The 124576-nt window shown below is 38.4% G+C and overlaps 4 protein-coding genes across 5 annotated transcripts; 2 read left to right on the top strand and 2 right to left on the bottom strand.

The window, feature by feature from the left end:
* Positions 1-2924: 2924 nt before the first annotated feature.
* Positions 2925-43860, bottom strand: wdr27 (WD repeat domain 27). Its single transcript, XM_086161597.1, has 24 exons — positions 43328-43860; positions 43049-43190; positions 42688-42812; positions 42383-42496; positions 42084-42135; positions 41869-41939; positions 41698-41785; positions 41519-41618; positions 39885-39976; positions 39282-39346; positions 38861-38973; positions 38184-38257; positions 35174-35243; positions 32554-32622; positions 32356-32459; positions 31467-31556; positions 30554-30675; positions 28492-28625; positions 27516-27613; positions 26888-27009; positions 24691-24788; positions 21482-21584; positions 16483-16581; positions 2925-4129 (listed from the first exon to the last, which is right to left on the bottom strand). Exons 1-24 carry the CDS (start codon positions 43460-43462, stop codon positions 4016-4018), a joined length of 2394 nt encoding a protein of 797 aa, XP_086017723.1. The 5' UTR covers positions 43463-43860; the 3' UTR covers positions 2925-4015.
* Positions 43861-44429: 569 nt separating this feature from the next.
* On the top strand, positions 44430-68213 carry psme4a (proteasome activator subunit 4a). 2 transcript variants are annotated; one of them, XM_086167926.1, is made up of 47 exons: positions 44434-45005; positions 45998-46138; positions 46484-46600; positions 47725-47781; positions 49039-49083; positions 50111-50260; positions 50834-50897; positions 50998-51072; positions 51506-51628; positions 51710-51802; positions 53356-53621; positions 53752-53938; positions 54032-54121; positions 54208-54272; positions 54578-54728; positions 54820-54918; positions 55007-55076; positions 55182-55249; positions 55356-55571; positions 56617-56774; positions 56924-57019; positions 57263-57318; positions 57429-57485; positions 57590-57645; positions 57910-58008; positions 58134-58196; positions 58303-58398; positions 58607-58738; positions 58852-59061; positions 60020-60156; positions 60823-60876; positions 60969-61098; positions 61212-61293; positions 61389-61542; positions 61692-61761; positions 61859-61984; positions 62077-62229; positions 62377-62481; positions 62580-62671; positions 62751-62882; positions 62997-63205; positions 63404-63489; positions 63592-63720; positions 64198-64353; positions 66257-66419; positions 66636-66769; positions 67102-68213. In XM_086167926.1, exons 1-47 carry the CDS (start codon positions 44809-44811, stop codon positions 67234-67236), a joined length of 5544 nt encoding a protein of 1847 aa, XP_086024052.1. In that variant the 5' UTR covers positions 44434-44808; the 3' UTR covers positions 67237-68213. The 2 variants fall into 2 exon arrangements, with proteins under 2 accessions (XP_086024061.1, XP_086024052.1); XM_086167935.1 differs by lacking the exon at positions 47725-47781 and having other exon boundaries at positions 44430-45005.
* Positions 68214-69296: 1083 nt separating this feature from the next.
* Positions 69297-72038, top strand: gpr75 (G protein-coupled receptor 75). Its single transcript, XM_086167950.1, has 2 exons — positions 69297-69575; positions 69752-72038. Exon 2 carries the CDS (start codon positions 69882-69884, stop codon positions 71523-71525), a length of 1644 nt encoding a protein of 547 aa, XP_086024076.1. The 5' UTR covers positions 69297-69575; positions 69752-69881; the 3' UTR covers positions 71526-72038.
* A 3419-nt stretch (positions 72039-75457) lies between these two features.
* On the bottom strand, positions 75458-81888 carry erlec1 (endoplasmic reticulum lectin 1). Its single transcript, XM_086167965.1, has 14 exons — positions 81597-81888; positions 81399-81503; positions 79726-79806; positions 79541-79618; positions 79390-79453; positions 79263-79309; positions 78948-79171; positions 78680-78821; positions 78434-78595; positions 78297-78356; positions 77680-77804; positions 77529-77606; positions 77354-77429; positions 75458-76319 (listed from the first exon to the last, which is right to left on the bottom strand). The coding sequence occupies exons 1-14, from the start codon at positions 81732-81734 to the stop codon at positions 76248-76250; spliced, it is 1452 nt and encodes a 483-aa protein (XP_086024091.1). The 5' UTR covers positions 81735-81888; the 3' UTR covers positions 75458-76247.
* Between the last annotated feature and the right edge of the window lie 42688 nt (positions 81889-124576).

Below are 124576 nucleotides of genomic sequence, written 5' to 3'. Positions count from 1 at the left end.
GTTGGGCTAATAGCAGGCTAGTTTATAATCTTGCTGCATTTTGAAGCATTATTAAGATTTGATTAAATCCTTTTTATCTTTGAGTGGTCAGAAATAAACCTATTAAGTAGACATTTTTGATCTTGCAGATCTAGGCCTCGACATCTATTAATCTGACCACATATTTCTTTGATTAGTGGGACATTATATGATTTTCTAAAAAGCTTTGCGTGAGATTTGTATGAGTCACAGCTACGACAGCAGTTTTTGACGTGTGTGTAAATATTCCCCACTGCGGAGTTTGACCTCCATTGGAAACAAAAGAGCAGAGATCCTTAAAGGTCTTCGGGGAATCATTATACTACACGTGCCTCATGATGTATACCTTGGTGTACTTTATTGAGCACTCATGGGGAAAGGTAAAGGCCTGCATTAAGGCTAAGCCACAGTTTGTGAACATGTATAACACTTGATGTCTCAGATTTTTAACTTGTCAGTTCTGCACCTCATCGTTTCCTGACGTGACTGCTTGGCACTGTTTAATGTCTGGTGCTCTGGTTTTCTCTGTCAAAAGGAACAGCATAGGATTGGGAGGGATCAAATTTGGACCAGATTGAGATATGATGTATGGGTGTGGCCATTTAAACAAAAAAAAAAAAAATTGTAAGTATAAACTTGTCATTCATTTTGGTGAGATCAATTTGGGGCACACGCTCAAAATTACCTCACACAGACGAGAAATTTGTATGTACACCGATATATCACATTAGTTTTGTGATCTTTCTTTAGCAGCTAAATTCATTCAAGGGAAAAGAATACGGAGTCCTAAAACACACAGACTCACACATTCCAGCGCATTAAAATGAAGAAAGAACATGGCTACATAAATTTACTCCAAAGACAATTTATGATGTTTTGTTCCAGTAGAAAGTGCCTGCTCCATGCAGGAACACTAAAGCTCTCTATGACAAGACAGAGTCTATTCCGCCAGTTCATAGCTTTGTGGCACAATGCACACGCACCCATGCATATTGAGGTATATGACAATAACAGGTACTTAAAGATTCGGTGCTGTTTTCATTGGTTTCTGTGACTAGATACCAGGGAGTGGACATCACAAAATGGCAAAGCTATAATTCATCTGACTTTGCTGGAGATGATCCTGCTTCACAAGCAGTCTGTCTCGGTATCAATTAAAAACACTATCCAAAAGGCAGAGTAAATTATCCACACAATATTGGACCAGCCACAAAGGCGCAGATGAGCAATCCTTTGGAAATTCACTCCATCTAAGGGAGTAACAGCAGCCTATCAGTAGATTTATGTATCATCAGTGTCAGCTAACGGGAATGTGTCAAATAGTATATATCTTATTAATGGACACTTAATACTGCATTCCATTCGGAGTAACAAATTTCCTTTAGCCTCTCTCAAGACCTATTTTTAGCAATGACGGTGTATGAATAAGATTACGAATAGTAGTATAAAATTAAATAGTTCATAGTAAGTATGGTAAAGGTTGTGATTACTGAACAATTCATATCCTGTTGCCAGTGGATGCTGTTCTGACTTTGTATAAACATAATTATTTTCTGCTGGGTCTCCCCACAGAAGTTCTTCCTTCACCTAAATGAGCATTAAAATGTCAATATCATTTTTTCCTGTTCTAATGTTTATGCAAGATTTTCTACATTTTTAGCAAGGATATCAGAAATATTGAAAATTTGACTGAACAATAACTCCTTCAGTAGAAACATTTAGTTCTTTGGCCTAAAATAGCAAAAATGGAAGTGGGCCACAAAAAGATAATTGATGAGCCAGATTCTCAGAGTTTGGACACTGTGTAGACAAGAATGCAATAATTAATTTATTCCTTCCAATTTTTCGCTACTCTAATTCATGAATAGTTTGATATTTTCTGTTTCCAACAAATATTTCACTGTTTATTAATGTATTTTTGTCCTGAACCTAATGCCAGCAACATGATTAAAGACAGTTGTGACGGGATCATCCAAATGCTGGAAGAGTATTTCGTGTTTACTTTTCACAGGTAATGATATCAGTGGTAACAGGCAAATAGTATTATGGTTTGATATGAAAATCAAAAACAAGGATATGGAGGATTCCCACTTAGTGAAACACAGCATGGGGCAACTATTTTTTTCAGAATACGAAAAAATGTCATCCAATGTGAAAGTAATTTCAGTTATGTAATTTTGCTCTTTCACCATCTACTGTCCATACTATCACCAAAAGATTCAGCAAAGACAAAAATCTCTGTGACAAAATGGTAAGAAAACTAGCAGTAAATTCTGTAATCTCTCAGTCCCTTAGGCGGTACCATATAAGAAACAGACAAGACTCTTTCAAGGATATTGCACATGGTCTCTGGAACTTTGGATAACTGTTGTCAACAAACATACTGTAGCTCTGTCCTGCATCTACTGATGTAAAAGATTCTAAATGCAAAGCTAAGAGTTCATGTTAACACACCGAGAAACATCACCGCATCACTTGTGTATGAGCTCATTTGAGATCAAATGATTGTACATTTCAAATTGTTTTGGTATACCTCCAATCATATCGTCATAACCACTGAATCTGTCACAACAATGCTAAGCCACATTATGCACATTTTTCAGTGGGAGTTCATTCTAAAAGAGTAGCAATACTAGACTTACCCGCCGTCTGAACATGCTCCCTTCATCAAAATGTCTGATTTGCATTGTTTTTATTTATCTTGAAGAGTTTCCCCACCTTATTATAGTCCTTGACAGATGCGCTCTCATTTTTTGTGACTGTACTGTATGATGAGGATTCCAGTGCACAATAAAGAAAACTCGAGCCACCAAGACAAACTATATATTTTTTTATGTATAATAGACACAGTCAGAAGTAGAATTTTGTTGGACTGAGCCAGAGCAGTTTAATATACAGCTGGAGTACAATAACACTTGTGTCAGGAAACTAATACATAAGACACAGATTGTGGATGGGTGTGCCATTATGAGCAGTAGGAGCATGTTTGTCTGGCAGGTTTCACCCAGTTGATGTCATAGGCCTGTGTGACTGAAGTCACGGCTAATTATACAGAATTATAGCTGCTCTACATACATGCATGAAAACAATACTTACAAATATTTATTGTGAATGCACAAATCAAATAAAAAAAACTATTGCAGGAAATATTTTCAAGAAGTAAATTTCTGTCAAAACAATTTAATGTAGCCCCATGAAACACCCAGAAAAACAACATGTAAAGTAATTTAAACACCACCCAATTAATTGTAACTCAAGGCCCAAATAACGTATTTTGAGGTTTCTTTTGTGGTCCCTTTTTAAGGCAATTTTGCCTCTGGACATGATCCCGTCCCTCTGAGCTAAGTAAGGAGAGATTTTATCTTGGAACGTGATTCTGAAATTGTTGTCCCAGGGTCTGGAGGAACTTTTCGCTTCAAGCTTCCCCTGTAACCAGTTTCAGAGGAAGCTAAGAAAAATGTGGAAAAAGAGCTCCAAAATAAACAAAAACAGAGCGGGGAGAGAACAGTATCTGAAACAAGAATGAATTTGGATTTGTTTTCAAATAAGAAAAAGAGGGGGCTATGGAGACTTCATCTTCTGGTGATTGGCTTATCGATCTTTTCTGGTGTTAGTATGCCAGGAAGGGCAGTGGGTGGTCGTTCCAACAGAGAATTTGGTATTGACTAACAATGATCAAATCTATTTTGCTCACTGTTGCTTTGGACGACTATACTGGTTCTAAAGTATTCAACAAAATATTCATGTCTGACTCGTTCAAAACAAAGGGAGCTTAATGATACAAATATTTCTTATGTGTGAACATTTTTAAGCTGAGAAGTAAAAATACACACATTAGAAGAAAATAGAAAAGGCTCACTTGAAAATGGTATCAATTTCTGATACTCATTTTACCCACGACAGAAAACAAAAGCGTTCTTTTCTCTGAAGATTCCAAGCCAGGGGATTCGAGCTGCTTTAATTAAACCTGCATGGTCTTGGCAGATTCCTGCTGTAATTAAGGAGTCATGTTGAGGACGCTGGTCATGGGGACACCGGTGTCATGGGACAGACAGGTCCCAGTGCTGGGCTGAAAGAGTCCAAGCTTCCCATCCAGAGTTCCAGTCAGCAGCTATGAGAGAAAGACACTGGGTTTATCTCTTACTGTATTCACGATGTTGCATATCACCTTCCTTTTCGCTTTGTTATGAAGACCAAGTTGCATAATACCACACCTGTTTCCTTAAAGACAAGGCAAATCACAAAGGTCAAGATCCATAATGTGTTTCCAATTTAAATTCTTGATTTTCCATACCTGCCATGAATCACAAAAACACGAAGCTGCCTTGTCTGAACTCTGTTATGTAACGTTGTTTAATCAGAAGTTAAGCTTGAGGGTTATTGCCCATTCTGGTCATTGTGAATCAACAATTTACAGATTAACAAGGCTCTGGTACATCGTTAAACAGCCCTCACCCACCAGAGTGTGTATAGACACACAGTCCCACATGTGGATGCAGCACACATGTAGACAATCACTGCTGTTATATTTCCGAGTTAGGGAAGGATGAGATAATTCTCCCTTCTATCAGCCAGCAGTGCAAATGAGAGTATACGAACATGACCTCAACAATCTGACAGAAATGAGCAGCTGTTCAGAACGACACATATTCATAACTGTAACTTCTAAGGACACAGCCTTGTATGATGAAGTACAAGTCAGCGAAGTTGTTCATAAACGGTCCTCTTTCACTTCATTTAAGGCTTACCTGATGTGCGGATGTAGAGTGTGATAAAGTGTTTGAAGAGTATTTCATACTACTTGAGGCCGGATTTGCTTGCGCTGTATGCGTTAACAACTTTGAGGGGTAACAAAGAAAAATAAATGAAATAGCTTTCTCTTAAGCCACATGGGAAAAACCATCACTAATGTGAACTGCAGAGATTTGAGGTCCCTCGTATACACGTATTGAAAACTACTTCGGTATATTCTTTTTTATTATGACAGGTAATGGATCTTTAGTAAAACTTAATTTACCTCATTTGTGAATCAAAAATGACACACCTTCTCAAAACACATTAAAAATTACAGATATATGAATATCCAAACAACCAGCATTCCAGTATAAATCACTGATCCCACGTCAGTCTATATAGTGACACATTAATTTTGAGCAAGGGTGGACGTTAAACAGGGTAGCTTAGACACTTAATACCTCTGTATTGTTGAATGTGGAGAAATGGTGCTGCATTTTTAGATTTCTGACAATTAAAACATAATTGAATTCACTTGACAATTCTACACGGTACAGTTGAAATCTAATTTTACTCAAGCTTTTAAAGATGTTATCTTATAAAATTTGGTTATAGTAAAACAATAAAGTTTCTTGAGAGGGGCACTCATGTAGCATAAATAACACAAGTCTACCATGAGGCAGGGTAGGTAACAGACCATAACAGGCAACAATACAAGTACACAAGTAATACAGTAAAAAGAGAAGAAATAAAGAAACAGCAACAAACAAGAGGTCATGACATAGCAATTGGAAGCAAGGAGGACAGCTCCACGTTTGAGTGGGAAAATTATAAACTTACAACAATTTGTGTTTCTGGGACATTATCTATAGATTATTTATTCATCTTTATATCTGTTTCAGAATTATTTTTCATGTTTGTCTTGTTTAATAAATTTTCTGTCTTGTTATTTGGCCTGTTCTTAATACCTTTAATTCCCCTTGACATTTCGAAGGCCTTATACATCCTACCAAACAAAAAAAGAAATAATAATTGTTAAAATATAATTAATACCTGAGAGCTCAACAGATGCAAACCAACTTTACTGGGGGAATAATCAAGTCTGCTATGAAGCACAACTAGTTAAACTCTACTGACTTAAACTATCTCAAGGTCTCTAAGTTTTTATGAAGAGTAATTCTTTAAAATATACGAACAGCGGGATAATTGGCAACCTGTTTGACAATCATTGATGGAAACCATATTCAGCGCAACAATCATCCAACATTTTTTCCCATGCACTCAAGCTGTTTTATGAAGAGGAAATCATCTTCTATCAGCAAGCAGATGCTTAGGCTGGGAAAGTGAGCAGCAGTACATTAGTATCTGGGGATGAATCAGACATGAAGTGACTGCAGTCTTGGGGTACATTTAATCTTCCTTTGATAGATGCTCCTTGGTGCACTTTTCAAGATAATCACTGAAAATGTCCAGAAGTGTGTGTGAATCCCAAAGGCAAGTAACAGACACTATCAGTCACACAACTACCAGCGAATGTAAGCATCTACAAATTTTTCGAAACAATAACAGTAGATCCACCTTCTTCTTTCACCAAGACCTCCTGCTCAATGACCTTCATCAACAATAGTCTAGCGGTCTGCCTTCTGCCCCTGAGCTGCTCCAAAATCTGCTTAAAACTTAAAAGGGTCAAAGAGCAGTCCCATTAGCAAACACATCTCTCTGAATCAAAATGCAATCCAAACTTTGCCTTTACCCAGACCTCACACTTAAGAGTTTTCTTTTATAAACACAGCAAAGAATTTAAAGTGACAGATTTCAAGTTCGGAGCCCATTGACTTTATACGCTTGTAGCAGACATCTGTAATTCAACACATTCCACTTCTGCAACCTTCAACCTTTGTTCACTGAGGTTAACATGAGCTAATCTGACAAGGACTGAATTTCAAGGGTCACATGTCAAAGTTTGTTTTGGACTGGTTGAGTATAGGCATCAAGTATGGGTCACATTGGGACATATTAAGCCAATATCTCACTTCTTTGAACACAGATTGTATAGGTACTGATCTGCTTGGACTGTATTTGCCAGTTTTAAAGCAGATTGTGCAAGTCGTTAATGTAGGATATCCAGGTTTTCAGTCAAATTCAAGAGAACCAATTTAATGTTATTCATATGGTGAAAAAAACATAGACTCCATCTCTTGATTTTTTTTTGCTGCTTTTGTTGATAAGTGTGATCAAATCAAAATGTTATTAACAACATTGAAATTGCATTCAAGGTACGACCTGGCGCAGTGTGTGACATGTTACACAATCTAAATCATTGTTGGGTATGCTGGCTGAATATCCCATAAAAAGTGCTACAAATCAGTGGTTCAAAGCAGAAGTAAGGAATGATTAAGAATGCAATGTGGGTTTGATTTTCAGTGGCGAACACTTGTATTCAATAATGGCATTCTGGATGACAGAAAATGTCCGTCTGGTAGGGCTTTGAAGATATGAGGAGCTATGCATCTTGCCTCCCAAAGGATATCATTTTTCATGTGTGGAGCATAGACAGATACCAACAGACCAAGATGTTCTGGACACTACATGCAAAGAGGAGAAGAAGGGCATGAATGACACAGGCACATCTGTGAGATAAGCAATGTGCAGGAGCTATGATTTGAAATAATTCACAATACCTTGCTGTGGAGGGTGTCAATAATCATACATACAGATGTGTGTGATGTACAGACACACATCAAGCAATTTCAAATAAACACTTCTGTATACAAGTTCATGCAATAAAGAAACCAGACATTATTTAGTTAGGGCAATATTATTGATATGAGTCACCTAAATGAGGAAAAATTCATGGTATAATTTTCGGTCAGAGTATGCTGGCAAATACCGTGATTTTAATGAAATAACGTCTCTAGTGTTTACCCAGAAGTGTACAAAAATAGACAATAAATCTACAGAACAGTAATTCAGTGGATTGAAATGCCTTGTAGATGAGAGTTCAGTGGAAAATGGCTAGAGTGCCTTGAGCAGAGAGATAATTCTTTGTTCAGCACAAAATGCTCCACATGTCAAACCTTGAAGCTGACAACACAGAGCAACACCGGGTTCCATTTCTACCAGGCAAGAAAATAAACTTCAGGCTGCAGTGAGCAAGAGCTTACGAGCACTGGACAGCTAAGGACTGGAAAAATCTAGGCTGGTTTGATTAATCCTGACTTTTACTGAGAAGATCAGAATTTGGTTCCAATAAGAAGAATTCCATAATAGGTCATGGACGACTAATAAAAGTTAAAGTAGTATTTCAACTAAATGTCTACATCTTGTTCTGAGAAGTCTCCTGTTCCAAATCAAATTAAAAGCCAAATTGTCAAAGTAAGTCTTGATCATATTATTTTTTGGTAATCTCAGCATAACCATTAATGTTCAGATGATGATTTTGTTGCAGATATACGGGCCTCAAATGGTAATGTGTGTAAATGTTATATGTGCTATCTCAGATTCCTTTGGTACTGTTGAATTTGGAATGGCAAATCATGAAGATTAGACATATAGAAATTAACCACTTACAGCACTTACACCCAAATTTGCTGGCCAACATTATTAAAGTCACAAATTTAAAACAATCACAAAAGAGTGGTAATTTATTTTCCTAATCACTGTGGTGATGGGAGAATTCTTTACCTTGAAAAATGCGAGCAGTAAATGGATACCAAAAATGAAGCACAAATTTGGGGATGAAGCGAGGGTTTCATAGATTTCTTCCTACTGCCCTCCAAAAATTGTGCCAAAGTCTCTTTTAGCAAGAGCACAAAACCCCTGAGCTGGTAGGCAACTTGCCTGGTATGACAGAAGTCTTGTCATGTCTGTCATCTGTATTTATGCCTCAGGGCAATGCTTCTAAATTATTTTCTGATACACCCCTCCTGGGAAGAAGCAAACATTTCGCCCCCACCCCCAAATTTGTGCATTTTTTATATCAAAATGAGGAAGTCAGGATTTATGGCTACAATGAACACGTTTTGCAGTTCACAGCTTTTTGAACCGACGTTTGAAGCTCGATACTGCAACTCTCAGCCCACAGTAAACACACCGGTCCTTCCTCATCTCCCACCGTAGTCACGGTGAAGCCAAACGCTGCATGCGCTTCGTCATAATAATTCCTCGTCTTAGCTTTCGGGTGACTTTTGTTTGTTTCATGGTCTCTGTCTCCTACCGCCTTTCTTAGCATCCCTGTTAAATATTTTCCATGGTGTCTCTTGAGGGTTTGTTCATTGCACGTCATATCCCCTCCTCTGTGCTGTGTGTGCACATGCTCAGTTCAAAAAAACCCCACACCACAGAGCGAAAACTACGCACACTCTGACAATGAGAGCGCCACTGCCAACTACTGTGGATGTGCAATTACACTTTATTCAAGTACAGCAAAAATACGCATGTTCCCCGGGGTCCCACGCATCCCCCTTGGCAAAGGACTGCGCCCTCCCCCCCAGGGGGGCGCGACCCACTATTTGAGAAGCTATGCCTTAGGGTCATGCTGACGATGCAGGAATACCAGTATTTTGTTGAGATCCTTAATTTTCCAAGTGAAAGGCAAAAAATTCCTGATGAATGACCTAATGCATGGATGCATTCACGCTCCTAATTCTTTCAGAAGCAGGAAATGGATTTGTCTGCAGGGCGTCATAGCAATAATTACTTTTTCACAAGGTTGACACATTTAAAACCAAGGGCATCAACTACTGATAAAGACATGTATGTTTGTGCTTTTAACTAAGATGCAGGGTCCGTATGAAAAACTTTCTCTACTGCTAAGCCTTTTGAACATGAACCCAAACCATGTTTCTTTACTGCCTTTCCTTTGCTCTTCCAGCTGTGTTGAACACACGCCATCTGATTTGGGAGAGGCTGTCTCAGCCCAGTCTGGATCTCACTGTAATGTAACATTCTGGAGTAGACGGTAGAGTTTACCTCGGTGTTTGCTGTCTGGACACCAAGAGGCCAGCACTTTGCACCAAAAGGTGGGGAGTACAGGAAAAGAGAGGAGAATATTCACAAAAAGAGGAAGAAATGTGATTTTATCATCAAATGCCAAGTTGCTACAAATAAAGGGATATAATAAAATTGTCTAGTGAGGCCCAGTTGCATTTCTTTCTGCATGCAAAGTCCCTCAAGCCAGAGGGATGAATCAATCCTTATTCATTTTCCAAGTAGGGAGGATAATAAATCTCAACTTTTAAAGACACCTGCAAGTGTCAATGAGAGGTCACAATCCACTATAAAAAAATCAAACTAATGTGTGTAAATTGGATCCAAAGTAGTCCCCCCCCCAAAATACTGAATCTGAAGCTAGTATCAAATGTAATTTTTACTGTAATTTTACTGTTGAAAGACTGAACACTTGTTGAAATGTTGATGTCTTTAAATGCATCAGTTCAAATGTTTACATGCATCTCTTTTGAAATAGAAAGATGGAAGAGTCGAGCAGAATCATATAAGAGCGAAGGATTCATGGATGCACACTTCAAACATAGAAAACTTTGACAGACAGAATCAAGTAAAGTGCAGGTGGAGAGTTGGAGTTTTTCCTGTCATGTACTGAATTCATTCATTATTTGATGACCTTAGTTTTATGTTAAAATTAATTTCTATAGCATTTTTCATGCTGATATTTTAAGTTTAGTCATCACTTTTCCTTTACGGCACATATCACCTTAAAATGAGCTTTTATCTCAGTATTAACAAAAGTGACCATAACAGCTTACAGAGGTACATTCCCTCAATGAGGTTACACAAATAACCTTGTAATTTATCTTTTAAAACTCTGTTTATGGCTTTCATTTAATACTGGACTGTATCATCATGTTAGTCCTAAAGTCGCTAGTCCTGTAATCGCTTACATTTTGCCTGGTCATGTCTTTCTTTATTTGTATTTCTGATGGGTGTAATTTAAGAAAGGTAACTTCATAGGCAAGCAATAAATCTTGTTTTTAATGTTTTTGCTATACAAATTTCTGGACCCTGCATTGAATTTCATTGAATTAGTTTCAAGTTCATTTTAAAGCATAATTGTTTTCCATGGCCCTCTCATTTTTTCCTGGTTAAACGTTTTAAAATTCTTTATATAGTTAAAAGCCAGAGGTTTAAAATCAACTTTTACTCATGCACCACGGAAAAAGATGCCAAGTGTATATATTCTGTTCCAAATCACTGTGTTCAGTAAATGCATATTCAATATTCACTGTGCAAAGGTAAAAAGGTAAACATGGCAAATTTCTGAGATTTAAAAATAAGATAATGCCCCCAAATGAACACAATAATCATTTTTCCACAGGTTGTTTATATCTAGACTCATCACTTGACGAATTTTTCTATTTAGCAAGACAGTAATGAGATTGGCGATGTTGTATGGTCTAGAAATGGCTACAACGATGAAAATACAGGAGGCAGAGCTTGAGGTCAGATGAAGATGTTGAGGTTCTCTTTGTGAGTGACGAGAATGCATAGGATCAGGAATGGGTCCATCAGAGGGACAGCAAACGTTAGATGTTTTGGAGAAAAGGTCAGAGAAGCATGACTGAGATGGTTCGGTCATGTACAGGGATGGTGAATAGGTAGGCTAATGGTGGAATTGGAGCTGCTGGGCAGGAGGTCGAGAGGAAGACCAAAGAGAAGATTTATGGACGTAATGAGTGAAGATATGAAGTTAGTTGGTGTGAGAGAGGAGTATACAGAGAATAGGGTTAGATGGAGAAGGTTGATTCACTGCGGCGATCTCTGAGAGGAAAAGAAGAGCACAAAGTTATAAAAAGGCTTGGTAATCTTTCCTACAATTTACTAAAAACAACTGTGTGGCATATAATTACATATGAATGTATCAATATTTAGAATAAAGATATGTGGAAAACATATGGCCACGACTGGTCCGATTGGTCTCCCCACTTGACAAATAAGCTGATTTTTTTTAAAATACAAAAATGATGTTTCCACTGCTGCCTAAGAACAATGTGGGTAGGAGCTATCAACAACTTGGTATAGGACAGCAAAGACATCTGAGTAACCCAAATAAAGCACATCTCCATGAACTCTATTTCCCTATTTGGACAAAGTAACCCTTTTATTCTGAGAAGACTCATGATTGCCTTGGGCTACTCAGTTTTTCTCTGCCTTTACCAATGATACTGAAGCTCCTAAATTCCTGAAATCATTGGAGGAAATATCCTCAGGCACTGCATTACCACTACCTCGAAGTTTCAGGGGTTCCACTCAGAATGGACACAATTAAGAACACACACACACACACGCACGCACACACACACACACACACACGCACACACACACACGCACACACACACACACGCACACACACACACGCACACACACACACGCACACACACACACACACACACACACACACACGCGGACACACACACACACGAAGGAGAACATCATGTAGTGAACATAACGAACATAACTGTGAGAGAATATAACTTTTGTGCTAAGTGTAAAAGTATTTTTTAAAAATGGGCAAGTCAACTTTATAGTTCATCACAGGGGAGCTCACAAAATTTCACATAGGTATGCCATATGACATCCCACAAGATTTTACAAGACAGACGAGTTAAGTGACAGTAAAGTTGGGATCTCTCATTACAGACTAGAGTACAGAAGTAAACATAAGGGAATAACCCATGGAGGTAGAGCTGCTGCCCTAATGGTGTTTTAAGTATTAGGGTGGAAAACATGAGTGGAAAATTATAGGAAAATATGCATCGCATTATCTGTCTGTGCTTTGTATTAGATGATCCTCAGAGCAATAAATATGGAGAACATCTGGCCTGAAGATATGACCTAAAAAGCGAGGTGAGCACAGGTTTGTTGCCTAGTTTGCATTAATCTCCCCATGTTTTAAAAGAACGCAACAGAAATGATTAGGTAAAATAACATAGTAAAGTTATTATTAAAGTATTACTTTAATGTCATCTCTAAAAGTCCTAAGAAACCAGCATTTTTTTATGCATTTAGTTATTTGTTTTAGATGTCTGACAATTAAGCTGTAAGTAACATTTGCAGTAAGAGATTCAGTCAACCGAAATACAGTTGACAAGAAGCAGCTTTGAAAGGCTGAGCCAGATACTTAGCATATCAACACATTATCAAAGATCTACGTATAGCAAGGGCACACTGTGCAGCTCAATAAAGACTTAGAGTATTTCTGTTTTATTTCTACTAGAGTGAAGGGAATGATAAAAGTAACATTACACATCTCTGAAATCCAAAAAGTTTGTCATAAAGGGGTTGTCTATAAAATTGTAGAGCTGCATAGCTAATGGAAGATGCTACTTTTTAAATTAATTTTCTATTACTTTTAATGAAAAAACAGGTCTTCTCTAACTCTTCAGGCTTAGTTCAAATAGTTTAATAACTGAAAAGGAACAGGTTCGTTCACATAAGGACACATTAAAATACTAAGGAGGCGGTAAATCCATGTGGCTCAAATATGCAGTTGTGAGTTCAGTGTGTTTACAAAATTACTTGAGAAAGATTGGAGAGAACAGTTTGCATATACAGCTTTGTCTAAATAAAGAGTGGTTATCATAACTTCTTTTATGAGCAACAATTTCTTTTTTAAGACCAAAATAGTAAATCAAACAAAAGGTAAACATCATGTTCGGATCATTTAGAAGCACAAAGCTTGAGGATCACTTGAATTCTACTGAGCAAGCAGCATCCTTTCTTTCACACTGTTGATCTTGTCATGCCTCTTTATTTAGCCAAAGACCTTCCGGTACCCTCAGACACTTTCATACATTTGTGAATTTTACAACTTTAATCTCGTTAAATCTTGGCAGGTTTGTCAGGGTTTGAGCTGGTCAAACTGGTCAGACAAAAATCTTAGAATAAAACTAAGAAATACCAATGGAGTTAGCCAGAGTTGAAACATATATTGCTGAAATTACCTAGTCGACAAATGGTTTTGATTATTTGCGCAAATGGAAAATAAAAAAGCTCAGAGAATTACCAGAGCTGGAAATAATTTGCTAAGTCATCCGTGAAAAACTGCTGTATTAAAAGTAATAATATGAGCAATAATTAAGTACATAAATATTATTACAAGACTAAAGCAGATCTTCATCTCATCACCCGACACCTGCCTGACCAGAATAAAAAAATGGTGTACTTCCAGCATCGGTTGATTTTCCATTTGCTTTTACAGCAAAACTGTGCGGACGTTGTAATGGAGAGTGACCGTGCTGATTGATGGAGTGTCTCTTTATACTTTGCAGCTCTTTGTAATTCAGCCAGTTAATGGCCGGGGAGCAAACTTTCCACTTTCATACTCAAAATTCTGAATTAATGTGCTGCACAATTTCACTCAATGAAGATACTCAGTTGGACATGTGGATTAAAATCCATGTTCCTCAAGTCCAAGAGGCAGTCAACAAAACAGGTTGCTGAGGCAGTGATATTGTGTTTTAAATGTTTTAAAATGGATTTGGTTCAAATGATGGAAATACCCTAGACGTATGTTGAGCGCACTGGACAAAGTTTATGTATAAGTACAATTTGGATTTTTTATTATTCTGCAATAGTAGATAATTGCTTCATTATTTGTTATATGACATCATATTTAGAATCTAAACTAAATATGTGAAACAACAAAACACAAACACAATGAATAATAAAATGATGAACAACGGTTACAGAACGATACCTGCAGTACATCGTCACAACCATGACAACCTGAAAGAATTGAAAGTGCAATAACAATGCTAGGACTGGTCAACACATGAAATATTTATTTTTTTACATTACAATCCTACCTGTCAGTGAAAATGAAAAAAAATATAGGTTCCTTTTTGTGGTGAAAATGATAACGAGCCTTTGAACACCATCTGGCTAAATAAAACCAGCTAAGACCTAAGGCTAGGAATATCAGTCCTGTTGAGCAAACAACGGTTGGGATGAGTTGCAAGACATAATGTGTGTTATCAGCTAGGTTTTTGAAATGTATGTGTGTATCATATTTACGACATATAAAGTGGATGTGTTATGTTCTGTATAATGTACTGTATTTATTTTCGCTGCATCTTTCCTTCATATACTAAATGTAAAAGCAAAGCAGATGCTCCTTACAGAAAGGGTATACAGCCCAAGACAAAAACCAGGTTACAGGGCTGAAGATTACGTGACCTGACCGAGACTACAACCATCAGTGACCTCTTATCTTGACTATCTGACATTTTTATACTTCTTTCGTGCCTAAAATACCAGAGATAGACAACAATATTCTAAAATAAAAGTTTCAAAAATGCAACTGTGTTGTAGATGTCAGTGGGTTTGGTAAAACTCTGTTTGTTTATTCTGCAAACATTCATGAGGCTAACTTCTTGCGGATAGTTAGTCCTTCGTTGTTTAAGTTTCTGTATGATTCTGTCTGTATCATCAAAAACAGGAATACAATATTATAGGGAAATCAACAATATTTTGTGCTTTTTCATGCTACATGGTGCAAATATGTATCTATTACATTATCAATTTCAGTAAATTGAAAACAAATTGTCTCTTTGTTTGTCTTGACACTTAATCTCTTATTTTTACCTCTGAGTTGTTCCCCATCCAGCTCTGTCCTCTGCATCCTCCTCTCACACACGAACTAATATCATGTTCTCTCTCACAACATCCATAAAGCTCCTCTGTGGTCTGCCTCCAGGCCTCCTGCCCGGTAGTACCAACCTCAGCATCCTTCTATCAATATATTCACTGTCCCTCATCCATACATGTCCAAACCATCTTAGTCTGGCCATTCTGACTTTATCTCTAAAACATCTATCATGTGCTGTCTCTCTGATAGACTCTGATGGATTGTTACTGATCCTATCCATCCATTTCGCTCCCAAAGAGACCCTCAACATTTTTATCTCTGCTACCTTCAGTTCTGCCTCTTAACGTTTCCTCAATCCAAATTCTTTACACCATACAACATTGTTGCCTCCAACTGTAGATTTTCCTCCACCTGTTTCCTGGTCTCACTATAAATCACAATGTTGTCCATGTTGATTCCTGTCTAACCAAATCTGTCAGCTTGTCCGTCACCATAGCAAAGAAGAGGGAGCTAAAAGTTGATCCCTGATGCAGTCCCAACTCTTTCTTGAACTCCTCTGACACACCTACAGCTCATCATCCCACTGTATAACAGCTGTCATACATGTCTTGCTCCAATCTAACATACTTCTCTGCCACTCCAGACTTCCTCACACTGTACCAGTGTCTCTTTTTTTTCTTGCTAAGGTTCTCTTTGGGAGTAACTAGGAATGGATGGATAGGTTCAGGAATGAGTCTATTAAAGGAACAACACAACATATATACACAAACACACACACATATGTATATATATATATATATATATATATATATATATATATGTTATATCCTGGAATATGAACTGCCAGGCAGGAGGTCTCAAAAAGGCTAAAGAGAAGATTTATGGACGTAGTGAGAGAGAATATGAAGTTAGTTGGTGTGAGAGAGGAGGATACATAGAATAGGGTTGGATGGAGAAGGATGATTTGCTGTGGCGACCCCTGAAAAGAAAAGCCGAAAGGAGAAGAAGAAGATTTGGGTTGGGCCAGTAATACAAGTGGGTTCTGCACTCGCCATTAGGCCCTCCCATAATGCTAAGCCTGCCAGAAGCATAAAGACAAAATGAATACAGAGGCACATTCTTACCTCTGGTCTGGCAGGATTGAAAGCCACACTAAGCACAGTCTCGGAGTGTTTTTGAAGTTTGTGGAGGTAGTGACTGCTTCGGACATCGTACACATAGGCCTACAATGAATGGGGTAGATTGAAGTCACAAAATGAACTCTAACCATCTTAGATTTCTCAGTTGTACAGTAGCTCTGTACTCTACTGGGTTTACAGTATATTTAAATACAGTGTAAATCTAGAATAGAGGAAGTAAAATAACAATGACACTGACAGATGAAAATTAACAGAAAAGATTGTGGCTTTGCTTTAGGTTCTATTGACGATAATATGTGTGTACTCTGTCAACAAAGATATATTTTTATATGTAGCAGGATATTCATGAATGGATAAACTGAGAGTGGATCTGATTTCATGACTATTCTGTCACATTGGAACAAACTGGACCTTTATTGGATAATGTTCACTTTTTCCATCAGCATTAAAACATTTGTTTGCTGCCTAACATGAGTATTCCAATAATAGTCAGTGAGTGGTGAGCACAAATCAAACGGCTACTGATTCTCATAAACAACCTTATAGATAGCTGTATTCACAGTATTAAAGTCTGAAGTTGCAAACATTATTAATAATCTCTTGTGGATGATAAATATGTGTTCATTTTTCAGGTGTTTGGGTGAACAAATTGTCACATGGTATATAACAATAATCTAAAAATAATAATTTATCCTTATTAATCCCTGTGGGAAAATTCATTCCATGCAATTAACCCATCATAGAGGAACCATGAGCAGTAGGCTGCCGTTGACCAGCACCGGGAGAGCAGTTTGGGGTTCAGTGTCTTGCTCAAGAACACTTCGACACACTCGGAGGAGCCAGGAATCAAACCAGGAATGTTTGGCTCCAAAGACGATTGCTGTACCTCCTGCGTTCGATGACTATTGAATTAACATTTAATAAAAATATCCTTGATTTTGCTTCAGTATCATGCACAGCTAAAAACAGATGTGGCGATGTCTGCTACGAGAGTACGACTCATCAGATTCCTGCAGCTGTTTTTTATTGTTTCCCCGAATAAATTCTTCATACAGTTTCTGAGTGTTTGGTGCTTGACAGGCAGCAATTTTTTAACATAATGTTTGAATATAATGTGAAACCTCACATGCACTGCATGTCACCAGTATCTTTTGGAGCAGAAACAGTGCAGTCTTCCTATTGACAAGAAAGTAAGCTGTTAATTTGCTGTGAGATAGGGTGCTTAGAAAAGCTTTTCACATAAAACTAAAAGCAAAAAGAAAAAGGGTAAGAATATTGATCTTTCTTAAATTTTATTCCACACAGTGTCATGATATTTCATCTCCTTAGAATACTTAAGATTCTTTTTTCCATTGCTATCTTTTGAAATATTAAGACAAGTATAAATGTGTCTGGCCCGTGGAAGTCTCAGGGCAGTTATAAATAAGTGTATCACACTACCGAATACTGACTGAATTTCCAAGAAATGTTGGAAATGTCAAATCTTGACAGAGATGCTCTCAAATGTCACTTCTGTGCCTAATAACCAGCAGCTTGCATACATAATTCCACTCCTTTCAACAAGCACGTAAACCAGGAAAAAAGGGAGGCAGTCTTCAGAAGAAGTCTTGAAAAAATTAGTAAAAGGCACTGTCTGGAAAAGCAATTAAACACTACAGCTTCGCCATGAATGCTGAAATTGACTATGGAAAAAGAGCTGAGCCCAATTAAAAATGTCTGACTCAAGCAAAAAACAAACCTCACCTTAAATGGAAGAGAGACTGATATGCTCCTTTCTCAGCGTTGTTCATGAGTAAGTAAACAAATCTTGAATTTAATTGTAAATACGTATTATTCTAATGTTCAACGTATCCTTATAACCATCAATATATAATAGTGTGCAAAGTGTCCTGACAATGACACTTCTATTCTTTGCAACACATACTTAATTATGGGCTACTGTGTGTAAATTACAAAAATGATACACACAGTGATACATCCATCATATGTGATACTGACTAATACACTGTACAGCTGGGGTAGCACCTGGAAATACTAACATCAGACTATTTCTTTCTCATAGTGATGATGCCAAGAATGTATAATCATGTTGTGTTCACGGCAATCCCTACATTTAGTATGTTACTGTATGTTTGCGGCATTTTCCAATTATTGCAGAACACAAAGTACAGGTGAAATCAATGGGAAAAAGATGCAAATTTATACGAGGGTATTCCCTCGTTCAACTGGGAGACTTAATGGACTTGCACCAACACACCTTAGACCACAGTTCTTTGATCGTCCTTGTGGTCGATTTGTCGGACTTGCGGCTGCATGTCCTGGACTTTCGGGTGAAGAGAGGGGAAGAGCTGTCAGCTGATCACCACCTGGTGGTGAGCTGGCTCTGCTGGTCATGGTGGTTGTGGTGGTAGGGTGGTTGCTGGTCAGACCTGGCAGACCCAACGTAACGTGAGGGTCTACTGGGAATGTCTGGCAGACTCCCCTGTCCAACCCCGGCAGAACTACAAACTGTAAATGCATTTCCCTCTCTCCTTAATCACCCGGACCTGTTGAACATCCTTCCCATCTCTATCTCTATGTTTCCCCACCCTGTATTGATCATTCTCTTCATTACTGTCCAACCGAGCATACAAGTCATCGTACTCCCTTTGTTTTGCCTTTGCTACCTCTATCTTTACCGTACGTTGTAGCTCCCTGTACTCCTGTCTCTTCTCTTCAGTCCTCTCAGTGTCCCACTTTCTATCTATATACTCCTGCACTTCATCATTCCACCACCAAGTCTACTGTCCTTCCAGATGTTACACCAAGTACCTTCCTACCTGTCTCCCTGATAGCACAAGCTGTGGTTGTCCAATCATCTGGAAGCTCTCCCCGACCACCCAGAGCCTTTCTCAACTCCTCCCTGAAAACCATACAACACTCCTCCCTTATCAGCTTCCACCACTTCCACCACCTTGTCACCAGAGTCATCCTACAAACCACCATCCTATGCTGTTTGGCTACACTCTCACCGACAACTACTTTGCAGTCACTGACCTCTTTCAGGTTACCTCATCTATACAAGATGTGCAGGACTGTCTCAGAAAATTAGAATACTGTGATAAAGTTCTTTATCTTCTGTAAAGCAATTAAAAAGACAAAAATTACTTTTTCATGATATTCTAATATTTTGAGATAGGATTTTTGAGTTTTCTCAAGATGTTAGCCATAATCAGCAATATTAGGCTTGCAATATTTCAGTTGATTTGTAATGAATCCATAATGTATGACCCTTTTTGTTTTTGTAATTGCATTACAGAAGATAAAGAACTTTATCACAATATTCTAATTTTCTGAGACAGTCCTGTAGTCTACCTGTGTGCTCCTACCTAGTTACCCTTTGTTCTTTTCTCTTCTGGAAAAAAGTGTTCACTACAGCCATTTCCATCCTTTTTGCAAAATCTACACCCATCTGTCCCTTTGTGTTCCTATCCTGTATACCAAATCTGCCCATCACTTCTTCATCCCCTCTCTTGCCTGCACCAACATGCCCATTGACATCCGGACCAATTACCACTCTCATCTCTGTGGATATTCTGCATCATTTCATCTAACTCATTCCAGAACTTCTCCTCCTCCTCAAACACACATCCCACCTGTGGGGCATACATGTTCAATTTCAAATTTCAGACTCATAAGTCTATCTGACATTCTTTTCACCTTTAGAACATTCCTAACAAACTCCTTCAAGATAACTCCTACCTCATTTCTCTTCTTGTCAGTACCATGATGGTACAATTTAAAGCCTGCTCCTGAGCTTCTAGCATGTCCACCTGGTCTCCTGGACACACAGTTTATCCACCTTCTTTCTCTGCATCATGTCGACCAACTCTCTACCTTTTCCTGTCATAGTCCCAATATTCAAAGTCTCTACTGTCAGTCCCAGACTCTTGCCTTTCCTCTTCTCTCTGCTTCAGAACAGCCCTTCCTCCTCTCCTTCTTTGACAACATTCTGTGCTAATATCGGTTGATATTAGTTATTTGACTATTTTCCCTTGCTTGGGAACTATTTAATTTGCTTTCACTGTATAACTTTGGTCATCATTCATCTGTAGTGTGAAGCACTGATCGGTTTTTGCAGTGCTTTGCTAAATCTGAGCAGAGAGTAATGTCCTGTTCATTTCAGAGTTCACCAGAAAGCTTCTGTCACTGTTAAAATTGTCAACACCAGCCACCCAATTCCAGAGGTAGTCACACACGGCAGAGTATTACATTATCTGCTCAATGTTTGACGAATGATGTGTGACTCTTTGGATCATGAGCGGTTCCTTCTCCCTTTTTTTCTTTTCTCATCATTCTATTACAAGTAAATCTTGGTTACATGTGTCATGGGAACTTTAGAAGTTGTTAGGGGTGTTTTCTGGCAAATAATCTGTCTTTCCTGCTCATGAGTTACTACCGGGTTGCACCTTATTTTAAATCTTCTGGATTTACATTGATCAATGTTTTTTTTTTTCTTTTTTTTTGCAGTGATATGCCTTCCCTTTTCAGTGCTCTTGCTTTGTTTGTTTTGAAAATGTTTTATTTTGAAAACCTGAAATCACCACCTGCCCTTTTATCTGCTTAAATTGGAGAAACAGGTCACAGCTGGCTATAAACCTGTCACCCCTCAAATATTCAATTAATGTTGAACCTGATAATAGAACATATAGAATTGATTGTAATTCCTGAATACTTTGAATGAAGTGTTTTATAATATCCCTTGAATTGAGGGTGATAGTCAAACTGATGGCATCTTGATTGCTTCATTGCAAATCAATTGTCTTTATGCACCAATGTCACATTGGTAAATTTATGTAACTGTCCAAATGTTTGTGTACCTAATGGTAAAAACTTTTTTAACAGGCCCACAACTCTGTGAGACTTCCCCTTTTCTCAAGCAAACTACCATGTGTATAAGTTATGCATACACTTTAAAAGAACGACAATTGTATTTAGCACTTACACAGTTATCCTCAGAGCCACAGCCAATAAAGCGGCCACAAGGTGAAATGGCTGAAGCGCATGGATGGCAACGATTCAGATGGTTCTCATAACGACGTACACACCTGAGGAGAATTGATAAATGACAGTAATAAATATAATATCCAAAAAAAATGAAAATGAAATACATTTATTGTCACTAAACTGAATCAGGATTCATCTCTGTATACATGGTGATCGTTTGTCTATTTATTGTTGTTGAATTTCAATGTAGTTAACCCTTGTTTCATGTCTTTCAAGGGGAATATCAGAAAAGACACATTTATTGATATAATGATGCAGAAACTTTTACACTTTATTTTTTGAAACTCTTTTAGTAATCCAAAGGTATGAAATGCAGAGGAACGGCTTTGATTAAAAAGTACATCTACATAAAGTACAAGAAATAAAAAAGGACATTACGTTAAAAAAACATCTAAATCAGTGCAGATTTGCATGACTCAAGATAAGTACAGGAAAGAGAATGCAGTAGATGATAAATTTCTCCCTTGGGTAAGTGTAACTGTCCTATTTGGTTTGCAATAGCATGAAATGTCTTTATCATGCCACTGACAACTAATTGAGACAAGGTCTCTATACGGGCTGACATGGAAGAGCACAGTTTGGCAGGATTTGGTAAAAACTTGCTCAAATTTCTTTGCCAGTGTCATTAAACCAAGCTAGAAGTATTATTTAGGGAATTGAGAATCACCCTGTTCGTCGTTTCATGAAATATTAACAATTTGACAAATGCTGATACATAGACATATACATACTGAGAGGTGACATAGGCACTTTACTTTCGGCAAGTAAGTGTGTGTGTCATACAGGCCCTGTGTTACTTAGCCTAAGGACTAGACGGATTTCATTTTAGTAGTCAAATATTTCTGAACACATCACAATTTAGTTTTGCCATTTTAAGACTTGTGCTGAGCGTTTATCTTACAAAAATACCAAATAGAGCATAATGATAACATTTAGAAATTTAAGGGGTCAAGATTCAGATTCACAGTTACACTGTGACAATTTTATGCGAAAGCATATTTGAGGAAAAGGTCAATATCAGAAAGAGAAGGGAAACATTTGATACTTCCTCATCTATTCTTTTGAAAGCACTTAAAACATTTCCTATGAATATAAAATTTGTAATCTGCAACTTGGTTGGTAGAATTATTCAACTATGAAACATAGCGGAGTCACAGCAAGCTCTGTGCAAAAATAGCCAGCAAAATGATCAATTCCTGCAATTGCTTCTGTCAAAAAACCTGTACTGGAATAAGGTCTCCCTCTGAGCCGGCTATGAGTGATGAGATGAGGCAACCCCAAATACATCAACTGTAACTTCAACCATTGTTTGCTGTTACAACGTTGAGTCCTGTGGACAAGGACTTACTCAGCAATTAATACAACATACTGTAGGATTTATTTCCAAAAAGAGGAAAAAAAAGGGGCTTGTCAATATGAAAATCAGGTAACAAGAAATATAGCACAAAAAACAAAATTCCAGATCAATGCTCATCCTGAAATGGCTTGAATCCTTTTTTTGGTAATAGGCTTGTCTGTATTGTTTAAGATGATCAATGTGATGTAGGAAACAATATCAATACCACCAATGTCTATCATTATTCTATATGAAATAGTGAACCTCTAAAATAACCTCTATAAAGTGTTGTGTGACTTCTTTTCACTAGAAAGAGAGTTTGAAATACATACACTTGAGAAAAAGATTGTGTATTCAGACAGACCAATCTGTCTACATTTTTTTCTCAACATTTTGCTTCTTGATGAAGCCAGCAAGACGGAGGTCTGCCACATCATTCTAATTTCTTATGACACTCTTGATATGTGTAAAAATTGAAGGGAAAAAAAGGCCAAACCAAGATATTTCCTACATACAATAGACTTTGATGGATACCGTATGCATAGATTCAGCATATGTTTATGCTTCTGTCTGAAAAGGAAGAGAGAAGAGGGTTTGGAAGTTCTACAGTGACAGAGAAAATAAAATTTCTTCCAGTTTTCACTGGAAGAAATGTACATTTCCTTTTCCGAGTATTTGCGTTTGAGCTCTTCAGTTAGGTCCAAGAGAGAATGAAGCCTATGATCTGGATTTTAGCACAATTGAAAGCTTTTTAAATTTGGGCAGTTGCAAAAAAAAACTTCTACTGAGCAAAAAGGAATGGAAAGAAATCCAACAGAGCATATTATAATTATCACCCTTAAATAGATAGCTGGGTTTAGCGCTTAAAAATAATTTAAGCCATATACGTTGGATCATCATTCTGAAGATTTTCCTAAAAGAAATGTAAGACAGCTATTCAACTAGTAGAGGACGTTCTACTCCCCATAGAGGAATGATAAATCAATGAAAGACAAAACATTTTTGTACATATATGTTTCATAGTTCATGAAGAATTTCATCAGTGATAGAATACAAATATCTTGATGGACTATGTTGAATTCATATAATTTTCAGGAAACAATCATCAATGAATGATTAATATCACAAACATGTCGGACACTTGCTATGGTCGCATCCATACTTTTTGTGTTATGTATAATTCTAAAAAAAACAAATAATGGAGGAAACATGGCATTCCATTAATGGAGCACATGATTAGTTTTAAAAATACATGATACATAATAATGGAATATAACAATTGTCTCACATAGAAAATAATGCTGTCTAGATCTATTTTGAGTTCCATTTGAGTTCCATTGAAAATCCATGAAGATTTTCACTCATTTATTACAAATGATACATTTTTACTCAGAGTAAAAAGAGAGAAAAATGAGAAAGGACTTGGTCTTAGTTGAAAGATTTCAGAACAGTTGTGTTTTTCACTTTGGTTATGCCTAGAGACTTGTGAGACGACATAGTATGATTTGCATGCATATAGTTGGTGTGTATTCCCAGAGTGAAGGGTAAGCATATGGTGTAAATGGTTTGGGGTAAGCTGGCTCACAACAGTGCTATCCAAACCCAATATAGTGATTGAGGATGTTCAACCTTTTTTCCTTCAGGAGAGCCTGGTGACACTACAGCATTACAGCAGAATATAGAAAAATGTAAATAAAATCATTCTTTTTAGAAACCATGTGAAAATACCAACATAATCTTGACTGCACTTGTCATGCTAAAAGTCATCTGGTACCATTAAATCCCACAGTTCAGGCTATCTGTATACTAACCTGAGTGTCCGAAGGTCCCAAAGCTTTACACCATCTGTGACAGCACTGGTAAGGAATAGGTTATATGAATCTGCAGACTGTGTGCTGAACATTGAGCCCTGCGAAGAATACCCAAAAAGGAAAAATGCCATCAAGTTCTGTTCTGGAAAATGCTGTTGCTGCATATCCTGCTTAGCAAATGGTTTTGATATTGTTAGTCCAGGTTGTAAAATTACTACCTGTAAGCAGAGTTATACAAGTAAAGACAATGAACTCATAGAGAGGATGAATGTGGAAAAATATTTAATCAGGTTTGTTCTTTGTCTCTTTTCCACCACAGTAAGATAGTGCTTTGCTATAGATGCACAATTTCCACAGTGCATTTATACATTGATTCCATATGACATGCATACCAAGTTATCAGATGATACCCGAAGTTAAGTGTGTGTGAAAGAAGGAAAGAGAGAAGAGGAGAGCCGTGGTTGGTGTGTTTTGTGTTTAGATTTCCTTTAAGAGTGTGAGAACGGGAGTCTGAGAGGGCATTTCCAGTTCAATTTTCCGAGAAGTTCTCTACTTTTCAACTGAGATGAGTTCCAGCTGAATTTTGCCAAAGAAAGAAGAAGCCATGGAAATTTGAAGTGGGAAAAGCTGCCTCACATGCTGCAGTTCTTGATGTTTGGTCCGATTAGCATGAGAAAGCCAGGGGAGGGAAGAGTGATGTTATGTGCGCAGTCTCCATGCAGGACCAATCCTTATGATCCACAGGTATTAACTCTCCAGTGCCTAAAGGCCATTGGGGACCCAAACAGAGTTCCCCACATTGACGCAATAGCCGAGCTAAAACAACACACCACAGGCAGTTCACCATGTATTGCACACAAAGGCTGGCATTACAAATAACAGGCTCCTCTGAGTAAAAGGAATAGAGTTAGTTGTGGCAAGGGCCTGTCACAGTCGAATAGGTTAATGCATTTAATCCAAGCCACTAGCTGCACTTTACCCAGCTAATCCAAGCTGTGTAAACTGAGTGTCAAGCATGCACAGCTCAATGTGCAAACGCGAGTCAAGTCAATAATTTTGGATCACTGGGTACATAATTACAATAATCAATGCCTCTCTTTCTATGACCAAACTAGCAAATATATATGGCTATATGGCTATAAATTGGCATAAGCTTGGACATTCATTCGTAATATGGAATGTGATAGCTTTAAAAAAAAAAGTAAATCATACTTGGAAACTTGAACTTCATTGCAATAATTTATTACCGATATTTCTTCTTCCATTTTGAGTGATGTAGTATTACATTCTTTACAGCGCTATAATGACTATGGCTCTCAGCCCAAGCTGTCTACTTGTTAGACACCAGCAAATTGGCCAATATTGGTCCAAGAAACTGATGTGGAATTAAGGCCACAAAAACCAAACCGCATCATGGAATATTTCAACTCCAAGGACATCACTGTGCCTAGAACCTCCTCCTGCCATCTCCAATGGCAGTTTTCATTCTGATACACCATGAGAGATAACTGATATTGGCGATTCATGACCTGTCACTTTGTCATGAATATTTTTAACTCTAACCTTTTATGTACACACAACACTTTGACTCCCACAAAAGGCAATCATTGCCTTACATAACTCTTGTAACACTCATAGATGGCTTATGTAACTGTTACATCTGCAAAATAGTAGACCTTTCAAAGAAAAGACGGAGGATGGGGTTCACACTGGCATTGATGCCAAGCCAAGCAAATTCTTCTCCGTGTTGGATGGGTCAAAATGCCACCCAATCTACTCATGAGGTGATGAGATGTCTTTTTGTCGCTTTCCTTTTTCAAAGGAAGGCGGATTTCTCACAGATTTTGATACAGATACAGATTTTGACAGAAGCCTTCAGGAGTCATTATGATGATAATGACTATTATTATCATTATTATTATACACTGTAGAAAAATGGAAAAATATATAATTTAATAAATTAAAGGATGTTACTTCTTCCTGTATTGAAAACCAAATAAATTACTATCACTTATTAATCATTTAAAATCTATCAGTTTTGTGCTAAACAGTGCACAAGCAATTTGTCCTTTTGTTGGCTACATTGATTTTGCTCAAAAAAAAAAATGATGTTGTCATAAGTCAAAGCTATAAACTAATTTTACATAGGAACAAACTGAAAGTTTGTCATGTCTGCTGCTGGCAATTTTGTTCTCACCTTGTTCTGTACAATGCAGTGAATGGATCTGCTGTGGGCATCAGGCAGCTCTGCAGCTACTTTACCTTTGTTCATATCAAATACTTGAATAGATCGATCTACTCCACATACCAGAACAATGTCTGAGCCAGGTTTTTAGGAAATACTTTGGAATCAATGATCAATGTAACTGTAACATTACATTAATGGAGACCAGTTAAAACATATCTTTGATTAATATTGATACAAAAATGTAACAAAAGTATTTTTAAAGACACAAATCTAACTACTAGATTTTCATGCCAAGTGTAAAGTGTCTATGGAGAGAATCGCAGCCATCATTACTCAGCCCAGTTTAGCCCAGAAATAATTACAGAGTAGATGTCTTGTAAACCCAAACGGAGGCTTGGAATGCAGACATTCCTGAAAACTATAAGACTGCCACATGATTTGCAGGTAAAATAAGCAGCAGGAACCCAAAGGGATGTAAAGATTTTATGATGCACAGAATAACTGCTGTGGTTGATATGGCGACGATCCAAGAGGATCTAAACTATAAATACTAAGTGGATGGACTTGCGAGGTATTAACACTAACTCAACAATTATATACCTTGGTAAAAGCCTTATAAAAAACAGATCAAGGATACATGATAAAAAGTCATTAATTGCAGACATGTCTGAAATATCTGTTCCTGATGTTGTTGTGAAGCCTTCTGCCAACTTAATTGTACTTCGGTGATGATACCTGAAAAAAACAAAAAAATGAAATTGATTTTGGGGCAAAAATAATATAATTAGGAGATAAGAAAACTGTTAACACAGACATTTTGACATGAACTTACATTTAATACTTTTTTTGATGCTGTGTTTGATGCTGTGTTTTTTTGATGCTATGTTACTGTATTTGCGTTTGAGCTCTGACTATTACTGTATTTGTATTGTGCTAAATGTAGGTAATAAAGGAAACTTGAGTGTAATTTTCCCAGACTCTGGAAACCCCCCCCCCCCAGTAGTATATTATAAAAGAGAGGCAATTACGGTGTCTGTGAGCAAAATAACGGCAACAAAAATTAAGATTGGCAAATCATTTGAAGAAATTCCCCTTTTTAATTGCTTTGCAAACTGAAATTACTGTGACATACAACATAAACCTTTACATTTGAAAGGGATGATCCTGAAATAATAACAGCACTGGCTTAATAAATCCACATCAGACAATCAATTAATTAATTCTAAACCGTCTTTGTAGTTCAAATACACAACACTCCATCTTTTTCCTTTTAAAAACAAGGTTTTGGCGGGTTATGAATAAATATATATATATATATATGTGTGTGTGTGTGTGTGTGTGTGTATGTGTATAAAATGTAGGCTCATTGCATTGTATATTGAATTTTGGCTTCTGACAACTTTTAATAAACTCTTCTTATCCTCACAGATCAGAACTGACTAAGTCTCTCAGATGAGAGGTGAAACATCATCAAGGGAAGAAAATCAAGACCTTTTTTAAAGATTTTCACAAGAACTGATCATGACCTGGATTTCTGAGAACCTGCACAGACAAAACACAATTATCTTCTTATTGGCATATAAAATATTTTGTGTTAGCTGGCTTAGAATTACCTTTTAATGTCATCGTGTGAGGTGTCCACATGATGCAAGTACAAACACAGAGAGTCTCCAGATGCGAGGAGAAGAAATTTATCCAGATAATAAAACTGGACGCCCCTAATTGGTTTAGAAAAGTGTTTGTCTCCCTAAAGAAAGAAGGCAAAAGAAAAAAGAGAAAATCAAATCTAAATTATTGATATTAATGATGGGCAGCACTTCAGCCTCACAGCACAAAGGACCCTGGTTCGATTCGGTCCGACAAGAGGACATTTCTGTGTGGAATTTGCATGTTCTTCCTGTGTCTGCATGGGTTTCCTCTGGGTTCTCCAGATTCCTCCCACTGTCCAAAAACATGCCATGCAGCAGGTTAATTGGAAAAAAAAATGGGAAAATTGCCCCGAATGAGTGAGTGATTGAATGTCTGTCTAAATATGTGGCCCTGCGACTGACTGGTGACCAGTCCACAGTGCACCCAACATCTTGTCCGATGACAGCTGGGATAGGCTCCAACATCCCCTGCGACCCTGAGTGCAGGATAAGCAGCAGAAGATGGATGGACGGATATTAAGGATGCACTGGATAGCAAGAGATTTCAAAAATAAAATATTCCCCAAAGGAAATTAAATGCAAAGACTGAATAATTGCGACGCACAATATTTATTTACAAATAAGGGGAAGCTGTAATGTACGCCAACTTTTCTAATAGGTAACTTGAAGCAAAGTAAAAACTATACCTGAATTGAGAGCAATGAAAATCTGCAACAGCATTTCGGTTTTTAGTTTTTACTTGGTTGGTTGTTGATAAAACTCTCTTAAATGGAAAGTGATAACCAAGCCTTTATTACTGAAGTGAAAAACAGTATAAACCCGTACCAAACTGTTGTGAGCATTCATAAAATACCATATGAACTTTAAAGCATATCTGAAACATTGAATCGTTCCACACTATCATCTATGTGAAAGCAAATATTTCCATCAACTACAAATTTTGGAAATACTGAGGGGGAACTGAAGAATATCATTGCAAAGCTATTTGTACTTCAAGCTCACAGTAACGTAGCTCCCGTCCCTGGAAAGATTTGTATTTCTTGCCAAGTGGTTTCGAGAGAAACCCAAGTCATCAAAGACTGCGGTTCCAGCAAAGCAAAAGAAGCAGGGATGGCAAACACTGGCAAGGGGGACACTCCAGATTTGAGGACAAACCTTTGTTTTTACTTGACAGGGGAAAATCAAGTAATTTAACCATCAAATTGCATATGTTGTGTAGAATTGAAAACTAAAGTCTTAGATTTACAACTCAAAGCTTTTACTCGAGCCTATTCGAAACATGCTATGAAACACAAGTAAAAAACTAGAACAAGACTGCTCTTAAATGGCACATTCAATGATACAAAACAGGCCTTTAAAAAAGTCGCATTTGGTATAAGGTATGACGATGTCTTCTTTTAGCAATAATAACCAATATTTTTCAAGTTGACATTCATTTGGCTCTATTTCTTTATGAAAGAGCAGTATAGAAAGACAAAGAGTGACTTGAAATTTTTCAATTCCTCAAAGTTACAGGCAGAGTATTACCCAGACTGAAAAATACCAAAAAAAACATTCATCCACAATTTTTTACCTGCCGAGTACCTCATGCTCTCATGATACAAATTTCTTTCCATCTCTCGAAAAAAAATTAAATACACGGGATCATTCTTCATACAGCTGTGACCTCAGTTGTCCATAACAGTTTCATAGTTTAAAAACGACATCGATGCACAATGCTCCACTATCCTATGAGCAGTAGCGATGAAGAAAAAGTTAAAAAAAGTTTCTTTAATTAAAATCATGTTATCAGTATATAGATAATATAACCCAAATTTAATGTGTATTCAAGCAGAATTTTTTTAAGTTTTACTGTAATTTTTTACTTTCTCTTTTTGTTTTTTTACTTCCCCATTTTTATTTCATCTGACATATTATGTTTTTGTAATGCCATGTCACATGATTATCAAAAAAAACAAAAAGCAAAAATAACACACACAATAACACACATAGTCCAAGATTGTGTCAGATTACATAATGCATTTACCATTATGACTGCTGGCACTTTGTTGCCATTTGCCCAGATTCGCACTGTCCGGTCTTCTGATGCACTGAGCCAGGACTGCCTGTCTAAACTCCAACTCACTTTACTCACTGGCTTATCATGGCCTGCAAACAAAGGGAATTTGCAAAAGTTTTATCTGGAAATACAATGTTTGGTCGCCTCATTTATTTTTATGGTACTGTTCATAAACCATGGCTGGGTCAGGATCAAGAGATCACATGTTGTAACCTTGAGTTTTGTCTGTAAATCTCTGCTGCCCCCATGTGGAAAAATTGTTTTTGAAGTACTTGAACATTCAAGCGAAGACTTGTTCGAATGTCAGCTTTATTGTCCACAGACTTTGGTTGGTAACTTTTGTGATTGTATCTGTTCTACAGCAAATCAGTCGTAAAGGATAATTTACCCTTATCCTCTCATCTTTTTTTTTCTTTATCAAATAAATGCTACTGACTAAAACCATAACAGATGAATAGAAGCAAATTATGCTTCTCTAGTATATGAGAACACTTAATCTACAGATTAGACAGCAAAAGCTTTGTAAGTAAATATTTGAACTTTCCTTGAGTGTTTTATCTGAAGCCATGGATCAACTTCAAAGTGTGCAGTAGAATAAATAGAATATGAGCCATATTGCAAATATTTTTCCTCATCTTCCTTGTCTCTTAAAAATTTGTGGTTTAAGATCCCTGGAATGTGAATGAGTCAACTGGTAAAGCCCTTCTATAAAAAAAAAAGGATAAGGGCAAAGCAAATTGTAGTAGAATCAGAACTGAATCGTCCTTTTGAAGAGGATATACTACCTTTAAAGGTACTGGTGACGAATGCATTGGTGGCCTAGAGCCTGGGGTTGCAAAGGTATGAGTACTGTATGAGTACTTGTGAATATCTACTGTACCTGTGTAAACAGCTGAATTACCAGTAAGGGTGGACTTCAAGAGTAGCACTGAATTGTCACCAAGACCAGAGAGGATATGTTTTCCGTCCCCTGGAGGAGACATGGAAGGAAAAACTCAAATTTTCTGTCAAAAGTCAAACAACAAAGAATCTTTTTAAAAATGTATTTCCTCTATTTACATTTTTACAATTTCTGATATCTCAATGCTATTGGTATCTTGTTTGGTATCTGTTATTTTGAGTAGGACATTATCCCTTCAATCAGTCCCATTAAAATATCAAATCCTACAGCGGTTGTCTCTTCACATATATTTTAACTCAAACAACTTGTTAAGAAACAATACTTAGGTCTTGAGGTTTCCCAGAGGTTAAATTCTCCAAGAAAAATTTTTGAGAAACAATACCATGCTAAGACTTTATTAAGACAACTGATTTGTTAAGGCAGCTTGTAAACTGTGTCATATTACAGTCTTGGTGAACTAATAATCTACAAAATTGTCTTTAAGTTCAGGGTGTTCAGAATTAAGAAATGATATGTGGTCAAGGTAGGACAGAGTTTGGTCAAAAAAAAAAGACCATTTTGCATCATGAGGAGATGGCAGAAAAAAGTTAACGTGATTTTAAGTTAAGGAGTGCCATATCTGGATCACTACAAACAACAAAAACAAAAACTGATGTCCGCTAGAATTGAGTCGATATTATACTTAATATGACAAATCTTACCTTTTTATATATACTTGTTGTTAAGAATTTGTGTTAACTAAATAAATGCTTTGATAACTTTGCTACAAAAACAGATCCAAATACATTCTGTTTCAGTTGAAGTTAAGGAGAATTTGCAAACCGTAATAAACAGCATAATGTAAATGTCTTTAAAATGACTAACTCACCTGAATACTGAAGGCAGCAGACTGGTTTGTTAGAAATACTGAGATGTGTGTGTGGAACAACAGGTGCCGCACTGTCCTTTGGGTAATCTTTGAGGACTACACCACTAATAGAAAGAGAGGACGAGCAGTCATTAAAAATTAGAGGCATAGAGCTTTTTAGTTAATGCATTCTAGGAAAGAAAACCATTAAGTTCTTACTCAATCCTGTTATCCTTTGTTAAGTTTCGCATTTTCTGCACATTTGTTTTGGGAGAAAATATAGTCCTTCTGGAAAAAAAAAACAACAACAACTAAGATAAAGAGATAGTTAGGCTATGCAGTGTGTGTGTGTGTGTATGTTTGTGTATGTCTTTGTCAAAAAAAAAAAAACCAACTCACTAACCCAAGCTTACTGTTCTGTATATTTCCTGTGCATCGTGTATTTGCAAGTGTATTTGCAGTCCCTATGTCCTCTATTGTAAGTCCCTTTGGATGAAAGCGTCTGCCAAATGCAATGTAATGTAATGCAATGTAATAATAAAATGCCTGTATTCATTTATCAAACCTTATGTCAAATATTTGGAACAATGTAACGTTCAGAAAAACAGAGTTAACTGGTGAAACTACTGCGGTAAGATAAGCTAGGTCTATCTAATGCTCTCAGAATACCCTGTGAGCCTCATGAATTTCAGACTTTCCTCTTCCATAGAATTCTGCCGAAATTACAGAGCTTGTTTTTTGTTTATTCCTTGTCTAATTCAGGAATTCCAGATGTTGTTGCTGAAACCCCACTGCCTTTTGTTAATGATGTACAGTATATGGCCAAAAGTATTCGCTCACCTGCCTTGACTCACATTTGAACTTAAGTGACATCCCATTTCTAATCCATAGGGTTCAATAAAACGTTGTTCCACCCTTTGCAGCTATAACAGCTTCAACTCTTCGAGCAAGGCTGTCACAAGGTTTCAAGGGGTGTGTTTATGGGAATATTTGACAGCTCTTCCAGAAGAGCACTTGTGAGGTCACACACTGATGTTGGATGAGAAGACCAGGCTCTCAGTCTCCGCTCTAATTCATCCCAAAGGTGTTCTTTTCGGTTTAAGTCATGACTCTGTGCAAGTCAGTCAAGTTCATCCACACCAGACTCTGTCATCCATGTCTTTATGGACCTTGCTTTGTGCACAAGTGCAGTCATGTTGGAAAAGGAAGGGGCCAGCTCCAAACTGTTCCCACAAAGTTGGGAGCATGGAATTGTCCAAAATGTCTTGGTATGCTGAAGCTTTCAGAGTTCATTTCACTGGAACTAAGGGGCCAAGCTCAGCTCCTGAAAAACAAGCCCACACCATAATCCCCCCTCCACCAAACTTCCCACTTGTCACAATGCAATCAGATAAGTACCATTCTCCTGGCAAACCCAGACTTGTTCATCAGATGGCCAGATGGAAAAGTGTGATTTGCTACACCAGAGAACGTGTCTCCACTGCTCTAGAGTCCAGTGGCAGCGTGCTTTACAACACTGCACTTGACGCTTTGCGTTGCACTTTGTGATGTGTGGTTTGGATGCAGCTGCTCGGCCATGGAAACACAGTCTATGAAGCTCTCTGCACACTGTTCTTGAGCTAATCTGAAGGCCACATGAAGTTTGGAGGTCTGCAGCAAATGATTCTGCAGAAACTTGGCAACCTCTATGCACTACATGCCTCAGCATCCGCTGACCCCACTCCGTCAGTTTACGTAGCCTACCACTTCGTGGCTGAGTTTCTGTCATTCCCAAACACTTCCATGTTCTTATAATACAGCTGAGAATTGACTGAGGAATATGTAGGAGCGAAGAAATCTCACTACTGGATTTATTGCACAGGTGGCATCCTATCACAGTTCCAGGCTGGAATTCAGTGAGCTCCTAAGAGTGACCCATTCTTTCACAAATGTTTGGAAAAACAGTCTGCATGACTTGGTGCTTGATTTTGTACATTTGTGGCCATGGAAGTGATAGGAACATCTGATTCCGATTATTTGGATGGGTGAGCGAATACTTTTGGCCATATAATGTAAAAAATGATCATAAACTGGTCTGGAGCACATGAGACTCTTTGAAGCTTAATAATCTGCAGCGGAAAAATGTGCAAAACCAATTCTTCAACATTCCTGCCATTTCTTGTGAAATGGATTAAGTGCCCTTTATCAATATTCTGTCTAAATGTATATGTCTGTATGGTGCCTTTGAGTGTTGAGCAAGGCTCTTTAAATGACATGTATTATTATAATTATTACTATGATAACACAAAAGATATTCATTCAGATTGAATTCATCCCATGTTTGCTGGATCTAATTAACCATATCAGCAATTGAAAAAGTAATGTACTTTGTTTCTTTACATTTGTGATCATTTTCTTACAACATTTACAGGTGAAAAATGACAAGTTTATTTACCAAATATTTGTATTTTGTAAAAATGAAGTGTCTGAGAGTCAGACCTGGGATGTCATAATTGATTTGTCATTATTACAAATATTTTAAAAATGTCTTAAAAATGTTAATTTTGACATGTTAAGTGAGAGGAGTCTCTTGTATAAAATTCACACTGTAATTGGAGCCTACACATGAGTGCCACTTTCTAGAAGGGAGGGTCCAATGAGACACTAAAATAATGACACTTGTCCAAGTCCAACATTCGAAATATAAAAACTGAGAAAATCATCAAGTTCCTTCCAACTTTTAAATGAATCAAATTAATTTCGAACTTGTCATTACAATACTCATATTTAGCTCAGGGCAAAAATACAGTACCCGAAATTCAATATTTTATCAGACAATAAAGATCCTTTATTCACAAACCTTGGTGAACTGGTATATCCAGATGACTTCACATCTGAGTGGAAGACAAGTGGCTGGTCCCTTATACCACCTTTGAAAAAAAAAATCAAAAAAGTAAATGCAAATTGAACAACTGGCAGCAAAGAGTTAAAAAATACATTACTGATACTCAAAAGATACAAGAAACTAAAAACAGAATAAGACCAAAGTGTACATCACTTTGCATTATGTTAGAGGATTAATATATTGTGAAGTGTTTTGGAGATAATTAGGTGAAAAAACACCACATCATTACAGTCTGATCTCTCAAGTGCATCTGCCACAAATTGTGACACAAGGTATACAGTGTTTTTGACTATATTACAAGAGTGCAGTTCCCCTCAGTTTCAAGTAATGACTAAGTGCTCAGAAACAAGCTAATACCAAAGATCATCTGTTCCTCAACTAATAAGACTAGGACAAGCAACTGTTGTTTTGACATTGCAAGAGGTCATCTAAGATGAGCCACTTCACTTAACCAGAGTTTATTCTGCAATAATTTTGTGACCAACTACAACTGCATGCATCATTTGAATATGTGTCTATATCGGAAAACACCAAAAAGGGAGCAGTTACGTGATCGTTTCAGTCCTCAAGACAGGAGCTTTGTAATTCACACCATAATATATTGCATCTATTAAAATTTCCACATCACACAATATTATCGTAATCCTTTAAAATGTGATGCTACAAAAGTCCCATTGTACTTATCACTAAGAATATTAAAAGTAACATTAAACATCTCTGTGTTGTCGCTTTGCAGCGGCGCAGTTTGACTGTTTGCAAGAAGAATGTGTGCGATAAGGATTACCCTGGAAAAGAAGGTGCCATTGATTTAACTAAAAGGGTGATACCAGCCAGAAAACTGTCACGGGGGCGGACTCGGGCAGGGAACCGCACCTTAGAGCAGAATCTGGGTTGAAAGCGATTTATTTTGTGGAACGGCAGGTAGGGTTTCGCTGGTAAGCCCCTGGCCCCGAGACAGAGTTGCACAGGGCTGGGTCTCACCAGGACGGGTTGCAGGCAGGACGGGCCCAAGGCAGGGTGAAAGCAGGACGGGCCCCCAGGCAGGGGGGTGAAGGCAAGAAGGGTCACGGCAGGGTCCAATGTTACACCGGCTGGCCGGCTGGGTGGGTCCGGTCGTGGCAGGGCTCCGCAGTGGTCTGTGAGAGCCACAATCCCCCGGCACCAGGCAGAGCGTGCCGCTGCCCTTTATAGGGATCTTGATTAGCGGCATCTGCTACAGCTGGCGCCGATTACAAATTGGGATCAGGTGGGATACCCTGACAGTACCCCCCCCCCTCAATGGGCGCCTCCTGGTGCCCCACGGAGCCGGCCTGAGTGGGTGTGGTTCCGAGTCCATGGTGGCCGGGGGGGGATTCTGTCACAGGCCGCGGGGGCGGACTCTGGCAGGGAACCACACCTCAGAGCAGAAACTGGGTTGAGATTTATTTCGTGGAACGGCAGGTAGGGAGTCGCTGGTAAGCCCCTAGCCCCGAGACAGAGTTGCACAGGACTGGGTCTCACCAGGACGGGTTGCAGGCAGGACGGGCCCAAGGCAGGGTGAAAGCAGGACGGGCCCCCAGGCAGGGGGGTGAAGGCAAGAAGGGTCACAGCAGGGTCTGGGTCCAATGTTACACCGGCCGGCCAGGTCCAGTCATAACAGGGTAAGGAGGGGTCTACAGTCATCTGTGAGCACCGCAACCCCCAACGCCAGGCAGAGCGTGCCGCTGCCCTTTATAGGGATCTTGATTAGCGGCATCTGCTGCAGCTGGCGCCGATTACAAATTGGGATCAGGTGTGATACCCTGACAAAAACTCAAGTGTAGTTGAATGAAAATAAGAGAATTTCATCATCAAGAGTGTTCGAGAGTCCAGTTGGATGGGAGCAAGTCTGACCATCATATGAAAGGCTTCAAATTAATTTATGACTTAGAATTTGTTCTTCTTAAAATCAGTCCATTTTCAGTTCAGTCAAATTAGAGAGGAAAAAAATTAACAGTAGTAAGATATCCTTTATAAACAAAACAAATGTTCATGTATCACATTAATGAGCTAGGCCAATAATCCATGATATAATTAAATAGTCAACAAAGAAACTAAGAGTCAAGCATTACAACATGACATCAGATTAAATATCGTGATCATGTTGAAGCCAATAGTCTTGATTCACTCCATGAATATGGTATATTGATTTCTGAGATGACTAACGATGTATGATCTGCACATACACAAAGTATTGATGTTTGTTTAATGGGAATTTAAGTTTATATTTATAGTGCAATCAGTGTATAAATGTCAAGTCATCTGCAATAATACAGACACTGCTCCAAAAAAAAAGGGAACACTGAAATAACACATCCTAAGTCTGAATGAATGAAATATTCTTATTAAATACTTTGTTCTTTACATAGTTGAATATGCTAACCACAAAATCTTGTTGACTTCAGCTGAGAGAAGTAGGGCTAATACATGGCTTTCTCAGCACCAACTCTGTTTGAGTGCATCGTGTAAATCACAGTGTCCTGTTGATCTGCTGGAGATGCCAAATCCTAATGATACTCCAACAAACCACAAACATGCTCACATTACCTTGGAATCCATGACTGAAAGAACCAACAGTAAAACTGGCCTAATTAATGACAGTTCAACTTAATTTTCTGCTGATAATATTGTACCTGTCAACATATGTGGCAAAAGAAAACAGACAGGAACGCTATGCCTCTCCCATCTCCATCTGCAAACTTTTCCGTCCTTAATTAGAGATAATGTTGAGGGTTTTAGTATCTCTATAACTGCCAAACATTACAACCTACAAGTGTTATTTAAGAGTCTTATTGTGGCCAAGCAAAGCAGCAATCAGCCAGTCATGAGTGAACTATAAAATGGGCCATATTTTAAAAATCCAGAATCATTAAACAGTATTTTATACGTTGTGTGTAAGCATAAGGCGGAGGTTAGTGAGTTTTTGGATAAAGACAGGGACGCTGACCTTTTTTCTTGGTCTGATTAAGCTCCTTCTTCTTTAACTTGGAATTCAGAGGAGATTGAAGCTGTGGGGGGGAACTAAGAATGGGGAAAGGGTTTACTGGAAATGCAAGCTAGCAATCTCAATTATTTCAGCCTCTTAATTAACAGCACCATGATATTGTTTGATAATAAAAACAAATTAAAAACATTGATACGAGGGGGATCAGATAGACAACAATCAGTGGTTAAAAAAAGGGGAAGTTATTTCTTAGCATCATGTATTGTGAATACAGCACAATTTTTGCAATGATTTTTAGGTTTATATCATTATACCGCATTAGTGGATTCCATCTTTGTGAATATAGATACAGGAGGATGATGAGATTCTTTCTACTGCATGCATTTTTTATATCATCATTTATAGAGGTAAAGTTAGTGACAATGAATGTAAATATATAAAATCAAGATAGGTTAATCAAAGCTCAAACGGTTTAAGAGACAAGACTAGACACAGTCAAATACTGTCAGATGTGAGTTAGTCACCGTGAACAAAATATTCTCCCAAAATGGAAACATATTTAAAATAACCTTGTGCTTGGTTCTTTAGAGTAATTCATGATTCAAAAAAATGTTAATATTGCCAAAGAACAGAAAGACAAAAACATACCAAATGTTATCTGGGGAAGGGGAAATATCTACCTTGGGAACACAGAGAATCTTTCCCCTGTATGTTGGATTTTCCTCAGATAAGACAGGTTGAACTCCAACAGGACCACACTTGGAGTAAACAAAGAACTCACCAAAAACATAATCTGTGAGTCAAGTTCAGGAAATAATTTATATCAAACAAGAATGGATAAACGCAAGAGAGGACCATGATTGTTATTGGTTTAATAGGAAAAACAGTTAGTGAGATGTTTATAATGGGTTTTCCCTATGAAAATAATAAAAAAATCAGGATTCTTTAAGGAAAAACGCAAATTAAATGTTGTATTAGTTAAAATATGGATTTATCTCAGCCAGACCTGACTAGATTGTATTTAAAAAAAGAAAAAGGACAAAAAATGATGAAGAAACATTCAAAGACATTTCCAATCATTGCCTGTTTTAATATACTTACACAGCTGTCCCACTTATCAGAGGCAGACCATGACCGAGCCATTGTGATGCTGAGGTTTGAGAAATCTAGAATGAAGAGCACATAAGTTTTTTTAATGCACATATCTTTATGAAATAATAAACACCACACATACATATTGATATGCACTTTTGTATCATAAGCACATGTGATTAGAACAGATCAATTGTCAGTTATTGTGTGTAAGAGAAAGAGGTTCTTTTAAGCTTAAGACTACAAAGATATAAGATAAAACCTCATACAAAATTTTCCTGGAATTCCAGTAGATTAAAACTAATATTATGTTGCTATTATTCAAGTTATTAAAAAACTAAAGCATAACGTTCAAATTGTCGGGGAAACTCAGTAGTGATTTACACTATTTGCACTGTATGTGTATTAGAGAGATGCTGGTATTTTGCTCTAGAGTTCAAGTGTTTAACTTATGAGAAAAAAAAACAAAAACCTGCAAGACAGCCATGTTATTATTCAAATCAATATTTGACGATAACTAACCAGTGCTGGCTAAAACAAGACAGTAGATAAACATTAGTTCCTTACCCTGAGTACATTAAGAAGAGAACAGTCAAATCACCATAAACATACCTTTGAAATACAGCACTACCAACAGCTCAGAGGATGCTAGGTCAACCACATACAGGCCATCAATGCTTCCGATACATATCCAACTGTTTTCCCTGCAGGGTCAAACACAGAAAGGTATGGAAAAAAAACAGCATCAACGTTATTCAAAAAAGACATTAAAAAAATTGTCTTGATGAATAACAAAATGATGTTGGATTTAATGTTATTTCCGCTAAAAGGCAATTTAATCCATTTACAGGCAGGAACATGGAAAGAACTTTTCCAGCGAAAAGGGGAAAAAGTCAAGGATTCTTTGACATTCAATTCCCACATGGAGCTTCATGCTGGGGTTATGCTACTTAGGAGAGTAACATTGTTGTATGAGAATGTTTTTTATATTTTAGTGCATCATTATTTTCCTGCTGAGCATAGCTTCTGTGCAGGGTGGAGACAATTACAGGCACAGTGTGGATGTTTAATGTGATTGCAGGTTATGTGATTTCTCAAACCCAAACACTTATGTTGAAAAATGACCAGCATAGAAGCTTAACAGAACAATTATACATCACTCAGGAGTCTTTTGAAACGACTTGAATTAATTTGAGCATTCCTATGGATAGACGATTCCACTGTTATGCTACACTTTGCCTCAAACACCATGCAGTCTTTTATAAAGTAAAATTGAAATTACCCAATCATATACTGCAATACACAATACATGCATAAATGATTACTGATGATCATTAAAATATTGTTTTTCCTCTTGTGCCTTAGTTGAAACCACACAAGGATTTAAACCAGGACTACTAGACATTATTACTTTAACTCATGAGTTTATGTGAATGAGCCCTGGAGACTGTGAAAGGAATTAACTGCAGATTTGGATAATCCAAAATATTACCCTGAATAAATAAATAAGAATGGTTGCTTATAAATAACGAAAAAATGTAATCATAAAAACCTTGAATTCCTCCTCTAAGTATATTTTCTCCTATTTACTTTGTCTTTGGAAAGACTGCATGCAAATTGTAACTGTTGAAAAAAGACTGGGTTTCCTAGTCTATATTTACATTTACATTTCTCTTGTTACCACACTATAGAACACACACACACACACACACACACACACACACACACACACACACACACACACACACACAAACACATACACATACACATACACACATGCATGTACAGAAAAGAAACAATATATATATTATATACAGTATATATTATATAATATATAATTCTAAATCTGCTTACTATTGCAACTTCAACATCCTTACTAACCCAGTCCGAAAGACTGTTTAGATGTCATTCACATCGTTCATTCACAGTTTAAACTGAACCATTTAGTCTGAAATCATTGATTATATTTCATTCATTAAATAATTCACCCATTCATAGTCTACACCACTTTTTCTGCACTTCAGATCACGCCGAGGTTGGTGTGGTACAAATCTCGGCTGTCATTCAGCGCAAGGCAGGAGAGGCCCCAGACCATTAAAATCACAAATAATTTATAATAACTATGTATGTACAACTTCTGAAGAAACTGTACCATGCAATAACAAAGTAAAAATCTGCCTCCCCAAAATACAGCCCACTCAAACCTTTCAAAACATTTATGAATGCAATTAAAATTATTCTCTTACTGTTTCTCCTCTTTTGTGGTGTCCTTAAATGCACAACATAAAAATATTTTTAGAGCAGGCTTTGAAGTTTCAACATATACACTTGATTGGTCTGCAACTCCTGGTAAGAAATCAGAAGAAATAAAAATGAAGCCACGTTGTATAGTTTTCTACTCAATGCATAATTGGTAAAAAATAACCTGCTTGATGTCTTTTTTCCATCGTCTGAAGGTCCATTTTGGTCACTAGCTGGCACGTGAAGTCATCAGAGAGAGTAAAGCACCAGACCTAAACCAAACAAACTCAATGACATAGCTTATGGAATTGCTTTTGTTCATAGTACCCTCTTAAGCTCTTAGTAGGTTAAGGACCTGTCCGTCAGCTGAGCCAGTGATAATGTGCCTGTTCCCATCCAAGAAAAGCACGCTGATAAGTGGAGTAGCTAAAGAAATAAAAAACATGCTGTGAAGTATGCTTGCTGACCAACTTAAGTGCATTGATAACCATGTAGCAGTTTCAAATTCAGAATATAAATAAATCATTTTAAAAGAAAACTACTCCAAGATCACAAATTACATTATCATACCTGAGAGTACAAAGGAGTTGTAAAAGACTGATGCAGTTTTAAGATCCCACACCTGCAAAAAAGTCTAGTTATTGTGGTTACAGTAACGCATATTTACTTAGGATTTGGGAAGAACACATGCAAATTTTAATTGCAAAAAACAGACTTGGTTTCCTGGCCCATGTTAACATTTACATTTCTTTTGTTACCACACAATACCACAAATGCGTGCACACACATGGACACACACTCACAGTAACATGATGGTAAAAAAAACATAATTCTTTTATTCCAGTATTTCCATTTTTTTAATGCAGCACCTTAAATGTTCGGTCCTCTGATGTAGTCACAAGAATGTCTTTATTCCAGGGGCAGAACTCTGCTGATGTTAAAGGTCCCAGATGTCCACTTAAAGTAATGATCACTTGCTCTTTCTGTCGTAAAATATAGAGGTAACACTTGAACACGAAAGGGTGAAAATATTTGAATCAATCCGAAGCGTTGCTTTATTCATGCATCACAATATATTTATCCTTCCATTCTTTTCTTTGTAGAAACCGGATCAGATCAAACATTGTAAAGTGATATTCTTATTGATGTAAGCTTGGAATAATTCAGGCCATACCTTTAAGGTGAGAATATATGCAGAAGTTCCAGAACATGCAACCACTCGTTCATCAGAGAAACAGAATGAAAGATGAACAATTTCACCCAGTGAAGTTCCAATAACCAAACCATGGGCGACATTGCCTGTAATCATATTAGAAATATTGTTCATATTCCAAGATTTATAACCACATGAGAAATAAGTTCTTTGCTTCACATTTGTCCGAGAGGCAGTTTTGCCAAAATTCTAATCTGAGAAGACTCCAATAGATTACATTATTAGTCTAGATTATAAAACAAAAACAAAGATAAGGAAAGGGCTAAAGACACACTTGATTGGGGACTAACTCTTTGCTTGATCCTCAGATTAATTTATTTACCTTCTCTCGTTCTCCTTAGGCACAGGTCAATATCCCATACAATAATGTAATCAGCAGAAGCAGAACAGAGGAGAACAGGTGTCCTCCCTTTTCCAAAAGTCATGGCAGTGACATCACCATGGTGGCCACTTAGAAGCATTGTCTATAGGTAAACATTCAAAATAACAAAATGGAAAAATATACAATACAATTTATTCAAAAATATCTTCTAGTAATGTATAAAGTCTAAAATCTCAACTCTAGTCTCTATGACAATATATCACTTCAAATGACCCAAACCTGTTGCACATCCAGGTTGCTGTAGATCATCAGTTCCTTGCCATGCAAGGGTATGCTACTGTATAATGGACAGCTTGCAAGTAGCTGTTGTGACAGAGGTCTGCCACAAGTCAGTTGGAGCTTTTCAGTTATCATCTTTGATCTTCAGGTGATCTTCATGTTGATAAAGTGAGCAATTGTTCAACATTGTCCAAAAAGTAATTTTTCAACAGGCTAAAGAGCATTCGACTTTGTTTTAGTATTCGATATCAGACGAAACGAGACTGTACTGCCTGCAAGAGGAAGCCCTTCAGTCAATGTTGTGTTCGTTACCATGGTTATCTAAACGCGATAAATCGTCTATTGCAATGACGTCTCATATAGTATGCATCTTACAGGAAACAAAATGTTTGTCTCATTTGGCCAGCAAACACATTTTTTGACAAGTTATTGTTACTTTTTTCTTTTTTTTTCTTTGATATAGCTGAAGTGCCGTGTCTGTACAAATATGTGTTTTATAACAATGCCCGTTTAGTTGACTCAGCAGTAGTGCACGAAATATGGTGCAGAGTGGCTTTTTTACTTACCATCTATGGGTTTCTTACATATATTTCTACCTTACGCCACAAGAGGGCGACTAATATAGACAATTGAAGTAACCGTTGATTAGGTAAATACGAAGTACACCTTGAAAATTCAACATTTTTTTTCGATTTTTTGACCAAATACAACCGATCCGGTAAAAATTCTATATTCATTTAGTTATTTATTATTTTATTTTCTTGATTATAAGTGTTAATTCCAGATAGAATGTATAATTACTGTTATTCTTACTGAACCAGAATAAACCACTGCAGCAGTAGCAGAAATAGAAAGGTCTTAAGTGGATTTCGTGTCACCCTATTCGGAGCGGCTGAAGGATCAGCGTTTATAAAAAGAATCAATGCAGAAGGGGAATGTGGGAAGTGTAGTGTCTCCGTGGCCAGCGGATATGACGGATGAACTGAGTAGCAGGTTGTCGTCAGCCCTCTGCTTCGCTGTAGTTGGATGGATTAGTCGACGACGTTGACAGTTCTTGGGATATGACTCTGCTTTTGTAGTAGTGCGCTAACTTTAGCTAGTCGGTTAGCCGGTTGTCATGTTTGTAGGATTACGTTAGCGGAAGATAAGCATTCGATTGCCAACGCGTTCTTCGGACAAATATACGCATTGGTCAGCCTTAATATCGTGTAAAATGACTCAGATTTTGCTAACATGTTTTATTTATGTTAGCGAACGTTAACTTAACTTGTGTTAAAAGGCTACTTAGCGTGTCATCAACTTGTGATTTTCAGAACTTAGTCACACAGCGCGGGCCAGAACAACCTTACCATTATTTGACAAGGCTCCGTAAGCTAGCCGGGAAACTACCAGCCTTTATATCAGCCAACGAGAAACTAAAAGAAGTGAGACATTTGTAAATTTTGCTAGCCCTTGAAGCTAGCCGCTTTGCATTTTGCAACATGAAAGACACACAGTCGGATACATTGGGATTTGTTCCTCAAAAAGATATCGTATACAACAAACTTCTGCCTTATGCGGATAAGCTAGATGAAGAATCCAACGATAATTTGTGTAAAATTAAGGGAAACTTGGCCCGGGCTGTCCAGCTCAGAGAGATATGGCCCGGTGTGCTGTTTTGGACAAGGAAACTTTCCACGTAAGTAACTTAATGAAATATGTGTAGTCTTCTACCGATTCATGCAAGCAATTGTTAGTCTCCTGTAAATATTAACACCCTTCACCTTCTTGTGTAACGGTATTATTAGCAAACCGTTATCCTACGCCAGTTAATCTTTTTGCACAACACTGAACGTAAAGCTGAATAGTCGGGCAAGGATACGACCCATTTTTATTGTATTGAATAATTATTGATGATATTTTGTTTTTCCATTTTAGAATTTCCGTTTTAGAATGTGTGCGACATGATCGTGTCCGCTAAAGCAGTGCTGGATACTTTAAACTACCTTAGCTATCAGTTGCTGTTCTAGAGGTCAGAACACTCTGACCCCAGCTGTGTGTTTTCTTCTCTAGGTTTCTGTAGTTCTCATTTTTAAAATGTATTTCTCACCAAATGAAACAAATTGCACATGACGACTCGAGTTTTATGAAATGTAATCATGACAGGATTTTCATTTTCCAGACTGTGCGGCTCTTGTTCTTTTACCAAGTGATGAGTCACGTGGCTCCAGCTCATATTCACCGTCAATATGACTGGATTACTCGGAGTGCAGTTTCATTTGGTTGCACTAGTTTGCTGGGTTGTTTTAATCCGGTTCTGTCCTCATGTCGGCACATTGCTCCATCCATGAGTGAGTCACTGCCGGCTCAGAGATGGAAAGTTCAGCACGGGGTTGACCCGGATTCAGCTCACTGTTAACAGTGATACAAACAATTGAATCCAGCCTATTTCAAATATTTATGATCATGCAACTTTTTCCGCGCCATTTCCAGTTATTAAATAAATGAAAATAGTTGTTTATATTCACATATGTGTTTTGCATGATATTTTATTTGTGATGACGTAACATTCAGCAAGCATCTGTAGTTAGTCAACTTAATCACAAAGGGTCTGACACTTGAATTGTCATGTATGTGTTGTCAGGTTTGTAAAAACAATATTAAGCATTCTTAAATCTCTGTCTTACTAAGGTACATGCGCCTGTATGGACGAAAGTTCAGCAAGGAAGACCATGTACTGTTCATCAAGTTGCTCTATGAGCTAGTGACAATTCCCAGACTGGAGATCAGTATGATGCAGGGCCTCGCCCGGCTTCTTATCAACCTTCTCAAGTAAGAACGGGGCCCATCTGCTTTACATGACACACTTGTCACTTGCCATGTTAAGTTTAGTTTGCACACCAGTTTGGTGCCATCAAATTTACATGGATGAAGTTATGTTAGGATGAAAATATAGTTGTAAAATCTTGTAAGACTAAAACAGAGTATTTGGAATAGGAAAAAGATTTATAGTTCTTGTCAAGTGCAAAGGAATTATGATGTGTACAGGATTAAAAAAAACATTAATTTCTGCATTTAAAGTGGTTGTGTAGATAGATTAAGGGTTTAAGGGACATTTAAGGGTTGTGTAAGTATATTTTTACTTACCCCCATCTACCTATGTCTCACTCCTCTTAGAAAAAGGGAACTGCTGTCAAGGGATGACCTTGAATTACCTTGGAGACCACTGTATGAGCTGCATGATAGGATTCTTTTCTCCAAGACAGAACATCTGGGTCTCAACTGGTTTCCCAAGTATGGCTTCCTTTCTAATTCTGCCTCAAGTATTGTTTGTGGTTATTTTGATTTTGCAGGTGCCTGATGATTATACTTTGTTTATTCAGTTTTCTTTTTTCCTTCTTTCTTCAAATTCTTTTTCATAGATTTAATTATGTTGAAACAAATTTGATCCAAAATATACTGTAGGAAAAATTACAATGATTTTGGCATGTCAATACTTTCCATGGGAATGCATAACTGACAGAATTAATGGCAGAATAGCTTAAGTGGGTGAATTCTGAAACTCAAAACTTATTTCTAATCAACACGTTAGTGTTTTAGTCAAATGTCAACATTTTAGATTCATATCAAAACATTGCGGACACTTAGTAAAGATCCCAATTGCGTTTAAATAAGCACAGAAAAGTCCACTCATTTAAACTAAGGCTCGCAGCTATTTTTGGTCACTGTTATTTATTAACCAGACATGTAGTTTTGCAACTATCCACAGATAACTTCCATCTTGTAATTGAATAAGGGTGTTAACATTCTAAAACCTTGAGCAAGTTTGAACTTTGTTGATTTGTTTTGGCTATCAGCTATTATGAAGCACAACAAAAGCACCCAGTAAAATGTTTGCTTTATTACTTTCGGATCAAGTTTTGGTCTTTGTAACTTTAAATAAATCCAAACAACTTTTCTGTTCGGCTAGTTGTTGTAAGACAAGTGGACTTCTATATGCTAGCGACGCGTTTGTAATTATGTATTACATTGTTATTATGCCCATTATAACTAGTGTAGTGAGTGCATCTTTGAAGTCAAGGTAAAATTTTGGTCTGCTGTCTCCTACAATCTTTGACAGTCGTAACGTTCTTAGAGCAAGCAGTGCGAGGTGCTCTTTTATGGTGCTATGGGAACATTGTGAGTCTGTCACATGAATACCTTACAAGCATTTAAGACTTGAAAAATGCAAAATGGAAACAAGCTGCTTTGGCTAAATGCCACCCAACTTATTTTAGAACTCAAATGCACACAAAACGTCTTCCTGATTATACTACAAATTGTATGAATTGATGTTTATTATATTTATATTTTTAGTTATTGGCCCTTTCTCGTGTGCTGAATGTGATCCTTATGCCTTTGTCTCCTTTCACATTCAGTTCTCCACGGCCTCGTTCATCCTCTAAACACATAATGCTAAAATTGGTTCAGAGGTGGTAAGGACAATACTTCTCTTTGTGTTTTACTTTGAATTCATCCTTTGAGATCCTCACTTGTTTTTATTTTTATGTGCATGTGAAAACCAAAACTGGATGCCCCATGCAGCTTTTGACTGAAAAGAAATGTAGTCTTAATCAATGTTAACATTTCACTCATATTGGAGACTGTCGCACTGCAGCTAACAGATTTTTCTGTACTTTTATTATATATGATTATTATGACATGCTGATGATAGACTGTATCGATCAAGTATTTTTCTGGTATGGTTTTATCTTATGTTTGTTTGTGGCAGCAAAAAAAACTAAAACAATTGGATAAATTGTAAATTTGCACATACTTCATAGGGGTAAAAGAATGTATATTATAGCTTTTTGATCCAAAATGAAAAACACTTCAGAAACTCCTGATGCATTTTATCTCCTAAAAGATTGTCCCTGTCAATGTGAGAGTTTAGTCCAGTTCAGATACATAGGTTATTTAATAAAGTCTGGGGTAGCTCCTCCTTGTGCATCTAAATGATTTGTAATGAGACACTCAGATTAACTGATTCTTGTGGTCTATGAACTGGCAATGCATGTGTTTGAACTTTCTCTGGCCAGTGTGTTGTTGGCTTACATCTAGCAGTTTACATGCATTCAGATTCTGTAGCTGAAGTTTAGATTGCAGGTGGCCATCATTAAGTTAACAAATGTGCAATCACTAAATGTGTCGTAAGTCATTTACAGAAAGCCTTGATTTGGACATAAATAGCCATTCAACATAAGTAGCCAGTTATTGTGTGGGATTGGCAGGATATTTCCACCACAGCATGGCTTGAGCCTGCATGTGATCAGAGGTGGGATTGCGGGTGGGGATTTCTGAAGCTATGGCTAACCAATCCAAAACTTTCAACGCAGTTACGTGACCAGGGTCTTTAGTCTGCTATTTAGAATTTATCTGAAAATAAACATGTGATTATAATAGTGTGTGTGTGTGTGTGTGTGTGTGTGACAAACAGTTTTGAAAATAAAGACACTCAAAAAAGCATCTCTATATTTCTATTGTGTTGGTCTGCCATAAAGAGTACCATAATGCGTTACCTTAAAGTTTGGTCTCTCAACTGTCCCTTGTCAGAAAGGTAAAGAAATATCTGTGTGCATGTACTTATGCTCAAATGGCCTTGGTGTGTCGGTTGTTACTGTGACTTTAATTATGTTTCAGTGTTTGTTGTTGGACGTATTAATGAAATTTACCAAAATTTTCTTTTTTCACAGCTCTGTGGAAAGTGTTTTGAAAACATTAGTGAAAAGTTGCAGGCCGTAAGTACAACTTAATATAACCAATTTGTTAATATTTCATATTTGAGGAAGGATATGGTCATGGAGTGATTTAATAAAATGTATTTAAATTATAAGCTTTCATGTCCAAATATATATTTATCACCTTGGCTTGACTGGAGATTCAGGTGATAAGTTTTAGGAACAAAAAAAAAACCTGGCCTTAAAACCATAGGTTTTTTCAGAGATACTTAGGGTTGAATTAGAGTGGTATTGTGTCAATAAAATGTTTTTTTTCCCCACCAGGTATTTGATTAGACTCGTAATAGTTATGTGGCGAGCACAGGGTTCGTCCCTCAGTTTGCACTTAGGCAGATAATCCTATTATCTCATCTAAATCTAATTCTGTCTTTTGTGAGAGGTTCCTGTTACTGTGAAAAGGGAGAGTGATTTGTGGTCAGCTGCTGAGACAGTGGATCAGTAGGAGGCAGGAGGAAGTAACCTTGAATGGCAATAATTCTTTAAGGATCTCCAGTGGATGTAGTCTCACTGAGTTGGCTAGATGACTTGAATCAACCCTCTGAATTTACAAAAGCAAATCCCTCTCTCTGACGCATGAGATGAATAAATTGTAACCTCAATTCAGTGTTACATTTCATTCCATCCCTGAATGTGAAGGGGTCCACATTGACGTGTTCTTTGTCCTCAAGCAGAAACTTACATTTTTTTATAGAAACAAATGTGCTTTGTATTTAAAGTTTTAAATATGTTTTTGGATTTTTATTATTTGTAATCTCAAGCCATTACCTTGTATACATTTAATATGAATTTATATGCATGCCTTTTTTCTGAGTCAGTCAGTTGAGTTTGATTCCAGTTTTCCTCTGCAATGGGTTGGTGCTTACATCTCTCTTGTAAGAGATCTAAGAGGCTTGTCTGCTCCCTATGCTCTTTAAGCTGCTCTGCTGGTTGAGTTGCCTCATGTGTCCATATATACCTGTTCATAAGTATGTTAATAATAGTAATAATATTCTTCAAACCAAAAAACTTAATAATACTGTTCTTTCAGCTATTTTTCAGAGTCTGCTACCCAAGATATGCTGGATGAGTGGAGACCATTACTTTGTCCATTTGATGTCACAATGCAAAGAGCAATCAGCTATTTTGAACTTTTTCTGCCAACAACCTTGCCCCCAGAGGCTCACCACAAGGGGTTCAAGTAAGGGACTATAAACAACTAGTGCAAAACACAGTTCCTTGTTAACTATTTATTCTTACTTTTTCCCTGCTTTCTAAAATTTCCATAGTTATATTTTTTTTCCATTATTTGAAAAGATAACTCTTATTATGTGCTAATGTGTGTAATTAAATGTCATCACTTACCTGTACCTAATACTTAAACAATATTAAATAATGCTGATTAATTACATATCCTCATGGCTACAGTCTTCATCTTAAAAATAAAAAATGAAATAGATAGACCCTTTCAAAGTATGTGACAATAAACAGGAGTTTACTCTGAGTTATCTTATCTTAGGCTTTGAGATGGTAGATTTATAGCACTAAGTCTATATAGCTAACCAGAGGTCAAGTGTAGTTACTTTTTAGCTAAATTAATTCAAGCTCTTCAGCGCTGCACCCATAAAGGTTATTATCTACCTGTTGTACACCACTTTGGTTGAGTTTTAGCTGTATATAGCAATAATACTATTGTCAGGTACTTTCAGCTCCTGTCAGCCCAACTGCACAACAGTTGGACAACTGTGAAATCTTATCGGTGATTTTTCAACAGGTTGTGGTTTGATGAGTTGATTGGCTTATGGGTGTCTGTGCAGAATCTTCCAAGCTGGGAAGTGGTAAGTTAAAGTACATTTGGAGGCATTTGTTTTAAAATGACTTTGCCATCAAGAGTATTTACTGTGTGCGTGCGTGTAATGCTGTCCTACATTTTTACAGCATCTGGTCAATCTCTTTGCTCGCTTGGCCAATGACAACATTGGTTACATTGACTGGGACCCTTACATTCCAAAGGTTTGTTACCCATGTTTGCTCACTAATATTCACCCATGTAACAACAGGACTGTCTAGTTATTTTATTTTTTTCAAGTTTTGATATGTGCTCTTATATGCGGCCTGACCTATGTGAATTTGGCTGATGGTGTGCATTTCATGAACTGCACTGCTTGTGAAAGAAACAAGCTATCAAGTTACCTTGTTTATCTTGCTCTCAGTCACTCGTGAAAGTGAATTGCACATGGCTGTCTTAAAGCATGCACAACAAACTATTTTGATCTTTGACGATGTGAAAAAAACAAACATTTATTACTTATTAGCATGCCGTTCTCATATAAGCCCCATAAATATGAATCAACAGTGTTTTCTTCTTTAATCAACAACTAAATGATGAATTCATAAATATTGGGTTTTGTTATTCTTTGTTTTCACTATTACTTTCACTTTTCAGATTTTCACAAGAATTTTAAGAAGTTTAAATCTTCCTGTGGGGACCAGTCAGATGATGGTGCCACGATATGTCACCAATGCCTATGACATTGGTCATGTTGTGGTTTGGATCTCCTCACTTCTTGTTAGTTTTTATTTGTAATAGGTGGGATAAGCTGGTAGTGACAAAATGTTTTTTGTGTAACCCATGCTCTGTCAATTTCAGGGTGGACCCAGCAAGCAAACTCAAGCACAACTCACTGGTCTATTTAACAGTATCACATCATTCTTTCACCCATCAAATCATGGCCGTTGGTTGGTGAGTTGGTTTTTACTAATCAATGGCCTTTTTCACTAGACTGTCTTTGCTTTTAAGTAGCAGTTCACAATTTATGGTAATATTTAAATTCTAGTGTAAATGCAACCTTGAATATTTGTCTGAGGGTGTGTAAAGTTTGAAGGGAGTCATGATAGACATTTGAAATCAATAGAGGACCTGAGTCATGGTGCTCTGACCTTTTACCGTAACAGTAAACACATCTCTCAAAATTGAAATGGAAAATAGCAATAATATTTAAAGTGTCAGGGGTTGTAGTTGTTTGTCATTGTTTTTCATCTAAACTTGCTGAGTCCTACTGACTTGTCTAGGTTTACACCGGTATCTCGTTAAGAAATAACAGGAAAACATGTGAGTGAGTTGGTGCAATGCTATTAAAGGTTCCTGGTTGCTGGCCCACATGCCTTTCTGTTTTGAAGAACTTTATTTTTGGCAAGCAGTTTAGTTTGTATGTTGTTTTCATGGGGGTGGGCAGAATATGTGTTTTAAAAACAAACAAACAAACAAACAAATTCCCAAGGTTTCATTTCAAGACTTTGGGGAATTGTATATATCATGACTGTATGTTCAAGCATCTCAAAAAATGGTTTTCTCTTATCTCATGAAATAGAGCTAAAATAAATGGCACAAAATTAAAATATTTAGTGTTTATTATCCCTCTTGATTGTTTGCATCACTCCCACTTTCTCTGCACTTCAGAGAGCATTTTACATGTTAAAAATAGATGATTTGGTGTGCAGTTACTTTTCAAAGATTTTTAACCGATAAATCTGTGATCTTGGAAATCAATTGATTGGAATTTATACACAAAGCAAAATCACTGCACTGCATGGCTAAGAAACACTGGTTTTTATGTACAGCTTATTGGTCTTTGTGAGGACAGATACGGCAGTTTGTAATGCATTGCTGCCAAAAATGAGTGCTGCTTTTGGGTCGGTTGAACTAGTCAGAATGCTTAGAAAATTTATGGTATCTGTATATACAAACACACACTGTAAACTTGTGCAATGTTATCAGTTAATGGAACTTTGTTTAAAACAGTACCTTTCGAGCTGGTTTGCACAGTTAACTGCTTTTCATTTGACAAGCAATGAAATGATATTGTTCTCAATATGTGACAACACAATGGCATCATTTAAAAATTATGATATATAAATAAATTGTGTGCCAGTGAGCTTTGAGATTTACTTAAGTAAATTGACTTGACTAAGAAAAGATAGAATAGATTAGATCTGCTAAAAGACAGAATAAAGCATTTGGCTGAAATGAAAAAAAGGCGAAATTCCACTTGAGTGTATAGCAAATGGGAGTCCCCCACTGTTGATTAAAATCAAGATCTGTGACTGAACCAAAGTGATCTCATGATGAGCTTCAACTTTCTGCAGAGACAGGCAAAGCTGTGGTTCTTGTATTTGTTGTTTTTTGTTTATTTTTTCTTTCCTTTTTTTAATCATTTGTTAACTTCAGATTTTGCTTAAAAAAAAAATCTACGCTTTAGTCATAAAGCTGTCTTTCTATCTTTCTGTTATGTGTAGATGAAGCTGATGAAACTACTTCAACGGCTCCCTGCCAGCGTAGTTCGACGGCTGCACCGGGAGCGGTACAGGAAGCCCACATGGCTAACACCAATACCAGACAGTCACAAGCTCACAGAGGATGATATCACAGCTTTTGTAGAGAGTATGATGCAGCCCGTTCTGCTGGCCATGTTCAGTAAAACAGGCAGTCTTGATGCTGCCCAGGCCCTCCAAAACTTAGCTCTAATGAGGCCAGAATTGGTCATCCCTCCTGTGCTGGAAAAGTAAGTTTATAGAAACTAGCAAATTTTGATGGCAAGTTTGTCATTTGTTACTAGTTTTCCACTCTGGATAAGAGACAAGGCTGCACTTTGAAATTAACACAAAGAGCTGACTGTTCTGTCTCCACTGTAGAACATACCCTGCATTAGAGACTCTGACTGAGCCCCACCAGCTGACAGCCACTTTGAGCTGCATGATTGGTGTGGCACGCAGCCTTGTGTCAGGTGGGCAGCGCTTTCCTGAGGGTCCCACTCACATGCTGCCCCTGCTCATGAGGGCTCTGCCAGGAGTTGATCCAAATGATTTCAGCAAGTGCATGGTGAGCACATTTTTGTTGCAGTCCCAAGCATTTTTGCCCTCTTTTTTGTAATAAAAAAAAAGGTACACTGGCTATTTTTTTCTTGTCCTACAGATCACATTCCAGTTTATTGCTACATTTGTGACTCTTGTGCCTTTGGTCGATTGTTCATTTGCCCTGCGTGAAAGAACTGACTTGACTGAGGTGAATAATTATGTGTTATAAATTTGGAACACAAATAGGTTAAAAATGTCAGCATTATAACATTTCCTTTGTTTTGTACTTTTTAGGTTGAAAGGGAGATGTGTTCAGCCTCAGCTGAATTTGAAGACTTTGTGCTTCAGTTCATGGATCGGTACTTAACACTTTCAATACCATGTTTATAATGCTATCATTTATATTTTATATGGGTTTACTTAGGACACCCCGCAATAAGGGAGACTCACTAAACAAATAACTAAAAAGAGTAAATGGAAAATTTTTTGGCTCTGTATAAAAAAACAGGAAAAATGTGATTCCCATGTATCACTCTTGATGTACAAATTACATATTTTTTACAGGCTCAAGTATTATAATCCCATTTTCGAGATTACAGTTTTTGCATGTGATATTTGATATGTTTGATAAAGCATGATTTTTTTTCTTCTTCTGACCCATCAGGTGCTTCGCTCTCATAGAAAGCAGTACTTTAGAGCAAACTCGTGAAGAAACAGAAACTGAGAAAATGACCCATTTAGAGAGTTTAGTAGAACTTGGCCTTTCTTCCACCTTCAGCACCATCCTCACACAGTGCTCTTTAGACATCTTCAAGGTTTGAATTCTAACACTCTTTTCACTGTGTATATGATTCTTAAAATACTAATCTTAAGTTTGGACACAATTGTTAATTGTTGTTGTAACAGGTGGCTCTGGAGAAAGTTTTCAACTTTGCTACTGCCAATATTTTTGAGACACGTGTAGCTGGTAGGATGGTTGCTGACATGTGCAGAGCTGCTGCCAAGGTGACTTTCATTTAATTTTCACTGAGTGTCAGTTAAATTAATATAATCATTCCCCAGCACCTATATTCTTTCCATGCTTTTTTTTTAGTGTCACCCTGCAGAGTCTCTCAAAATGTTTGTGCCTCACTGCTGCAATAAGATAAACCAAATAGCTGTCAGTAAGTTCACCATGTTCAAAACTAACAGTTTTAACAAGTTTTTCAAATGCATGGCTGTTAATCTTTAATGGAACTTTGCGTGATAAACACTTTTTCTTCAAACAGATGAGGAAGTGTTGAATGAGGAGGAGCTTGATAAAGAGTTAATGTGGAATCTACAGTTACTCTCTGAGGTGGCATATAACACTCGTAAATAGATAAACTATTAGATTCCTCATTTACTATCAATTTCTGTTCTATAATTTGACTCTTTTATTCCTCTCACCATGTGCATTGCAGGTGACCCGAGTAGATGGTGACAAGATCCTGGCCTATCGTTCTGACCTTGTCCAGATTCTACAGTTGACTCTCCACCTCAAGTGTAAACAAGGCTACATTCTAGCTTGTAACCTACTGCACCACATCCTGCGCTCGAGTGCCCTGATCTACCCGACAGAATACTGCAGTGTGCCAGGCGGCTTCCACCAACCAATTAGTGATTATCTACCCATCAAGGTAATAATGAATGAATAGATGATAAAAGAGATAATGTCCTATGAGAGCCTCAAACCACCCCTTATATTAAATTGTTTGTTGATCTCTAGAGGTGTCTTTTCCTGAAAAAGGATAGAGAACTAAGACATCATCACACATAAAATGCCCAGGTCTTAATTTGAGCGCCAGTGGGTTATCCTCTCATAAATGCTTCAGTGCAATTTTAGGTCCTGCTGGTGCTCATGGTTGAGAAGAATATTTCTGAGTGGATTTAAAAAGCAGAAAGCACTCTCATGTTTTGTTCCTGATGCCACATGCCTGAGGAAAAAAAAGTTTTTGAACATATCGTAATCAAATGTCAGATGACAACAACAGCATTAAATCTGACCTGATTTTAGTTGGTCTGTACTTCGATCCCATTACAACTAAATAGAGGCCTTGATAATACATCACTTGTCTGGATTAGTCTGTCACTCCACTACAAGAGATAGAGAGATAGATTAGACAGCTTACTTGTGGTTACTTTTACCTTTTGTGTTTTTAGTAAATTACTATCAAGATTTTTAATGTCATATACGTTGTAAGAATATGGTGATTCAGACAATGCAATGAAATTCTTTGTTTGTATACTCCCTTCACAACAGGCGGATAGCAATAAGAGTAACTGACTATAACATGAAACAATGCAACAACACAAAACAGTAAGGGAGACGACTTTCTTAGTTGTACTACAAACAGTTCAGGCAGTAAGTAGATTATTGCACAGTAATGATTTAAGTAATACCTAAGAATAATAAATAAAAATACTAAGGAGAAAATACTAATAGTTTTAAATTAAGGAGGGGGAGTAAAGTGGCTCTTGTGCACTGTTGGTAGTCAGTGGGAGTTTGTAGTGGGGAGGGGGGTTCAGGAGTCAGACAGCAAAAACTCTTTGCAAGTCTCTTTGTTCTTGCTCTCAGACTCCTTTGGCAAGATATCTTCTAATCCAATATCTTAAACCTTTACTTTTACATCTTTGAAGCAATTTTTAAAAAGTTATGTCTTTGCTCATTATTGTACAATGCAGGACTGGGGTCGACCTGGTGACCTTTGGAACTTGGACATCCGGTGGCATGTGCCCAGTGTTGAGGAAATCTCCTTTGCTTTTTATTTACTGGACACAATCCTTCAGCCTGAACTTCAGCGCCTTCAGAGATTTGCGCAGGGAGAACAAGACATGAGCAGGTATGAGGACCAGACCTGGGTGAACGACTTTGCTTCACACAGAAACTGCTTGGCTCACTAAAAAGTGTGTCTAATGAAGATTTTATTGTTTACTTTTGAATGCATACAATAATGAACACTTTTGTCCCTGATTGTCTTCTTTGATTCAGAGATGATGTCTTTCAAAGCCTGACAATTGTTCAGCACTGCCTGTTAGGGGCTGGGGGTCTCATGCCTCCTCTGAAAGGAGAACCCATCCCTGAACTGTGAGTAGTTGTATTCAACTTTTCCTGTTCTTGAAGACTGAAATATTTCCTTGAAAATATGAATAATAAGTTATTGTAACATTTAACATTATGGAAAAGCAGAAGTCCTGGAACCTGTTCTAAATATATGAATCATACATAAATATTCTAAAGGAATGTATTAGCAACCTTACTCAGGGCAAATGTCTTGAGATTGTTTATAGATATTTCCATGAAAGATATATTTTTGCTTTGCTTCAACAGGGTCCACAGCATGGTGAATCTGGATGAGACAACCCTCTATACAGGAATGGAATATTGTATGCACATGATTTTGTTTTTGACTTTATTTGTTGGAGGATACTTCTGTTGATACCAATTTTTTTGAATTGTTGCAATATTATTTGACTGTGTAATCTTCCTTCTGCAGATGAGTCCAGAGAAAACTACAGGGATGCTATATGTATTGTGATGAGACAGCTGCTTAGTAAGTGTTCATTTGGTTACACATTATCTTAAACGGGAAGTTTTTTTTTTCAATCTCCTGCCCGACCAAGTCAGTCTTGGTGACTTACTTTGTCCCTTGTACAGATTACATCCTGGAGCACTCAGAGGATGACACAAAGTCCCTTTTCTCCATCATCAAGGTATTTACCCACTAGAATATCACCTTGCATAAATGTTTGATGTTTATGTTTGGTAATATGTCAATAATAGTGTTTGGAAAAAAAAAAAAAGGTTCCATTGCCTATTTCTACCTTTTAACAGCATTTGCTTTCCCTAAAACTACTATAGTCAAATGGTAACAGATTTGTTAAACAAAAGATGTGTCCCACATTGTTTGGAAAGCCAAAGCATCATTTCAGTAACTTCCATTGTAAAAAATCTCTTAATATGTGATGATCTTTCAGATTATTAGCGACCTGTTGCACTTCAAGGGTTCTCACAAGCACGAGTTCGACTCACGTTGGAAGAGCTTTAACCTTGTGAAGAAATCAATGGAAAACAGAGTGAGAAATTTGGCCGTTTACTGAGCTGTCATTATTGTTCTAGTGGAAAAGACCTTTCAAATTGATTATTTAGGGATACAGCAATTATTGAAATTAATTATATAATTGTATTATTGTATTTTCAGCTTCACGGCAGAAAACAACACATTCGAGCTCTGCTTATAGACAGAGTTATGCTCCAACATGAGGTAAAATCATGATACAGAAATATACTTTACATGTGTATTGATTATTACCTGTATATTGTATTATGCTAAGCCATTTAACCTGGTGAAAAACTTTATGGTTTATAAGTTGCGCAAGCTGACAGTGGAAGGATGCCAGTACAGGAGCATTCACCAGGAGCTGATGAGGGACCTGTTGAGGCTCTCCACAAGCACCTACAGCCAAGTGAGTTTTGTTAGACACTTATGAGGCATTTATTCTACTTCATTCTTCCAATTGCCAGAGTATCAGCTTTTATGTTTATTAGCTCAATCAATTTTTCTTTTTTATTGTAATCAATTACAGAATGAACTTATTGCTTCAAATATAATGTGACTTTTCCCCCTGATTATATTAGACACAGTAGCTTATCTTAATTCTTCTTGTTTTCCAGGTTCGCAGCAGAGCACAAAATGTATTTTTCACCGCACTTGGAACCTATAATTTCTGCTGTAGAGATGTGATCCCACATGTCTTGAACTTTCTTAACCCAGACAACAGCAGTGTCACTCAACAACAGTTCAAAGTATGAATGTTCTCTCTTGCACGTTTATGATTTAATTTACATATCAGAAAAAGAAAGCTTTTTTTTATGACAGTTTGGAATTGTTCCCATCTTCTTTGTTCAAATTTTTTTAGGGTGCCTTGTACTGCTTCCTGGGGAACCACAGTGGAGTGTGTCTGGCCAACTTGCATGACTGGGAGTGTATTGCTTTGACCTGGCCTGCTATCGTGCGCTCTGGCCTCAGCTCGGCCATGTCTTTGGAAAAGCCCTCCATTGTCCGGCTCTTTGATGATCTTGCTGACAAAATCCACCGTCAGTACGAGACAATTGGCATCGATTTCTCAGTAAGGGAGCCTTTATCATTGAATGGTAGAATCAAAGGTGACTGTTGAATGTACTAAGCTAGAGGGGATCAAAGATCATTGTGTAATCCTCTCACAATTTTCTTGCTTTATGTCAAACCAGAAATAGTAAAGTATTAGAGTAGATTTACAGTTCATGAAGCATGCTTTTCCTTACTATTCGGATATACTATAACTCATTTCATCACTACACCACTGTTTCAACTGCTGATTAACACTAAAAACATTCATTTCGGTTTTCCGGACTATTGAGCGGGCCTGACTATTGGCTGCACCGGCTAAAAATAAATAAGTCAATATATGTCTTCATATATTGGCCGCACATGTCGATAAACCACAGGTGTCCATGTTGTAACATGAGCTATTTACACAGAATAATTGCATTACATTACAGTCCTTTCGCAGACGCTTTTATCCAAAGCGACTTACAAGAAGTGCAATTTAGTCACCAAAGATCTGAAGTCCCAGTGGTCGGAAGTAGTCGGCACACAGACACATTTTTTTTTTACTTTTTATTAATACAAACTGGTAACATCCACAAATACTTACTGGAAATGCCTTTTTCCAAGAAGTGCCTGTAACACGGCTGATGAAAAAGATTAATAATATATAACAAGGAGAAGTCCATCCATCCATCCATTTTCTATCCCCACTTTTTCCCCTTCCAGCTGATCGCTATTCCTCGTGCACACTGAAACCATTAAAGTCGTATACTTAAGTGTCAGAATTGTACAGCCTTAGAATTTCACAGTAATTTTTATTGGTCCGATGTGATGAGTCTCTATGTTTTGGCGGCATGAAGCTAGTCAGCCCAAAAAAATCTAAGTCACAGCATTATTGTTTAAGCTGCAGAGTTCAAAGACTGAAAAAAAGTTGCAGCTTATTGTCCGGAAATTACAGATCTTGTCATAAAACTTCATGTGTCTAATTATATTGTTAGGTCCCTGATGAATGCTGTGAGGTTGCCAGACAACTTATGGTCACTGGAAACCCCTTTCCAAAAGAGTCTGTTCCATCAGAGGAAGAAGCAGCTGAAGGTCTAAAGAGGCAGGAGCTTAAGAACTCTGAGTCTACAGGGTATGTTCAAACCAAGAGACCCTCACAAGATTAAGTTTCAAAAAAGTTTTCTTTAACTTTTAAAGTTTGCAATCTGGTAGATTTATTTTTAAGGACAATGACTGGCTCAGATTTCCTTCCTATCTCTTAAAAAATTGGCTAGTTACTATCAAACTCCTGATTTTTCAATATGCTCCTAAAAAAAAATACATTGCCATATATTTGTAGCTCTATTTATTCAAAGAATACTTATTTTGGCACAAAGTCAAATGTTACTTTGTTGCTTGTTTACCTTTTCTTTGCAAGCTTTGCAGATGCTCACTATAAACTTTCACTTTAAACATTGTATACAGTAAGTTTGTTTGAGTTGCTGGATACCAGGACACTGACTGCTTTCAGTAGTTAATTTTCAAAGAAAAAAACTACAATTGCAGTACAGTGGTTAAACAAGACTTTGTTCCAAAACAAAAAATGTACTGTCTTCAGGCAGTTAGTCAGGATGTGTTGCGCACTCCATGAATTTTCATGAAAGCTTTTGCTTTTTGTGTGTTGAGTTGTAAAGTTTGGACACCAGAAGTCTCCTGAACCCAAGACATTATTTTCATCTAGTTCAGGTTGAATCCATTGGTCAACCATTTAATACAGATCTGTGACATTAAAAAGCTAAAGTTTGTTTTTGTTTTCTAGGAAATATAAACATCTTATCGAGGACCTGCTGGATTGCCTCAGTAACAGGAACATGTGGGTTAATGTGACATATCTACACACAGTATTAAATTCATGTGATTAATCTGATTGATTGTCTGATACGCTTACTTTGCTTACTTTTACAGGCCTTGGAAGTTTGAACATATCTCAATTGGCTTCTTGTCCTTGCTGCTGAGAGATGATCACCAGCTTCCACCAGAGGCAGTTTTATTCTTTGTCAAATCCCTCAACCACGACTCCCTCTATGTTCGCAAGGTATGATCCATGTTTGTTTGTAACAGACACAAGTTATGATGAAACAAAGTAGTTCTGTCTCAGCAACCGTTCAGATTCAGATTGCAGTGGAAATCCTTTTATTTCTCCTATAGGTGGCAATATCAGCTGTGGCCGGTATCCTGAAACAAATAAAGAGGCCACATAAAAAAGTCCCAGTCAGCCCATCTGAGCTTTGTGAGTAATATAATGCATCCTGTTTTAAAAATTCCCCATCATCAATTCAGTTACATTTCTCCAACTAATTCCTAAATCTTTCATGTCCAACAAAGGTGATGTAAAGGAACCAATCTGTATTGTGGCAGGTGACCGTCCAGACAACAACTGGCTGCAGTATAACAGCAGCAGCCTGCCACAAACACAGCAGGACTGGGATAACTGTGTGTTTGTTGAAAAGACACACTGGGGATATTACTGTTGGCCAAGGTTCATGTTTTATAATGATTATGTTTTACTAAGATTTTAGGATACTTTGTAGACATTCCTTTTCTTTTATATGTGATATTTTTTCCTCATTTTTTCTGTTTTGCTTGATTCAGTCTATTTTTATTGACTCTCCTCTAATTTTTCTTTAGAAAGTTGATGATGTATGCCCCTCAGGGAGAGCAACCCAAGCAGAACTTGACCAGGGAGGAAATGACAGAGGTTTTTGTACAATCCTGACCACACATCAAAGAAATAAGAACAGTTCATTCCATATTCCACACAGTTGATCATGTGTCTTTTCATGGTCTTTTAACAGCGTGAGCAGATCATCTACGACCATTTTTCTGACCCGATATTCATCAATCAGTTCATTGAGTTTCTGTCTCTTGAAGACCGAAAGGGCAAAGACAAGTTTAGCCCTCACAGATTCTGTTTGTTCAAGGTGCCATTCCTAAAAGTGTATTTGTAAATTCAAGGAAGAGTCAACATAGAAAAATTAAGATGTATCAAATAATTGACCTGTCCCTTTTACAGGGTTTATTCCGCAATTTCAGTGATGCCTTTCTACCTCTGCTGCAACCCCACATGGAACGTCTTGTTGCGGATTCCCATGAGAGTAAGCAGCGTTGTGTTGCAGAGATCATATCTGGCCTGATCAGAGGCTGCAAGCACTGGAAATACATTAAGGTACACAATTGAAACTGGTGGACTGAGCCCAGGGAAATACCTTTCTAAATATAACCATTTATAGATTTTACTTTCGTCCCACATTGAATAACCACAGTATAAGCGATCATGTGATCGTACAAGTCACGTACTTGTCATTCTTTACAGGTCGAGAGCCTTTGGGAACTGTTGTGCCCACTGCTCCGCACTGCCTTGTCCAATATCACAATCGAAACATATGCGGACTGGGGCACCTGCATTGCCACAGCATGTGTACGCTTTCTTTACATGTATCATGCCTCTATTCTGTCATGAGATAATATTGTATTGCCCATCCTTTCTTGATGTGAATTGAGTGTTATGACTTACAGGAAAGTAGAGACCCACGCAAACTTCACTGGCTTTTTGAGATGCTAATGGAATCTCCTGTAAATGGAGAGGGTGGCTCTTTTGTTGATGCATGGTTAGTAGATACATTTTAGCCTCAAGCAGTTGTTGATGTGGCAGACAATTTCTCATTATCTTTCATTTATTCTTTGCAGTCGTCTCTATGTGCTTCAGGGAGGCCTAGCTCAACAGGAGTGGCGTGTTCCTGAGCTCCTCCACAGGTTGTTACAATACTTAGAGCCCAAATTAACACAGGTCTACAAGAACGTAAGGGAAAGAATTGGCAGGTAAGGCACATTTTAGTACTCGCTTAAACAATGATGGGTTAGTCTTAGATCCTACTAATTGCGTCCTTTCTATAATTTCTTCATCTTGTATTTGCCGAATATGCATTCTTCCAGTGTGCTCACCTACATCTTCATGATTGACGTCAACTTGCCATACACTCAGCCAACTACTTCCCCCCGCATCTCGGACTTCACGGAAAGAATTTTGTTGCAACTAAAGCCCCTAACTGAGGGTGATGAGGAAATCCAGAACCATGTGATTGAGGAGAATGAGGTGGGGGAGCAGGATGAGAGAACACAGGCAATTAAACTGCTCAAAACAGGTAGGTTAGCACATGAAGATCTGTAAACATACTGTGAATATTTACTGTCTTCAGTATTTCTAGTTAATGTAAGTAGAAATAATTTAAATCTAATTTTGAATGGGCAAAAAAAACAAGCATTTTTGACCAATATTCATACCCCATTTTAAAAGGTCTAAGATTCTCATACCAATCCAAATGTTATCTTCATACTTGCAGTGTTAAAATGGCTAATTGCAAGCGCTGGACGCTCCTTCTCTACTGCTGTCCTGGAACAGATACGTTTGCTCCCCTTGCTCTTTAAGGTGAAACATTCAGTCTTGGTAGATTTTAATTCATATTTGATTGTCAGGCCTCTTCCCCAACTCACTGAAGTGACCTGGACAAACCTTACTTGACATTTTCAGATTGCTCCAGTTGAGAATGATGACAGTTATGATGAACTGAAAAGAGATGCAAAGACCTGTCTTTCGCTGATGTCTCAGGGACTCCTCTACACAGAGCAGATCCCCATGGTCCTCAGTGCCCTGCAGGAAGTGAGTCATCATTAAGTTTTCAGTCCAGTTCACAGATGTATCATCACACTTTAGGCCAGATAGACTAACAGGAAAAAGATAAGTGGTTAAACAGATTCATATATATATATAATAATTAGTGGCATTATCCATGTCTCATTTATATGTACAGTACCCTAGAGTTGTAACAGTATTTTCAGTATTGTTTGGCTAGATTTCTACATAAACATCAAATTAACATTTATTTGGAGGTGTGGTTACAGCCAAATGGCTTTAATTATATGAAATGTTAGACTAGAAACTGAGCATTCATCTTAGATCAATAGCATTGATCTTTGGACGCATTTGTGTTTTTGAACAATACTGAATGATGTGATAAATATCCCTAAAATCACTGGACTCCTCCAAAAGCATAACCTCACATTGTGTCCCTGCGAAGGCTTGAATAAAAAACATCTTATTTAATACTGATGTTGATGGCTTGATTGTGTGTTACAGATTGCTGGCAGCAGTTCTTGGCATGCACGGTACACAGTACTGACATACCTTCAGATTATGGTTTTTTACAACTTGTTCACTTTCATGAGTGATCGGAAAGCAGTAAATGATGTCAGAGCACTGGTAATAAGACTGCTGGAGGATGAGCAGCTCGAGGTAAAAACACGCATTTACTGACAAATGTTTCCTGTGATAAAGACAAAATCAAACCTGACACAAGTGACTAGAGATTGTTGGCAAAAAACAAACTAAACAGCTCAGTATTATTACATAATTTGGTTGTTCTGGCCATTACCCACTTGTTTATACTAGCAACTGATTCCACTGTCTTTTAGCTTCACTCTGGTGATTCAGCACTCCTCCTAGCTCCCCTCTCCCCCTCCAGTCCTCCAAATGTTGCTATGGAAACCACAGGCTGCAGTAATCTGTTGCTATAGCGATAACGTTGAGATTGAAGGAGGATGAGATGGAGAGGAATGGGGAGAGACAAAGAAAGGGCGGGGGATAGACAGTCTTTTTTTCAGTGTATTCAACAATCCTAAGCCTGATATTTCTCTTCGTTGTTTCAACTGTCTAGACTATGGCTATGATTTGCAGCAGGTTTTCCAGGTTCACTGGTTTTAGACTATTACATTTTAATAGTTGAACAATCTGTCTCAGTCAGGGGCTTTTCTTAGATTCCAGAATCCCTGCCAAACAAATTAATCATTTTATAAATGTTTAATCATTTTGGCTGGTCGATTTAGTCGCCAAGTGTTCCTGAATATTGTATAGTATATTTCACACTGGAAGTTCTGTGTTTTGCATCAGTCTATCCTGCTGGGCAAACACAGAAAGTAATCTTGATCCATGTCAAATGTTGTATTTTCACAGAAGACCTACAACAAAGAGGTCATTCATCCATTTTAGGTCCATGTCAGCCTTCTTTTATCACACTGAAATTAGGGTGAGGCTGAGCCACACTGAGGCTTCATTAGACGAATGTCCCATATTTAAATGATACTGATGTCTATATGTCTTATCTTATAAAGAGTGCGAGAACAGCAAGATATAAATGTATCGAAAATGAAGGGTCTAACATGGGTTCACGTCATCTTTAACATAACTCACCTTTCTCCTGAATTTTCAAGGATTTAAATAATGCTCAGTAAAAATTTTACCTGTCAATAGGAAAAGAGCTGTTTAAAATAAAAGTGCACAATGTTTAACCTTAAACTGTAGAGCAACATCCCATAATCAATGTACACCTGCTATTGCATTTCGCTTGCCAGCGTACACACCAGTAGAAAGTCCAAGCTAGTAACATTTTTTTTCTCGTATTCTGTAAGTTTTCAAATGCCTGCTGCTGTTTATTCATATAAAAAGGGAAACAACACAAAATCCCACCATTGCCTGAATTGGGGGAAAAAAAACATCTGTTGAACACCTGTTTGGGAAGAGACTTTCAAGTTAAACTACCCTTTGAGAAACTGACACAGTATAAATGCCTGACACTGATGTGAGCTGTCGAAATGCATTGTACTCAAAAGACAAAAAAAGGCTCTAAGTGTCACATTTTCTTCTCATACACACACCAAAAGAAGACTACAAACTACTGAGGTTGAATCAATATTGCAAGATAGGAGAAAGAGCTAAGTGAGGTGTCAAGGTTGCTCTGATTTGATGCTTGGCATCCTCTTGTTTGGTCCAGTGATGGGAGGACATGATAATATTAAAGATGTCTCCTTAAGGATTCTACAGCTGAGCCACAGTTCAGTAAGGCTTTGTACTAATTCAGAATTGCTACTCATGATCCTGCAAGTCTCAAAAGAGCTTGTAAGTTCAGTATCATTAGGAGACACTTAGTAAGAGAATCAAATTCTAAATGCAGAGCAAGTGAAAGCATTCCGGAACAACATGGAGAACATTTTCATCAGTTGCCAATGGATAAGTAAATAGTGTGATCCTATTCGGATCACAGTACTGTGCTTATTTATTTATTTTTGATTTCTTCATTGTACCATTCCAACACAACACTGATCAATTTGCTCCCTGGGCTATGTTCTTGTTTCTCTTCTAGGTCAGAGAAATGGCTGCCACCACACTAAGTGGCTTTCTTCAGTGTAACTTCTTATCTATGGATGCCCCCATGCAGTTGCATTTTGAGGCTCTTTGCAAGACTTGCCTACCTAAAAAGAGAAAGAGGGAACTTGGTTCTATAGTGGACACTATACCCTCTGCTGGTAATGATGCTTTTAAGATAAGATAAACCTTATTGATCCCCATAGGGGGAATTCTTTTGCCACAGCAGCATAACAGTTGTAGTGTCAATAAATATGAATATAAATAGGAAGACAATTAGAATATAGCATTTTCTGGGTTTAAGTTCTCACAAGATATGATCATATCTCCTGTAAACAGATATTTGTCATACTAATGGAGCTACTTCTCTGTCACAGATCTGGTGCGGCGCCATGCTGGTGTTCTTGGTTTGAGTGCTTGCATTTTGTCCAGCCCGTATGATGTGCCCACCTGGATGCCCCAGCTTCTGATGGACCTGAGTGCTCACCTCAATGATACCCAACCCATTGAAGTATGTGACTTCACTTACTATTCCCGCCATTATTACAATTTTAGATTCAGAGATCACTAAATGGCAGATGCTGATCCTGCCTTGGCCAGACTAGAAGTCAAAAAATCAAACTACAAAGGAATATACATTTTTGTCATAGTGCATTTATTTAACCAGAGAAGCTTTTCAAGCTGTTTAGTGGCAATGAAGGTTGCAGGTGGATCACCTTTGTTGTAAATGATCAAAAGTATTTTTATCCTTAGGCTAACAACTTCTGGGTAAATTATATACAGAAATGAAAATTAAAACACTGAAGAATTAAATAAGCAAGATCTGTCCCTGTGGTCTTCCAGATGACCGTGAAGAAAACTCTGTCCAACTTTCGAAGGACTCACCATGACAACTGGCAGCAGCATAAGCAGCAATTCACAGATGACCAGCTGCTCGTCCTGACTGACTTGCTGGTGTCCCCCTGTTACTATGCCTAAAACCCGGTAAAACATTCTTCGAATACCATTGAATGTGTACAAAAGCACACCCAATACGCATCCTAATAACCAGTCATTACTAAATGCCACCCGTGTCTCACGAGACATAACTCTTTTAAAGGGGGTGAAAAAAAGAGGAAAAAAGGATTTGACTTGAGTTTTTCTTGGGACTATCTCCAACTGTACAGATACCAACATGTATTGGAGGCTCCAACTCTTGACTGAAGAAACACACAGCTTCCCCCAGGCAAAGGAAAGATTACACAGGAAGCAAATGTTATGTATTTATGTATGTAGCTCATTTGCATTTCTACTATACTTAATATTTAAGGATAAATCATAGCAGGGATGACTGGCCTGCAGGATGTAACATTACTGTACAGTTTTTTTTTTCCTCCTTTTTGGTTTGTTAGTGTGCATTTGCACGTGTGTCTGTGGGTGTGTGTGTGTGTGTGTGTGTCAATGGGATGCTTGAAGACAAGTGAGTGCCCCACACATTTCTCAGGATTATAGCCCAAGTCTCAACTCTGAGCCAAACACAATGCCCCTGCAATGGCAGTGCTCTTTACGCTCTTCCTAAAGTAAATTGTTTCAAGTCACAGAGAATTGACAGAGCTATTTAGAATTGACTGTAACCTGCAACACTGTTTGTGTGGCTATTGGTCTATATATGACTATATGCATTGTGTATGTATATGGCATGGTAGAGCAAAATATGCACAAACGTTTATTTATATATTTATTAAAAAAAAACATTTTGAAGTGTTATGTTTTAATTTTTCATGGAAAGTATTCGAGAAACGTAGTAGATGATAGAGATTTTAGCATTGGAGCCTAGTCCTGTCTACTCTTGTAAAGGAAAGGGACAGGCCACGCTCCCCTCTGCAGTGGTGTGACGTTGCTGTGAGGACCCCAGCACATTTCAATTTCACGTGTCCCTGTCGATGCAAGAAATAAACAAAATGCCTGTCAATTTACGACCTCTCCCCTGATTTCCCTCTGTCATTTTAATTTTTTAAAAAAAAAACCTAGCTAGATTGAATGTTTTGGTTGATTACTTGAAATCAGTCCCAGCATTGAAGCATTTAGTATACCTCACTGACATTATGTATAGTGTAGTGCCAAAACTGCAGTGATTTTTTTTTTTCTAGATGTATTGTTTGCCCATTGTATATGACAATAAATTTTTGTTTAAAAAAATGTTTTTGTTTTTTTTTATTTGCATGAAAGTCTTATCGCGCAAAACATGTCAGACAATGAACACATTCAAATTGTCATATGTATATTGTGGAAACGTATTTTTTTTTGCACAATGAAATTATTACTTTGCTGTGCGCAGTGCGTTTGGCCTGCATGCAACTGCGGAGCGAGCAAACACATCTGTCACGCAAGGCGCCATAGCACCGATTCTTTCAACTTCAATGGGTTTCCACTGATGCAATTACTTGTCTAAAGACTTCGTCTTCTTTTCTACTCATCGGGTATTTTTTGTTGAGGAAAAGAGAATGGGTACAAATTGATTCCCTCTACAACGCCAGGTACCCACCCGAGCATCCTGCTCTCCGACGTCAGGCATCTTCACTCGCCACGCTTTCATTTCAAATACGGTCGCCGGCGGTGAATCGTCACTGTACGTGTCGCCTAGCAACCGCGTTGTTGAGCTGCTGTTACCAAGGACGGCAGTACAAAGCAGCCATTTTTTGAGTTTACCATGATCATCTTCTTTTCTTTTTCTTTTTCTTTTTTTTTATTTGCATGGGATTGCGACCCAAAACACAACCTGTCCGAAACATGTACGACCTTTCCCTAGCATGAGATATTCGGAAGTGTTCCTATCACGGCGAAGAGTGAAATGCTCCAAAAAAAAAAAAAAAAAAAAAATCTCTCCCAGACATATCCCTCTGTGCTAAAATATACTTACAAAAATATGGATGCACCGTTATACACCGCGGTGTCTGTTGCGTAAGCATGTCGTTGAAAGGAGTATAGTAAGTGGACGGTCATTGTAGACTGTTGAATGCGGTGGTTATGCTCATGCCCGGATACGTAGGCAGTGACTTCATACTCATTTTTCAATGCACGTCCACCGGCCGTCGCTCGTCTTTGATACTGGATATATCTCTCAAATAATAACAAAAAACGAACACGGAATCGTTTCTGCGCCGACTAGCAAGACTGGGACACGGAAGGAATGCCTTTTTGCGTTTTGTTCTACGAACACTCCCGCTGAAAAAAAGACGTTTTACCCCCCCCTCGAGTCGTGGCGCGTTCACTTCTTATGATGCCACTTCAGATGAAAATGGGCTTTGAGACATGAAGTCAATGATCGAATGGATATGGTAGGTGATATTTGATAATTGTTTTTTTTTTTTAAAGGAATGACTCAGTTGGTGAAATAGCATGGAATTTGTGCGTGTGCAGGGAGCTGCATCACAGCATTTTATGTAATATATCACATGTGTGCTCATTCATAACCCTATATAATCTCTAATGGATTGCTTTGTATCCCTTGTAGCTTTCTACCATGGAGGTGATAATTGGGGAGGCAGCTGATGTTGTCCTCCCCCTCCCGCTGTCCTATACAGAGGATTGGAATAATGTTCAAATCAGTGACTCTGCATGCCATATGAATTGCTAACAGTACAATGAACACCACTGTTACACCATCGGAGCTTGTGGACGTGCCAAAACAACAGAACTTCAATGGCACATTTGACACACACAACCCTTCAGGTTGGGCAGTCATCCACACTGCCACCTTGACCTTTTGCTCCCTTCTCCTCATCTTTATCTTCTGCCTGGGCTCCTATGGGAATCTTGTGGTGTTTTTATCCTTTTTTGACCCGGCATTCCGTAAGTTCCGCACCAACTTTGACTTCATGATCCTCAATTTATCTTTCTGTGATTTATTCATTTGCTGCGTGACGGCGCCTATGTTTGCACTGGTACTCTACCTGGATGCCAGCGGAGGGGATGGTGTGTCCAAGAGTTTTTGCTTTGCCTTCCACCTGACCAGCTCCGGCTTCATCATCATGTCCCTGGAGACGGTTGCTGTCATTGCTTTGCACAGACTGCGCATGGTCCTGGGGCAGCAGCCCAACCGCACCGCCTCTTTCCCGTGCACACTGGCCCTCACTGCCCTGTTGTGGACATCCAGCTTCACCATAGCTGCCCTCCTAACCATGCAAGCTTTCCCGCGCAGAGATGGACCCTGCTTGCCCCACTTTGGCCTCAGAGACGGACAGGCCAGGGTCGTATTGTATGTCTACCTGGCGGACTTTGCATTTTGCGTTGCAGTAGTTTCCGTGTCCTATCTAATGATTGCCCAGACACTGAGAAAGAATGCACAAGTGAGGAAGTGTCCCATCATCACAGTAGCTGCCACATGCCCTCCACCCCCTCCACCTCTAATCGCAGCAGGCTTTGAGAACATGCAGTGTGCAGCTCAGGGCCCCCCTCTTTATCGTAACCAGTCTTACAACAAACTGCAGAGTGTTCAGACACACGCGCATGCCAACAAGGCAAGCCAGGGTGTGGTACCGGGGGCTGCTCCAGGAGCCACCTCTTGCCAGCTTGTGTCTACAGTCAACTTGGCCACCACCAAAGACTCAAAGGCAGTCGTCACCTGTATTGTTATCGTGTTCTTTGTCCTTCTTTGCTGTTTGCCAATGGGAATTTCACTGGCACAGGACGTTTTGACACCAGAAAGTAGCTTTGCACATTACCAGTTTGAGCTGTGTGGCTTTGTGCTCATTTTTCTGAAATCGGGCATCAATCCCTTTGTGTACTCACGCAACAGTGCAGGGCTCAGACGCCGTGTGCTGTGCTGTATTCACTGGGCCGCGCTGGGATTTCTGTGTTGTAAGCAAAAGACTCGTCTTCACGCAATGGGAAAGGGAAGCTTAGAAGTCAACAGAAACAAATCCTCTCATCACGAGACCAACTCGGCCTATGTGCTATCTCCAAAGCCACAGAGGAGGCTGGTAGATCAGGCTTGTGGCCCAAGTCACTCCAGAGATTGTGCTGGGAGTCCACGGGCCACTGGTATGCGCAAACCCAGGCCCCCGAGTACATCTACACCTATCAACACTCGTATTGAGCCCTACTACAGTATATACAACAGCAGCCCCTCTGTGGGGCCCAGCTCCCCCACCAGGCTGCAGCCTGCCAACTCTCAGACATTTGCCTTTGCTAAGTCATATGTTGCCATGCACTACCATACTAACCAAGACACACTTCAAGATTTTGAAAGCACCTCAGTGCACCAGATTCCCATTCCCTCAGTTTAATGACACACTAGCATTACTGTACTAGAATGACAGGTCTAGGCAATCACACCAAATGCTCATATCGAGTCAGGCATAGTTGGAATCTGTTGAGCATTTCTTTTTTTTCTTTAATAAAATAAATTTAGTGTTGACAGACGATTACACACATGATATTTGCTATGAAAGTGTCTGTTCCAATAAAAGTTATTTACTGTTAATTGATTGAATTGGTTAAACTTTATTTTAGAGTTATTGCATTCTCACATAATTTTACCTGCACATGCATGTGCTATTCTAACCCACTACTGCCAGCTTCCATTGCCTTCAGGCACTTTAAGAGCTGGTTTCACTGCTGCCCCCTGCCTGGCTTATGTGGGTTAGCACTGAAATTGGCTGCTGTCGTGTTAAGCTATTGTGAAACCCTGCAGGCACACATGGCTTCTGATGGTACGTGGTTGTGCTTCGATGCCTTTGTTTCTCCAGAAAACTGTATTTGTGAAAACACATTTAACCCAATAAATGTTGGCAATTGCAGTGCATCTCTACTGTTTCAACAAAAGTCCCTGAATGTGTCTTCGAGGTTCAACGTATTCTCTTGTCTATGAGAAGCTTCACACAAAAGTACAGTACAATCTTTAATGGAATTCGGGGGGTAAAAGATGCATTTCAGCTGAAGGACCATTATGTTGTTTTCTTCTCCAAGAAAAGGGGTGGATCCAAGACCGTCCCTATTAAATTAACGAATAACTTAAGAGTTTTTTAGGAAATCTAACATGATCAAAAGATTTTAAAACTAGAATGTCTCATCACCTTAAACATGCTTGATAACATTGCTGATAAGTTAGATTTTATGTAGATCCTGATCAAATGGATTGCCTTGAGAACTATATATCAAGTGTTCCTGTTATTTACAAGCAACCTATTGTTGTCAATTTTCCATGAAATAGCATGGCGTTAGTGTACAGTTTGCACTCCTATATGGGATGGTAGATGTGCAATTTCATTAACTTTTCAATGAAAATGACAGATATGTAAATTATGATACTGTGTTATCTGATCTTTCTTCTCTGAGTTTCAAAGAATACAGAATAATTAAAGGTCTATACGGCTTTTATGACCTTTGTGTGTAGAATCTCAAAATAGCTTCTTTTTTTAAAATTTTTTTTATAGACATAGAATGTTTTAAATCCTTAACTCACACGGGATAAAACAGCTCTAATCTGTTTTTGTACTCCACCATCAATGTGTTCTTTTGTCATGAATGTAAACATTGCAAATATGCTGCAGAAAAGAAAAAAAATCTAAATGTTTCCAGGGGCTTTGGCACATCAACAGCTACAGCAATTTAAAGAAAAAAAGAATAAGGCATAGATAAAATGCAAATCATGGTTGTTAACATCTCAATTTAGTCAACTGTGAAGTATATGTTGATGGCTTTATTTGAGATGAGAGGGTATATATTTTGACATAGATAGCGGCTGCTGTATTCCAAGCTTCAGCACCCTCTGGTGGTCTTAAAATTCACCATGGCAACCTGAAACAATGGATCCTGTGGATCTTGTTCTATGTGAAAATATTGCATCTACTACTCATTATTTTCACAGAAGAACTGAGCTCCTTCTTCTTCTTCTTCTCCTTTTGGCTTTTCCCTTCAGGGGTCTCCACAGTGAACCGACCTTCTCCATCTAACCCTATTCTATGTATCCTCATCTCTCACACCAACCACCACAATTTCCTCTCTCACTACGTCCATGCATCTTCTCCTTGGTCTTCCTCGAGACCTCCTGCCTGGCAGCTCCAATCCCAGTATCTTTCTACCAATATGTTCACTATCCCTTCTCTGTACATGACTGAACCATCTCAGTCTGGCTTCTCTGGCCTTCTCTCCAAAACATCCAACATGTGCTGTTCCTCTGATTGACTCATTCCTGATCCTATCCATCCTTGTCACACCCAAAGAGAACATCTTCACCTCTGTGACCGCTAGTTCTACCTCCTGTCTTTTCATTGTTATAACTGTTTCTAGGCCATACAGCATCACTGGTCTCACCACTGTCTTGTATACATTTCCTTTCATTCTGGCTGAAAGTCTTCTTCAATCACATAGTACCTCTGACACTTTTCTCCACCAATCCCAGCCTGCTTGAACCCATCTCTTCACCACTTTTCCACTCTCCATTGCTCTGGACTGTTAATCCCAAGTACCTGAAATCCTCAAAGTTCTTGATCTTCACTCGATGTAGCTTCACCGTTTCACCTGGGTTCCTCTCATTGACAAACATATACTGTCTAGATGCAAGAAATCTTCATCCCTCTTCTTTCCAGTGCATACCCCACCTCTCGAGATTTTCCTCAACTTGCCTCAACTTGTTTTCTGCTCTCACGACAGATCACAGCGTCATCTGCAAAAATCATGATGCATGGAGATTCCTGTCTTACCTCATCTGTGAGTCTGTCCATCACCACTGCAAACAAGAAGGGGCTCAGAGCTAATACCTGATGAAGTCCCACTCCCACCCTGAACTTCTCTGTTACCCCTAAGGCACTCTTTGTTTTGCCTTTGCTACCTCTATCTTTACCTTATGCAGTATCTCCCTGAACTCGTTTTTTCTCTGTGGCCCCCCTCAGTGTCCCACTTCTTCTTTGCGAACTGCTTTCTCTGTATATACTCCTGCAATTCCTCATTCTACCGCCAAGTCTCATCTACTTTCCTTCCAGATGATACACTAAGTACTCTCCTTCCTCTCACCCTGATAACATTAGCTGTAGATGTCCAATCATTTGGAAGCACTCCCTGACCACCCACAGCCTTTCTCAACTCCTCCGTGAAAACCAATCCACCCTTTTCAGCTTCAACCACTTTGTCCTCTGCACTGCCTTTGTCCTCTTGATCTTCCTTGCCACCAGTGTCATTCTACAAACCACCATTCTATGCTGTCTCTCGCTACACTCTCACCTACAACTACTTCGCAGTCATTGATCTCTTTCAGGTAACCTCGTCTATACAAGATGTATTCTATCTGCATGCTCCTACCACTGCTCTTGTAAGATAATTTCTGCAAAGTCTACCACCATCTGTCCCACCTGTGTTCCTATACTGTATATAAAATCTGCCCATCACTTCCTCATCCCCTCTTTTGCCTACATCAACATGCCAAAGTCTATACCAATTACCACTCTCTCAACTCTGGGGATATTCTGCATCACTTCACCTTACTCATTCCAGATTTTCTTCTCCTCTAACTCACATCACACCTGCAGGGCATAGCCACTAACAACACTGAGCATCACACCTTCAATTTCCAGTTTCAGACTCATAAGTCTATCTGACATTCTTTTCACCTCTTGAACATTCCTAACAAACTCCTCCTTCGAGATAACTCCTACTCCATTTCTCTTCTTGTCAGTACCATAATAGTACATCTTGAAGCCTGCTCATAAGCTTTTAGCCTTACTACCTTTCCACCTGGTCTCCTGGACACATAGTACATCCACCCTCCATCTCTGCAACATGTCGACCATCTCTACCTTTTCCTGTCATAGTCCCAATATTCAAAGTAAACACCCTCAGTCCCAGACACTTGCCTTTCCTCTTCTCTCTGCTTCCGAGCAAGCCTTCCTCCTCTCCTCCTTCGACCCACAGCAACCCAATTTCCACTGGTACTCTGCAGGTCATTGGTAGCAATGGCGGTCCTTGTTAACCTGGGCCTCAACCGATCCGGTATAAGATTACGGAATTAGGTTTCATTCGCATGTTTGGTTTTGGCAAAGGTTTTACGCCGAATGCCCTTCCTGACACAACCCTCTGCATTTATCAGGACTTGGGACTGGCTAGGGGAGACACTGACCTGTGCCGCCCTGAGGCTGCATTATGCTTACTTAAAGAGTAAGAACAGAAAAAAAAAGTGTAATGTCACACAACTGGATATTGATATACACTAAGGAGAGAAATGTTTCTGTGTAGTCAGTGTTTTTTTTTCTTTATTCAATGCCGCAAAGGCATTGGGTTTGTCCTCCTGATACATCAGTGATCCAATTCCCAGAGAGCATCTCCATAAAACCACAGAGTGCCTCTGTTTTTGAGAACCATAGATAATCTGAACATCAACTGCAAATCAAATTTAAGTAGGGACCTTGCCTTTTTTTACCATTTCACTGCCCATCTAATGTATAAGTTACACTCCTTCCTCATCTATATGAATATCAAACATACCCCTGCGGCAAAGCATATCCAGTCATTTTTACCATATCTAAAAGTGCAAAGATGCCACAGTCAAGCAGATAACTGCTATCACTTAGATAACCCATCCCACTACAACCACAGAATAAAGAACTTAAATTAAAATTAACATTGCTGGTACCTCTGAAGAATACAAATCCCCCAATTCATGTCTCCGTTGCTTAGAAATCAACAGAGTAAAAAGCACATGTTAGAATTTGAGACAATAACTTCTTCTTGGTGTCAAGTGCCAGCGTTCTTTCACTCTTTTTTCATGTCTGGCTGGGATCAGGCTGAGATCTAGAATGGCCGATCGTCTGCCTGATGAGTCTTCGCTCCTGGGCTTCATGAAGTCCAAACACAACCTTTCACTACCTGTTAACCTACACAGTGATAAAAGGAGCGTCGTGGGCACCCCTTCCTCCACCACAAGGCTTCTCTTTTACGAACTGCACCCTCTGTCTTAACGCATGTCGCTCTGACTGTGTCCTTCATTACTTCTTGCTGTGATTTAGTCTCTCGGATTAGCTGGACACTGATAAAAGTCCATGTTCATCGGCAGTGTCAAGAATTCTGCATATGACTGGAGATTCAACCTAAAAAAAAGAAAAAAAAAATGTCATCACTTCATGGTGCTTCAATTATCTAGATGAATTTCAAATTACAGCAGCCGCAGCTATAAAAACGTAATGGCAAGAGGAGTGTTCGGACACTTGAAGCCACTACAGCTATACCGTTAAACATTAAATCCTCTTGTGTTTTCACACCTTTGGAGGGAGGCAAGATAGAAAAGGCATAATCAGCAAGTCATTCTGCATGTTCAGGAACTCCGGAGTAGGTGTGCAAATTAAGATAGCTGGTATGACAGATAGGTTTGCATCAGAATACAAATAAGTTCCTCTCTGGTGAAGCACAGTCCACTATGAGTTATCTTTGTTACTGAACATTCTACAAATGAATCAATTGATTAATGCTTTAAAAAGAAAATTCACACTAAAAGTCCATTAAAAGAAGAAAGGGAAAAAAAACTAAAAAAAAATCTGTTTCTTTTTTTTACCATTTTAATGATTTTAACCAAGCTATTTAAAATGCTTTTGTCATCCAATTTATGTTAACATGTGAATATTTATAATGAAACTGGTTTGAGATGGCTATGTTATATTGTATTTTTGGAGTGCTTTAATGGAGAGTTTGCCAATACAGTTCAAGGAAGCAAAACACAAGATTTGACTGAACAAATAATGACCTCTACACAGTCAAATGTTTTCCAATTTCTAAGACAAACGCTGTCTTTTTTACAAACTCATTATGACATATCATGCAATCTTGTTTACCTTATGTTCTTGTTATTCCACTTTTTTAATCAGTAAACAGGTAAAAGAAATTAATTATAACAGTGGCTGATTTCAAGTAACTTATTCTAAGAAAAAAAAAAAAAGAGCAAGAGCTCTAACCTCTGTTATTCACGTTCACATTGGCTGTTGTACAAAAATATTCCAAATAAATACAATTTCCAATCACCCTTCTCTGGAACCAGATTCAGTAGCTGATTCTACTCTGTACCCTTCATTAAAAAGTGTGATTTTTTTCTTTTTTTTGGATGCAGCCATCATGTCACACAAGAACTCACCCCAAGGACATACTGACAGGTCTGAGGCTCCAGCATGTAGACAGTGACTGCATGTGGTGACTCCGACTCCTTGCATCTTAGTGAGACAACAGAGAAATTTCAGCAAAAAGAAAGGAGACGGGCGACACTTGGGCACGGAGTTAAAATTTGGGACAGAAAAGTATTGTTCACGCACTTGAGCTTGACAATGACTTGTCTTGGCTTCCCTGTCAGGTCACACACATCTCCGTGACCGTAAAAGTGGGAAACCAACCTACAGGGAAGGCATGAGAAAATTTAACAGGGTTTATTTTCAATCCAGCTTAGGGTTTAAAGAGATATCATACTTGACTTTCTGCACTTCATTGTCCTTGAGTTGGTAAGATCGGGCAACGTTCTTCTTGGCCCACTCAATATGCTCCTCTGCATTCCAGTTGCCGACCACCACAATGTTTTTTCCTTGGTCTTTATCCTGTAACACCCAATAACATTCTGGGTGGCTAAAGTTTCAGTCCAGCACATGAAATAATGTTGTACAAGTACAGATAAAATTTTAGTTGATTTTGCAACTGCTGTTAGTAACATTGTAGACCGTGATTCCCCTTATGCACATTAAAGCTTCCCCATTCATAGTGTGTGCATTTCGTATGTGGGGGGATGATTTCCCTTTAACACATCACATTTCCATTCCCTTCAATGAGTGACATCACACCTTGGTGCTCCCATGCCCTAACCCAGCATCACCTATCAGTGTAAGGGAGGGCTTTACAAGTAAGGAGAGACTTTGGAATTTTTTCTATAGGGAGCCCCTGCAACCCCCTACCCCACTCAAGGCATAATTTAACAGCCAAATGTCATTGACAACAAAATTGAATAAAAATATATATATATATAAAAAAAAAAGCAATATAAAAAGCACCCCTTATCTACTGGTAGGATTACATTAGAAGGGAGGAACTCTTACCTCGTGATACTGATGGACATGTTTTCCATAACAAAATTCATATTTCCACCATCCTACTCCCTGAAACACACACATAATGGATTTATCTCAAAGTGGAAATCAGCACATTCTGCAAAGCCAAAGTTTATATGCCTCACCCCATGGAGACAGTATGAACCACTGAGGAACTCCTTGATCAGCTGGTCATCTGTGAGACGAGAGATATGCGTGGTGCCAACGGTGACCTGCGACTGGCCGCCCACAGCCATTGGTTTATGAGTTGAAGTAAAGGCCTCCTCTCTCACTGGTGGGGCTTCTTCCTGTAACACGTCAAAGGAACAAATCAGTAAGGTTTCATCCGTTCACATAGCACTCCCCTCTGTGATTTTCAATTAATATCTCACTTCTCTCATTTCTGTGGTGGGACTGAAAGGAGGTTTGAGCTGCTCCTCTTGCTCCTTGTCCAACTGGGTGAGTTGCTGAGGCCGTAGTGGAGAGCCAGCCAGAGCCTGGCAAAAAATGGCATTCACCGGAGAGGACTTGAACCTAGAGGGGAAAAAAAACAATATGTGAGGAGTTCAAAAACTATGTTGGTAGAAAATGAATTTACTGAAAATGCCTATATGAGGAAAGCATTGGGGGAGAAATATGAATTCCATATTGCAGATGTACCTGTATTTTGGGTGTGCACAGAGCAGTGGGGTCAGCACCACCACTTCATATTCACAGGTTGTGACCTCAGAAACAGAGAGGATCTCGTGCTTAGCCTCTGGATGACAAACATACAACACAGATGTGGACCGTGGTTTGTTCTTCGTCAGCATACATGGTGTTCCATTTCCCATCACCAACGGGAAATATGGTGTGAGCTGACCCTCTATATTCTTAGAGAGCGCCTGAATACCAGATAAGGAAGGAACAAATGTCAGTGTTTATTTGGAGTGTGTCAAATGTGAATAGCTACCTAAGTTATTTTCTTATGCTCACTTTTGTTTCAGGAGTTGATATGACATTTTCTGTCTCTTCAGTTGCATCTGGAAAACAATTTCAAAGCATTATCACGATGGTACAAAATTGTAGAACTATAATAAAGAGCATTCTTCATGAAACATACCAGTATCTGTATTTGGTTTCTTCTGAGCAATATTTCCCAAGAAATACTCCTGAATACTTATTTTCTGTGGGGAAAAAAAAATTGTGAAAGCTTTCAGTGAGAGGCAGAAGTGGATTTAAGGTAATTTTTATGTACCACTCAGAACACTAACCTGACCAGTCTCCTTCTCTTCATGGTACTGTCTGACATATTTCCCATGGCAGACTTCATATGTCCAGTAGGACTCAATCTTTGGCCAAAAAGAAAAATTAATACTTGTAGTTAGGCTCTACTGATGCAATCCACTTGACAAATTTCAGTTGTGACTGATAAAAGTGAAGCAATTATTTGTCTCACCTTGTAGGAGCAGCTACTCCTTTTAAGTAATGGCTGCAGGAGATCAGCTGGACTGGGCCCACTGTACTCCTTATCCTCATCCTGAGAAAAAAAAAGAAAGAGCCAATGCAAAATAAGCAAAAACTAGGTTGTGGAACCCAATGAAGAATAGTATTAGAACAGCATAGCATATTGAAGGACATCGACATATGATCCATCCATCCATCCGCCCCCACTTATCTAGAGTTGGGTCGTGGGGGCAGCAGCCAAAGCAGTGAGGCCCAGACCTCTCTCTCCCCTGCCACATGGTCCAGCTCCTCTGGGTGGACCCTAAGGTGTTCCCAGGCCAGCCTGGAGACATAGTCTCTACAGTGTGTCCTGGGCCTTCCCCGTGGTCTCCTCCCAGATAGACATGCCCGGAATACCTCCCCCAAGAGGCATCCAGGAGGGATTCTGACCAGATGCCTGAGCCAACTCATCTTACTCCTCTCTATGCAGAGCCTCCCTCTTCCTCTTCCTCCTCCTCCTTCCTCCACCTGAAAGCAGAGGGAGGCGACCCTCTCGTCCACCAGATTGAACCCCAACGTACAGGCGGCAAGTCAGGGGGCAATCAATATGCCCACACCTACCCGGTGCCTCTCACCGGGGGCAACTCTAGATTAAAAAAAAGAAAGATTCCAGCCCCTCTCGAGAGGCCTGGTTCCAGACCCCACGCTGTCCGTCGAGGTGAATCGAACTAAATCTAATCGGAATCTTTCAGCCTCGCGCACCAGCTTGGGCTCCTTCTCCACCAGAGGGGCGACATTCCATGTCCCAAGAGCCACCTTCTGCAGCCGAGGATCAGACCACCAAGGTTGCCCCTGCTCTGGCCACCGCCCGTCTCACACTGCACCCAACCCTCTTGGCCCTTCCTATGGTTGGTGAGCCCAGGGAAAGAAGGATCCATGTCAGTCCTTTGGGCCGAGCCCCATGGGTGAAGGCCCTGCCCACCAAGTGCTCGCCATTGACATATGAATACAATTAAATAGGTAAACATGATCAAAGAAATAAGTCACTTTGAAATCCTATATCAATAAATCTGTTCTATATGCAAGACATCATCACAATCACATATTATAGTGGACTAATGTAAATCTTGAATGAATGAATGAATAATGTAAAGCTTTCTTTCAGTTTAACCTTTGTCTTTACTAATGTCAAAGCAATACTTCTAGTTGTATGTTTTGAAAAAAAAAATACAAGTAGAATAAAAGCAACGAAAAAATATTGACAGTCAAACAGAGATATTTCTAATTCCACTATAAAAGAATCCCAACTTCGTATCATTATCGGCGCAGTCTGCATCATGCATACATGTTGCCTTACCAAGGAACCAAATACAAATAAATAATAATAATTTGAGAGGCAGACTGGAGAAAAAAGGTTTTAAAATCACATGCAAAAGCAAACAAAAAATGAACAAGATATGAAGTACATGTGTGAAATTGCTGTACCTCTATGAAAATACAAGTTTTCATCATTAATATACTATTTCATATCAGAGTCGTATTCAGCTGCTACGATGACCACAGTCAATAGTCGCAACGCCTGAATACAGTGCTTGATAAGGTTTTTACAGATAACAACCCCCCCTTTCTCCCAAAAAAAAAAAAAAAAAGTTATGGGATGTGTGGACAGCACAAGTAGAAACTAACCTCCTCCCCGGCTGTTAAAGAAGGTAGCAGACACTTATATTTCTCCTTCTCTGTCGTTGTCATGATGACGAAGTTGTCCTCGCTGTATAGAGTTCCAGAATCCGGCTGAAATCCAGAGATATCAACAGAAACATTAGCATTAAAGCAGCAGTGCTAAGAGGACAGTTGACAGAGACAGTCGGAGAAATACACACATACCAGCGTGAATTCAGCCCCTGGCCAGGTGATTTTAAAGGGGATTTCGTCGGTGAAGGAGGGGTAACCGTCTCTGTTTGCCGAGACGCTGCTACAGATCTCCAGAAGCCCCCCGACGACCACCAGCAACAGCCCAGCCATGATCCTGCGTCGAGCCAGGGAGCTCCGACCGTCCCCTCGTCATGCAAAGACCCCGGTCCCCTCCCCTCTCACCCACACCGGTCCTCCGCGACTCACCGAAGTTACTAGCTTCGCGTTTGGGACTGTCCGCTTTGACGGACAACCGGATCTCCCCGTATGATGCGGATGTCAATGCAGTCGAAAATTCAGGAAGTGAACTGCTTCTGTGCCACGTCGAGTTCCGCCTCTCTTCCGGTTTATAAAACGGCAGCGCCGCTTAGTGGCGAATAGTGGCACTAGCAATTAGGAGCAAAAGGCTGTTTTATTATTCACGGCATTTATAATATATTATCTCAAATATTTGGGCAAAGATGAGCTTGTTCACATTGTCACTATTGATAACAAAACTAACTATATATAAATGAACTATATACATATATATATATATATATATATATATATACACATTGTTAATTTATAGTTAACTATAGTTAAATATATAGTTAATTTAGTTAACTAATATATAATATAATAATATATAATATATTAATATATAGTTAATTTATGTATGTATGTGTATATATATATATATATGTATGTATATAAAAAAACGTGTTGTATAGCATAGCAGGGAAAAGGACAACCTAACATAAAACAAGTTAAATTTTATTTATACAGCGCCAAATCCCAACTCAGTTGGGGTACTGTATGCAGGTTTAAGGTTGTATTTCCTACTTCACCAGTCTACTTTCCACTACTCTTTCCCATAATGTCATTGTATGGTTCATCAACTTTATCCTTCAATAGTTGCGGCTATTCTGCACATATCCTTTATGTTTAAAAATGGGCACCATCACACGTCATCTTCATTCCTCAGGCATCTTCTCACTCTCTCACATCCTGTTGAATAATCTGGTCCCCAGGTATATCATCAGGACCAACTGCCTTTCCACTTTTCATCCACTTCAATGCCTTCCTCACTTCACTTTTACTAATCTCTACTACTTTGTGGTCTACAATACTCACCTCTTCTACCCTTGCCTCTTTTTCATTTTCCTCATTCATCAGCTCTTCGAAGTACTTTCCATCTTCCATCACTCTCCTAGCATCTGTCAATACATTTCCCTCCCCATCCTTATCCTTCTTCTTTGCTAACTGCTTTCTCTGTATTTACTCCTGCACTTCCTCATTCCACCGCCAAGTCTTATCTACTTTCCTTCCAGCTGATACACACATTATCTCCTACCTGTCTCTCTGATAACATTAGCTGTAGATGTCCAATCATCTGGAAGCGCTCCCTGACCACCCAGAGCCTTTCTCAACTCCTCCGTGAAAACCATACAACACTCCTCCTCCCTTTCAGCTTCCACCACTTTGTCTTCTGCTCTGCCTTTATCCTCACAGTCTTCCTTGTCTTTTCTGGAAAAAAGTGTTTACAACAGCCATTTCCATCCATTCCTATCCTGTATACCAAATCTGCCCATCACTTCTTCATCCCCTCTTTTGCCTTCACCATAATGACCATTGAAGTCATGAAGTACCACTCTCTCAGTTCTGGGGATATTCTGTATCACTTCATCTAACTCATTCCAGAACTTCTCCTCCTCTAACTCACATTCCACCTGCAGGGCATAGCCACTAACAACACTAAGCATCACACTTTAAATTTCCAGTTTCAGACTTATAAGTCTATTTGACATTCTTTTCACCCACAGAACATTCCTAACAAACTCCTCCTTCAAGAGAACTCCTTCTCCATTTCTCCTCTTGTCAGTACCACGATAGTAAAACTTAGAGCCTGCTCCTAAGCTTCTAGCCTTACTACCTGTCCACCTGGTCTCCTGGACACACAGTATATCCACCTTCCTTCTCTGCATCATGTCAACAAACTCTCTACCTTTTCCTGTCATAGTACCGATATTCAAAGTCCCTCAAAGTCCCATCAGTCCCAGACACTTGCCTTTCCTCTTTTCTCCCTGCCTCCGAACGCGCCTTCCTCCTCTCCTTCTTCGACCTACAGTAGCCCAGTTTCCATTGGTACCCTGTAGGTCATCGGTACCAATGGCGGTTGTTGTTAACCTGGGCTTCAACCGATCCGGTATGAGATTACAGTATTAAGTTTGATTCGCATGTTTGGTTTTGGCAAAAGTTTTACGCCGGATGTCTTTTCTGACGCAACCCTCTGCATTTATCAGGGCTTGGGACCGGCTCAGGGACACACTTGCCCGTCCTCTTCTGTGGCTGGCACAGGGAGATAGTGGCCCGTGCAGCCCTGAGGCTGCATTAAACAATCTCATATTAATAACAGCAACAATAATAATGGGCGCCTGGCAGGGCCGCTACAGAAAATCAAGCCGGTCCTCTGGGAACCTGAGACAGCAGACATCACTGCTATTAAAGACAGTTCTTTAAAGTCTTGCAAAGTAGTATGATTTTTGGCTTTACAAGTGGTCCCCCAGCAAGAACTACGGTTAAATTACAATTTCTAATACTTAATTTCAGTGGTGGGCGTCAGGGCCAACAAGACCTTCTCTGCTGGCCAAAGCATACTCAAAATTATTATTTTCCTTGTAAATATGTAAATAAATTTATCCTCCATACTCTGTTATCATCATTTCATATTATATCCACAAGGTTGCGCTGCTTCAAGCGTTGAATCTTGTGATAGAATTTTTTTCTATTCATATTTCACCTAACTTGTATTGCCAGGTTCTGTGTGATAGGGAACGCTGGCCCTTTAAATTTTAGGTCGCCTTTTGGTCATGTGACATGACGTAACACCAGTAAGTCACATCTCAAGAGTTCTCTTTTTTCTTTTAAATTGCAGTCACGCGGCAAAACACCGAAAGGCTAGCAATTTACAATTTAGCAGTGTCGGCGGTGAGAAAACGCCAAGACGGAGTTTTCTTTTTGGATTTTAGCGATTCAAATTCAGTTGAACGTGAAACCGAGGGGAAACGGCACTTTAGAGCAACATTCCCGAGCGACTGAACTTTACGGAGGTTACTAAACATTTCCTTGCGCAGACCTGAACGGAAAGCTAAGGCAAACTACAGAAGTCAAGACAGTTAGTGTTTCCCCTCCATTATTTTGAGGTTTTACCACTTGAAACCAACAACCGAGTGATGTTTAGTGTGTGTAAATTTGTAAATCGCCAGGCGCTCGCTATTCTGCCCTGTTGCTCCAGCTATATTGTGGAACCACCTCCACTTCATTATTGTGTTTATTTCTTTGTCCTCTTATTTTTGTATTCATTAGGTCTATGCTGTTGCTGGGGAACTTATAGTGGGAAGTAGACTGTGTATTTGCACTCATATGTGCTCTGGGGTATAAGAGTGGCTCCTGCTTGCTGTGCAGTAAAAAGCCTTTGTGACTAGGCTCCTGTTGGTGTGTAGTAAATAATACTTTCCATTGTTATCTGGCTACGTTTAGTGTGGAGTGAATTCTCCAAGAGGTTGCTTTTTTTATTGTTAGGGTGTTGGTGTAATACTTAACATTTCCTCTGGGGTGTTGCAGCCACGGCTGACCGGGTATACTTATTTTGTTTTCTTGTTAGATTGTCCATCCTTGTCATCTCCATTGTTTTTTTTATCCGAAATCAACATATGAACTTACAATTTTACCTGAATTATAACTTAATAAAACTGACTTATTTTTACGCACAAGTGTCCTTCCTTTCTTCATTCATTCTATATAACTCAAACTGTGTAATACTCCTAGTGGCCTTTAGGTGGGTTACATATGGGCCTTCAGAATCAGCAGAGCAGGCCTCTGCGCTATAAGTGAACAGGCACAGTCAGTTGTAGTCAGATCTCATGTCTGCAATATCAAGACCAACTAGAAGGTCTTACTCTGATTCCTGTGATTGGATAGGCACTTGTGAGACCCTGAGAGATGACACTTGGCAAAATGTTTGACCTTTACTCAGTGATCTGTTTGGTACCGTTAGCATATATGTCTGATTTTGAAGAGGTCTCTGTAGTGAAAGTATGGCTTTAAATAGTGGTCAGGTTGGCTGTGACCATCTCGGTATCCACTGCTTCTGGTGAGCTTCATTCTCGGCATTAAAGCACATTGACCTTGTGCCAGAGACACGACTGGACAGACATGGACAGACACTTTCAGCATTAGCCTCCATGTCTATAGAAAATGATCAATTGATGGAACTGAAATTAAGTAATAAACCGTATAACAGAGCCATTGAAGTGTTCTTGAGAAAAGGAAGGAGGATGAATTCAGGTCCTTTGCAGAAGATCCATTCTAGTAAGTGCCAGCATTTTATTTTTATTATCAATATGTTTTTTTCATTTTATTCCGTTTGTATTAAATCAATGGTAACTAAATAAAATAACAAAAATAGTAAAAATCAAAAAAATATTTTTGATCATCTGTAATTAATAATCTAGTAACATGGTGGATTCGCGCAGCAGTGACTGGAGTCATGTCAGTCACAGCTGTGCCAGCATGTTCAACTGCTTTGCTGTTGCATTATCAAAAGCAAATAATGAATACAAATAAGCTGCTTACATTTTCAGTGAGTAGTTTGTTTCATTATCATCTCATTGATGTCTTTTATGAAACGCGCAGTTTCTTGGACAAACTTGTTTAAGCTCATACAGAATACTTTTGGTAGATTCATTAAAACTTTGTTGACAAATCTCTTGACAGTATCCATGATCTTATTTTCTGTTATGTTAATGCAAATCTATTGATTTGTTCCGGAAATTAAGCGTTGTTGGAACAGCCTATATTAAGTTGATGTAAGGTGTAAGTGTGATTCTGTATGGATACTTGAGCCATGGTATCATATTGACGGTTCTAGGTGTCTTCATTTAGGTGGGATGTCACTGAATACCCAAGCGTGAAATATACACCCTCCCACTGGTTAATATTCATTTAGAAGGTAGGGATTTTCATCTTCAGGGAAATTTTTTTGCAGGTCTCTTTCACTGATTCTTGTCATCAAGATTAGTTCTTTCCTAATCCACTTTCTTTTTCAGATTCATCTTAATATACTTTAAATGTGACTTTTGTATTTATACACAAATCTGGAATCATCTTTTGTCTTACAGTCGCTATTCCCTGCATGCTAAAATCATTAATCTCCATTGTTAATAAATTACACAGATCTGCCTGGTAATTTCCTGAAGTGGGTGTATTATTAAAATTACTGTAGCCATTCCTCAGCTTACCCACCACTATCTTTGATTCGATGTTGTCCTTTTTTCCCAATAATTCTTACAATGATCTGGACTGGATGCAAAAGGGGTGGCGTGGCGTAGGAGGTAGAGCAATCATCTTTGGAATCGAACATTCCTGTTTTGATTCCCGGCTCCTCCTAGAATGTTGAGGTCTTGTTGAGCAAGAAACTGAACCCCTAACTGCTCCCCTGGCGCTGATGGACGGCAGCCTACTGCTCATGATTCATCCATAATCGGTTAATTGCAGAATAAATTTCCCCACGAGGGAATACTAAAGTATAAATTGTAAAAGCCTCTCATTCACTGCATCCCCCTGTCCTTTCTGCCATTCTTACTTTACATTGCTTCATTCAAAGGCATTCCATTCGGATTTTGATGATCCCATGATGAGTTCAGTTATCCAGTCTTAACAACTTGTTTCATTTTTTCACTTCATGTTTTCCAATTAGCTATTGTTATAATTGTCATATTGCCATTGTCAGTGGCCTGAGCTTGTATAGATCAAGTCTGGCGACATATATTGTGATGTGGTTTTAAAAGCTATACGCCTATAATCAACCTTTGATTGGATTAAGGCCAAATAGATTTTCTTAAAAGTGGTAATATCAGGATTAGAATGTATCTTAATTCAGCCAGTGCCTTGTTTGTTTCAACTGCCACCATTCAACCAATATGCCTTTCACGTTCTTCCAGAAATTTATCCCCATCTGCTTTCTCGAATACCCACTTCCCATCCAAATCCTCAGCGGTCCAGGATGTTGAATTATTTATCTTACAGTATACTGGATAATGATGGCTCTTGACTTGCTCTTTCCCACTTTACTCCAATCACAGAAAGGGGGCATGGGGCCAGCATCTGATGCTGCAGTTACATTCATTCTTTTCCACCTGCCATCCTTAAAACATATACACATTTTTTTTCTTTTTCTTTTCGAAGCTCCTCTGCAGGGAGCTATTTGAATTTGTTCTGTCACTACTCCATAATGTGTTGTGTACAATGAAAAAAGGAAAAAAAAATGAAGAAAACAAATAAAAACCATACAATATTGACACAATTCTGTCCATGCATTCAGCAAAGGTTTCTTCTAGCTTTAGTGTTTCTAAGTTGTTGAAGTATATTATCAATGCATATTCTCCTTGTTTGGCACATTTCTTGGATGTTCACAAGGGAAGTTACTTTTGTTACATAAAATCGTCAAGGTTTGTTACCTTACTCAACCCCTACCGAATTTTAAAAGAACTAAATAGTCTCTCAGTGACTGTGGACTTATACTGTGCATCCATTTCTATTCTCCAAGTAAACCCTGTCAAACCGTAATTGTGGCATACATCTTTCAAAAAGCCCTGTGATATTCAGATTTTTTATCCAATCTGACATGTCTTGTTTGTTACCCTTGCCACAAAGATCATGCCTTCCCCAACACATGTATATCTTCCTGTTCTCTTACTGCTGCTTGTATTTCAGAATACAGTCGTTTGGCAGACGCTTTTATCCAAAGCGACTTACAGTAGAGATGCCAGGGATTGAACCCTCATACATGCGAAGCATGCACTCTACCACTGAGCTTCACGTTCACTATTTCAACTCATTCTCTCTCCACCATTTCATTTTTCCCATCTTGCCATTTTGATTCCCCCCACAAGTGATTTATTTCCCATTCCCTTGTAAATGTTCTTTGTTCATCTCATTGCTCACTGCCTCACCTGAACCTGATGCAATCGGTCGTTACCTTCACATTTACAACATGTCGTACTATTGAAACACAATTTCCATACTTGTGCTTGGAGCCAGGCATTTCATGTTTTTGGGGCACTTTTTGGCCAAACAAATCAGTTGTAGCACTGAATCTGTTTTGAATGAATTTATCTTTTGCAAGAGTTGAACAATTACAATTACAGCAAATTGGAAAGCACTGCTAAGTCCCTGGTTTCTTAATTTCTGTTGTTATCCTCCTCATACTCTCTTTGTACCTGATTCTCATCCTTTTATTCTCCAGTTAACATATAAACAAGGTTATATATATCAGAATTTGATCAGTTGTTTTTTTTACTTCATGTTTGTAAAATTTACATTCAGGGCTCTAAAGGTAAAGAGAGACATTTAAAGGTGTGTCCCAAAGAGCATCTGCTACTGATGACAGGTGACCACATTGAAACAGAACTGCACATTTTGCTATTTAAGCAAGAAGGATTTTTCCCGAGCACTTACTGATGAGACAGCCAACGTTTCCAATAATGGCAGTGAGCTTGAGTGAGTTCTTGTTAATTAAAAAAAGATACTGGTTCAAACACTTCATATCTACAATAGCTTCAGGGATTATACAGGAGGACAACATTTACCACACACACACACACACACACACACACACACACACACACACACACACACTCAGATGCACTCACACAAGAAAAAAATGTTAAGAGGAAAAAAACGGTGTTCAACCTGACAGATCAAACCATGATTTGCATATATGATCCACTTGAGCCATCCCTTAAATCTCAAAGCTGTATCTCCGATGAGCTTGCTTTAATAATTCCTTTGTATCAAATTAAAGGTATTTGTCATAGCTCATCCATTCCTCATCCCTCCTCAAGAGCTCTTACTGAAGTTGCTTCTATTTTATCGTGGTAAAATTTTTGGAATTAAACACAACATGATTCTGGAATATATTAGCAAAGGTAATTTTCAGTTGAATGACAGCCGTTCAATTCAGGGTATTCTGTGAAGTGAAATATATTTTAAATAAAAGACCAAAAATCCTGATTATAATTTGCAGAAACTCAAATTTTTCAACATATAATGGATTTGGTTGCATTTATAGGCAAATTATGATTTAAATGGTTGACTTGTGCAATGCAATTTTGCAAGAACTACATTTTATACAACCATGCTTTTTACTTGAGGACACAGATGGCATTTCCATCCATCCATCCATTATCTACCTCTTATACTACTAAGTGCCCCATGGGATGCTGGAGCCTATCCTGGTTGCATCGCGTGAGAGGTGGGGTACACCCTGGACGCTAGTCAATCGCAAAGCCACATATAAAGACAAACAACAATTCACTCTCATTCATTCAGCTGGGAAATGTTCCCAATTTTTTCTAATTGACCTGCTGCTTGTTTTTGCACATGGGAGGAAACCTGAGACCCACGCAGACATGAAGAGAACATGCAAACTCCACACAGAGAGGTCCCTTGTCGGAAGTCATTCAGGTCCTTTGTGCAGTGAGACAGAAGCACTAACCACTGTGCCACCTCTGACTGCCTTTGTATTCCATTTGTATGACCCGTTAATGTACACAAATAGAAAAATTGTCAATACTACTTCTATTCTCTGAATTAGGCTGATCATTTAAGTCTTGTAATAATTTGTGAAAGATATGATTTGTCCGAGCGAATTTAGTTTGCAAGTGTTCCCTCCTATTACTTAATTTCTGCCTAAATGCCAAACAGTAGTTCTTTTTCTTGGTAAATTATATGAAAGCTTGCTGTGTCAACCTAAGACCACACGTACAGTTTGTCGAATCAACGAGAAAGATAACAAGATGAAGACAAGAAAGATACGATCCATTTGTGACTTCAAACACATTCTTCAGCCCTTTGCATTTCTACAGCAAACCATATATTGGCTTGAAACATTTTGATCATTTTCAGTTGACCACTTTTAAACAATCTTTCAACTTATTAAACCTCATGTGAAAGAGGAACAATTGCCTCATCCGAGCCTTTTAGTGAATGTACTTCAAAATATAAATTATTTAGAGAGCCGATGATTTTCTGCATCTCAAAAACATTACATAGATGATTGAGCGGAGAGAGAGATTTACCAAGCATCTCCTGTGAATTATGTTCAAGTAATAACAAGAGCAGAGACAACCAAAGTACCATGTCCAGCTCCTGTGTTGATTCAGCATTATCTTGTGTTGGCTTACAATAAATATTGTCTATTCAGTTGACATAAAAACAATTTTCGGTTAACATTGAATTTAGAACATAGGCCTTGAAAATATGTGGTGTTGTGTTTCACTGTCAGGGAGAAATGTGAGAGGCTTTCACTGAGGGAAGCAGTTTAAACCGGTGCAGGATTCCTTTTTTTCCTCACCTCTTGGTGGAGCTGTTGGTAAAAGGATTGCCAGCACAGAAACTGAATGAAAAAGGAAAGACTACTACAGAGATTCAGAGACAAAGGAAGCAAAGATTTGAACAGGAAAGTATTATGGAAGCACAGGGAAGACCGTGACCATGTGAAGATCACTTTATAATCCAGCCACTAAAGCTGCTCGCATTCTACTCTTTTTCCGACAAATTGATACACAGGTTTATGTGTTTGTGAGTTCTATAGGTGATGCACAGACTGGTACTGAACATTTTCAATACATGTGTATAACTGGTCAGTGCCTTCATGCATTATCATGTGGACTTAAAAGATGTGTAAATACCCCTTTGTGTTGATCAAATTAAAGCCCCTTTCACTCATAAACACCGGTGAATCAGACGCAGTCTTAAAACCGATGCCGGCCATTTGTACATGGAACGCATAGCAGGAGATTTTCTGAGTCAGAAGTTGTAGGCAAAGGGCATAAGAGGCAAGAAGGGATCAACAAAAAATTGCAGAGAACCGTGTTTTGTTCAGAGCAACAACACCATAAGTTCACAAATCTCATGATTTCTCTTTTTTCTTGTCGATGGAGTTTAATTTGCGTCTGTGTTTGCTCTGCAAAATTTTTTTATAAAGAAATCTGGAATGGGAGAGAAGTATGTTAGACTGGTGCAGGACATGTATGCTAGCTGTGAGACAGTGGTGCGATGTGCTGTAGGTGTAACAGAAGTTCAAGGTGGGGGTGGGGCTCCATTAGGGATCAGCTCTGAGCCCCTTCTTGTTTCCAGTAGTGATGGACAGGCTGACATATGAGGTTACGACCATGGACCATGATATTTGCAAATGACATTATGATCTGCAGTGAGAGCAGAGAACAGGTTGGGGAAAATCTAGAGAGGTAGAGGTATGTGCTAGAAAGGAGAGGAATGTAAGTTAGTCGCAACAGAGAGTATGAAAAAGAGATGAAGTGATGAGTTCAAGTAAGTTGGGATGGGCAGGGAAAAGTGTCAGGGGTACTATGCAATAGAAGACTATTAGCCAGCATGAAAGGAAAAGTATACAAGACAGTAGTGAGACCAGCGATGCTGTATGGCCTAGAAACAGTTACAATGACGAAAAGACAAGAGGCAGAGCTAGAGGTCGCAGAGATGAAGATGTTGAAGTTTTCTTTTGGAGTGACCAGGATGGATAGGATCAGGAATGAGTAACAGAGGGACGACTTATGTTAGATGTTTTGGAGAGAAGGTCAGAGAAGCCAGACTAAGATGGTTCAGTCATGTACAGAGGAGGGATGGTAAATGTATTGGAAGACGGATGCTAGAATTGGAGTTGCCAGGCAGGAGGTCCAGAGGAAGACCAAGGAGAAGATTCCTGGACGTACTGAGAGAGGATATGAAGGTAGTTGATGTGATACTGGAGGATACAGAGAAAAGGGTTTGATGGAGAGGGTTGGTTCGCTGTGGCGACCCCTAAAGGGAAAAGCCGAAGGGAGAAGAAGAAGAAGAAGAAGCTTTGCAGCAAATGTTTATATTTTATTCCAGTCATATGATGAAGTCATCAGGATGTGCATGAACAAACCGACACACAAACACACACACACACACACACACACACACACACACACACACACACACACACACACACACACTCAGATGCACACACACACAGACTCACACTTGCTCTTTGAGAAAGTTGAATAGGACATCAAGTAGTCTTTACCTGCCAGGCCAATGTGTTTCCACCATGGAAAGCACAACTCCAGGTCACGCACCAACAGTAGGGACTTAGTACTGTCTGTCTGGAAGATAAAAAATCAAAAACTTGCTAAAGTAACCTAATTTTGGATTCGTTCTGAGACTTGCTTTTAGTTTCACAGCCCAACAGGATAAAGCCTGGATAATTTACAGTTTGCATCTTTGAAAGCTGATTCAGTGAAACTTTGAAGGCATTGTTGAAAATGCGAGAACTTTCTGCTTACTTTGAATCAAAATGTAGTTGTTGAGAGAGCAGTTGCTGTTTTATACTGTTGTTGGTGCCTCGACAAAGTAGATATCTGTTCGGGGGAGGTTCATGGATTAGGTTGCCTTCGGTCAGAATCATGTTAGGTGTTTGTTAAACTAAGCAAACTGCCCCCACAGCAGTTTTAGCATAATTACAGTTGGGGGACATTTATCTGTAGTTCCCAAAATATCCTCCATTCAAGTCATGGTCACAGTGTATACAATCAATGCCAAAGCAGAATATAAGGATGCATTACAAATTCTGAGACCTCATGGCCAGACTTAAGGAATCACAATTAGGTATTATTACAATTAGAATGACCTAGTATGGTAGATGTTGATATAGCACTGATTACCAAGTCAGAGATTTTGAGATAGAAAACAATTAAGACAGGCCACAGTTCATAAAACCAAACAAATCTCTTCCATGATTACTCCACCGTCTAAAAGATGCAACAGAGTGATGTCAACTTCACATTCTTTATTAGACTTTATTATAACATCGCTTTTGATTCACCTCTCTTCAAAACCTCAGGCAAGATTGGTAATGCATAAAATGTTGCATCGTTTATTTTCACAGATTTTTACTCACAGATTTAGTATGTGTGAAAAAATAAAAACAAGATCAAAGGTACTGGATTGGTAAAGCACATCCAACTTTTCATTTTCCTTTAATTGGCGAGCTCTGATTAAGTCATGAAATATGAAAGAATTGGCAATTGAAATATATACATTTGCAGTGTCATCTTATTTTTTGTGTCTTCCTGTTGAATTTTACAGATTTGTTTAGGAGCTCACCCCGGGAAAGCAGACTGAAATTACAGCTTTGAAATGGGCCTTTTCATTTATTTTACAGCCATTTGTGGGGCAAAACTGATTAGAATAGATGCCTTTCACACACACTCACCATATGCATAATTGATACAACTGTCATTTCCCCAACCATATTAACATCATTCCAAGGGGAGAAGAGGAAAATGAATCTTGGCATTTGAAGGTCTCTGCTGAGATTAAGATATCCCAGACGCTGCTAAAAATACACATAGACCTTGTCAGATGTCAAATCAATACTGTCATGAACGGTAGATTTTCTTAATGACATTCAATATTGATGTGTGTGTTGCATTCAAACAAATTGTGTCTTTTCTGGTGTCAAAAATGCTTTTCTTTTTTACAGGGTATATATAGATGAACACCTTGTATTAAAACACTATGCATTGATTTAAATTGATTTAATTTACACAGCCTTGATTTCTGCACTCACTTTCAGAGCAGATATGAATGGATTGTCATACAGCCATAATGATTCTGAAGCTAGAATCTGTCAACTTGTTGCATATTATCAAGCTACATTTGATTAAACCCTAATTTTTTTCTCCTCTGGTAATTACTTAGGTAATATTGAAGGGGGCACTTGTCGTGAAGGGGCAGGGCAAAGTCTTTATCCCTACAGAGATTGCAATGTGAGAAATTATTTTTGTTTGCTCAGATCTAGACAGGCTCCATACATTGTTCCTGTCTGTGTTAACCAAAGCTTAGCTCTTCGGGGAGATTATACCAGAGGAGCAGTGCAGATGATGCAGTATTGAGACCCTCAATCAATGGAGGTGGCACTGATGCAATAATTGAATTTATGCATTATACAGCCAATTACGAAAAGTATATTTCTGTTTATTGAATGATTGAACTTGTTATAACTCTGGTACTTATCCATTTATGTTGGGATTATCGGGACATTATATATTTTTTTTCAGCCTGTATTTATATCCAGAGAGTTTCCTCATTGGGGGAACAAGACTTAAAAAAATAGAGCAAATCTCCTGATCCACGATGATTCCAAAAAATCTCAGAAGCTACATTTCAATAGAATTGACACTAATTCCCCATGTTTGACTCCAGAGATTGTTTTACTACTTTAAAGTGGATCAATCAGTGGATAAATCATTAGGAGGAGCATCTTAAAAAATTAGTGACGCAGAGAGTTCACATTTCAAGACTGACTGGCGCAAAAGCGAGAAGCAGAGTTCTTGACTGATGGAAAATGAATACGAAGATTATGTGTATTAACAAATAGGATATTTCATCACTGATAACTCTCAAAACATAATGAAATGCTGGCAAGTTCAAGTAGGATTACAAAGTAAGCCAGATAGCTGTGAAATTTAAGCTATACCATACTAACCGAATGAGCTGCCATGGCCTTCATGGGAGGCCAAAACATCAGTCTTTCAGATGCATTCATTTATTTGATTATGTCAAAATTAAATCAGGCCTCTTTTTTCATCAAATTGCTTCAGATATAGAAGCATTACCACTATGAAAATATCAAAACACACATATCAATCTAGTATGATTAGTAGTACTATTAGCGAGAAAATGCTTCGGCCGCGACCGTGTAGGACTGTCTTTGCTGACCCGATGAAGGTTTGATTCACATTGGATGGGGCTGGAAAATAATCTCTTTGGGCTCTTGCCTTGCGAAGGCCGGCATTGTATCGTCTCCGGCAACCAGCGCAGCGAAGCTAAGCTCATAATGACTCTGGCTGGGGTTGATGAGACCAGCACTGTTGCTAGCTTGACCTTGCCTTTTTTTCACAGCAGGCTCTCACAGAGAAACAACTTATCATACAAAAAGGAAGACCACTCCACCCCTGGAATCGATAGAAAATGGGAAAGCTTTAAAAGGCATTTCAAGACTAATACGGTCAACGCTATCTGTTGATGACTTTTTGTGAGGAGCCAGTTGGCTGGATTGCTGCTTGATACTGACTTGAAGTGCTTCAGCGCTTATGATTGTATGGAGAGTGAGTCAGTATTTTATGTTACCATTCAAGTGGATGGGTTTTTTCTATAATACGATGACAGCAAGTAATTGTATAACAAATACTGGAAATATTTGAACTCTTATTATTTCAATTTCAAAATTGAATTGTGAATTAATGAGCCATGATGAACATTTTTTATTTTTGAAATTATTCACATTCATAAAAATGTCATAAATTTTAATTAAAAAAATAGCAATGGCAATAAGTGCATTTTGTGCACAATAAGTGCACAATTAATGCACTTTGAATAAGATAATTTTCCTCACTACACTTTTCTACAGCATTTTTCTTACCTCTGTAAGACAGAGGTTTTGCTTCAGGTTATTCGGAATTGATGTCAATATCCCATATCATAAAGTACGTATCTTTGAGGATGGACTGGCCTGCATGTTCCCATGTTTGTATGCGGTTTATTGACTGACTCTCCCCAGACGCTCACACTAGATGAAATGTCTGCCTTAGCAAATGGAATGTTTACATGCTTTCCAGTTTGTGCCACACTAGAATATGAAACAGAGAAACACAATGGCCCATTTTTGATTTGTGTGCGCAGCTGTTGCAGTTGCAGTGTTGCCTCCAAATCATTTACATTGATCACCTAATTCAGCCTCTAAAACATGATAGTGAATGTGGTTGAGCAAGCAGTCATTCAATCGTGGCAAACTATTCAGCAAACACTGTACATTTTAACAGCTCAGATGAAAAGACATGCTCAATGTATATTGGCAGGTTGGTATCACACTGACTCTTTTCCAAATGGCAACAGGCATCTGACCTTTTCACAAGCTCTGTCTTTTCATAAATGACCTTTGTGTACAGCATCACATGGTCATGATGTATGAGACAAGTTGCAAGACTTCCATTGCCAAAATTACTTGTCAGTAAAAGAAAAATCAATGGATAAAAACAGAACAGTGGTTTCAAACCTTGAATTAGCCACATGAATGAACAAGCTTTAACAAGTTTTCTTTCGGATCACACAATAATTGAAGAAAAAAAAGAATGATTCAGTGACAAATCTTCTCCGAGTCCTTTGGCATTGGTGGTGGAAGTGACAGATCGCATGTGAATAAAAGAAAATTAAATTCAAACACCTACATAAAATCTGGTCATGTTTTTTCAGGAAATTCACACGTTCTTTTTGGGGAGTTGAGAAACTCAGTAAATCAATAAACAGTCACACTGCCTGGTCTGTGGGTGTAGCCTAGGGGAATAGCAGAAGAAGCATGGAGGAGGATGAGAGTGGGTAGCTTGGCTTCCCTGGTGGGTCAAGGTGAGTCCTTTAGCCTGATGGCTTGTGCAGATGTCACCTGGTCATTATCCTTAGGCAGCCATCTGCCAATTGGTTCTGCAGGGCAGGGACGCTCAGTTTTCGAGGCCCTGTGCGACTGGCAGGATCCACGCTGCTTCCTCCTGATTCTGACTCCACCTGTCGTCAGTCTCCGAAAGGCCAGGTTGGTCAGCACTAGAGGGAAGACACACACAGACACACATAAAGCAAGCTCTGGACTCTGCCATAATGTGATCAGGGATAAACTTTTATGTATCTGTGTAAGATAAACTCTAGACTGCCCTATCATGCTTTTACCCAGAAACTGGTTGACATTATTATTCAATTTATTTAAATAATCTATTAAAAGAATTCATAGATTCCAAATAAAATGAAATGTCAGTTGCATCATACCTCTTAAATCTTTCAGGGTCTCAAACTGGGTAATTATCTTGGAGAATTACAGCCTCCCTTCTGGACACAACTAATCGAATCTCATTCAAGGTGTTAGGTCAGATTTAGAATTTGGATTTTGAATCTACTCTTGCTAAATTGAGACTTTTTTTCCAGTTGCAGAAAAATACTAAATTCTGTGGTTTGTATTTACCATGTAGTTATTTTCTTCCTATTTTCTCATTTCGATACATCATCAATACAGCCAAAAATTTGCCTGTTGGGGCACAAAAATTCAGGTAAATGTACAATGATATGTCCAAACTTGCAAAAATGATTGTTGATCACTTGAACTTTGTAATGGTCTCGTCTTTCAGCTTACCGTTTTGGTTTCAAATCCATTAGCATGACTGTTTACGGTCAATTTTATCTTTAATCATGTCAAATCGCTTAGAATAAATTCACTGTGAGCTGTAAAATTCCAGGAAGAGGTAAATGATTAACTGGTAAATGTTTAGCATTTTCTGAAAGCGAGAAAGCCTATGTTCTGTAGGTGTCAAGAGAGCTTACAATGCAGCTATCAAGTGAGAGATTAAATTCTTTTTTTAAGAATTATAAGTTGTGCTACCCATCAGCCCCCTCCAATAAATAAATAAATAAATAAATAAATATCAGATAAGTGATGCAAGCTTGAAGACATAGCTCTGGGAACTTATTTTAGTGAGACTCTTAAATTAGATGATCAATACCAGTCCCACATATGTTCGGAAGGCTTGAGGCAAAAGGCTTGAGCAGTAACAATCTTAGCATGGAATATTGATTGCCAGGGAATGACCGGCTCAGTAGTCTTAAAAGGGCTCGAAAAAAAATTTGATAAAAAAAAAGAAAAATTCTAGCCATCCAGCATTTTGTTTTTCATGTGTAACTACAATAAATTGATATATAAATCAACAGCAAGTGAGTTCAAAGTCATCTCTGTCTTAGAGAAAGTCTTAGAGAAAATAAGCTCGTTGTATCCAAAGAGACATTGTACTGACATTAAAACATCACACTGGAGACTCAATCAAAAGCATGATGTACAAAACTAACACTGTATATTAGTACAATTATAAAGGCAAGCTGGACATCATGTCTTATGGTTTCAAGTCAATTGTTTCACCTAAATGACTAAATGTACCCCAAAGTAATTTTAGTTACTTATAAGTTATTGGAATTATTGTGCTTAACATCTTGCTGAACATATAGCTTTGAATACAACATGTTCTACTTTGCATGTACACATTTCAACAGGTCGTCCAAAAAACTTCAATGTTACAGACAATTCTATGTTATTCATTGTAAAAAAAGCATTAAAAAAGTTTCATTAAGTAGAAGGCTTTTTAAATAGGCTTTTTCTGAATTCTTAATGAAAACCATGTGCTGCTTTTCATCAGTCATCAATAGAATGTATTTGTGAACATATTCAGTAACAGTAACAGCATGTAACAGTTTTTAGCTTTTATCATTTTACTACATACTCACAAACGCAAACACAAACTGAGACAGAGACAGACAGAGACAAGCACACACACATCCACATCCATATCCACGTCCACATCCACATCCACACACACACAAACACACACACTTTGATCTTTTAGCCACAGTAATGCTGATCTTTCATCCTTGACCCATTTTGATCTCTGGACCTGCAGTCATGTGCTGGACATGAATGGCTACGTGAGCAAGCTGCTCCTCCTTTCCTTCTGTTGTTTTTTTGGATCAGTGATGCTGTTGTTCTGGAGGACAGTACACCGCAACTTCATGCTTGGCTGTATTTCCAGACTCCAATATAGAAGGAGAACCATGACTGTGGGAGGCCCACCCTCTAACCTGCCTATACCCCTGGCAGCAGAGCGAGCCAGCTGGTACTGTCAGCAACCCTGACAGATGACCTGCTGCGAGGATACTTTTAGCGTGTGATTCACCCATCATTAGACAAATATATTGTATAATGTAAAATAAAAGCCTCCAGTACCGCCTCACATTCTATTGAATCTAACAAAAATGTAAGTATGCCCTTAGTTTCATTTGACTATAATCCAAGATTTTCTTGCACATGTAATTTTCCTGTGTATTTTACTTATCATGTAACATCACACCTTATAGAATTATATGTAAAGATACTGTGCAGGTTACTTGAAGATGTTAGAACAAACAATAAACTCTGATGCCAAGAATCTATGATGCATATTACAATTTTCGCTCAATAGCTGGGGGTCACCGCAGTTTGTTTTTGCCTCTAAAAACACAGCTACCACCCTCACAGATAACCTATAGGCTAATGTCATGCCAAGTAGTTTGGGAGCTTTCTGGAGGCTGTTGCTGTTCAAGGCAGCAAAAAGATTGGATTGAAATCTTGAGGATATAGATCTGATGATATAAGTCACATTAATTGAAGCAGTTATAATTACACTTTTTTATTGTTTCCTTACCCTTTTATGTGCTAAAAGAGATACATTTTGTGTGGTTGAAGAACATTTCTCATTGCATGGTAAATTCCGAGATGATGGTTTAGTATGAACTATCAGTGAGCTATTAATCGATAAGCTCACAGTTTAGTTTCTTATGCACATAATTCTATTGATATAAAAAAATGTAATTTAATGATTGATTTTTTTAATTCATTTGTATTATAATTATGTTCCCCAATTTCACTGTGTTTTGAGAATGGCCAGAAGACCATTACTATTATTATTGTTAGTAGTAGTATTAGTAGCAATAGTAATAGTAATAGTAATAGTATTGATGAGTGTCCATTCACATTCTGTTATAATTTCATAGAGCCGAGGCTGAGTCCGACCCAGGTAATAAAGATCTTAATTAGTGGCTTGGAGTGCTCTACTATATGTAGATGCCATATGTATAATTTAAGTAGTTCATGAGTATTTCGGTTCAAACTTAATTGCATTTTTATTTTGAGAAAGATTCCTTGTTTGATTTACATTTAAAATGATTGAGCTGAGTAATCATTCTTACTGAATTATTTTTTGCAGTACTGTTATTTGCAATAATATCGGTTGTTCAGTTTTTGCCATGTAAGTTTGTGTTACTGAGTGCTATTTACAGTAGGAGCCTGTGGCAATTCAGGGCATTTGGTTGGACTGCAGTCAGGTGAAAAGAGGAGTTGAGTTGAACACATGGGATTATTCTGTTTTCACATGACCCAAACGTGATCAGAATGTGACCTTTACATAACCAGAATGTTATCAGAGTCTGATCAGAAAGTTTTCCAAAATGTGTTAGATGTGAGGTGGCTGCTAGGGACCATTCTGACGGGTCTGTACTTAATAAACAGTGGAGATAATTAGCATAGATAGATTTTTTTTTTTTCGGACATCAAGATTTCACAATTTGATTTTTATACAGTGCTGTATGTTTAGTTAATATAGGCACACATCAGCCATACATTCTCTAAGATGTGAATAGGTTTTATTGGAAAACATACACTACTGTATGTACATACATGTCGACAATTACATGACCTGCATGTTTTGTTACACAAAACCATCTGGAAAGGGCACCAGAGTTTGGAAAGGGGCCGACACTTTGAAAAAACAAAACAGGCAGCTAACTTGACAAACGTTCTGTCTATTTCCACTGAAGTCAAACTCAGACGAAGCAGCAACGCATTGAAATTTTCTTGACTTTGCTCTTCAGTTCGTAGAGAAATATTCTCTACAATGAAACTGATGCCCTAGACTTAGTGCACATGTGCGGACCTCTGGTTCAAGATCCTTTGCTGCATTGTTCTTGCTGTCAGCGAAAAAAATCCCAATGTTGCTTGTTAGACTTGTTCTAGAGCAAGAACAACTTGATGCATAGCAAGACCAAGTATTATGTGATCTTATTATTTGTTGCAATGATTTCTCTACCAAGCACCAGTCATAAATATTAACCATTGCTCTATCATGTTTTTTTTTTAATATTCCAGCAAGTCACGAATGTTGTGGTTTATGTTGATGCTTGTTTTCTGTGTGATTTTGGGGTTGTTCTGAATTATGTGGATGTAGTTTGGGGTGCAATTATTTAGTTTTTTTCACCTGGAGTTGAGCGGGAACAGTTAGTTATATTGCTGGCTTGGTGGCACGGCTGTGGTCAACAACAGCTATTGCTCATTAAACAGACGTTTTACTGTCACCCGGGTGTTTTACCTGACACAACCCAACAATATGACACTATGCAGTTTATGCACAGCTCAAATCGCAACTCTCAAAAGCAGGAATTTTCAATCTATACCAAGCAGCTGAATTTCAATTACAACTAAATGATTTAATTTCCATCCAGTTATTGTTACTGAAATCTGCAAGTTTTTCAACAATTATGGTACTTTTCTCTAATTTATAGTCAGATTTTCTTTTCATTCAGACTGTGCTCAAACTGCCTCACATCTAGAGGGAGGTTCTTCTGCTCTAAGGCTGAAGTGGTCTACTGCTCTTCAATTCAAGTACAAGCAATGTGGTGCTGCACCTTTTCCCTCCTTTTCTCCTTCAGTAAAAGGGACACCAATTGAGTCATTGTAACTAATAATCAGGACTCTCTTTATAATGGACAGACAACCATTTTAAAATAATTAATGTTAAACAAATACAGCACAATGTCACATTTTTTATGGATTAAAACTTGAAAGAGGGGATGTTATGAGTCTTTAATGGTTTTTTTTTTTTTTTTTTTTTTTTTTTTTTTTTCAGAAAATGCAATAAAATTGTTCCCATGAATATATCATCTTCAAAATCATGAATAATAGTTATATGAACCAAGTATTCCCACTTTAAAGACACTCAAAAAATACATTTCAGGTCAGTAGACTAATTATGCTAATTGACATAATGAGAGAGTATGAATAATAATAATTTATCCTTCATTAATCCCCATGGGGAAATTCATTCTCTGCAATAAACTCATCATGGATGAACCATGAGCAGTAGGCTGCCATCAACCAGCACCAGGGGAGCAGTTAGGGGTTGAACACACTAGGAGGAGCTGGGAATTGAACCAGGAATGTTCAGTTCCAAAGACAATTGCACTACCTCCCACCTTCTACCAGAAAAGAAGAATATATTATGAAGCAGATTCATTTTTACTGAATTGAAAATGAAGTTATACAGTTATTATTGGGGTGATGGCTATGTATATGCTCAAACTGAACAGTTTGCTAGTATTACAAACAATGCTATAATGTTTAATAATTCAAAGTGTCCCAGAGCCTGAGCTGCCTCCAAACTGCTGATTGGAGCTGACTTGCAAACATGATGATCATCAGGGAATTCTTCGAAATTTGTTTTATGACAGTTCCGAGGCTCGATATAAAACTTATAAATGAGCTGGCTTCCCCGATAACCCCAAATTATGCGTACACTTTACTTGGACTTACAGAGAAGGAAGCTAACTTTTTCTGTACGGGCCCCAACTCACTTGATTTTTTTTTCTATTTTGATTTAGAATTCAGCAATTCACAAAGGGAAATATGAAAAAAGAGACAATTTGAAATCCACAGCAGTGCTAAAACCGGAAAAAATTAATAAAGGTAGGCGTAAATCACAGTAAAACAAAAAGTATAACTAACATATCAAAGAATAAAGAGAAAGAGAGAGACAGACATACAGACGACAGATATAGTCCAAGATGATTCAAGTTAGATGACATGCATTGCAAACTTCCAGTCTGTCATAGAACAGAATAGAAATAGATGAATGTGAGTATCCAGGTGTGATATATATCTGATACAATTCCCAGTTTGTTTGTGATAATGAAATCGAGAATAATAAAATCAGAGGTTCCCATCAGACTACTTTCTTTTCATCATTTCCCAGGATTTTGGATCAACCAACCGATCAAGCATTTCCCCTTCGTCATAAAAATCAACATCCACATGATGTCTACACATCCTTGTATTGGCACAGTTTAATTGATTTTAGCAAAATTAAGTTACTCAAAAACAAGGGCATCTTGGGAGATTTGATTGTGTTTTCCATTGAGAAAATCATATTCTGCTTTCCATAAACAGCTTGTGTGACAATTACACAGTGATGTAATAGCTTGCACAAACAAGCTATAATAGAATGCTTAGAGTGAAGTAGTCACTCACTGCCGGTACATTGTAGAGTTGCTCAAATTCCTCATGGAGCATCTTCTGTATATGCCAAATAAGCACAAGACAATAAGTCTCATATGTAAATCTTTGCCTTTCTTACCATTTTGTCCTTAAATCTGCAGAATTTCCATGTTGAGAAATTTCCTGCGTTCATTTAGTTGAGATCACTCTCATCAATGGATCTATCTAGATCTCCCAATCTTTGGGTCAATGAGATTTATGCTTTGCAACAAACATTTTCTTTCTTTTTTGATAGATGAGCAGTAAACGCAGGATAGAGCGTAAGTGTGCTACATAAATATCCGGTCTTTGCTTGTTCCTGTTTGATCCGATCTAAAATCCACTTTCATGGATGCTCTGTAATCAAACTGGCATTAGCTGATGATTCTGTAATGTGGTCAATGTTGCCCCACAAGTGCCTCCCCTTACAGTTAATGTTTCTTCCAGGAAGATACTGTTCATCATTAATGATGGCCTGACTCAGAAACAGGACTTTGACAGGAATGGGTTATTTCCTGTTTAATGTTGGTGCAGTTACAACAAGCGATTGAGCCATAATCACAATAGCATTAGGAACCGAGTAAGCCATTATACAAAATGGTTATCAATTCACTATGAGTAAATATAAAAGAGTACAATTTGAATGCAACTGCTGCTGACATATGCGGGCAGTGACATTTTAAAAGAGTAGTAGAGGTGACCTTGGTTTTACTATCATTTGTGCAAGCTATATAACTGGTTTGTGTGATACTCAATGATTAGAAAATCACAGTGTGCATTTCTTTATACAACTGTCTAGAATCTTTTTTTGGCCACACTAACTTTTTTTATTGGCCAAAGTTTGTCCTTTTTCATAGAGGTCAGCACCTCTGGCATGTCTTGAATGTTAAAGTCTGATTAATACAGTCAGACATGGTCTGTCCTTTGTTCATACTGAGACAACGTCAACCAAAGTTAAAAAAAATTGTTAGATATAGGGTGGGTTGATGATGCGCATTATCATATAAATTTGATAAAATAGCAGAGAATTGCAATATTACTTTAGTTGCTGCAAATGTGTTTGAATACAAAAAGCAGTTCATGAACTGTGGCTATTCCATCAAGTAAAGAATATTCCCCTCTCAAACAGCATTATCTGCAGGGTTACCTGAGCAAACTCAAACACTCTGACTGGCCTTTGAGCAAAGAAAGTCAACAGCACCCAAGCCACTCTGCCTGATGAATAACCAATTAACCCTCTGAGAAATACAAATGGATGATACACTTTCAAACAAGTCATTTATCCTTTTATTGTGTTCATAACAGTCATGTAGATGTGTGCCATACTTGTTTATTTTGTTATTGAATTGTGTATATCAATACTTCGACTAAGAAACTTCTGTGTATGAAAATATTGCAGTGAAGAACTGAAGCCCAGAATCAATAACAGAATTAATAAATACACGCAGGAATGGTTCATTGAGCTTGCCAAGACCCTCAGGAAAATGTCTGATGTGCAAATTTGATCACAGTTTCACAGAACCTGTGTTAGAAACATGAAAGCAACTGCCAGGAAGATCCAGAACACTGAAGCTGTGGTGCACACCTTATGCCTCTCTTTGGGCCTGGGCATGAAGGGAGGATATCCGCAACACTTGTAAACACATAGATGTCAGATGAAGCATAGACGCTAAAACATCTTTCATAAGTATCTTTCAGATATATTAGAGGACTAGTGTGAAAGATATGTACTAAATATTAATCTGTAAAAAGTACACATGCCATAGTTATTTTACTCTTCATTCCACGTCCAGTTGTTTGTCAGATCAAGAACCTATCATTACGTAAACAATGCATTCATGTTTACGGGAGGCTCCTGTTTTCAAGTTGTATTATGAAACAAGCAGCAAGCCTAAAACTCCCACTATTCAACGTCACTAACACTATTCAATACACAAACGATCTGAAATGACTGAAGAATTGATTGTTATTGGATGTTGACCAGCTGAGATCCAAATCTCCAGTATGAACAAACTGAAAGTCATTTCAGGCTGGGAAGACTGAATCTGCAATAGCTTGGTGTGAAGAAATCAACTGTGGGAGCAATTATTAGACAACATACAAGACCACTGATAATCTCCCTTGATCTGGGGCTCCACACAAGATCTCACCTTGTGGGTTCAAAATGACCACAAGAAGGGTGAGCACACAGGCGGGCCTAGTGAATGACCTGCAGAGAGCTGGGACCAAAGCAACAAAGGCTACCATCGGTAACCCACTATGCTGCCAGGGACTCAAATCCTGCAGTGCCAGACGTGCCCCCTGCTTAAGTCAGTTCATGTCCAGACTCATCTGAAGTTTGCTAGAGAGCATTAAGATGATCCAGAAAAGCATTGGGAGAATGTCCTATGGTCCGATGAAACCAAAATAGAACTTTTTGGTATAAACTCAACTTGTTGCTTTTGGGGGAGAAAGAATGCTGAGTTGAATCAAAATAACATCATACCTACTGTGAAGTATCGGGGTGGAAACATCATGCTTTGGGGCTGCTTTTCTGCAAAGGGACCAGGACGACTGATCTGTGTAAAAGCGAAGAAGAAATGGGGCTATTTATCGTGAGATTTTGAGTGAAAACCTCCTTCCATCAGCAAGGGTATTGAAGATGAAACATGTCAGGGACTTTCAGCATGACAATGATCCCAAAAGCACTGCCTTGGCAACAAAGGAGTGGCTTCGTAGGAAGCATTTCCAGTCCAGGAGTGGCCTAGCCAGCCTCCAGATCTCAATCCCATAGAAAATCTTTCGAGGGAGTTAAAAGTCCGCGTTGCCAAGCGACAGCCCCAATACCTCATTGCTCTAGAGGAGATCTGCACGGAGGAATGGGCCAAAATACCAGCAACAGTGTGTGAAAACCTTGAAGACTTCCAGGGAATGTTTGGCCTCTGTCATTGTCTACAAAGGGTCTTTAACAAAGTATTGAAATGAACGTTTGTTCTTGATCAAATGAAATGCTCTTTGTTCAGGAGTTCACAAATGAAGGATGTCTTTGCAGACAAGATTGGGAATGATTGGCTGAAGTAATTCATGGCACTCCTGTTTTGTCTGTGAGTCTTTGCATGTCCTGTATTGCCTCGAGTCTTTCTCAGTCAGGTTGAACAAATTTTACGGGGAACTTCTCGAAAAAACAATTGCTTGCAATCCAATCAACTTTTTGAGTAAGGCCATACTTACAAACTTGCTCTAGTACCCTTGTCAGTCTCTCCTTGTGTTCTTAAATCGTACAACCCCACATTGTCATCCGCAATGATGTGGATGCCTTCCAGTACTTCAATTATGGGTTCTATTGCTCTGTGAAATATCTGATACTGAAAGGTAGTCTCAAGAAGCAGCACCTGCAAAAACGTGTGAAGGTGCAGTGCTTGGGATATCTTTCATTAAGTCTTTGCTGGCATAAAACTTGAGAGGCATCAGGTTTTTTTTTGTAATAATTTTCTTCTGCCATTTTGTCCTCATATTTGGGTGTTTTCAAATGTTCATGTTTGATGCTCATTTAGATCCTTTTTGTCCATGCATATATTTACTTCACCAGTCTTTCTTTTTCACACACCATGCAGTTTACCTAGTCAGTTGGTTCCTCAACGTTGCTAATCATCACCATTGTTGCCATCCTGTCCACTTAAGACTATTCTTAAGACTATTCTTAAATGGTGGAGGAAGTCTTTGGGCAGCATGCACAGCTGGCTTTGCATTTTCCCTAAACAGAATGTGGTATGTCAAGGGTAAGGTGTGAAGTCTTTTGAATACATCTGAAAAATTGAGCTACGTCATCTGCAGGGTCTTTGTTTTCATATCCAAGTTGATACGGTGCACTAGTCCAAAATCCTCATAGACTTTGTCACCAGTTAGTGATTTATATCCCTCTGCAACAACAGGGAAAAGTTGGTTTCATACTTAAAATCTTTTTGAATTTTTATAATTTTTCGGTCTGCAGGTGCCAAAACTCAACTTTTTGTCCTGTGTAGTCTTTCAGAGCCAATTTTATTTTTTATTTCAGCATTTTCTTTAATGTCAGAAGATCAGTTAAGCTTTTGCACCTCATTTAATATGAGCAGTTTCCCATTGACTATTAGTGTCTCTGCCCCATTTGTCTTCCATTATGGGTCTTATTTCTGTTACTGACTTTTTTCACAGTAAGCTTTAGAAAGACAAAAAAAAAGACTAGTTGCTGTTGGATTTACGAGCAAAAACATCTTCACGATTATGAGTGATCCCATAACTAGGATCTGCAATGTTATTACAGGTATCTTTGACCACTGCCTAACCTGATCTCAAGAAAAGTATAAATTTCAGTATAAGAATCAGACTAGACCAAAGAGGAATTTATAGACGTCTTATATACCAAAGAGAGACCTTGCTCAATCAGGAAGAGAAATAATTTCACTGAACTGGGAAAACCCAACAACTAAGGTATACTGTCAGTAGGATTCTGAAGCATTTTAGAGAACAATTGCAGACATTTATCCACGTTTACAAAAACTCCCTCCGTGAAGTCCTTCACTAAACAACTTTAAATGGCCAGGGATTCTCATAGAAAAAATTAAAAATAAATAAACGTAAGAAGATGGTCCATGCTTTGAAATATAATGTAGTAAACCTTTGTTCGCGATGTCTCGATGAGAAGCTTTGCTTTTGCTCAGCTTTTCTTCTCCTTTTTGGAGCTGATAAAAAGTGGAACAATCTCCTGAGAAAGAGACTAAAAAACAAACAAACAAAAAAAAAAAACACATCACAGAGTACACAAGCTTTGTGAAAGTGAAAAAAATGTTTTTACTACAGCATGGTGATATTGTCTGGATGACCCATTTATATGATTTTATTTTAGAGAATTAAGGATTTATGTACTGTATGGACCTTTGTGACTTTTGTCAGCTTGTGAAAGATTGTGAGCTCTCTATGAACGATGCAGATGGGGGATCACATGCAAATGTTGCTGAATTGTATTCATGCACTTACAGTACATGTTGAGCCTACAAGCGTGCTCTGTACTGTATGCATTTATACACATTTACATGGTGACTCATGGTGACTTAGTTACAGGGAACCAATAACCTTGAATCCTACAGAGGCTCCAGTAAGTTCATTGCTAAATTTTGCTGTTTTGATCAACTTTCAGATGTTGAAGAATTCTTCTCTCCTAGCTCTTTTGTAAATAAAAACTCAAATATTCTGTGATTTTTATGTTATGCCTGTATGTTATGTTTGAGCAAGTGGTATTTAAGGTGGTTTTAGATCTTTTCCTCTGTTAACAGCCACCAGCTACTCCTGAGTGGATTATTGTGACAGCAGTGAGAGTGAACCAAATAAGGCTTTAGGTTTAGGTTTTTAAGGTGGAGCTGGACAGCGCAAAGGTGATCAAAAACTCACTGTAAGGAAGAAATGTGTGTCCCTGCTCAAAAGTCTAGGTGTTCCTTTGAAAACTGCTCAGCAAACAATTGAAAGCACTTTGGAAACACAACATTTCAGCTCAGACATTTCCATTGCTATGAAATGAATCCCCTCCTCCACTGTGGGTGGGATCGCTGAATAGAAAACGACATTGGAGCATGCATTGCTCCAACCGCAGATGAACATTTTTCATTTATTTATTATGCTGTATTAATCCCTTGATGGAAATTATTTCTCTTCATTTGACCCTTCATGGATGAGCCATGAACAATTGGCTGCCACTTTGCAGTGCCATGGGAGCAGTTAGAGGTCTAGTGTCTTGCTCAACAACACTTAGACAAGCTCAAAGGAGTGCGGGAACTGAACCAGGAATGTTCAATTCCAAGAATGACCAATCTAACCCCCTGAGGCATGCCGCCCCCAGAACATCACAGAAAAAAGAAAACCAAAATGCCCAACAATGATTGTTTGGGATGGAATAAATGCCTGTCGTATTGCTGATGTTAATGCATGGGGGAAGAAAACGTCTGCAATTTAAGAATTAGAATTAAAAAGAAAAAACAAAAACAAACAAAAAAACCAAAAAACAAAAACAGCAACAACAAAAACAGTTTAGATGGCACACCTCTTAATCAGGTACAAGAGATGAAAGGTCGTACTGTTTCATTTGCTATTGCATGTGAGACATCTGAAAAAGTCATCAGATAATTGGCCTGAAAACCAAATATTAAAACCACTCCATGTTATCTTCATTTGAAAAAAGGCTTCATGCACAAAGAAAACAAGAGCTTTGATGAATAAGATATTCTATTGGAGCATCACTTGTCAGAAACATTCAGTTCATTGAAACTGACATTAAAGAAAGAATAAATAATACATCTTATTTAAGCAGTACTGTCAATTCTAGCATTCTCGTTTGCACTTAATGCTTGATCTCATCCCATCTATTTATTCTTATCCCATCTATTTATTTTAGCTCCCAGCAGCTTTCTTCTTTTTCTTTTCTGTGTCATATTTTATTGTGTTATTCTGTTTACCACAAGTGCAATGGTATCAATATACAGTTAAAGAAGAAAATCCACAGAAGGATCATGTTTGGCCAACCTCCTAAGAAGTCTTCAAACCTGAGCCCCCCCAAATAACAAAAAAATATAACTACAATAGAGTAAAGGGGATGTGCAACATTGCAGTCACTACAGAGGGATAAAGTTGATGAGTCATTCAATGAAGTTATGAGAAAGAGTAGTGGAAACTAGACTGAAGAGATTATTTCCCAACCTAATCAGGTTGGGAAATAATCAGCTATTTCAGGTACTTGGGGAACAACAGTTCAGCGGAGAGTGTGGAAAAGAAGTGAAGAGACAGGTCCAAGCAGATTGGAATGGGTGGAGAAAAGTGTCAGGGGTACTATGTGATAGAAGACTATCGGTCAGAATAAAAGCAAAGGTGTACAAGACAGTGGTGAGACCAGCGATGCTGTATGGACTAGAAACTGTTACAATGACGAAAAGACAGGAGGCAGAACTAGAGGTTGCAGAGATGAAGATGTTGAGGTTCTCTTTGGGAGTGACCAGGATGGATAGGATCAGGACTGAGTTTATCAGAGCAACAGCACATGTTCGACATTTTGTAGAGAAGGTCAGAGAAGCCAGACTGAGATGGTTTGGTCATGTACAAAGGAGGAATAGAGATTGTATTGGTAGACGGATGCTGGAATTGGAGCTGCCAGGCAAGAGGTCTCAAGGAAGACCGAAGAGAAGATGTATGGACAAAGTGAGAGAGGATATGAAGGTAGTTGGTGTGAGAGAGGAGGATACAGAGAATGGGGTTAGATGGAGAAAGTTGATTCGCTGTGGGGTACCCTGAAGGTAAAAACTGAAAGAAGAAGAAGAAGAGGAAGAAGACTCTAACCTCAAAGATCAATTTACAATTTATCTTTTTGAATATGTTGTATTTTCCTTTGGGTCATTTTTCAGATATCCTTTTACACAGGAGTGAAAGCGTGCTTAAATATGAAGGTTTTTAATTAATGTGTTGAAATAATGTATGAAAAATATCACTCATTTAGTGAAGTGCTAATTTTTGAAGATTATTTCTTCAATTGATCCACAAAAGCAATTATTGTTGGGAAGAAATAATACAGCACCCATTAGAGGAATATACACCCACTCACTCACACACACACACACACACACACACACACACACACACACACACACACACACATATATATAAATATAGTAATTTGTATTCAAAGATGTAGCTTGTTCCTACCAAAAAGAAACAAAATAAGATCAAAATATGCAGATTAAAAGTACAAGGACAGAAAGTTTTCACTTTTCCCTGCATGAGTGTGGATACTTATTCATGAAAGAATATGGCTCACACAGAGTATCTAACATGCATTTTACAAGGTAGGTTGCAGTGATAGCTGAGGTAATAATAATTTTTTTTATCATTTCAGAAAGGCTCTAAGATTTGTACTTTGAATTGAATGATGAAAAATTTAATTCATCAATTAATTTATTGAATGAAATATGTGCATTTTCCTATGTAGAGATACACAGGTGGGATTCGGATCAGACTATTTACATCATCTTGCGATAGGGGTGACGATGTGTATCTTAAGACAGGCATCATTACTCATTTTGTTTGAGCTGGAAAGCAAGTCATATAGTAACAAGTTTTATTCTTTTTTTAACAGAATTAGAGGCAACCCGTCTGGTTCAACAGTTATATGGAAGTGAAGATAGGACTACAGCTAAATAGAAGAAGATGCTGTTGTTGTGCTACCAAATCTGCCAAGATCAAATGCAAGCACAGAGGGTATCATAGTGAGGGAAAATTGGCTTCTTTATCCAGGGCAAGTGGGTAGGGGGAGGGCACGCAAAGCCTGGAATGATAAAGATTTGTTCCTGTTTCATTGACTGAACTTTGTATCAAAAATAGAGAAGGGTGTCTGCCTTTCCTCAGCAACTGAAAAACCAAATTGGTTCAGTCTGGTTCATAACTCAATGAGTTGAGTCATGATGATGATGGTGTTTAATCGGGTCATGTTTAAATGTAAGAATTGAAAAAAAAAGCACCAATACAAACGCTGAATACAAAAAAACAGCAGCCCTGAAAGTTAAACTCACCACCAATCATCCCAGCATCCATAAATAAATCAGTTTCTTCATATCAGTTTCTTTTGAGGGTCTTCATCCTACCCTTATTGAAACGTCAGTTTTTCATTTATTGCTAATAGTGCTTGCAGAAATTTGAATTTGCTACAATACCTTGACTAATAATCAAAAAGACTTTATTTGCACTAAGACATGCAGCATTTGTCTGGAGCTGGTGAAGGATGACAATGCCTGTAATTTGACATTTCTATTTAATAAACCATTCGAGTCTAGGCTCCTGCTTTAATGACAGGTTACATAATAGGCACAGGAAGAATCAGGGAGGGAAATATAATGTGATACCTAAACAAGATTCCAATGCCCCAGTTTGAGAAATTTATAATGCCTGAGTAGTGAAAAATGCATTGTTCAAATGTGGAGTTATGCAATTTACAATTAAATCCATTGTTTGGGATGTAGCTGGAAGGCTGTACATTCTCACGAGGAAAGGTTCAACATTTTACTACCATTCTGTATGGAGATCTGACATAGTATCAACAAAGAAAAAGATAACCCATTGCTCATACCTATCCATGTGAAAGATTCCAGAAATTGTTTTGAACCTTTTCCAGTCAACAGTGGACTTTTTCAGCAGGCCATTCAATTTATCTGCACATCATTTGAAACATGATGATTCACTCACAAACTGATTTGCAAAAATCATGAAACTGTGTCCTTTTTCATTTAAACTGTGACGCTGCCTCAGTCTCATGTAGTCTTCTCACTATTTCGTCTGTTTGTTTATTGCTTCAGCACGCAGTGCGAACTACAACAATAGACAATGATGTAATCTAAAATCCATTACTTCTATGTTAAGGGTCAAACTGTATGCTTGTGTTTTCCTGTTTTTAAATTTACTTTATTTATCAATCTTTGTAATTTCATTATGTTCATCAATTACATTCTTACAATAAACACATCATAAGAGAAATGTGACAGTCTTTTACATGCGCCTTTGTTGAAAAAATAATCCTATCTGACCATTCTCAATCCGACGAAACTCCATAGCGTTCTTGAATAATCTACCACACTGTCACAGTTATACAATATATTTTTTACTTGCATAGGAACACAGTGCTAATTTGTTAGTAAATAGTTTCTGCTTGATGATGATAACAGAAGAATAGCTCCTGTTTTCATACATTATGTGATAATACAGGTTTTGTTGCAAGAGTAATCCTGACATATTTGTAATAAGTCAGTATTTCCATGTATTTTCGGTCCAGTGAAATGGAAATGGTTATATAACCTACCAGATAGGCTAGTTTGAAGTTTTCCCTCGTAAACACAAGCAAAGAATGAAAAACAATGTATTTGTAGGTTGCTTGGTGTACAGTGACTCTGATCTGAAATAATGTAGTGTCCGTGAACAGACTTGTCTTGTTTCCAGTAGGAACATTTCATCTGAAAAACTAGCTTTCAGCAGTTTCAGTTTCAATTCATTTTTGTTTGTGGGTACAGAGAGAGCATCTTGTGAGATCAAATGTGGTCCCTACATTTTTCTTTGGCAAGTATTTGCTTATGGCCAATGATCTGTCTTGTGAAATTTATGTGAGGTGTCTTGTAAGGTCTGGGTGACCCCCCCCCCCCTGCTTTGCTATGGTGGGCTCAATGGAGTTGAAAGTCTATCACATTGAATTGATGGAGACCCTTAGAATCAATGATGCTAGGAGAGCAAAACAGGCCCTTTCTTTGTGAACCAGGATGCCATCAATGAGGGAGGCAGAGAAAGGAGTGTATGTGATGTTCATGAGTGAACCTGGGACTTCAAAGTAATGATGTGTGTCTACTCAGGTGCTACGCCACATAAACTTAGTAGCTCCCTGCCAGATCCAGGTGCAGGACCCACAGCAGCACACTGCAGGACTGAAAATCCCAAATGCTTATCTCTTACCATTGGGATTCACAAGATAAATTCAATATGGATTTTTTTTCTGTTTCCATCAACAACAGATATTACAATTCTTAAACATGTATACAGAAAGATAGGCTAACAGAAACATGGTTACTGATGTCCAGTTCTTGCTTTTCTTGATCCCATCAGATGAAATAAGATGGCTCTTGATTTCTGTTGTTTGCATTCTAATTGTAACAGGTTTCGGTTTCTTACACATCTTTATATCATTATGGACAGTATGAAATACCACATATCTAGTTACTTTTGACAATATGGAATTAATTTCAGTCACACTATTACAGCAACACTGGGTCCCCAAAAGTCAAAAGATAACAAATGTGAAATGCAGAGCCATCTGACACTCTATATATTGAAGGAAATACAGAAATGGCACAATCATCTGCTGTAGTTAGAGGCAGCAGTGTGAGCTGTATCAAAAGAACTACTAACTGCAGCATCAGCAGGGTCAGTGGGCCATGACCAGTCCCAACATGGAGCATCTGGACAGCCAGATGGCCACGGCATTAAAACAATCAATGATAAGCCTTGACATGGTATAGAAGTGAACTGCTTCTCAAGGAATGAGTAAAGTCCATTAAGTCATATAAGAGTTATTGAAGACATTAAACTATGAAAAACTATACACATTTTCTAAGGGATAGAATTTTTTTTTTAACCTATCAAGGTTTCAAACCAAAATTGAATCATGATGACATTCTCGAGGTTCCAAGACAGAATGTGCTAATAGCAAAACATATATCAGTTGCAGAGAACAAAGGAAAAAGCTATCTTAACTCTTTGAATGTACATCACACCTCTGAAACAAAATTACACACAGGTTATGGGAAAGAAGGGAGGATTTAATACAAAGTTTTAAGAAGAGACAGACAATAGAGAGAGGATCACCGCTTTTGGAATAAAGCAGGAAATAAAGCAGGAAATAACAAAATCCAACAATAATTGTTGGATGCATTGATGAGTGTAAATATACAGTGGGGCAAAAAGGTATTTAGTCAGCCACCAATTGTGCAAGTTCTCCTACTTAAAAAAGATGAGAGAGGCCTGTATTTTCATCATAGGTACACTTCAACTATGACAGAAAGAATGAGAAAAAAATCCAGAAAATCACATTCTGGTTTTTAAAGAATTTATTTGCAAATTATGATGAGAAATAAGTATTTGGTTACCTACAAACAAGCAAGATTTCTGGCTCCCACAGACCTGTAACTTCTTTTGAAAGATAAATCTCCACACATTACCTGTATTAATGGCACCTGTTTGAACTGCTCATCAGAATAAAAGACACCGGTCCACAACCTCAAACAGTCACACTCCAAACTCCACCATGGCCAAGACCAAAGAGCTATAAAGAACCCCCCCAAAAAATTGTAGACCTGCACCAGGCTGGGAAGACTGAATCTATAAAAGGCAAGCAGCTTGGTGTGAAGAAATCAACTGTGGGAGCAATTATTAGAAAATGGAACCACAGATAATCTTCCACGATCTCGGGGCTCCACACAAGATCTCACTCCATGGGGTCAACATGATCAAAACAACGGTGAGCAAAAATCCCAGAACCACACGGGGGGACCTTTTGAATGACCTGCAGAGAGCTGGGACCAAAGTAACAAAGGCTACCATCAGTAACACACAATGTCGCCGGGGACTCAAGTCCTGCAGTGCCAGACGTGTCCCCCTGCTTAAGCCAGTAGATGTCCAGGCCCATCCGAAATTTGGTAGAGACCATTTGGATGATCCAGAAGAGGATTGGAAGAATGTCCTTTGGTTAGATGAAACCAAAATAGAACTTTTTGGTAAAAACTCAACTTGTCGTGTTTGGAGGACAACGAATGCTGAGTTGCATTCAAATAACACCATACGTACTGTTAAGCATGGGGGTGGAAACATCTTTGGGGCTGTTTTTCTGCGAAGGGACCAGGGCAATTGATCCGTGTAAAGGAAAGAATGAATGGGGCCATGTATTGTGAGATTTGGAGTGAAACCCTCCTTCCATCAGCAAGGGCACTGAGGATGAAACATGTCTGGGTCTTTCAGCATGACAATGATCCCAAACACGCTGCCTGGGCAATGAAGGAGTGGCTTCGTAATATTTCATTTCAAGGTCCTGGAGTGGCCCGTCTCGAGATCTTAACCCCATAGAAAATCTTTGTAAGGATTTGAAAATCCGTGTTGCCCAAAGACAGCCCCAAAACATCACTGCTATAGCGGAGAGATCTGCATAGAGGAAAAGACCAGCAACAGTGTGTGAAAACCTTGAGAAGACTTACAGAAAACATTTGACCTCTGTCATTGCTAACAAAAGGTATATAACAGTATTGTATGAGTATTGATATTAACTTTTGTTCTTGACCAAATACTTATTTTCCACCATAATTTGAAAAATAAATTCTTTAAAAATCAGACTGTGTGATTTTTTTGTTTGTTTTTTTCACATTCTGTCATTCAAAGTTGAAGTGTATCTATGATGAAAATTATAGGCCTCTTTCATCTTTTGAAGTGGGAGAACTTGCACAATTGGTAGCTGACTAAATAATTTTTTGCCCCACTGCGTATTGTCGTGAGCTATGAAAGTTGGGGTTTACGTTGATGCTTGTTTTCTGTCTGATTTTGGGGTTGCTGAGAATCATGTGGGTGTGGTTTGGGGTACAATGAATTCTGTTTTTCTTTTACATGGGATTGAGCGGGACCAGTTAGTTATATTGGAGGCTTGTGTGGCATGGCTGTGGCAAATGACAGCCATTGCTCATTTAACAGACATTTTACCGTCGTAGTGTTTCCCTGACAGAAACGCTACAGTATTTTTTGCATAGTAATTTTTATAGCTAATCAGGTATATTAGCTGTAACATTTGGGCACTCAATGCAAACTATCTGAAAGGTTGTGGTGTTTTGTTTTCACAACAAAACCGATCATTGGGCAGGCAATATCTTTTCAATTTAAGAACTCACAGATTTCCCTGGTGCCTTGGAATCTGAGCCCTGCTGGCTCACACTCTGGTTTCCTCCTGGCTCATGCACCATCCTTCACAAGACAACTGGCATGATTGTTTTTGTATAATCCTGTTGACACACAAACTGTCAAGAGTAGAGTATTGAAAGTATCATCTCCTCAAAGGAAGGGCTTTCCTGACTGATAAAAGTTAGAAGATTACATTATAGCAAAGACAGAGTAAGAACAGGGATGTCAGCCTGTTGCTTCTGGCATTATTTTGTGTCATTTCGTCCACTCAATTTCATCCACTACAAAAAATGGAGGAAGTGGTACAGGAATAAATCAACATACATTCCTCCGCTCCCTGTAAAGCCTACTCTTCATTAAGCAACACAACCAACCTAGAGCATCCCTCACAGAGTAAAACCTTCTGATGAATGTGTTCATTCATTGATTCCATGGTCATAAGCAGATTTTCATGTTCTTCAAATAGCATCTACTGTTATTTTATCATAGCTTCAAATTAATGTATCTGATCTGCATGTTATTAATATATCTGCGTGCTAATATATCTGCATGTTATGAATTACATTACATTAAGATGAAATGTCTGAAACCTTTCGTGACCTTGTCATCGCCTCTCTGATTGGGTTGACAAATATACCCAACCTCTGCATTGCCAGAGGAGCTCTTGAGGTTGAGCTTAATATATAAAGATGGGGGATGTGGAGAGCATGTAGGATGAGACGTTCCTGAACTGCACTAGGCACATAAATAAGGGAGCAGCACAAAGCTATCCCCCAGGACTGCTGTCAGTTGGCATCTTAACATAGGGGATGCTAATGAGAAACAGTGCTGCATCACGCACCTTATGCAACATGCAACACACAGATGGATTGCTTTATTCATGGGGTTACAGTAAGATGAAGAGCTGTTGGATGATGTTTGTGACACATGTAGTATGTGCAAAATGACATCTTTACACACAGAAATGAACAGTCAGTTATCACCCTCAACAGGACCTGTCAACAAAAGCTATGATTAAGTCTACTCTTCTTTCTACAGAAGTTATACTTTCAGCAGGGAAGGGAACATGTACCACACAATATGACTGTCTAAGTAAAATATACTTTCAGAGCGTTTCACTGAAAATTCTTCCTGTCTCTGATTCGTGCTATGGTGGTTATTTATTGTTATTAAGCTGTAGGGTGCGGCATTTCTGTCAAGTGGAGGGTCATGGAATTGAACATGATAACACCATCCTCACCATACCCATGGTACTATCTATGGAGAAAAAAAATACAGTTGCAGATCACATATAAACTGGATTTAACATAGATAAGAATTACAATTTAACAGTGACCGAATAAAAAAAATGATCAGCATGACCCCTGTCTTGGGTCATCTTTAGTTTGAGGATATGGGCTGCCCAAGACAGGCAAGGTTCTTACAAAGTCTGTCTGTAACCACTTTTGCCAGCCTTAATAGGTCTGTTTGATGGTCCAGAGGTCAAAGATTTGGCTGCAGTCTCACAATCAACATAACTGTGAGTCAGTGACGTGCAGTCAGTAGAGGCAGGTGAGGCCGGGCCTCACCTGGGATCATGGAAAGAAAAAAATGTAAAATGAAAAAATAAATTAAATGGTTATATTTATTCAGTGATTTGTACTATAAAGTTATTTCCCATCTAATTTGACCATTTTTAGTTGTTTTTTTCTCAAAAATTGCTGAAAAAAAAAATCACATTTAGCGTTTAAATATGAAGAAGAGACATGCGGGATTGCGCAATGATTCTGCTAACTGTGTTGCCATGCTACGCGGCTGAGACCGTATTGCTGTCTCTGTGGATGTCACTATTAAAATTTTCAAACACTTCAAGCACTATTATATGAACTAAATTTCCATACTTTAGCTGACGTGTATGATTTTTTTCGTCAACAACTGTAACGTGTTTCTCGTGCCGAGTGATGGTAAAGCGTCAGCGAAGACACGCTAAGTGAGGCACGCAGTGGCCGGATCTCATGTTAGGGGGCACCGGTGATCCCAGGGATCCTTTTTACTACTCGGCTAAAGAATAATAGAATTTGCAATAGCAAGCTATTGTAAACAGTTAGCAAGTCAAGTGCAGCCATCCAGTTATTTTTTTCCTCTTGCTTGGCTTTATTTCCATAATGGAAGATTACACAGCTAAACTGAAAGATTTTCCAAACTGGACTTTTAGTCGAAGCAGGAGATGATAAGTGCTAACAGATTAGCTTCAGACTAGGAGACGGAAGACGCGGTCTTTTCAAACGGAGTAGTACACGCGAAAAGGCTGGCTGTGTGGATGTCCAGTAAGAAAGTGCCTTTTCTGCTTTTCCTGCATTCTGTTCTCAATTTCTGACAATATCTGGAGTCAAGTGGGATATTATGACCTGAAGAATCTGCAAAGAAGTCTAATCAAACATGAGCGGTCGGCCACTCACATTCAAAGTCAAACATTGGGGATGTCCCGGATAGATTTGGCTTTGAATGAACAGTAAAAACTCAACATCAGCATCCACAATGCTAACGTAAAGGAAAACCGAGAGATTAATTCTCCGCACTAAAAAGACTAAAAACATACAGTCGGAACAGGACTGATCAAGGACGACTGTCTTCACTGGCATGAGATTCCTATTGAGACAGACAGACTTTTAAAAATGAAGAGAGACAAGGACGATTTCTACAAGCAAGTTACCGATGCTTTTCTTCAGAAGGAGCAGCGCAAGGACTTCATTTATAAGTAAAGGTAAGAGATAATATTTTTTTTTTTTGGATGTGCTTTTTTATGCTTCAGTTTGTATATGTAAAGAATGCTGATATGGTATTTTAAACAAAACACGTTAACCGCTGCCAATAAAATGGTGAATAAGCTACTCCGTAGGATTCATATGTTTGTCAATCTGACTGTGATGACGTCAGTGCCTCACCAGCCATGAACCTCACCGCATGTCACTGCTGTGAGTGGCCCATTGTGTCTTTACTGTTGAATCCACCCACAACATAATAATCATATGATACAGAAAGTACAAAGATACTCAGTAAAATACTGAATCTCATATTCTAAGGTTAGGGTAAGAAAACCAAAGTAATTCATGTAAATCCTATTAATTCCTACATACTTGAATTAAGCCCTTCCATAAGCATGTTGCACAGAGACACACATTAACATTCATCTAAGTTTCCATCATCTGAAAGTGAAACGCATCAAACAGTAATAAGGCCATGTGCCAAAAGCAAAAAGCACATGTAAACAAATGGGAGAAAACAACAATAGCAGCTCCAGACTTAAGTTGATTTGATTTGAAGCCTGGCCTGATTCAATTAGCATAGCCTTAACACCCAATGTTGATTGGCTCTCGTGGGTTCTAAATCTGTTCTTGTATTTGTTATTTGAGTCTTGAAACCTCCCCTGGGAGATAGAAGCGATGGAAGAGCAATAACCGCTTTTCACAACTTCAGATCAGTGGGGCTCTGATGTGTGAGATGACTGTGGCACAGAGGGCTTGGTGAAGGGAGGTTGCAGCACTAACTCAAAGCTTTGTCTGAGAAGAAGACAGCAACAAATTGTATCTGAGACATTAAGAATGGCCTCCTTCAATAAAGCTTGGCTTCAAAGTTTTGAGGCGAAAAAAAATCTACTGCCATATCATGATTCTGAAACTCTGCATTCAAAGTCAGGGTCTTATACAAGTGCGGACTTTTATATTGGAAATGCAGGTAATGAATGTGTTTCACATAGGCACTAAAACACCTTGACAAGGTTTGTGGTTGGTAAATGGTCTGACAAGGGTGACTAAAGCCAAGGCCTTTTACTTACCAGGGTTTAGACTAAACTATATATTTATAGGTGTGTTTTTGACCCGTGACCTCAGGAGAGACTGACAAATTATGTAATCTCTCCAGTATTGCCAGTAGGACTGGCCAATAATTATTGCTCATTTGTGTTATTTCTGGATCTCCTATCTCTTATGCTTTTTTTTGTTGTATTTCAATTTTGCACTTGCCCTGATTTGCCCCCATTAAGCAAATTACAGAATTATAATTTGTCATTATGAAGTTGTGGGATTACTTAACAACTAGCTTAGTACCAGACATGGTACCTTAGTACCAGAGAGTACAAGGTAAGGGAAAACCAATTACTTTACAATTACGTTTTTCCCCTGTATATTTGATTTGTTTGAAATGATCTGAAGTGTTTTTTGAAAGTGTCCAATGCCAAAAAAAAATCAGTAATATAGTCATGGTTAAATTAACTTTACCTCTTTGAGTTTTGACTCTACAGGCCAACTTCATAGTGCAAGTAATTTTTTTTGCCACACTGTACAGTACAAATGCACAATTTCATATTTTAGCCTTCATGCACATAAAACTGAAGACATCAGCAACTCTGGTGTTTAGTCTCACTGTGATTCAATAATTTCCAGATAGTGCTTCCAGTTTTATGAACCACTTCAAAGGAGCCCAATTTCAGCAGCAATGTCTTTCAGCTATTTATACCTGCCAGTTTACATGTAAACGGATGTGATGGTGTTGACATGTGAGTTCAAAAGTACAGCTGCCCGGAGGATATGCAGATCCCTGATTTTTTTCCTTCTCTATGCAGACTTGGACACTGCTAACCTTTATGTCATTGTGTGGTCACACGCAGAGAGGGAGCCACTGGCAAGGACCAGTTTTTGCGGGGAAAGAGTTGCAAAGTGTGGGCAGCGGTGAGAAAACAGCAAGGCTTCATGTGTGATGATGCGTAATGAACACATGTCAGAAAAATAGATGTTGTGTGTGATCATCAGATTTTGACACTGATGTCACTCACTAATTGAAGGGTTTTCTTTTCCACGGATTACAAAGATTAAATGATGCACTTGGCAGGTAATCATATGGCAAACTGAGCCGTCCTATTGACGCAATCTGTAATCATTGGAGAATTGCCAACCATCCTTTTCTTTGGAACAATGAAACAGAAATCACTAGACCTATTTAAGTTTGGCTGAAAATACCTACCAAATGCAACGTGTCGTCAGCCTTCATGTTAATTTGAAAGTTGTGATATACAATTCACAGAGCTTTCTACATACATTGAGAAATCTCAGATCATGAACAGAATATACATTACAAGTCAGTGCTTATATGAAGTATCCATCTAAGTGCACATAACAACATCTTGTACTGTTTCATATTATTTACAGGACTTAAACTCAATGTTTGGTTCACAAATTAAACAATCTAGTGTTTTCATTCAATACCTTTGAAATTTTCACCGATAAACAATCAACACCCTCATATGATTGTCCTGTATACTTGAGGTAACAAATGAATTTGTTTATATGTAGCTTGGTGATGAAAGACTCAATGCTAAACAACTAAGGGAAAGTGTGAACAGAGGCACATTGTCAGTGTTGTATTGTGGGAGTCAAAACAATTTACTACAGATTGGATGAAAGAGATTTGGGATTAAACGTTCTGCTGTCCCTTAGAATATAAACACAGGAAGGTTTTGGTCTGTGTCAAAATCACTGCAGTTATTATCTGCATAATCTAAAAAAGACAACATAGCCACTAAATAACCCCCTGAATAAGAAAACCAAGAAGAAATATTTATGCAGTATATGATTAAAGACCTTTGGCTGAAATCTGCACATCAACACTTGAATTTTTTCTATTGTCTGTCATGAGAGCATAAGGAAAGGGAGACAGTGGCCTCAGTACAGCTATTTGTTCGATTTTGACCATGGTTTCTCATTTTAAATTCAATATGACAATCCTATCACCTAACTCAGCTGTGTTATGATACTCACACAAGATTTTACTGTGTGCTGTTTATAACTCTAGAATTAAATGTAATCATTAACCATCATATTATGCATAATTGTTGATTACTTTTCAGTCTACTGTATCAGTTTGTGTCTGTGAAGGTTCTTAGTCATCCAGGTGATGGTCAATTGTTGTCTAAGCTGAAAGGGTTCATTAAGTTAGTGAGTTGTTCTGCAGCAGTTTGATTGAATGGGGTTGCTGTGTTAATTTGTCATTACGTGTGTGTCGGTTTGGGAAGAAATGTAAGACTTTTAATTGTAAGGGTCATGGGTAGTTTGTGAAAAACAAGAAGTCTATTAAATAAAAACACAAAAAAAGCTAGTGTAGCCCAAGGATAGAACACCAAGATTGCTATTGGATTACTATTGATACAGGTTTTCCCTCTATTTTAGCCTTTTATTGATAGCTGCCTTCTGTGAAATCATTATTATAAATCAAATGTTTATTCAGATAACATTGATGAGATTAAAGATATTCATTCCGTCCTGGATTTGTGGAGTTAAACATTGAATACTGAGCCCAGTAAATTATAAGATCAGACACAGTTGGAACTTTTGTTTTGATTACATCTCAATGTCAATTGGATATAAGACACAGGAAAAAAATGGTGGTAAACATGCAGCACGGTTACATCGGTTCATTCTAGGCAACTGTTGAACACTTTTTGGTGCAACACGGGGAACTACGTGGAGGTGGATATGCCCTGTAGAATTTATTTTTTGTAATAGAAAAGGAAAAAGGGACGATCTTTTTCAGTTGACGATACAGTACCTAAACTCATTCAGCTCAAGGTGGCACAGCTTTTGGAGTTACACATTCTCCCTGTATTTGCACAGGTTTCCTACTGGTCCTCCAACAGTCTAAAAACATGCAGTTGGTCAATTGGAGACTCTAAATTGCCCAGTCAATGTTGACATTGACTGAAATAAAACATTTATTTGTAATACCAATCTATCTGTCTATAACCCACCTAAAGACAACTAGGATTAGTAGTCAGGTTGAGTTATTCAATACAATTTATAAAGAAAGGAAGGAAGCTTATGTGCAAAAATAAGTCAGTTTATAAAGTTATAATTCAGATATGATGTTGTGTTAATATGTTGATTTCTGATAAAAACAATGGAGATGACAAGGATGGACAATCTAACAAGAAAGCAAAATGAGTGTAACCGGTCAGGTGTGGCTGCGACACCCGAGAGGCAATACTAAGTATTACACCTACACCCCAATCCTAAACAAGCAACCTTTTTGGGAAATCACTCCACACAAAATATAGCCAGATAACAATGTAAAGTGTTATTCACTACACACCAACAGGAACCTAGTCGCAAAGGCTATTTAGTACACAGCAAGCAGGAGCCACACTCTTATACCCCACAACATATATAATATGGTCGGGAAAAACACAGTGGTTACACTAACTGTCTTGACATCTGTAGTTTGCCATAGCTTTACGTCCAGGTCAGCACCAGGAAATGGTTAGTAACCTCCGTAAAGTTCAGTCCCTCAGGAAAGTTGCTCTAAAGTGCTGTTTGCCCTCTGTTTCACGTTCAACTGAATTTGAGTCGCTTAAATCCAAGAAGATAGCTCCTCAAGTTGTACATGAGCGAGCCTTTCGGTGTTTTGCCGCGTCAATGCAGTTTAAAACAACTGCGAGCAACTGGTG

The sequence above is a fragment of the Fistularia commersonii genome, chromosome 2 (assembly GCF_037954325.1).
Source record: "Fistularia commersonii isolate RoL2024-O1a breed Wild chromosome 2, RoL_Fcom_v1.0, whole genome shotgun sequence".
Taxonomy (NCBI): domain Eukaryota; kingdom Metazoa; phylum Chordata; class Actinopteri; order Syngnathiformes; family Fistulariidae; genus Fistularia; species Fistularia commersonii.
The sequence above is the reverse complement of the archived record's forward strand: the minus strand, read 5'-3'. Positions and strand labels throughout refer to the sequence as shown.

What these genes read in the sequence shown, in the direction of transcription:
- erlec1 (XM_086167965.1), bottom strand. Translation starts at nt 81,734, where the DNA reads ATGGCTGGGCTGTTGCTGGTGGTCGTCGGGGGGCTTCTGGAGATCTGT. An exon ending in GAAACCAAATACAGATACTG is followed by an intron (nt 79,310 to 79,389) that starts GTATGTTTCATG and finishes ATTGTTTTCCAG; the next exon opens with ATGCAACTGAAGAGACAGAA. An exon ending in TATCAACTCCTGAAACAAAA is followed by an intron (nt 79,172 to 79,262) that starts GTGAGCATAAGA and finishes TCTGGTATTCAG; the next exon opens with GCGCTCTCTAAGAATATAGA.
- gpr75 (XM_086167950.1), top strand. Translation starts at nt 69,882, where the DNA reads ATGAACACCACTGTTACACCATCGGAGCTTGTGGACGTGCCAAAACAA.
- psme4a (XM_086167926.1), top strand. Translation starts at nt 44,809, where the DNA reads ATGAAAGACACACAGTCGGATACATTGGGATTTGTTCCTCAAAAAGAT. An exon ending in TGGACAAGGAAACTTTCCAC is followed by an intron (nt 45,006 to 45,997) that starts GTAAGTAACTTA and finishes TGTCTTACTAAG; the next exon opens with GTACATGCGCCTGTATGGAC. An exon ending in GCTCACCACAAGGGGTTCAA is followed by an intron (nt 50,261 to 50,833) that starts GTAAGGGACTAT and finishes ATTTTTCAACAG; the next exon opens with GTTGTGGTTTGATGAGTTGA.
- wdr27 (XM_086161597.1), bottom strand. Translation starts at nt 43,462, where the DNA reads ATGATAACTGAAAAGCTCCAACTGACTTGTGGCAGACCTCTGTCACAA. An exon ending in ACTGCATTGTACAGAACAAG is followed by an intron (nt 24,789 to 26,887) that starts GTGAGAACAAAA and finishes TATTCTTCGCAG; the next exon opens with GGCTCAATGTTCAGCACACA. An exon ending in TGGGACCTTCGGACACTCAG is followed by an intron (nt 21,585 to 24,690) that starts GTTAGTATACAG and finishes AATTCTCCTCAG; the next exon opens with GTGTGTACGTCGTTATGAGA.